The 121,896-nt window shown below is 45.2% G+C and overlaps 2 protein-coding genes and 1 pseudogene across 18 annotated transcripts; 2 read left to right on the forward strand and 1 right to left on the reverse strand.

Moving 5' to 3' along the window:
• Positions 1–3,269: 3,269 nt before the first annotated feature.
• MCM3 (minichromosome maintenance complex component 3) lies at positions 3,270–20,109 on the reverse strand. 2 transcript variants are annotated; one of them, XM_010973877.3, is made up of 17 exons: positions 19,921–20,109; positions 18,771–18,883; positions 18,139–18,347; positions 17,520–17,650; positions 15,339–15,577; positions 14,790–14,898; positions 13,998–14,151; positions 13,522–13,653; positions 12,716–12,924; positions 10,527–10,701; positions 10,075–10,201; positions 9,138–9,288; positions 6,932–7,072; positions 6,019–6,122; positions 5,398–5,483; positions 4,938–5,007; positions 3,270–3,976 (listed from the first exon to the last, which is right to left on the reverse strand). In XM_010973877.3, the coding sequence occupies exons 1-17, from the start codon at positions 19,996–19,998 to the stop codon at positions 3,778–3,780; spliced, it is 2,427 nt and encodes an 808-aa protein (XP_010972179.2). In that variant the 5' UTR covers positions 19,999–20,109; the 3' UTR covers positions 3,270–3,777. The 2 variants fall into 2 exon arrangements, with proteins under 2 accessions (XP_010972179.2, XP_010972180.2); XM_010973878.3 differs by lacking the exon at positions 18,771–18,883 and having other exon boundaries at positions 19,921–19,973.
• Positions 20,110–20,359: 250 nt separating this feature from the next.
• Positions 20,360–119,756, forward strand: PAQR8 (progestin and adipoQ receptor family member 8). Of its 16 annotated transcripts, XM_074348905.1 has the most exons (8): positions 20,399–20,478; positions 28,234–30,698; positions 31,584–31,695; positions 32,077–32,211; positions 71,398–71,648; positions 77,287–82,414; positions 95,661–95,752; positions 116,774–119,756. In XM_074348905.1, the coding sequence occupies exon 8, from the start codon at positions 116,792–116,794 to the stop codon at positions 117,854–117,856; it is 1,065 nt and encodes a 354-aa protein (XP_074205006.1). In that variant the 5' UTR covers positions 20,399–20,478; positions 28,234–30,698; positions 31,584–31,695; positions 32,077–32,211; positions 71,398–71,648; positions 77,287–82,414; positions 95,661–95,752; positions 116,774–116,791; the 3' UTR covers positions 117,857–119,756. The 16 variants fall into 16 exon arrangements, with proteins under 16 accessions (XP_010972182.1, XP_045365328.1, XP_074205002.1 ...); XM_045509372.2 differs by lacking the exons at positions 77,287–82,414; positions 95,661–95,752 and having other exon boundaries at positions 20,378–20,478; positions 29,326–29,433; positions 30,011–30,698; XM_074348902.1 differs by lacking the exon at positions 95,661–95,752.
• On the forward strand, positions 82,942–90,642 carry LOC141574249 (10 kDa heat shock protein, mitochondrial pseudogene; annotated as a pseudogene).
• Positions 119,757–121,896: the final 2,140 nt, after the last annotated feature.

Raw genomic sequence — 121,896 nt, forward strand, 5'->3', positions numbered from 1 at the left:
TTTGTATGCACATGTATTAAAACCTTTCTCTGGTAAGCTGTTGTCAGTTTAATTTGCAGGATCCCCGGAACCAAACCCAAGAGGATAGAAGAGAAAGTTTTTCCTCTTCTTCATTACTTTTAGTTCCTAATAGATAACTTATCAAAAATTATTAACTAAAGGGGGCTATTTTGGAGAAGAGAAAACACACAGGCACAGGAAATTATCTTCAAGTATTTGGAAAGGTTTTAAAAGGAAGAGGGATTGGACAGCCTCCAGAAAGTCACACTAAAGCTTGATAAACATCTGCTAGTGACATTCCAGAGAGGAAAGGTGCATCAGGGGACTATTTGGACTAGACAATCTCCAAGGTCTCAGCCAACTTTTGGATCCGATGAAAACCAAAAAAAAAAAAAAAAAAAAAAACCCAAAAAAACCCACCCCCCCAAAACGGATACTTTAATTAGTCATACCCATAATCCCAATCTTGGCAGTAGAAGTGTGTAAGTGTTTTTGTGTATGCATGGGGGTTGATGGGGTGGGGAAATAACCTATCATTTTCCGTTTTTTTCCGTTTTTTTTTTTTTCTGGAAAACGATTGTATTACTCTAAATTTGAACAATTCTAAGTGTCATGACTGCACATTTCCCATGAAAATACAGGTTAAGAAGAGAATAAAATGGAGGGGAGGACCAGCGAAGGCACTGAAGCAACCACACTTCTGAGAAATGTGCCACTTTCCCTCCCGCAGGAGCCATCTCAGAATCACTGTCGAATCTCAGGTTGTCCTCATGTTCCTAGAAACGCTGTAGAATGACAGGATGGAAAGTTTCCTACGAGGGATGTTTCTCTTTGCCAGGGTGAGGGATAGAAGGCTGCATGAAGGGGAGGGTGGAGGAGATCAAGAGGAAGGAGGGAAGGGGGGCGGAAGGAAAATGGAAGAAAAGCAGAGAGCAGAGAGCACAGGGGACAGGACTCCACCCAGCGTCCATCTCATGGGTTAAGGAATTGTGCGTGGAAATTGTCCAAAGCCACAGCTATTACGGAACAGAGCTGCAGTGCAAACCCGGGGCTTCTGTGACTCTGAGCCCAGAGAAGGAAAATAATTCTCCCCAGATACGGGCTGGAGAAAGTCTGAAGCATGATGCCCAGGGCGCAGTGGATGGGGAAGGGCTGTCAGAGGACCAGACTTGCAGTCAGCAGCATCTTCTAAGCAACGCCTGCACTCAAGTCAGGACATCAGAGCCATTCGGCCTCTTCTCAGACAAGGATGGGAAATGAAACCAGTCTTTGATTCCTTTGACTTGGAACACTTTTTAGCCTTTGCCCTTTATCTTATACACATTTATCTGTGTATTATAAACAAGATAAATGAGCAAGACCAGCCAGGTGGTTTCAGTGACAGCTCTTAAGATGCCTTACTCTACTGACTTTTCACCTGCACTCTGCAAAGGCAGGAATCAGCTTGTTTGACAGATGAATCAACAAGCAGCTCAACATGAAGTTATTTGGTAAAGTGGCTGAGGACTGGATTCCAGAAACACTGACCAGTTGTCTTGACAACTCCCCTTTCAGACTGGCATTTTGTTTATCCAGGAGGGTTAAGGAATGAGGTAGCATCCAGTTTTTCAAGACACAGCTGACTTCTCTAAGCCCCACGAATTCTTTGAACTCTTTCAAGCGGCAAACCCAAAAGGAAGCAGACTTTTCTTTCAGCAGAAGGCATGTAGATAAGGAAGCCTGTATTTTTTCCCTGGTGAATCTGGGCCACCATGGCAATGTCAGCACCATGCAGCCACGGCGATGCCCTCAGGGGACGCTGGCCTGCAGACAGGTTAGCCACTGCCCAGCAGCCTTTCAGGTTCCTGCAGCAGAAGAGGGGTTCCCTGGACCTTGAGTGGGAATATTTCCTTTAACTGCTTACTTTCTTATGCTGCTATAAGTTGGGGAAAAAATAGGTTTTTAGGCACTGAATGTGAAGATTCACTGAGTTTCTAAGAATCAAGTTATTTTAATTGTTAACATCTATTTTGACTACTGGATACATCCTTCTACCCTCCCACCCCCAACCCATCCTTTTGGCTAGCTCACAGGCTGATGTCAGGGAGGTCAATGTGGTATCAGCTGTTACCAAAATGCCGGGTGCACCTAACCCCACTCTGGGCCTCAGTTTCTTCACGCGTGAAGGATAGAGGACAAATGTCCTATGGACCAAGTGTTGGGCCTTTCTGGGAATGATCCATCTGAGGAGACCCTAAAAGCCCCCAGCTTTCTTCTTAGAGCACCCCATGGAAGCCCCCCCCCGACACTGTCCTGGCCCCTCAGTTCCTCCAGCTCTTACTGCGTGTGCTCTCACTTGGCATATAGTTCATACGTTTTTCCATTTTTCAGTGACACATTACACGTATACTCCCCAGCCCACAGGCCCCAAGAGCATGAAGTACTCTATTTGCACCCGGCACAAGGCAGGACTCCGCCACCACAGCATCATGACATGATGTCCCGTCCCTCCTCTGGGACCGCTGCCCTGACCGCACTCTCTAGAGCACTGCCAACAGGACCTGGATTTCCCTTCTGTGAAACAACCACAAAGATGACACTGAACTCCCCATCCTCTGCCTCACAGCCTCGGAGCAAGGACTCCTCTCACTACAAGGGGGAAGGAAATGCCTAACAGCTCTGAACCTGCACAACCGCTTCTCAGGGCAGCTGCCAGGCCATGAGACCCAGGTGCCCCCACTAAGTCACATAGTTTTTGTTTTTTCTTTTTCTTTTAGTAACCTTTGAAGCTCTTCAGAAGCTGCCCAAACCATGCAGCAGGACAGAAGCCCCGCCCTGGCCCCGCCAGAGTTCTGTGCAAACTAACCACCCCTGAGGGCTGGACCCCAGGTGCTCAGCAGTGACACAGGGTCCTGTGAGGGGGTCTCTTCATGGAGAGGAACGCACACGGTCGGATGGATCACGTTGTTATTCTTCCATGAAGGGGCTTTGATTCCTACTCAGAAAAGCCATGCAAAGGGTCAACTCTCCTGGAGTTTCACTTACTGGCCTCCTGTGGCCGTTTAGCTATTTCAAGTTGGCCAGGTTTGGTTGGCAGTTTGAACCAATGATAGAAAACTGCCAGGAGAGAAGGCCTAACCACCCCCGCCAGCCCACCCCACCAGCGCACAGCCGCCTGCTGCCCCCTTGTGGCGACTCGGCACAAACGCGGGGCGGCCAACCCGTGGGGCGGAGCTTTCAAGGAAAACACTCAAACGGCTCCATAAAAATCACAGCACAAAGACCACGTGTATAGTATAAAATGGAGAAGTTTATCCATTATCTTGGCTATTTAGGTCAAAAGTACATATAAGTTTTGATTCCTCTCACTGCAAAGCAAGCTATCTTGGCCTTAGGACTTGCCTCAGAGCTTCTTTCCACCAGCACAGAACCACAGATCCTGTTCCAGACCAGAGCGCTTAGGAGAAAAAAGAGCCAACACAGAAAGGATGAACAGAACCGAGCTGTGTCCAGAAAATACCCAGAAGTCCTGTCATCTCCAGTGAACATGGGTGGCCTGCCTGGGAGGGACACGGGGAGCAGCACCCAGTCCTCCGCAGGGCAGACACGATGTCACCCTCCCACCTTCTCTACACCAGGGTGGCCTCACGACCCCTAGCTTCCTGAGTTCTGACGCAGCTCTGCCATGCGTCCTCCACTTCAGTTTAATCAACACTGATATTCAGGGGATGAAGGCAAAGATGGGGGCACAGGGGCGGGGACGCTGGAAGCAGCTTTCTTGGCTGAACCCCAGAGTGCTCAGATGAGGAAGACGATGCCCTCGGAGACCATGACCTGGTTGTCATCCTGCATCTTGTTCAGCGCAGCCTGGATCTCCATGGAGGAGAAGGGCTCTTCTCTGTCCCGGTTGACGGATTCTGTGAGGCGATTCATGCCCACCGACTGTGCGTGAGCTTCCTGGAACACCTCCAAGAGGGCCGCCTTGAAGGCTTTCAACCTGTCCAGAATGGGAGAGAAAGGGTGAAGGAGGGGGAAACGGCCTGAACGCTCTCAGGCCAGATCCGTGCTCGGAAGTGAGAGAGTTCATCAGCACAGCCATCCCCCAAACTGTCACACACACATGCTGCCCCAATGGGCACTCCACGCCCAAGCTTCCCCCTTAGAGCCAAGCTGTTGTATCACAGCGCTTCCTGCACCCTGAGAAAGAACAGCATTTAAAAACCACTGCCTTTGAGGATGTGGGAAATTGGCGGCCATGCACTGTTGACAGAAATGCCAAACAGAACAGCGTCTTTGGGAGGCAAGTTAGCCACACGTACTGTAATTTTGAAGTGCGTATCCTCTGACCCAGAGTCCACTTCCGGAAACTAACCCCACAGCTACACTGGCATTACAGCACGGGGGTAAATGTAAGAATAATTTACTGTAAATAGAAGTTCTATGAGAACTAAACGTCCATCACTAGAAAACACAAAATAAAAATTTACACCATGGAAACCCTGCAGTCATTGAAGAAGGAGCTCTACGATTTGATTCAGAAAGTTCAATTGTTCAGTGGTCGTCTCTCAGAAGTGGAATTACAATCACATTTTTTCCTAAATACTTCTCAGCGTGTTCAGATTTTCTTTGCTAAATGTGTTGCATTGTGTGTGTTTAAGGTATTAAAAGAAAAAAAGAAACCTGAGTCACGGAGTTCCTCTGGTGTCCAGTAAACATAAAATTTAGAGCTAAAACTGTTTCTGAACCTCTAGTGGTGAAAATTTTTTAAATCTCAAAACAAATGACAATTCAGTAAGAAAAAAAGGACAAGCATTCTTTACACTGTTTTCGCATCTTTTTTCAACTTTGGAATTCTCACCAGAATATGAAACATTCCATATACCCTCGGGCCCCTGGTGCCGAGCTCCACTGACAACAGCTGGTTCCGCACCCTCCCGGGAGAGGCGCTCCTGACTCACCTGGAGTCACTCAACTCCACCTTCTGGGACTCCTTGGTCTCCTGTGAGTCTGCCGCCTTTGGAGTGTGCACTGGAGGGGAAAGGGGTGCAGAGGGGCAGGAGACAAGGTGAAGCACGCCCACAGACACGGCGGCTCCTCCCCTCCATCCTCACTGAGCCTACGCAGCTCATCCCTGGGGTTCCTGGGACGGGGCATCGAGTCAGGCAGGGGACCCTCGGGCTGTGGGACCTGGGATGCTGGCACCAGGCTTGGCAGAGAGCACACAGCTCACTGAGCAGGAAGCAGACGACGGGGCAAAGCTTATTTCCAAAGTTGTGACTGTGGGTTCCCTGGGGCTCTCCTGGGACAAACCTCCTGGACCAGGGCCCCAAGTGGGAAACAACCAGAAAACGCGGTACATGGAGCATCAGAGTCAGGAGTCAGGGAGCACCTCGTTACCAAGAGGGGACACTTGCTCACCCTGAGGCATGTCCTCCTCGGTGTCGCTGAAGTCGTAGGGGTCGTAGGAGTCCCCATCCTTGGCATCTAAGTGACGGGTCTTCCTCCTAAAATACCCACAGCAGTTAAGAGACAGCCTTTGGTGAGCGCCATCCTGCGCCACTGACTGCAGGAAAAAAGAACGAAAACCATCTACGATCCCAGTGGGACGCTAGGCTGGGCCTGTACAAACTGCTGCTTTTTCTCAAAGGGACCAAACGTCTCTAACCAGAACACAAGCAGGCCCTGCCTCTCCGCACCTTTCCCATCACCCGCCCCATAAACTCAACCACAGGCCTGAGAGGGGAAACTAATCTGGAGGAAAGATTTTGAAATGTGGATTCAATAGCCTCTATCCGCGTGGGTTACGGCTCCTGCTCCTCACTCAGTACATCTCTAGTAGGAAAGAGGCCAGAGGCCTCCCACCAAGGACAACAGGGGGCCAACTCCCCTCTCCTCTGCCGGGCCACCGACACCCTCAGACCCTCTACAGGGCTGGTCTAAGACCCTTTCCCGAAAGAACACGACGTCACCCCCAGCCCTTGCCCCTCCCCGGCCTCCCGGCCCTAACGGGAATCTTCTCCTCTCTCTGCCCCGTCCCACCTCTTCCTCTTCTGCTCTTGGTCCTCCTGGCTTTTCTCTGCCTCATCTTCTGACTCTGATTCATCCTCACTTCGTTTTCTCCGTTTCTTCTCCTTCTCAAGGACCTAGAACCAAGCCAAGTGTGGGGGCGGGAGGGTCACAGATGCAGGGGACTGAATAAAGAACCATCAGCAGCAGTGACTCCCTGGGACTAAGGACTTGGCCTCTCTCGTCCCCGAGTCCCAGGACCAGGGGATCAGCTGCTACCCACCTGTACACCTGCTGTGTCCCACACCTTTCTCACAGTAGGTGCTCAAGAGCGCCCACTGAATACAGGACTGGAAAAAAGTCCAGTCTATAATAGTTAAGTGGAAAACAATTCATTTCTTCATAAATCACACATTTAACTTAAATTTAAGACAACCTCCAAAGAGAATAAATCAGGAATAACTTATTAGACCCACAACTGAACCCCAAAGGGCTACAAGCCACCAGACTGGGGTCGGGGGGGAGCGTTGAGGAGAAGGGAGTCGAGGCTTCAAGGTCTGGTGTCTAAAATGACACACAGTGTCATAGCAGAAAACAGAAACGCAGTGAGAGGCAAAATTGAGGGACACCTGACAAGACCTCCAAGGGGAAAGGTGGATCCTTTGGAAACACCTACTTCTTCAAGAGGCAAAGGAAGGAGTAGACAGAGCAGTAGGCTGACGGGGCAGCACCTCGGCGAAGTCTTCCAGCCGGTCCTCCCATGTGCCAGCACTGAGGACGGCTGGTGCTACAGGTCCCAGAGGAAGAGGCCAGTTTAAAGACGCTGCTTTCTGCAGACTACCCCAATCAGGAGTGAGGCATGGCGGCTGTGAGGCCTGAGCACCGACGGTTCACCCCATTCCTTCGGTTCATTCAGAAGGACTCCCAGCCAGCACTGGGGCCTTACCTTCTTGAAGTAAGCGTACTGGACCAACTCCACTGCCTCCTCTGCATCCTGCAGGTCCACAGTCTTGCTCATGCGGGCCTTGGCATGGGCTGTGGCCAATCGAATCAGAGTCTCCAGCGTCCGGGCTGTCACTGGAGATGTCTGGGGGAGAACACCGGAGAGGGTCACTCTTCCAGAGTCCCCGCGGCCTGCCTGGAACTCCCGCCTTGCCCACCGCACAGAGACAGAAAGGCTCCAATAGAAGAGCTCCCAGAAGCCCACGCCATGGAAGCAGAAAGAGTAAGATTCAAAAAAACAGATATGACCACAGAAACGCGACCGGGGGAAGCCAGGGGAGGGGGATAAGGTGCACGGGGGAGAGATAGCGGGAGAGCACAGCAGTGAAGGAAGAAAAGCAGCCCTCCACCACAGGCCAGCCGTGCCAGGGCCCTGCTCCCACATCTGCTGCATCAGTCAGCCCCTGAGTACCCCGGAGCGGCTTTACAGATGAGGAAAAATGGCATCTGTAAGAGCTTCAAGTTTGTCCAAGGTCACACCACATGGGGGTGTGGACGAGGTTATCTGAGGACAGACTTCCTAGAATCGGGTAAACCCAACTAAGTCCAGAGGAACAGGATTCTGAAACGTTCTTATCAAGTGGTTCTCTCGGGGGGGGGGTGAATCCCAAACTGGGGAGCTTTCATCTTCTCTAAATGCTTTGGTCTGAGTGACATTCCTGGTCTAACCAATCAGAGCGTCCGTTAGGACTGAACGTGTGCACACTTTACGTTTCCGGTGATCGTGCTGTGCCCTCCGAGGTAAGCATCCCTGACGTTATCCAACCTTCCTGTTTTATGGATGAAAAACTGCGACCTGGGAGGTGACAGGATGCATACACGGTCCAAGCGTTACTGAAGCCTCGGCCTGCTTGTTCCCCACCCCCCCACACCCACCCCTGGTCTCCCATCCTCTGATGCTTCAGAGATGTTACCTGGTCATGTCTGCTCTCAAGTGTTCCAAATTATGACTTATATCCAATGTGACATTCAAAAGTAAATATAATCATATTTAAATAAATTCAGATTTTTTTGTGATTTAGAGAGCTACCAGAGTTTGTAGGTGATACATTCCACTATCGCCTTGAATCTTGAATAAACGAAAGCTGGTGAAACCCTTGCCTGCACGAGCAGAACTACAGGACCCAAATGAGAGATTTACCCATCCCACCAAGACCACAACTAAAACAGGTTATTGTGTTCAGTGGGAGGGCCTATGGCACACATTCACATGATGGGAGGAACAATGAAAACAGACAGGGGGTTGTTTAATCTGAAGAAAACAAGTCACACTTGTACAATCTCCAGAAAACAAAACTAAAGCCTATGGGTAGAAGCTACGGGGAAGCAGGTTTAACCTCAATAAACAGAAGCACATTCTGACATTTCAGAGCGGTGATGGACTAGGCATGCTGCCACAGAGGCGTCAAGGAAGTCCCAGTAGGAATTCCAGAAGACAGAATTCCAGACTGGGTGTGAGCCTGAAGAGACAATCTGGGATCACGTCTGAATCCAGCAGTCTTTGTCTTTATCACACAGTGACGGTTTGAGACCTGGGTCTTTCTGCTGTGAAATCCCATATAAACTACACTGCCCCAAGATTTAGATAAGTTCATGGGCAGGTGTATCAGGTTTATAGAAACAGCTGTGGGTGATCAGAGCCACCAAACACCTGTCTGTCAAAGTCCAGCTCAACATCACACTCTGGGAACCCTTCCCTGACACACATACACCTCCGGAAAGTCTGGAGGAAAAATTCACAGCTTCTTCATCTATACTCCGTGTTTGACATTCATTCCTTCCTGGGTACCACACTATGGTGTATCCATATGAATGTGACATATGACTGTCCCATCAACCTTTCTGCCTCCCAGGCCCAGGTCTGAGCCCGGGGAGGACTGCATGGAAGAACAGAGTCGCCCAGTTCCCAGAAGTCACTCGTATGTTTGCTGAATGAATCACAGCTTCTGGAGGCCAAGGTCATCTGAATTACTGGGACATACGTGACTCTTGGGTTCGCACTGCATTCTCCTTTGTAAAAGGAAAGGATTAAAATTGTGTAACAGGGAGCCCTTCAGACCCAGAATAAAAAGGTAGAGAAACGCTAGGTCTGAAGGCTTCCGGAGCTCCAGGAGAGCAGGACTCAGTCGCTGTCCGCAGGGGGCGCTCACCCTGGCGGTGTCGGAGCTCACGCTGTCCTGGCTGCGCAAGCGCGAGTACTCCTCCGCGATGTGGGCCCCCGACTCCTGCGTCAGGACCGGCTTGATGATTTTGGCCACGTGGATATATTTCTTCATGAAAGCGGCGCTCACCATCTTCTCCCTGGACCCACATACAGTCAGTTTCACTTCCTGGCCTCAGCTCAGCACCGGCCTGGAGTGGGGGCTCTGCCTTTCCTCCGGGAAGTCAAGGTCATGTGACCGAGCACAGACTGGAACCCACTGTCATAAACCCTGTTTACAAAGAATGTGCACAAGACCCTCTCACATACTTGTCTAATTCTGCAGGTATCACTTGTGAAGGAGGCAGTTTAGATGTTATTTGCCCTACTTTATCAGTGGGAAAACTATGGCTCAGAGAACCTTAAATAGGCTCAAATTTAATCTTCTGACTCCAAATTCTATGTTCTTAAACCAACAGGTATGAGACTATGCCACGCTTCCTACTGCACCATGGCCAAAGACAGAGGAATGGGAGCTCACCTGTCATGCTGAGCCCCTGATCACCACTCTGCTTTACCCACATCCACCTGCAGAGCCTCCAGTGCTGGCCACCGACTGCCCCTTCGACATCAGCTCACCACAAACAGCCACACGACCCATGCAAGACTCCATGTACGTGGGGACCATGACACACCCGCCACCAGTTGTGAATGTCGTCAAAGCCCTCCATTTTAGAAAAGATCAGAACCAAGGCTCAATCACCCACTAACATACAAATCTACAAGGCAAGTGTCCAGGAAAAAGGGTGTATCTGTGGACCCAGAAAACAGGCCCACAAGATTGTGACTCCAGGTGTGACCTTGGCTGGGGCAGCAGGTCTAAGTCTGCTCTAACGTGACACAGATCCCAATTCCCTCAAGGAGGAGGTCTAAAGAATGCGGCTCACTTTTTCTTCTTGGTCCCATGCAGAAGGTTGTCATGCTTCTCGTAAATCTGGGTGTCTTGCTGGTCTTCCTGGCTAAAGTTGGGGTCATCCGTAGCCAGGATATCTACGGAACTACCTAAAGGCATAGCTGGAAAGCACAAGTCGAGAGAAAGGAGATTAAGAAAGAGCTTAGCCCGAGGGAAACTGTGTCTTCTGAAGAGAAACAAGACTTACAAAGCAAGGACCCAGAAGGAAGCAGACACATGGGGCCCATAAATAAGAAGGTGGAATCACCTGGCCCACAGAAGATGCTCAAAGGTGTTCCCAGACCCAGAAATGGACAAAAGACACACCTTAGGAGTGGCCAGGGAGGCGAGGGCACCTTCCACACCCACCCCACTGGGCTGGGCCTGAGGTAACAGCCTTGTCCAGGGCCCTCCCACCAGTCAGTCCTCGTCTTCTCGCAGCCTCACCATCACCATCCTGCTCCCCAGGCGCCCGGTAGCGGTGCATTCGGAGGACATGGTCCGAGATCTCACGATCCTGCTCGGGGTCCATGTTGTCCAGCATGATGAACAGGAGGTCGAAGCGGGACAGCAGTGAGTCCTGCAGCCCGATGTTCTCCATGGGGGTCTTGTACTGGTCATACTGGGGGGAACACAAGGAAAAAGGAGTGGAGGCCACGCGCATGGGAAGAGGACACGGGGGCCGCCGATGGGTTAGGGGGTGAGAATGGAAGACCAGACCTTCAAACACAAAGCAAACGAGCAGTGAAGAAGTAAAGCACTTTGAAGCTACAAAAAACTGATCCATTTATTGGACGTGCAGCCTTTCTCGAACTGAAGCTCAGGTGACCGGCTCTGACTCAGAGCCCATGTCCTTCCTTCCAGGCAAACAGAGCCCCACCTCCCACCCAGCTTTGGTGCCTCTAACAGGCTGAGTCTGAGCCTCAGAACCAGCCTCCTTCTTCCTGAGCTTTATTCTGCTCCTCTCATCCCAGGCAGGACCGACTCCAGAAGAGGAGCTCCTCTTCCCTACCTGTTATGAAGACACGACCAGCCGGCTAAGCCAGAAACCCTTGGCACCTCTGGAGTCCTTACTCAGCAGGTACCGGGTAAAGTCTCAGTGAAAATGGGTGCTGATCTCTAAGTCGTCATGTTTTAAGGCTCAAGGGGGATTTTTCCTGGGGTTCAAGAACACCCACTCTTACAGTTCCATTCTGGGCCTGCGAGGCCGCTGCCCACCCACAGCCAGAGGCCTGCTGGGATCACAGGCAACGGCAACACTCCTGAGCAGGTTCACGCTCAGGGCCTGCCATTTTCTCCCCACGTTTCCCAGTGTAATTCTTCAGAATGACATCACACACGTTACCATTAATCTAAAACCCTATGCTTCTCAACCCCGTCTACACGTTAGAACCATCCTACGGAGTCTTCCTAAACCATGGCTACCAACGGCCCCAACCCAGAGATTTGGATTCAGAAGCTCTGGGCTGGGGACAAGGCGCCTGTATGTTTAAAAATGGTATTCCCATATGCTGTGGGATCATGAATTGTCCAAGTACAGGGTCCGAATCCTGCTCTGCCATGTCCTAGCTTGCAACTCTTTTTTTTTTTAATGGAGGTTTTGTGGATTGAACTCAGGACCTTGCACACACGCTCTACTGCTGAGCTATACCCTTCCACCTAGCTTGCAACTCTTGAGCAAGTTACTTAACCTTTTATGCCTTCAACTTCTCATCTGTCAAATGAGGATAGTACTGATCTACCTCACAGGATTATTGTGAGGATGAAAGGAGTTAATAAGTATAAAGCATCTGCAAGTATTAGTTAATAGTATTATAATAGTACAATCTTAGAAGGACAACTTGGCAATCTACCAAAATAAAAATGCATGTTAACTGTTAAGCTAGTAATCCCATTGCTAGGTATTCATTCCCAAATGTTTACCAAAATACACCTAAAGGGATGTTCATTGTTGATTCATTCATAACAGCAGGGGGAAGGGAAAACAAACGCCCATCAAATGGAGGCTGGCTAAACAAATTACTGTAAGTCCATAAAAGGAATACTAGACAGCTGCTTAAAAAAAGACAAAAACAAACAAGAAAACCCCCTACACTCAGCAAACTCCAAGCCATATAAATATAAAACATTACACCTAAATGCATCATAGTCATACTAAAAAGCAAAGATAAACAAATACTTAACAAGGAGTTAATTTACTAGGACACGCTTAAGTTTTTGTTTCCTGAAACACTCATGAGCTGTTGGTGGTTATTGCTCTGGAAGGAGCAGGAGAGAGAAAGCAGGCTCTTCATTTCCTTATTATATCTCTCTGCTCTGTAAACTGTCCTACCATCTGCATGCAGTACTTTTATCTTAGTGTCATGCAGGTTACCTGAGCTGTGAAACTACAGGTCACTTTTGCTTTCTTTGCATTTTTAAAAAGTTACTGTAAGTAAGCAACTTTCCAGGGGCTTCTGATGTGCATGAATAGGTGAGGAGCCAGCGCCCTAAACCAAGGACAGAAATAAGACGGCATTCTTACTCTAGCCTGAGGCCTGTTACTCCCCTAGGTCACCTGGAAAAAACTCACAGCTCAGTGACTCAGCAGAACCAAATGAAGGTGAGGACAACAGCCGGGCGCCGCCTCCACTCACCCTGCCGTAGACGGGGTTGGCAGCGGCCAGCACGCTGCAGCGGGCATTGAGCCGGGCATGGATGCCGGCCTTGGCGATGGTGACTCGGCCCTGCTCCATCACCTCGTGGATGGCCGTGCGGTCCATGTCAGACATCTTGTCAAACTCATCAATGCACACCACGCCTCGGTCAGCCAGGACCATGGCCCCTGCCTCCAGACGGCGCTCCCCTGGGAGGCGGGGAGGGAATACAAGCTACTGTTAGGTTGCAGGGGACGGGGAGAGACTTCAAGCTCCTTCCTAAGTACCTCACACCGCCACACTTGAGGATGAGAATGGAGAGGTGTCTGTTATCAGAGACTCAGAAGAAACCCAGGGGTCACCTTTTCAAGCTCCAATCTGAACAGGCTTCCTGGTCCCACTGTGACAGTGCCACAGAGAGCCTCCAGCAAACCTTCTTTAGATAGACGTGCCCTTTCATTCTCAACTTCAAGTGATTTCCCACCTGGACCTCTGTTCTCTTTTCACTGGTCTTCAAATCCTTTCCTCTAGTTTAAGTAGTACAATCTTCATTTTTATTTCCCTTCCAATCTAAGTTTTCTCCTTCAAAACTCTTTCAAATCACCTTCTAGCAGACATTCTTGTCAACAGAGGGCCACTCAAAGATTTATACCTTTCACCTACTGTTACCATATACTCAGTCCTCCCGTCCGGCCCAAACTAACCCCTCAAGTGTATCTTCTCCACACAACCAGGGCCTGGAGCAAACTCAAAGAATCCGTGCTCATCTCTCGCTAAACCTTTGCCAAGGACCCAGGAACCCATACCTGTCTCCTGGTCGGTGGTGACAGCAGCCGTGAGACCCACTCCAGAGGAGCCCCGGCCGGTGGTGGGGATGGCCCTCGGAGCAGTGCAAAGCACGTACCGCAGAAGCTGGGACTTGGCGACCGAAGGGTCTCCTGTAATTGGACGGGGGCTGTGGTGACGCTGGGACATTCCCCCGCCCCCAGCAGGTGCTGCTTTTCTAGAACAGCTCTTAACGTAAGAGAAATCCATAGTCATCGGTGTTAATGTGACTTCTTTCACTTTCCCTTTACCATTCGTGAAAGAATACATTTTTGGCATCCTAAATCAGGAAACCCCAAGAGAATAAAAACAATTTTAAAAATTCATTGTAGACTTCTGCCCTCTGATGGGACTGAACAGGGCAGGCCAGGGACGGGTGCAGTTTGACAGACTAGACTCCCGCACCCACACTGCACAGGGTTAGACCATGGGGCTAGAGCAGCGCCCGACTGCATACCAATCAGAAGGATGTTGATGTCCCCCCGGATGTGGCTGCCATTCTCCAGGTCTCGTTCCACACCCCCCAAGAGCAGGCAGAGGATCGCCTTCTTGACGTAGTCATGCCCATGGATGCTTGGCGCCAGCGACCGGGCCAGCTGGTCAAAGATATCCTATAGTGGGGACGACCGCGGAATGAAAAGACCAGGAGACGCCATGGGGCTTGAGGAACTCACTTCCTGCTTCGCCCCGTGTAAACTGCTGGATGAAATACGCTGTAATTGTAAAAGCTTCTTCTCTTAAGACTTTCATGCTGATTAGACCATTATCTGAATAGACACAGAGGAAGCCAGGATTTCAAAACCTGCTCGGAGCTTTAATCTCTAAGAAAAAAGTGTTCTCTGGCTCAAAACGTTTTAGGTTTAATAAGAATGTGTACTGTCTTCAGCAGTAACCTTCGTCACACATGCATATATTTTGCTCAATTCTAAATGTGGACATTCTGTCTTTAAAAAGAAATTTTAAGGCAAAATAAATCAGAGAACTAAAATTAAAAATAACATATTTTAAATTTAAGTAATGATGCATCACTAACGTATTCGGGAGACTCACTGGCCCACTGATATCCTAACTTCTATTCTACTATTGTATAAGGTTCAGTTAGCAGTTAGCACCAGAGAAATATTAAAGGTAAACAGCAAAAACGTCCTTTTGTTCACTGGCTCAATACTAGAAGCTAACGCTAATACTTCAGAGAACAGGACCCGAACAAACCCATCCCCGCCCTCAGATCCCCAAAGGACACTCAGACCTTGGAACGAGTTTTACTGAACTTCTTGATCTTGGCTATGTCCTCAGCTGAAAACGAAGGCTGAACATCCTTGCTCATCTGCTTCACGTTGCAGGCGATCAGGACAGTCCTGGGACAGAGGGGAGGACAGGAGGCTGTTTTCAATGCCTAACACCAAAGCCTTCCTAGGCTACTCTTCCAGAATGGCGAAGCAGCAAAAAGGAAAGCAGAAAAAGAAAAGCTGTACTGAGTTCAACCACAAACACGACACAAACATGCAGCCGATGCTGCTCCTCAGGATTTACCTCCTGCCATGTGCACTGAAGAAGGGTAGGAATACATGAGAAACTCCCAGGGAAGCCAGGAACCATGTTACCAATAACCCGCTCTCTTAGCCTAAGGCAGCATCACCAGTCTTAACTGACAGAAAAAAGGGAGCCCGCCTCCCAGGCAGGCAGAGCCCTGCACCTGTCTAATGGAACTCCTGAGAAGGCGGCCAACTGGAGAAAGACTGCTACCAGAAGGCACCCTGCCGGCAGCATTCCAAATGCCTTGTGCCTGGCTGTCTACCTGAAGGTCCCTGAGGTGTAGCCTCCCTTCTTTCCGGGCAGGCAACGGTAGGTCCCCACCACCTGGACGCGGTCACCAGGCTTCACTCTATCCACCAAGTCATCGTCCAGAATGACGTCCACAGAGCGGGGAAGTTGGCCAGCGGGGGCCTTCTCTGGCATCTCCTGGATGGTGATGATCTGGTGGTCCTTGTAGACAGAAAGGCCATATTCTGTCTCAAGAGGATTGTTCTCCTCATCCTGGAAAAGGCACACAGGAAGGCAGAGTCATCTCAGCCCTGCCTTAGAAATGCCACTCTCACTTGTTGTAGGAAACAAATGTAACTTGGAGATAACCTCATGAGATTAGTATCCAGGAACAAACAACCCCAAATATCTTCCCCAGTATTTTCCATACCTGTCCGTTCTAGTAACAGACCATCTAATGGAAGGGGCAATCTACAGCTGAAAAGGACCATGGCTATGTTCACATCCAAACTAAGATTCTAACTTCCCTCCACTACGCCGCAGTATTTCCACTCCTAGGTAATACCCAACAGCAACGTTCACCCAAAGCCAGGCACTAGAATGTTCACAGCAGCACTATTCCCAATAGCCAAAAGCTGGAAAATACTTGAATGCCATCAACAGAATGGTTAAAATGTGGTACATCCACACAAGTAAATCCTACACAGCAGCGAAAACGTATGGAGTACACCCGCACAGGTGGCTGAATCTCAAAAACGTTGAACAAAAGAAATCCAACACAGACGAGCTTTTAGATAAAACATGAAAACAAAGAACAGTACTCGAAGCTGCTAGATGTCAAGATCTCAAAGCAGTGTGGTCCTCAAGAGGGACTTCTAAGTGCTCGTAAGATGCTGCTTCCTGGTTTGGGTGCTAATTTTATCAGTATAGTCAGCTTGTGAGATTTCACTGAGCTCTACACTGATGTAAGCTTTTCTGTATATTAAGCCCCAATAAAAACATTTTAAAGTTTTACTTCTTTGCCATTTGATTTTCTCAAAACATGGCAGCTATAACTTACTGAGTGCCTACTATGTGCAAGGAAGTGTCCTGTAATTTCACGAAATTATCTTGGGTAATCATCACAACTCAGTCCAAAAGCAGGTATTTTTGACATTTTACAAGTAAGGAAAACCGAGGCTGGGAGAGGTTAAAAAGTTCCCCATGGTCACACGGTAAACACCAAAGCCTGCGCTTTTAAGAGCCACACTAGACAACCTCCAGGAGACCTGGTCTGGTGTATTTCAGGTCTTGAGCAAAGACGCTTGGCCACAGCCATTAGCAGGGCACCCCTGAGTAGTTTGTGAAGAAATTCTAAAAAGTAGAGATCTTAGTGAAGGAGAGCAGGGTGACTTAGAAACTGGCCTGAGAGTAAAAGGACAGGATCCAAGTCCTTGGGGCCACCACTAACTGGAACACATGCAAGTCATTTAACCTCACCCAGCTGCCCACTTCATCTGGAGATAGACTGATTCTCAAGTGTATTTCAGTTATAATTCTAAGAAACTCAGTCTTGTTTGTATGTTAAGATTCTTCCACCAGTTGATACAACTGAAGACCAGAACTGGCTCTCCTTTCTTTGTCCTCCCCAATGCCTGACAATCCTCTGGATACAGCCACTCTCAACTAAAATCTGAAGGTAGGGATAGGCAGGGGTAGAGTGAGTTCAGGCATCAAGTTATCAATACTAATCATCTTCCTTTGTCTCATTAAGTAAAAAGGCCTCCCCTTGTCCTCAAGCTAGATCAATCTGAACAGAGACTAAAGCCATCTCTATACCAACCTTCTCTCAAACTCGCAGTAAAATATTTGCAAAGATTTCAAAGTAGCATTACTGCACACATATTTTTCCACATTATTCTAAGCAGATTATAAAACCATATGATATTATAACTTCACTAAAAGATCACCATAGATGACTTTTTTCCTTCTTTCAACTCTCATAATTTTCCAGATTTTCTAAATAAAATATTTGTTCTTTAAAAAAAAACATAAGAATTGTAGAGTTTCCATATTAAACTCTGGCTAGCAATCGATCTTTCCTTTAAACTAATCCTTATTTTTTACCCTGTTTCTCTCTAGAAGAAAGACTTGAGATATTACCCAATTACTGGCATGAAAACAGACGTCTCAGAGTCCAACCTCTAAAGAGACTCATTCCGTTCACCCCCCTCACCTTGGTGGGATAGACAGAGCTGGAAGGAAAGGCCACCAGGGTGGTGAGATCAGAATAACGTCGCTCTATGGTCTTCTTGGTAGCAGGACAGTAGTGGACACTGCGGACGACTTTGGGACGAACTAGAGAGCCTAGGAATGGAAAACGTGTGTATAAAGTCATCCAACGAGACAGTGAGAAGGTGGGATCTAACCTGGGCAAGCTCATGCTGACTCCAAATACTGTGTCCTTCCAACCAGTTATGCTATTTCAACACAACTTATCATTACTTTACTTTTATATTTATACACAGAACATCACTGTATCCACGTAAAATTTTAAGTTCAGCAGATCCTGACTGAGAAGGAGTAGGAGTTCAGGGTCAGAACCAGGAGACTGCCGAGGACCAAGACTTCTCCATTCTCAGGAGGCTTCAGCATTCTTTGGGCACCAGTGGTCACTCAAAGCCCCCCTAGTCATGGTGCACCCTGGAGCTCCTCCAAGTTTTACCCTGTAATTTCAATGCTCCTGCTTCTGAAGCCATACTCTACTCCCCAGCTCTACTCTGCCTCTCCTGCCTTCTGGCCCCTCAAGGATATCCCACCTCCATTCCGTGAACTCTTCACTCTAGCCCACTCACATTTAGTGACAATGCCCTCCACGCAGACGACACAGCTAAGGAAGCAGGAGGTAAGAGTCCGGGGAGAGACGTGCTTGGAGCCAAAGCTGCCCTCCAAACCTATGTAGAACTCCTCATACTGCTTGGCATACGTAGCGTCAATGGAGGCCACGAAATCCTTTAAGGCCCTCTGGAAGGCAACCAGCTCCTCAAAGGCATTGTTCAGGAGGCTGCAGACAGGCAAGATAAAGAATTAGGCAGAGAAGGCAGAACTCAAAAAAGCTGACCCTCCAAACAGAAGTGGACAGTCTTAGATGACCACGGCTTAGGAGCAGAAATCTAGCTTTGACCTTCTCCTGCCTTCCTACAAGACTCAGTAAAATACATCACAACTGAGTGCCAACTTTAACTCAACTTATCAAAGATGGAGAAATGATACTTCATTAAACATGGAAAGAGAAGCCACTGAAAACGTCCACCACCTACTTTGGAAAGAAGTAAAAAACACAGGAGCAGGTGAGGCACTAAGGGCTTTAAGGTCAAAAATGTTTCCAGGTCCTCTCCTGAGAAGCCTGCTTCAGTCCTGGGAAGAGAGGGGAGCCATTCTCACTCCCCCTGGAAGGCATAATACCTTGGAAACCCTCGCCACTCACCGGTTAGCCCTCTTCTCGTTTTTCCTACGCAGATCGTTCACGTTGACAATCAGCCGGTACTGGTTGTCATTGATCAGCTCCCGAACTTTGCTCTGATAAATTCCCTGGTCTTCCTGCAAAATAATCACCAGATGTCACAACAGCCACAAATTCAAAACTAAGATGTTTTTAAACAGAGGCAGCTCTCACGGCAAGAGAAATATGTCAATCTCTCTGGCAGAGCCGAACCCCAATTTCTCCCCCATTTTCACTCGCTAGCCTCAGATTCCAAATACAAGCTAAGAGGCGGGTGGAAAAGTTAGAATGGCTCCTTCAAGGTGCATGCTATTATTTTTATTATCACCAACAGCTCTTCTGTGTGCACGCATTTCTCAACCTTTAATGGGGAATTAAAACGAGCTCCTAATAAGTCTTAAAGGACAAGGATACCAACAAAAACCTTGTCAAAGTGTAAATTAAGCGGCCTTTTAATATTTATATTAAAGTGACTTTTCGTTGCAGAATTTTTTATGGAATTAAATATTTTCTTTCCCTATCATCCGTATAATACAGAGTTCTCATATCCGGGCCTAAAGGAGGGAGCCTTGGCTACATTCACACAGAATTACCAATCCTTTAGGATGCTTTACCAACATTCTACGGCTGTCAGAACTGAACTGCAGACAAAAACTCCTTTATTTGCATACCAACACTTTTTCTCTGCACCCCATTTGGTATTGAAAAAGAACGTGGCCAACTTAGGAAGTTTTCCTCTGGGTAGGAAAGTCAGGCACTAAAATCTGGGGGCCCTAAAAGGTGGTGGGTCACTACGGTTCTCCGACGGTCCTCCTCCCGCCCTTCCTCCAAATTAGAGAGCAGGGAGGAATCGCTAGAAAGTCACCGTGGGCTTGGAAGTCGGGTTTGCACTTGAAGGAAACCTGTCGCCTTTTGCGAGTCCCGGCCACCATTTGTACTCGGGAGAAACTCACAGGGTCGCTCTTAATCACTGTCTCTGCCGCGAGGAGAGCTACAAGGTCGGGGTGTAAGGCCCCGAGCCCCGCGGTCCTCCAGCTCCCGGGTCCGGACGCCGCTCGGCGCCGACCTGCGTCTCTGCGGCCTCCTTCGGCCCCTTGCGCGACCCCCGCGGCTTGCGAACCAGCGCTTCCCTCACCTCGTCGTCCAGAAAGTCCAGGTAATCTCTCTGCGCCTCTCGCAGCTCCACATCGTCCAGCACCACGGTCCCCGCCATGCTCGCAGGCCGGGAACTTTTACCACCGGAGCCGCACGGAGTATCGCTGGATTGTTCCGCCCGGGCGCGAAAACTTCCCAGCTTTTCCCGCCAACAAAAGCAGCCTCAAGGAAGGGGCGGGATAGCTGAGAGAACATCTACTTCTGATTGGCTGAATCCCCTAACGCGAGAAGAGCGAGTATCCAACCGAGAGCTGCTTCTTCTCCGGGTTTTCCCAGCAGCGCCTTGCGGTGGCGGGAAATTTGGCATCAGAGGCCCTCCCCGCTCCGCCCTCACTGGCGGGAATGCTGACCAATGGGACGAGAGGAGCTCGCGGAGCTCGGTCATTGGGCAGCCGGAGAGCCGGAGAGCCGGGGGAGCGCTGCATTCTGGGAGCCGTAGTCTTCCTCCCTTTTCCGGATGTTTCTCAGGGCTTTTTTTGATTGCGGTTTCCTGAGCTGCTGAGGAGTGAAGAAACTCAGCCCGGCGCCTGGACTAAAGGTAGCTATATGTCAGAGAATGCGGGTTTGGAACGCAGGGAGATAAAAATATAAAGGCAAATCGCTTTAAAAATATACTCAAATCAACAGACTCGCAGACATAGTAAACAGTCTTATGGTTACCGGGGAGAGGGGGTGGGGAAGGGGTGGGAAGGGATAAATTTGGGAGTTTGAGGTTTGCAAATGTTAGCCACTATATATTAAAGAAAAAAGATTTAAAAATTCCTTGTGTATAGCACAGAGAACTATATTCAATATCTTGTAATAACCTTTAGTGAAAAAGAACATGAAAACGAATATATGTACACACACACACACACACACGACTGGGACATTGTGCTGTACACCAGAAATTGGCACATTATAACTGACTATACTTCAATTTAAAAAATTAAAATACATATATTCAAATCAGGTGTATTATAATTATGTTTTTTTTTTGGAACAACCTCAAATGGCATCCATGAAAAAAGTGAATTTAGGGAATCTAGGGTGGAAAATAGAATCATAGCATCTTTGGGAAGGGTTCTTTAGTTCAGCGACCCATTTGCTATCTGAATACCGTGGTCTGAAGTATTCAGACTGCAGGAGTGGTGGAGCACGTGAAAGGAGAATTGTTGGAATGTGCGCTCCCTGCCCCTCGTCCCAGAGATGGCCTCTTGTGCTAGAGGAAATTCTGTATGTAGTTACTACACAGTCCTACTTACAGATGGGTAAATTAAAGGCTTTCTCGTCTTATGAGAAGATAGCGAGATCTTTTTAAATAACTTAGGTTTATTGAAAGATAATTAAACAGAAGAAACCAAAAAGGTGTTTCAAGTCACTCTTTGAGTATCAAGAAGTAACTAAAATATAGCAAATCTGAAATTAAGAGACCAATTGCATACCCCAGGAGGTTTTTTGTTTGTTTTTTGGTTCTTTATAGTCTTTTGCAGTTTGTTTATATTTTTTAGTTTTATTTTTGAGGTGTAATTTATATACAGTAAAATGCACAAATCTTACCTATACAACTCAATGAATTTTTATTATGTATACAACCATGTAACCATCCAGTGCACAATAAGGAGCAGCCCCATTACCTCCACATGTGTTTTTAATTTTACTGAACAGGACTAGACACCTGGTGATTCTATATCTGAAATTTTGGCCAACTAGTTGTTAAATTGTGTTTGAAGGTCTCCAGGACTCACTGTACTCTGGTAAGTATGCTAAGTATAATCTGCCTAAACAAAATATATATACTATCTATTTGTATGTGGATATGTATTTTTAGTTATTATACAGTTTGTAATTACCATATGCTTTGTGTCATCCTAGTGGGCAGATGCATCGACCCCTAGTCAAAGAAAGAAGGCTGTCACCTGGCTGCTTGCTTTTGTTTATATTAACAGGCAAAAAAAAAGGAATTCTAAATAAGGATTTTGTTTGCAATTATATAGTAAGAGATAATTACTTATTAACTTGAGAATGCTTTTATCACTTGTTCATAACTGTCATTTTATGAATATATTGAAGGCAAGGCTGACAATATTCTCCACTCTGGAAACAATTTGAAATTAACCCTAAAAGAACCAGGAAGCTTAGTTCAAACAAGTAAAGAAATCAGATCATTTGCAATGGAAAGTCCAAAGGAGCAGAAATAATGAAAGCCAAACTTTTGACTCTAACACACGTTTCTGTGGGTTTTAGTTTCCTCATATAAAAGGTAAGGAAATTAGAAAATCTCTAATAATCTACCCTACTCTAGCATTCCTTTGAACTTAAGGCAAATTTGGAAACTGTGTAAAGACAATTCCATTTAGAATTAATCCTGCCGTGGTTCTGGATAGAGATTTGATTTGCCTTAATGTCATTATTGTCTGCTGGGAAAGGTATTAGGATCTTTAATCGGTGTTTCTCCCTTTGGTTAGGGCATGAGATCTTTGAGCAGAGAAAGTGTGTTTCCTTTGCTATCCCCTGCTCTTACAAACTGTTCAAAAAGAACAACCAACATTGTAAATCAACTACATTTCGATTTAAAAAGTTTAAAAAAAAAAGACAATGGCCAAAAAAAGAAAAACAAACACTAAGCCAAAAAAAAAAAAAAAAGGCAATCAATCAGAATGTTGCTGGAAAAAGTTAGGGGCATTTGTACCTAATAGAAAGTCCAGCTGAGCCAATGGTCGGCCTCTAATTATTCAGAGTCAAGAAGCAGGGTCACCTGATGAAGTAGTGCATCCATGGTTTCCATTATTGCTTACAGTGTTTCTTTCCCTCTGCATCCCTTTTCTCTCCACCCTAGGCCTTGAAAGACCTCCACCTGGCTCCAAAGCTAAAAAATAAAACCCAAAAAAAAAAAAAAACTCAGGAGGCTCCTTGCAGAGTAAAAATATGCAGGCTGCTGGTTCAAAACAGATTGCAAAGTGTATGTAGTACTATCTTTACATGTCTTCAGGGACTATAAAGTACCCAAGATACAATGCAAACCCATAATAAATGTTATTTATACTTACTAAATGATATGTATCTTTATCCAGACCAATGATCAATAAGTTGCAAAACTTTTCAGACCTGTGATTAATAACTAGTTTTAACAGCATTTGTAATAGAGTCAATAATATGGTAGATAACTTTGTCTGGTGACAGATAACTTTGCCTGGTGATCATTTTGTAAAATGATCAGATAAAATATAAAAAAATATATAAATGATCCTCTAAAATATAGAAATATCAGATCACTATGTTGTACACCTGAAGCTAATATAATATTGTAAGTCAAGTATACTGCGGTTTTAAAGATAAATAAATAAAAGTAAAAATAAAAAAAATTTGGAACACACACAACACAAATCCTCACTTTAGGCCCTCAGGAAAGTGCCATAATCCATTATAGCCCTTTGACATTAACGCAAAGGCCACAAAATCTTGGAGGTCAAAAACTCTACACCTCTAGGGGTCAGAGCAGCCCAAGGAATAACCTACAGGTCTAGGCTTTCCCTGATCAAGCAGATCTTTTCGCTTCTATGATGTGAACTAGGCAGAACCTTCTCCTGATGCTGTAGTCTAGGGCCACAAGCACTAAAACAAGCAAACTCAGTCCTCTTTCTGGCCTCTCTACTTACTAGTTGTGTGACTGAGGCAGCTGATTTAACCATTCTGTACCTTTAAAATTAGCCTAGAAGTAGTATCTAGTTCAAAGAATGGTTTCAGTATTCAGGAGGTAATAGCAGGTGTAAAATACTGAGAAAAGTGCCTGGCATATAGTAAGCAATAAATGTCAACCATTGGTGGTGGTGGTGGTGGTGGTGGTAGACAGTATTAAAGTTGTACTTCAGGAAGATTAATCTAGGCAGGATGTGTGGAATGGACTATTTTAATCAGATACAAAGAAATGAGCCTGGAAAGGGTATTCAAAGGAAGGGACCGAAAAAAAGAGGACCAGAATGAGACATTTGAGAGTAAAAACAGACAAATCTAAAAGCTATTGGGGAGGGTGGGAGGTGTAGGGATAAATTGGCAGTTTGGGATTAGCAGATACACACTATTGTATATAAAACAGATAAACAGCAAAGTCCTACTGTAAAGCACAGGGAACTATATTCAATACCTTATAATAGCCTATAATGGAAAAGAATATGAAAAGGAGTATATATATGTATAACTGAATCACTATGCTGTACACCAGAAATAAACACACCACTGTAAACCGACTATACTTCAATAAAAAATTTTTTAACAAAATTTTTTTTAAAAGCTATTTGGGAGGAAGCAGGAATAAGGCGGGGGAAGGGGTAAAAGTTACATACATAGCATAAATACATGTGCCTCACACACAGTGCCGTAAGGGTTTACAAAAAGCATATCGTTCCTAACGATAATTACTTAGGATGAATAATTACTTTGCAGTTAAGACAGAAAAAGAAATTTTAAGAGACATGCAAGTCTCTTAAAACAGCATGAGTCAGGAGAGGAATACAACTCTGACATTCAGTTCCAAAACTTTGTTAGGACAGTATGGAAATGGGAGGAAATTTAAATTTTGTTGAATTTTAAAACAAAGTATTTATAAACTATACCTCAATAAAGCAGAGTGTATATAAATTATGCCTTAAGCAAGTTTATTCTAAAGATCTTGGCAGAGAAAATAAATCGTCAAAGCAGCATGACTGCGTGTGGTCAGCTAGTGGGGGGTCGGTGGGGAGGAAGAGCCAGTGCTCTTTGAAGTAAGCTGAATGTTCATTTTCACTGGCTCTGTGCCGTTTGCCTGAAAACCTCCAGTTCCAGTCTAAGCATTCACAGTTAGTTTGACAGACCAGAGGCCAGGGTTTGGGAAGACTGACTCTCACTGCATCCTCCACTCACTGAACATTTGACAAATGGGAACAGAATTTGAAAGATGTTTGTGAAGCACCTTGGGATACAATCTGCAAAAATGGTTGTACTGATCACTCCCCTGCCCTTTCTAGAAATATACTAAGATCACCTTCTCCATTTCCCACCCCCAAGCTCATACCCCCAGCTCACTTCTGGTAGCTTCCTATATTCTTCTAGCTCAACTGTGGGACTCTTCAGATAAAAAGAAATAAAGCCTTCATTCCTTCTTCCAGCCCTCCACTCTTTAGAGAGTGTCGAAAAACCTTTAACACTCTAATTTTATATGTTAAGTGCTGCAGTGATCAAAATAAAAAGCTCTGAGAAGCTGAAAGGTTTAGTATTTACCCCTCTCCCCAGCCTTTCACTGAACTCTTTGATAAGCCTCCAAAAATTATCTCTGATCTGAAATCAAACCCAGATGGATGTTTTTCCTGGCCTGTGTTCATCTGGTTAGCCACCTGTTTCCCTCTGTGCTAATACAGGAAGGGGATATGAGAAAATGGAAGGTGTTGGCTCAGAGCCCTAGAAGTCTGGGGAAGGTGGCTTTTGAAGTCATTCTTGGGGGTGGGGAATAATAGCTGAGTGGTAGAGTCTGTGCTTAGCATGCACGAGGTCCTGGGTTCAATCCTCAGTACCTCCATTCAAAAATAATAAATACTGTCTCTGAGCTTCCTAACCCATAGATCACTTCCAACCATAAAATCGACTTTATTTTTTTAAATAAAAATTTAAAAAATAATTATTCATTCACTGCTGTGTTCCAATGCCACCTTCATTAATGGAAATGCAAAGTATGTCAACAATGTTTATAAAAAATAAGTGACTATCAGGGTGTATACTGGAATTTCAGAGCTGGAAGTCACCTTAGAAGCCATTTAGGGTAAAGCCCCGTTTCATAATCTAGGTAACTGAAGCCCAGAGAAATTCAGTTAGATTCTAAAATCAGTATATTTGAAATAAATAGAGAAATAATAGAGATTTTTTAGATTTGACCAAATCAAACTTTTAGAATTGAAAAATACAGTTATTGAAAGAATAAATTGGTTAAAAGCAGAATAGGCACATTTGAAAAAATAATTATTAAACTGCAAGTTGGAGCTGAGGACATTGCCATGATGCAATAGAGTGGGGGAAATGAAAAATACAAAGAGAAGTTAAGGGAAATGAATGATAGAATGAAAAAGGTGAAATTATATTTAATGGGAAATTCAGATGGAGAAAAATAAAGGAAATAAAAGAAATACTAACTAAAAATTTTCCACAGTTGATCAAAGACAAGAATCCTCAGAATACAGAATCACAGTGAATCCTAAGCAAAGAATGTAAAATTAAATCTTCACTTAAGTACACTGTAATGAAACCAAGAAGTATGGGGGAAATATTAAAAGCAATCCAAAAAGAAAAGAGAAACATTTTAGACTGACAGCAAGTTTTTCAGCTATACCTTGTTAAGCTATTACTAAAGAGGCAAGGTACTTTAAGATTAAACACTCTGGACCTTTGTTGAATGGAGTCTGTATTTGTCTGCGAGGGCTGCCATAACAAAATTCCACAGGCCGAATGGCTTAAACAACAGAGATTTATTTCTTACAGTTCTGGAGGCTAGGAGTCCCAGATCAAGATCTGGAAGGGTTTGGTTTCATAGTAAGAGCTCTCTTTCTGGCTTGTAGATGTCTACCTTCTTGCCGAATCCTTACATAGCCTTTCCTTTGAGTGTGTGCAGAAAGAAAGATCTCTGTCTTAACACTTCTAATAAGGCCAGGTCCTATTGGATTAGGGCCCCACCCTTATGATTTCATTTAACTGTAATTATCTCCTAAAGACCTTATCTCCAAATACAGCCAAATTAGGGGTTAGGACTTCAACATATAAATTTTGGAGGGACACAATGCCACCCACAGTCAACTCCCAAAGATACATTTCAAGAAGAAGGAAATTGAATATAGAAGTAAGGAATGGGATGCAAAAGAAAAAAAAGAAGTGGTGAGCAAAGAAACTGGTAAACAGAAAAGTAAATCTAAAGAAGGGTTGACTCTAAAAGCAGTTGTAACAATAATGAGTAATGGGGTGGGGGTAAAACCTAGATCGCATCATCTCATTGGACGTCATTATTGGCGCTCCTTTTAATTGTACTGCGGTTACTGTTTGCGTATCTGTCTCTGCCGCGGGACCGTGTCTTCTTCCGCTTGTTACCCTGAGCGCTCAGTGCAGTGCTTGGGAACATTCACGCTGAACACACAACTTCAGATCGCAAATGATTTCCTGGGCTCTTCTTTAAGCCCTCCAAGCCTTTGCCTTTTGCTTCACTGCCTTTGAACTTCTCTTTGAGAGGTTCAAAATTTGAAACCATTAAGCCTTTTCTGTCTCCAGCTTGGAGAGGGGACCTGCAAACCAGCTGCTTGGTGGCTCACAGAGCGCTTTGTTGGGAAGATAAAAGAGATAGACGGGGTCGGGGGGTGGGGGTAGTGTCTGGAGATGGGGACTTTCTGGAGGGCCCCAGAAGTGCCCCAGAATCTTGAACCTGACTTGTTTCACTTTGTGGGAGCTGTGACAGGGAGCCCTCCCCTGTGTGCCAGTCTTCCCACATCTGGCCCTGGCCTTCTAAAGCCAGCCGTGGTCTTTGCCACAGTTCTCTCTTTTCAAGAGAAATCACCTGGTGCTTACAGCTTGCAGCAGTGGGAGCGTCTCTGGGAGGCCTTTCAGCAATAACATTGTCCCTCACTGCCATTCCAGCCGCTCCCTGAAATAGATGTAGAAACAGAGTGCAGGGCCTCTCATGTGAAGCTGGCCTAGGTGTGGTCCACCGTGACCCTCCCATCACCCACTGAATATTGTAAAGAAAGAGGAGGAATCACAGTCTTACTGCCCCCCAGCCTTCAAACTGCTCCACTGGGGAGACTGTACCAGGAAGGGATTGTGAACTGTAAACCCCCGCATGGCCCAGAGGACTTGCCTGGACCCGGTGCCTAGAGACTTGACCAACTTTAGCCTGGCTTCTGCCTGCACTAGGCTGTGTCCCTGAAGGTGACACCTCAGACCCTGTGCTGCCTTTGCTCAAGAAATGGCAGTGCCACCAAACCACAAGATAGACTTCGTCCCAACCCACGATGCCAAACCATTTCCAGTCATTGTCCACTCACCCTTTCTATAATTTTCCATTTCCCCATGGTCCCCTTTTTAGCTCCTATAGTTTCCCCTAGCCTCTTTTTGTCCTCCCCCCCCTTTCACTTCCTTATAACCACATTTAGTTACCTCTGTTCTCCCTTTAAAAACCTCAGTCACCTTTGTCTTAGTTGGAGTTGAGCCTAGTTCATTTGGGAGTCTTGTTTCCCTACTGCAGTAGTCCAAATAAAATCCATCTTGCTGCCTTCAACGGGTGTCTGGTGCTGTTTCTCTTCAACAGGACCAGTCCAGGACTTCCACCGAGGGCTTTAGCCCTCACACCCCCAGGCCAGGAGCCAGCAGGAATCCCAGACACCACAGCAGGCTCCATCTGGGGTCCAGTGGCCCCAGCAGAGAGCTGGCACCTACTGTCTATCATGGAGGAACCCACCATCAAAAGGGGCCTAAAGACAGTTCACCTCAACACTTCAGTCTGTGAAGACGTGGCCAGGTGTCCTCAGGTGCAGGGATATGTCTGGCACACACGCTGGTGTCATATCAAGTTCAAGGCCCTCAGGGTGTCTACAAGAAGAACCACAGCCACCCTGCACTCTGGGCCAGGCCCTCAGGGCTGCCCTTTCCACAAAGAGATGGATCAGGTGCTGCAGATTAAGATCAGTGCCAGCCCAGACAACCTCAGAAAGCAGATCTAGCTCTGGGATCTGCATCATTACAACCAGTGGACCCAGGGGAAGAAAAAAAGCCATTAGCAGAAAGATGGGCCAGAAGGGCAGGGCGGTCTCCCAGGAGCAGCAGAAGCTCCAGAACCAGAGGTGGAGATGCAGATGAGCATCGGTTTAAGCTGGAAGGGGAGATACTAGAGCTGCCCAGTGACCTTGCTGAAGCCCAGCCCAACAATACAGCTGAGACAGCGATTGGCCAGGGTGCCCAAGGGACTGGGGCAGGTAACTGGCCAAATGTGTTCCACCAAAGCCCTGCTGCCGTGGGACTGGGTGGAGCAGGAAATCACAAATAATAAAACCCTCCAAGGACCTGGAGCTCCTGAAAATTTAAGAAAAGATGGTTTCATGGCAGGTGTTGGAGCCAGCATGTTAAAGCTGGAAAGGACAGCTGGAGACCGTCTTCACCTCTTACGCTTTACAGATGAGAAAACTAAGCCAGAGGAAGGGAATTTACAGAAGCTGACACTGCCCAGTTAACTCTGATGCCGTCAGGAGACCCCCAGCTCAGTGATCCTTCCTCTAGCTTCCAACTGACTCTTGCCTGAAATGCACTTTATGATGGGTCATCATGGGAATCTCTTCTGGTCTTGAAACTAGGGCCCGGAAAGAACGGGATGACAACAGCTAGAATTTCTCTCTCTTTTCTCCAGCAGAAGCCCCGAGGAGGCAAGTCTCCAGACAGAAACCAGCCTCAGAGAGAAACTCCATCACAGCCCCACCAGCTTCAGGAGAGTCTACAGCGCCCTCTAGTGAGCCAGGTGCGCCAGCTCCAGCCCAGAGCCAGACCCGCAGACTTGCTGCCGTGATACCGCACAGCGCAGGTGCTTGGTTAGCCAACTGCCCCGGGAATCAGCTGCCCGGCTGCAGTGCCACAAAGACCAGCACAGTCCCCACATGGCAGTCCTGGTCCAGATGGTCCAAGACACAGCCAGCACCAGGAGGCAGCAGCCATTCTTTAGGACACTGCTGGTGATGTCCATGATGGGGTGGCCCTCCTAGGGTCACCTCTAGGCCACCTTGCACTCAGGGTGCACCATTAAGGGTGACTGCAGTGGCTGAGGGCTTGATGGCGGGCATCCTGTTTCCATCCTGAGTTCCCTCAGGACATACTGTCCGGGCAGCTGCAATGGGATGGCTTTATGGCCGCAGCATCCTTTGTTTACTAAAACGGCAGGCAGCATTTTTCATTCATAGCTTTTAGGGAGAGGTTCAACCTTCTCAGCTTGGCACGCAGCCCCAGCCAGCCTCTGCAGCCTCACACTCCCCCCTCACCCTGGCCTCCAGCCTGCAGATCTCCCAAGCGACCACACTGTGTCATCCCTGTGCCTTCTGCAGGCCCCACTTCTGGGAGCTCCCGCCGCGATGCTGTCTGTCCTTCACCACTCAGCTCAGGGTCACCTCTTACGTGTCTACTCAGTTTGAGGCTTCCCTTCTCATCAGCCGCACACCAGTTCTTATCACAACGGCTCTTACTGTGTCTTAGCTTTACCTCTGCTCAACCTTTTCCCCCACTGGAATTCTTGAAGGCAAGGAACGTCTCTTTCATCGTTGTATACCTACTTCCAAGTACACAGCAGGCTCATAAACTGTTTAGTGAATGAATGATCTGAAGAGTATTTGCACTGACGGGGAAGGAGAGGGTGAGAGAACGGCCCCATGGCCTGAAGGGCTCCTGGGCAGCTTCAGCGTACCTGTAACCTCTCCCAGGTGTGACGCATTTCAGCTGAGCTTGGGAGCACGGACTCGTTGACTGTCAGAGGTGGAACAGACTTCAGAACTCAAGAGTAGCGGGTTGGAGAGGGGATGGGACAACAGAAGCAGAGGTCAAAAAGGAGGGAAGATGCTTCGCAGCTGGTTTTGAAGATGGAGAAAAGGCCACGAGCTGAGGAATGCAGGTGGTGTCCAAACACCAGAGAAAGCGAGGAACAAATGCTCCGCTAGAGCCTTGGGAGGGAGCGGAGCCCTGCCTGCGTATTGACAGTAGCACACTGAGACTGATCTCAGACATCTGACCTCCAGAACTGTAAGATAATAAATTTGTGACGTTTTTAAGTCACTAAGTTTATGACAATTTGTTCCAGCAGCCATAGGAAACTAATATAGATTATTATTTGAACAGAGTTGGTTCAGAGGAGGGCAGGTGTGTGTGTATATATACGTATATGTTTATACCTTTATGGGTGACAAAAGCAGCCCTCGGGAAATTTAAAGTAGACTGTTACCAGGTCCAGGCTTGTACTGTTAGCCGTGCCGTCAGTAAATCAAGGGGCAAGTTGTTGGGGTGAGGAATAGTGACTTTACTCGGAAAGCCAGCAGACTGAGAGGATGGTGGGCTAGTGTCTCACAGAAGCATCTTGCCTGAGTTAGAGTTCATGCTGCTCTTATACTGTGAGAGGAGGGAATAACGTCAAACACTTCCTGGTTCCCGTCAGACTCTGGAGGGGAGGTGTTCATTTCTCCCTTCCTGCAGCCATTCCCCGGTGGTCCGGATGGTTCCTGTGAGCTGAACAAAGGTGTTTTAGCTTTAACGCTCATTACCTGGGAGGCAGGGCTCCCAGAGATGGGCCATTATGTATACCTTAAGCTTATAGGCAACATCCCTTTAGTGATGAACTAGTAGCAAAAGCAATAGAATATGAAGGCTACAGTAAAAGTAACAGATGCTATATGGAGTCAGATTTGTTCTTCCCGATTATAGGACCAACCGATGAGTAGATCAGTCACCGTTAACTGCTTGGGCGCTGAAGCAGCCACAAGCATGTAGCAGTTGCATACAGGTTCCTGTGACGGTGCAGTTTGTTCCCCTTCTGCTGGGAATGACCAGCCTGCATGCCCTCTCCAAGTGCTTTATAAAAAGATATAGCACCTTGGAGCATTACAAACACCAACAGCAGTGCTTTGTTCTCAGGAATGGAGAAGGGAGGGTCAACACGGAAAGAAGAAAGAAGGCCTGGAGAAGTTCAAGTGCAAAGGCAGGATGGACAGTCATCACCCCAAGTCGACCAGGCCTGGAATGCCAGGTAACGACCGGTAACTCCACTTGCCTGGAACCCCAGCAGCCTTCGTGTCCCATTCCTGGCCGCTCTGCCGCTAGTTCTGCTCTGTGCCCAAGCGAGGGTGGAGGCTGTGGTCCAACTCTGGGCAGAGGACCTCACCTCAGTCTGTACAGAGACTGTGGGGCCAGCAGCGGCTGGTGACCACCTCACAGAAGCACTCTGTTCCCCAGCCCCTTACCCTGGGCTCACTGCCACTGGCCTCTCAGCTGCCAGAAGCCCTGCTCCACAGCATCCCAGACAGCCACGAGCACTCACTGAAACACAGCTCCTCGGGGGTGGTGGGTTGGTGGTAGGGGCTGTCAGCCACTGATGCACATTCCGCCCTCCCGATTTCTTTTTGGACAGGGGGTAAGAGAGTGCCTGCATCCCACCTGTGGCAAAGCTGACTTGCCTTCAACACTTGGGAATCATGGCTGCATCCCTGACAGCCGAGGCTGCAGTGAAGGCCAGGACTGGCATGACATGAAGAATTACTGAAAGGTACTGACAGCCGCTCAGATAGTTCTTTTACGTGTGCCTCCAGCAGCCCAGCACACCTCGGAACCTCTCCATGACCTCCCCAGGTCAGGCTACGTTTTCTGGAGGTCCCGAAAGATAGCACAGATGGCATCTCCCATGTCGTGGAAGGCACACCCAGCCCTAGATCTGCCCACGCAATCAGAGGCACTGGGAGGCCAGCTGACGCGGTCCAACGGCTGCTTTCTGAGATGCGGAGAGAGGCAATTTCACGTGGGCGGCTTCCCTTTGAAGATGCAGGGCCAGATTTTGCAGATACAGTAGAATGTCTCCTGAGACATCCGGAAGGCTGGCCTCCATCTGTGGGGGTCTAGTCTCCCTGCTCAGAGGTCCTGCCAAAGATGAGGCAGCATGGGGAGGGCCCTGGTCCCTTCTCCCAAGGGGGCAGGGCACGGTGGGTCTATAAGCAGAGCGTGGATGACCACTTGGGTCCTCCAAGTGTGGGGATGGCTGATCCAGCTGGACCTGCATGGCCTGGATCCAGGCAGCCCCCGCCCAGTCTCCTCACTTCCAGCCACAGCCTGGCAGCCACACAGCCCCTCCTGAACTGGGTCCATGGGGTGTGCTTGGCGGTTGTGGACGCCACTGAGCTAAGCTGGGCAGAGTGATGTGTGGAGGTACGTGCCTTTTCTCATGACGGGTAGTGAAATTCTTCTCCCACAGGTAGGTGTGGGCACCAGGAAGCTCAGGGTTGAGTTTGCTGATGAGTATCAGACCTGCCATTATGAGCTGGCTTAGGGTATGAGGGTAATTACATCTGTGGAAACCATGTCGGCATCCTCTGCCCATTTTCACATAGACTGAGTCAGCAAGACAAGGGCCAGGAGACAGTGGCTCTGAGCAGATCAGACCAGGTTCTCAGTGGGTATTACAATTTGTCTTCTTTTCTTCACAGACTTCCTCTCCTTAATGTCTCCTTCTGAAGGACTTTTAGTTTCTCCAGGCCTTCCACCTCTCTTCACCAAGCAAACTGATTGGTGAAATTCTATGGAAAATTCCTTCCTTCACACTAAAATCAAAAGTGCCTTGAAAGACCAAACTCCTTCAGTTTTACTTGCCCTGATCATCTGGTGCCCCCACAAGGAAGCACATGAAGAGATAGTAATTTTTTTTTAAATTTTTGGACAAAATGACAAGATCCTTTTCAATCTCAGTTTCCTGGCTTTAAATTATAATGTTCACCCTAGATTTTAACTTCATTATTACAAAGAAGGGCCTGTCTCACGGGAGTGCAGAAAAAGAACAGATCAATTATTCCTTAGGGTTTTCAGAATGAACAACCACAAGGAAGAGTGGACTTTAACATTAGCGCTGGCTATTTCTAGATCTGAGTTCTGGCAGTGCCAAGTCACTTAGAATGCCCTTTTGAGCGGCCTACTGCTAGAACCAAGAGGCTGCAAAGGACTTCTGCACACACCACTGCAGTGTCTTTCCTGATGCTTTCCCCCTAATGAAAATCTACTCCCATAGTGTTGTGTGTGCTTTAGGCTGCTCTTTCACTAAGTGATGGCGTCCATCCTAGTTAGGTGTAGCCTAGCTCTTTAGGGCTGTGTGACCTCCGTAAAGTTACCATCCCTCTCTGTTGTTCTCCTAGTAAAACAAATAGGTTACCTCACCTAACCCTAAAGTCCCCTTGCTGTGCTAGCATCCTCAAGTTAAAAGGTCAAATCCCACAGGACGTCAGCGGAAAAGATGACTGAAACTGTCTCCAAGGTGGTTTAATAAATATAATGTGGTAAACATTAAGAACTCAACAGTGCATTCCACAAATATTTCTAGGAATTACAATAGGCACAGAGGATAAAGTGGAATAGCCATGAAGATACTACTTTTGGTCATGCTCGTTATTAGATCAGCAGCTTGGAGAAGGAATGTGCAGGATTTGGTCATCCTCTTCTAGGTGGCTGCTCGTAGCTGGGAAGTCTGCTCGCTGCTGATGGCTGATTCTTGACTTGGGCAGGACTGAATATTGTTTAATGGTTTAGATGATTCCTTTTATACAGTAATTAAACATAATTCCTAAAACACTATCTGGGAAGGAGCTTATTAGTCACTGTCACAACCTTGGGGCTGACAGTCGGCTCATTGTAATAGCATTTTTCCTGCCCACTGTTCCAAAAATGACACTCACTAAACTTTTGGCATCTTACACTTGGAAATGACAAAGTAGCCACCCCTCACTGATCAAGAGGAAATGTGGGTGTCCATAGTGGTCAGGGCCCTCTCTCCCTCCCCAGACCACCCGCTGAGGGTCCTGCACTTCTGGAGAAGGAAAGTTAAAGAAGTTAAAGAGCCGCACGTATCCTCCCCCGGAGGGAGCAGCTAACTGCAGTGCTGGTGCTGTTCTTAGACCTCCGGCCACTGTTAACACTTGAAGTGAGTTTATCAGGCTGCTTCAAGCGGACTCTTAGCTGAAGGCAGATCCTTGCACAAAGGAGAGTTGGTCTTCAGGGACAGGTCCAGGGTGTGGGTGTCCCCTGACAGAGTTGGTTTCTGCAGTTTAGGAACTTGGCGCTCACCAAAGGAAAGCTAGAATGAAAAAGGAGAGAGAAAAATATTTTTTGAAAAGCACTCCAACTAAAGAACAAGCAAAAACCCAAACCAGACAAAACCTACGCAGTCTGTCTCCTCACTTCCCCTCTTTGCAGTAGTTTCCCTGAGTGACTGCAAAACAGAGTTCACAGAAGTGATAGTCCTTGATGCAAGAAGCTGGCCACTAGGGGACTTAGACTGTTAGAGAAGTGAATCCTTGAATTCAATCCTTAACGGCAAAATCACTGGGGCTTTGTCAGCGTGATTTGGTTCTAGTTCTGTTGCTCCTACAACCAGCTGTGTGGCTTCCAGAGACCTGCGTAGACCTGGGAGGCTGTCCACACCGGGAACACTGAACACTCTCAGAAGCCAAGCTCATGGCTCAGTGGGCTGAACCTGCCTCTACACTTGTTTTCTTTTAATTTTTTAAAATTAGTTGCTAACATTAAAATATTAGGAGATTTCTAGGGGGAAGGTATTTCACTGGTAGGATGTATGCTTAGCATGCACGAGGTCTTGGGTTCAACCCCAATACCTCCATTTAAAATAATAATTATAATAATAATATATGTTAGGAGATTTCTTATAACAATCTGGATTTCCAGCCTTGGGAGGTGGGAGGAGATTCCATTTTTTCCATCATCCCTGGACCTTTATTCCCCACATATTAGCAAAATACACTTACTAGATATGCTAGATACAGTCCTTACCAAGCCAGACTCACACGGTGCTTCCTGCCCGGGACTGAAGCATTCGCCTGTGGGCCTGGGCTCTGCCCCTGTACTCCCTGGGATGCTCCAACCTGGAAGGCTGACCCTCATCTTCTCACTCAGTCTCCTGTCACACCTACAGGGACTCTTTGGTACACTCACGTGCTTCTCCCAAGTCATGAGAAAGTATTGTGGGAAGCCAAGTCGAAGCCCTCAATTGATATAAAGCCTATGGAAATTGACCAGAAAAGGAAGTGAATTTGGCCTTAGAAAATTGAACAAATTTTTCCCCATCAACATAAATGAAAAGAAGCTGATTAAAGACTACCAAAAGACTGATGAAAGGATCTGGTTGTGATTACCATTGGCCTACAGTGCTCTGTTCTTTCTGTCTTCTAGTCCCAAGACTTTTAATAGGTTATTGAAAATAATAATACTAATAACAGCTCTATTTATTGACTATTGTATGCAAGGAACAGTGAGGTTAGAACTGTTATTATCCCCATTTTATAGATTAGCTGATGCTTAGAGAGGTCAACTTCCTTTCACAGGTCACAAAGCTGGCGGAAGTGGGATTTGAACCCAGAGTGTGATTCCAGAGTGAGAACTCTTGGTGTCTGTGCCTTGGAACGCCTTTAGGTCAGGGAACTGAGTCTCTTTGTTTGTCTCTAGAGAGAAATAGATGCTCAAAAACTACTGAATGATAGGAAGGGAGGAAGGGAGGATGGGAGGGGGAGAGAAAGAAAAGGAGAAAGAAAGAAAGAAAGAAAAGAAAAACACCAAGGAGAGGAGTAGAATTGTTTTTCAGGATAGATAAAGCGTCCTTATTCTGACTGATGATCTGGTAAATACCTACCCTTGTTTCCAGTCTCCATCTCAATGGCTCCTCCTCTGATTCCTTTTCTAACTTGGGTGTTGTTTAGCAGCAGCCTGTACCTGCTTCATGCCTCCCTTACTGCGCTTTTCATGATTACTGTAGTTTTATATGCCTGTGTCAACTGGAGAAAAACGCATGACCAACAAGTTGAATTAAGTTTTATTTGAAGACCTTGCTGAGGACTTAAGCCTGGGAGACATCCTCTCAGGTCTGAGGAACTGCTGCAAAGAGGTGAGGGAAGAGCCACAATATATAGGAGTTTTTGCTGGGGAAAACAAACAAAAAACAAACAAACGAAAAACATGTTGTTGAACATCAAAAGATTACTGCTAATCATGAAAAACAGATATCTCAAGTTAATGACTTTAGTGCTTTTCTATCTATGGAAGGATGCAGGAGTCTGGGCTCATTGAAATCTTTCCTTTGATGTGCACCTTAGCTCTCTAGGGCCAGTGTCCTGTTTCTCTCCATCCTGAATCTCCCCAGGGTGCACAGTGGGGGCAGTTGCAGTGGCTGAGGGCTTGAGAGTGGGCAACATTCATTGATTACCGGAGTAACTGGCAACAGTCCCTTCCATACCTGTCTCCCACTCTGGGCTCTGAGTTCTCCAAAGATAGGATCTTTCGGGGTACTTCCTAGCACTTAGTTTGGCCACATAATCTATATAAATCAGTGAGTGGCCTTTTTTGGAGCCTGATCCCGTATTTACAGATAATACCTTTCTGTCCTCTTACTAAGCACATGCTTTTTGTGTGGTTCAAAGTGAAACTTGGGAAGCCCACAGAGGGGTAATGGCAGTCTCCTACATTTTATATTTGTGCGTCCTGAACACATAGAGTCAGAGAGAATAGCAAAGAAAACTAGGAAGAGGGATGCAAGACCAAGGCAGATTCAAAGCAGTCTATGCTACAACTTCTACAGGCAGCCTGTTTATTCATCCCACAACTGTTAAGCACCTACTGTGTGCTGGTGCTGTGCTTGGCAGTGGGGTATAGCTATAAGCAAAACAATCATGATTTCTATTCTCGTAAAGCATATGTGCTAGTGGGGGGAAAGAAGTAATAAACAAGTAATTAAACACATACATAAGATTTTTTTAAAATAATAGTAAGTGCTATGAAAGAAATAAATCATGGAGGTGGAGTAGAGTGAGCAGACTGGGCACTCTAGGATGGGTGGTCAGGGAAGGCTTCCCGGTGGAGGTGACCATTCAGCTGAGACCTGAATAATGAGATGGAGCCACACCTGAGTGTCTAGAGAAGAGTGTTTTGTGGAAAGGGAACAGCAAGTGCAAAAATGCTGATGCTTCTTTGTGCCATTAACCAGAGGGATAAGCATCTGAATGCCGTCTGACAGTTTGGTGGTCTACTGTTTTTAAATAGAAATTATACGGTCTCTGATGTTCAGGCCATTTATAATGTGACTCTGCATCTTTTCTAACTAACCTGATGACCTCTGATTCAGCAATCCTCCCCTTTAAGAGTGCCGATGCCCTGCACCTGCATCCAATATTCATGCATGCTTCTGATTTTCTTTTTTTGCTCTCCTTTCTTCTGAAATATTCTTTTCTCTCCTTTGCCCTTCAGGGCTTAGTTAAAATTCCATCTCCTCCATTAAAAATGGTTTCTCAGTGGGATCTATTCAGTACCTTGATTGCAGTGGTGGACAGGCAGTACTACATGGATGATAAAATTGTTTAAACTTCAATACACACAAAAGAGTACAAGTAAAACTGGAGAAATGAGAATAAGATCAGTGATTTATATCAACGTCAATAACCTGACTGTATGATAGTACTATGGTTTTGCAAAACATAACCACTGAACAGGGTACAGAGACCACTATTTCTTACAACTGCATGTAAATCTACAATTGTCTCAATTTTTTAAAGTAAATAACAAAAAAATTACATTTTCATGGAAACAGTGAAATTTTAAATTTTTTATTCATTTGAAAAAAAAAAGATTTTCAATTTGCCAAGAGTCCATATCCTCCAGTCTACACATTTCTAACTCGCTCATTATAATGAGCAAAAGGTATTGTCTAAATAAAACCATACCAGTCTTTTACCCTATCAAAAAAAATCCCACTGAGATTCATTGGGAATAATATCTTCTCAGGGAAAACTTGCTGGCGCCTAGTAATGATTTCCTTCCCCCATTTTATGTTCACAAATTGCCCTTCAAGAACTTTGCCCAAGATTGGACCTACAGTTTGCAGAATCAACTTTCTTCCCCTTTTCCCAAACTGGGACAGTGTGTACCCATCTACAGTGCTCTGGCACCCCTCCCTGGCTCCACGGTCCCCGGAAAGCTGCCAACAGTCTTTTCACATATAAATTCTTTTGGTACCCCAGCTGGACTTTGTCCAGGCTTGGAGACATAGCTCATTCAAAGGCAGGCGTGCATTCTCCTACAATATCCCACTCATTATGTGCTTCAGTGTCTTCCTACTGATATTTGTATGATGAGTATTCAATGTCACAAATGTTGGAGCAGGGAAGCTGGTGTTCTGAGGAAGGAGCCAGGAAGTCCTGGATGGAAATTTTCCAGTGGTACAATCTTGGGCTAAAGCAGTTCGATTCTCTGAGCTTTTGTTTGCCCATCTGTAAAATGGAAAGAATAGTAGCTATGATTATTGTTACACTGTCAAAAAATGAAGAATGAATGAGCTAGTGTTTGTAGGAGTGATGAGCACAAATTAATGGTAACAAAGCCAATGAGATGGGGAGAGCTTCTTCCTCATCGATGTGGGAATGTATGGGAATTTATGGGACTTTGGAGCTGGAAGCTTCTGTAGAAGTTGTTCAGTCCTTCCTCCCACTCGGTGAGACCAGTATTCATGAAACAGCACATTTCAGCTTAAATAGCTGCTCTCTGTCACCTGTCACCATCACAGCCTCTGCGCCTGAGCAGTGTACCTGTACCTTCAGTGCTCCATCAAAACCTGGAAAAGAGCAGGGAGGGTATAGCTCAGTGGTAGAGCACATGCTTAGCATGCATGAGGTCCTGGGTTCAATCCCCAGAACCTCCATTTAAAAAAAAAAATTTTTTTTTAATAATAAGTAAATAAACCAACCTAACTTCCTCCCCCTCCTATCCCCAGGAAAAAAGGTAAAAAGGGGCCCCTGGGCTTAAGGAGTTCAAGGTCTAGTTGGTAAGAACGGGCTTCATCTTTCCCAACTTCGTTTGCCTCCCGTCTTCTTTCAGTTCCTCAGATTCACTGAGCTCCTTCCTTCCTACCTCAGGGCCTTTGCAGATGCTGTTCCTTAGAATAGTCTTCCTGCCACCCTTCTTCTGGCTGCCTGACTCCTGCCCATCCTTCAGTTATCTGTTTAAATGTCACTTCCTCAGAGGCCTTCCCTGACCACACCCTGCCCCCCGCCCGCCACACCATGTAATTTAGGTCCCCTCCATTACACTTTCATAACTTCCTAAAGTTTGGGGATATTTTTGTTTCGCCTTTGCAGCACTCATTATTTGAAATCACTCTATGTTTGTTTGCTTGCTTGTTTATTATAGCCTGTCTTGCCTCGTTTACATTTACCCTCTAGAAGGGTAGAGGTCAGGTCTGTTTTGTTCACAGCGGTTTGTCCCATTCCAGTCGTGTTGTCTGGCGGACAAGTGTTCATGAAGCATTTGTTTAGTAAATGAGAGTGGAAGGGCACACACTCATTTAGGAGTTAAATGGTAATGTGAAAATGCCTAGAATTAAAAGGAAATCACCATACTCTGTATGCTACTATAGTGGTGGATATATGTCATTGCACCTTTGTCTAAACCCATGCAATGTACAACACCAGGAGTGAACCCTAACGTCAGCTGCGGACTTTGGGTGATGACAATGTGTCAATATAGAGTCATCAGTTATACCAGATGTCCCACTCTGGTGGAGGATGTGGATAAGGGGGGAGGCTATGCATGCATGGAAGCAAGGGGTATGGGAGAAATCTCTGTACCTTCCTCTCGACTTTGCTGTGAGCCTAAAACTTCTAAAAAATTAGTAAAGTCTTTAAAAAAAAGGGAAACCAGAAAAGAGACATATACATGTAAGGGAGGAGTTGAGAGCGTCAAGGAAGAGGAGGGACAGGTAGATCTGGATAGAAGGAGGAGGGGCTGGGGAAGGGCATAGCTCAAATGGTAGAGTGTGTGCTTAGCATGCACTAGGTCCTGAGTTCAATCCCTGGTACCTCCACTAAAAATAAATAAACAAATAAATAAATAAAATCACCCCTCCACCAAAAAAAAATCTTTTTTTAAAAGTTGTAGGGGCTGCATTCTGAGTTGGGGGAGTAACATGAGAAGAAGTCTAGGCTGTAAAGATAGGTTTGCTGGTCTCAGAACTGTTGAAATGCTAGCCTGCTGGTTTCCCACTGGGGAAAGTTGGAAGACCAAATTAGACAGAAGACCAAATTCAGACCATACTGTGGAGGGAGGGCCTCAAAAGCCATTCTAAGAGACAACATGATGGAAGCAGTGGGGGTGCAGTACAAGGTTGATGGTGAGCTGGGCAAAGAGCAGAGACAGGCTCTTGGGGATCAGCTAAAACACCCTCGTGGTTTTCTGTAACTGAGATTCTAAGGGCTCTTTGACAGAGGGGATCCTATTATTCTTTTATATCCATCGCTACACCTTATTAAATTCTAAGCATTCAAGGATAGATCTGTAACCGACGTAGATGAGAAAGCACAGATAATACACTGACATAAATAGATGAAATACTCTTTCATTGGAAAAAAATGTGAAATTACAAGCATATGTTTCCTTTGAAACTTCAGAACAACTTGAACCACGGGCTAATTTTATTTTATTTTTTATCATCAAATATCTGAGATGATTAGAGCATAAGAATAACATTTTTTTCTCTAAATCAAGAGACAGTTTTTCGACCCTTGTTGCGTGGATGGAAAATGGAGGGAGAGAGTTAAGACAGTATTTTGTGTTTCTTGCCCAAATATTGCTGTCATTTGCTTCGTGCTGCCTGATACAGCATCCTCTGTCTGCTGGGCACTAATCACTAATGACTGTTGCTGGATTGACACCGGCCATGTATTTCCTCATCTTGTCTAGCTCCTTAAAAATTTCTCTTTGCAACAGAGCTCTGATGAGATGAGAAAAATGCTTACTCTGTGTAAAATATAAAGCTGATACAAAAATGACCTTGAATTAAAAGAGAATGTGAAACACCAATGTCTAGGCACTTGTTAAAAATGACAGTGTTGTATTTTTTGACATGAAAGAAACTCATGTGGAAGAAACCCACCTATCCATTCTCCCCTTGGTCTGCTATGCAGATGGTCACTGGTCACCTGGCCCCTTGAAACAAAGATTATATTTCACACTTATCTCTTGTAGCTAGGTGTGGACATTGTCTAAGTCCCTTGTATGTCTATTGTAACATCTTTAAATAAGAATATGTTATATTTTTTAATCATCTTTCTTCCCAGAAATTCAAAGCTTCTTAAATGTTTTTAAAAATAATACCTCTATTAATCAAAATTTCAATAGCCATAGTGTTTAAGGTATTATAATGTTTTTATCACCAAAATACTTTGCAGCTGTTTTAAAAGAAAAACCAGTGACTTTCCAACTCACTCTAGGACATTTTTTCTTATTTTTTTCTCCTTCCAGTGGGGAGGTAATCAGGTTTATTTATTTGTTTATTTTTAGAGGGGATACAGTGGATTGAACACAAGACCTAGTGCATGCTAAGCATGCACTCTGCCACTTGAGCTATACCTTCCCCTCTTATTTTTTTCTTATTTTGATACCTGTTCTATTTGATACCTAATCTATTTCTTTGAAAGAAAACAGAAGAAGAAAGAAGCAAAGTGGCCTAATTTCATTCAAATGTGCAGTCATTTCTTGATAACTATTTGCAACAAAGACAATTAGACTACCTACTTAACATTTTAATACCCAATTTAGGGTTAGTAATGTTTAATTAACACTACGCACATTTTACATGAAAAAAACTGATGTATGAGAACTATGTATCAGTTAGGATTCTCTGTGGTCAGCAACAGAAGCCAACTCTGGCTAATTTAAGGCGTTTATTTTTTAAATAGCTGGAAGGTCATAGAATTTTCCAGAGTGTGAGAGCCAGGCTAAGAGATCACATTGCAGAGTGGACATCCCTGCTGGTGTTTGGGTTCAGCAGCCTTTCGTGTGGACCATGTGGTGGAAACAAAATGTCCTGGCTGAGCAAGGACACAGTTTGGTGACCTTGCCATGATCTTGAGGGATAAAGGCATACTTGGCTATAAAAATGGGAAAGCGTGGCCTTGAGATTTAAATTAATTTTACACAAGAAACGATAACCACTCTTTCTAACTTAACTCAAGTACAGACACATCCACCATCTCATAAATCTTACAAAATTGAGTCCACAGGACACTGTAAATAATGCATGTGTCCTATCTGTTATATTAACAAATACAGATGAACAAGCCCAATATTAAACAGCCACCTAATTCATTTGTACGTATTTCAGGCTCCAAAGTTGCCCTCCAAACTCTCACCGTCATTGAAGCCACTTTTAAGAATTTAAGAGGGATTAAATTTAATGGATTAAATCCATTAAGATGGGTTATTGGCAGCGAGCCAGGAGCAAAGCAAGGAGCCAGTCCTGACATTCTGACTGAGGACGTTGAGATACAAAACAGCTCGTGACTTCTTCCCCCAACCAGAGCAGAGTGTCCCCTCTGCAGACGGTTGTTGTAAGTCACCAAGATGCCCTCACTTGGGTTGGTTTCAGGGTTAGCGAGACAGGGTGAGAAACAGATGGTCTTCGGACACCTGAGTCTTGGTTTTGGTCACGCCCTTAAGGTCTACCTTGCCATTTTCTCAGGATATTGACACCACCTGGAAGTGTGGCTCATTGTTATTTGCTGCTTGTAAAAAGAGGAAATGCCTCGCGGATGTCCCTCATCACACTATCTCACTACTTTTAAGACCAGAAGAGAGAATGATTAGTAATAGTAATAAAATTCCCAGCGCTTACCAAGCAGACACTATGTGTTGGGATTGGGCCAAACACTTAGACGCTTTACATCCTTCCATCCCCGTGAGAATTCTTTGCAGAAGGCACTGCCACATCTCTGTTTTACAAATGAGGAAACTGAAGATTTGGAAGGTTGTGCAACTTTTTCAAGGACAAACGCACAAGTGGAGAGAGGTAGCCCAGGATTAGAATTAGAATCCAGTCTGCAGTGGAGCCGCCATGTCTTACCCCGCTCCTTCCCTGTGGGAACCTGGCCTTTCTTTTCCTCCTGGCATCTTTCCTACAAGGACTGCAGTCTTCCAGCACCCTCCACTCCCCTTCACAGCTCTCCTTCTTACTGTTAGTCCCATGGCAATGCCCTTGGTGTGTCATTATTAGTATGGCTCGCTGGGGAGCCTCTGTGTTCTTCCTGGAACATCACAGAGCCAACCGCCCTGTGATTAAAGATTAAGTTCTTGGGAGCAGAATTTCTGGGTCAAAGGCATATGCTCTTCTAATCTGGATAGGTAGTGACAAGTTTTTCTTCAGTGGGGTCACCATGGGTGTGTGTTTCGCTCACCGGCTCACTGAAACCAAACTTTTCGATCTTAGCTAACCTAATACGTGTAAAGTGGTATCTCAGTGCGACTTGAATTGTATTTCTCTTTTGATGAGTGTAGTTGAGCATATTTTAAAATATCTGAGAGCCATTTTTATTTCTTCCCTATCTTTCATTTCTATCCCTATCGTTTTCCCATCTTCTGTTGCATTTTGGGTGTTTTCCCCATTGCTTGTCCTTTGTTCTAATAAAAGTGGCGAATACTTTGTTTCATTTCACTTTGATGGGTTTTGCCAAAAAGAATTTTATTTATTTACTTACTTATTTTATTGTGGGAAAACATATAGAACATAAAATTGACCATTTTGGCTATTTTTAAGTGTACAGTTCAGTGGCATTAAGTACAATGACTGTTGTGCAACCATTGCCATTATCCCTTTGTAGAACAAAGATCACAGATAGAAACTCTGTACCGATTAAATAATAATTCCCCAGGCCTCCCTCCCTTAGCTCTGATAACTACCTTTGTACTTTCCATCTCTATGAATTTGACAACGCTGCGTCTCTAAGTGGAATCAGACAGGATTTGTCCTTCTGTGACTGGTTTATGTCATTTAGTATAATGTCTTCAAGGTTCATCCATGTCACAGCAGGTGTCAGAATTTCTTTCCTTTTTAGAAACAAAGAATACGCCATTGTATGTATATGCCACATTTTGTTTATCCAGTCAGAATTTTATTTTAATGTGGAAAAAATCAATTTTTAATGGTTTCTGATGCTTAAACCAATCAAGGGTATAAAAAAATTCTTCTCTAGTTTCTTCTACTGTATTTATAGTTTTTTTAAAATTTAACATTGGAAGCTTTGATTCAGCTGAAATTTATTCTAGCTGAATACAATGTTTGCATCCAACAAAAGGAGAAAGCCATTTTGAAGACTGGGCTCCCCAAGACAGATTCTAGAACAGAGAGTTGAGTGCAAGGAGTTGGTTGGGGAGCACCCTCAGGAGTCACGTTGTTAAGGAGTGAAGGAGGCAAAATTGGGCAGAGGGAGAAGTCGAACTGAGATGCAGTGGTTACAAAGCTTCAGCCAGTTCCGCGAGTCCGGGACCTGGAACGGCTTTTCACAGTCATCTTAAACTAAGAGGGCGGGGCGTTGTACTCCTTCATCGATCAGTCCTTGGGTCTGACTGACCCTGGGGTGTAATTTTGATGAAGCTACTCCCTTTGGCTGAGGGCAATTCCTGGGGAGGGGCTCAGCCAGGAGCCCTCAGCAAACAACGCTCCCAGCATATGGGGAAACAGAGCCTTGGACCTTCAGGCGGGAGGTGGATGGTTCACCACGGCATCTACCACACCACCTTCCCGACCCCATATATTGACATATGCATCTCTTAGCCACCTTTATTATATATGAAATTTCATATGTATTTGAATCCATTCCTGGACCTCTGTATTCTGCTCCATTGATCTGTTTCTTCATATATCAGTAGTATATTGTCTTAAAATTATACTTTTATAATATACTTTAATACATGCTAGGGCTAGTCCCTTCTCACTAACTTCAAATTTTTCCTTGTTGTTCTTGCTTGCTTATCTTTCTATATGCACTTTAGATTAGCTTGCCAAGTAAATCAGGGTGGTGGTGACTGGATTAAATTCATAGATTAATTTGGAGAGAACAGGCATATTTTTTATGTTGAGTCATCATCCCCTGCAAGAATGTGCTTTGACCTTCTGTTTGTTCAGGTTATCTTTTGTGTTCCTTACTGGTGTTCTAAAGTTTTCTTTATATAGGTATTATGTAGCTACAGTTAAATTTATACCTAGCTATTTTGTCTTGAAATTTTTTTTGTAAGTGTATTTCTGGTTGGTTGTTTGTATATATGAAGGTTAATTATTTCTGTGTATTAATGTTGAATTCAACCACCTTACTGTATTCTCTGTAGTAGTTTTTTAGTTGATTTTCTTGGAGTTTTCAGATGTGCAGTTTTATCTCTTTCAGATAATGATATTTAGCCTTCTTTTTTCCAACTTTTCAGCCTCTAATTCCTTTATTTTGATTAATGATCAAAAGTACAAATTATTTTAGAACTTTAGAATTCTAAAACATGCAGATACTAACTACTTTATATAAAACAGATAAAAAGTTTATACTGTCAAGCACAGGGAACTATGTTCAATATCTTGTAGTAATTTATGATTTAAAAAATCTGAAAACAAACAAACAAACAAAAAAGAATTCTAAAACATGTAATTCACAACATGAGAAGACAGCCACTGAGTATACTTCTACAGCTGTGGTTACTCCACTGTTTCACAGTTATAATACATGTTGCAGTTAGAATCTTTTAGGTGATGGTCTCCACTGTTAAGTTATGATCTTCCTTGAGGTCAGGGACTGTTTTATTCCTTTTTATATTTCTAGCACTTAGCTTAGTGCCTCCATAAATGTTTCTTGGAAAATTAAGGAAAAACCAATCGTTGAATGCTAAATAAGTTAAAATAATGATCATTTGCAAAATGTCTGTTCATGTCAACTCACCTTAATGTCAACCAACCCTATTTCTCTTCAATTTTTTGAGACCATGGAACATGCAATAATGTTTTTAGGTCAGAACACCTTCTCACCTTGGCCTAGTTCTCTGTTCTGCCAACAAAGTGTCCCCTTCAGATGCCCACCAATCCCCCATCACCAAACACCATCTGCCTATGACTAAGTGAACTACACTGGTCAGCCCCAGGAGTGTTGAAGGTTCCAACCTTCTGGGGATTGTTAACTATGGCATTTTGTAGAGCATAAAGGGAGACTGAAATCCTTCTGAACAGTTTCTATTTTTGTTTTCTGTCATTTCCAACCTTCTTTGCAAAAAAAAAAAAAATAGAAGAATCAAAATAGGGTCTGGCCTACTTTGAGGTCTCTCCATTTTATTGGTGGTCTAAAACCTTCTCAAAATAACACACGTAGTAACTGACTCAGCCAGAACTTGAGGCTGTGTCCACTGACTCCAAGTCTAGTGCTCCTTCGAGTAGATTAGGAAATTGCTTCTACTCGAATTTTACTCATCAGAAACCCTTTCGGTTCTCTTCTGACTTGGTGATAGTGATGAGAGTGTGCCTCCAGTATATGAAAATGTGGTCAGTATTCCCAGGAACATTAATACTGAAGAGGAAATTCAAATAGCAGTGAACATAAAAATCTCGCCACAGTTTGCAGAAAAGATACCAAAGTAATACAATAATGAGCTGCTATTTTACATTTATGAAACTACCAACAAATTCTATAGTGATCATTTCTAATGATAGGGAGATTGTGCTGAAAAGCTCCTTGATGCAGCAGAATAAATTGCTATCATTTTTGGGGGGAAAGCAGTTTGGTAACAGATCCCACTGGGTCTAAAGACAGATGTTCACAGCCTTTCACTGGGTCACCCCACTATGCAGGGTTTATATAAGGAGTTAATTCAGTTGAGGAAGATAGCCATCTGAATGAGGATGCTAATTTTATGTAAAATGTACTCTATAAGAAAAATACACCTAAATGGCCAAACAATAGAAGGATGGTTTGGAAAAATTATGCTACAGAAAATGAAGGGAATGTTATACTGACATTAAAATTGTAATTCGGAATACTATGTAATAATATGTGAAAAGAGGGCTTTATGACAGGGTGTTAAGTTGAAAAATAAGAAATAAACACAAAAGCACATATACACAAAGATAACAACAACAAAAAATTCATATACATAAATATGTACAGAGAGAGAGAGAGATTTGAGTGAAAGAGGTTTTTTACCCCTTGATCCTTCAGTATCAGCACCTGAGGGGGAGTGAGGGCAGCTGGGGGAGTGGAGGGGAAGTTGGACTGCAGTGGAATTCCCGAAGGAGCTCTGAGGCTGGGCTGGCCCTGGGGAGCAGGAGTGACTTGGAGCAAGGCAGCTCTCTCCAGCCTGGTGGGTGTCTTTCCTTGGAGGTAACTTCTAAGAGGAAGGTTAATGGGAGAAAACTAGTCTCCCCACTGCAGCTGCTCTCCAGACCCCACGTGGTAGTCAGTAACCTCCACCTTCCACTCTCCATCATGGAGTCCCTGTTGCCTCCCCAACCCACCCCCGCTAGCACTTCTGCTGGGCCAGGTGGCTTTCCTAAGTGGGATCACCTGGACTCTCATGCCTTCTAGACCTGAGCTCCCAGGCACCTTGCCCTTCTCAGGCTAAGGCTGCTGCAAGGGAGTAACAAGAGAGGTCAAATATATTCTCCCAGGTCTCCATCATGTAACAACAGTCCTACCTCCTCTGGATGATTAGGATCAATTACCCCTTCAAGCAGGTGACTTCTTTCCATGTCCACTGATTTCTTGGCATGAGGAAGCTGCAGTGTCTGGGCAGCAGACAACACTTGAATGCAATTCCTGCTGTGCACCCTGGTGGAACACCCTCTTCCTTGGGGGCCAAGATCTCTACATTCTCAGAGCCCAGAGTTGCAGGAACAGGAGCAGAACATCTCCCAGGGGGTCCCTGGGAGTGTGGGGAAGCAGGGCGACCCACCCTTGGTTCTCAGACCCATGTATTCTGTTAGGGACGCTGCACTGTATAATGGCTGTTGATTTAGGGAATATACTGTAAGGACTGCCTCCTAGCTGGCCTCTCGGTTGCATCTCACAAGCCATTCCATTGCTCTGTGGTGCAATTCAGGATAGGGCCAGTGAATCCCCTGGCCATGTACCCACCACCACACCTTGTTTGCTACAAAGTGGGCCCCTTACTCAAATGCAGGTTTTTTTTTGTAGGATCTTCTCTTAGTAGATCAAATACTCTGTAAGCCCTTGGATAATGGTACCCGGGCTTGTAAAAAAATAATTAACAGAAACCTCAGTGAAGTAAAGTCAGGGACCAGAATGGGGATCTCTCCCACCCTGTGATGCTAGTGGAGCCCAAAAGGAAGAAGTAAGACTCCTCTTCTGGACAAAGACTCAGCCAATGAAAAGATTGACTCTGCTTCCTACAGCCCTCTTGACTTCCTTTGCCCCTCTGTAAAAGCGGTCTCCTCCCTTGCTGTGGGGGGATTTGCCTGTGGCAAATTGATTGCCATGTGCAGATCCCCCTACCTCCACCCTTGGTTGCAGACTTCAAACTGTAGTTCTCTGCTGATTCTCAATAAACATCGAGCAGTCTGTTTCAGGCCAGCCAGCCCTATAAACAGGAAAGGGAGGCTCAGAGCTGGAATATTTGTTGATTTCAATCAAGATGAATTGTTACCCCTTCCAAAGTAGGAGCTTAATGAAGTTAATCTGCCACTAAATGGCTGGCGGGTCTTCTCCGAGAAATGGTGCCATATCAGGGACATACAGTTGGTCTCCAACCTGATGGGTTGGAACTGTGGTAGCAGCTGTAGCTAGAGCAGGCTTACTGAGTGGGGGCCGGTGCCGTGGAGTCCCTGCGTAGCCTCCAGCCCTACCACCACGGCTACTCAGTTGTGCCAACAGGGAGGCACAGCTCAGAGGCTGTCTGATGTCAGCTGGCTGAGTTACTCTGTCTCCTTATTGCTTGGTGTCTTCTGTGATATAGACAAGAGTTCTGGGTGTGAAAACTGACTCAGAGATGGAAACTGAGTGAGGGGTCATGAGTTTTTGTTGAGGCAGCTGCCCTAAGCCTCTTGATCATTCATCCTTGACTACTTTGATTGGGTAAAGACCGAGCCACACTTTTGTTGGCTGCCCACCTGTCTGGCCCGTCAGAATGCTCTGTTCTGTTAACTGTCTCCACAGCTTTCTGTGGGTCAGACCCTTCTTGCTGCCTCTCCAGCCTTGCTTCTCACTGCAACAACGGAACCCACTTTGCTTCTAATGGTTAAAGCCCTGCCATGACCTCTAATGTTTCAGGCTATTATCATTCTCGTCAAGGAGCCCAGTTCTGTAATGACATCTCTTACCGTGAGCTCTGGACTATAAATGAGAGCCGCCAGTGCGTTTCTGGGTGAATCTGATATCCCTCTTACCAGACCCTGCCTTGCTGCTTAGGTAAATGGAGTGTCCTCTGAGCCCTCATATGGAAAACAGTCATCTGGTTCAATTTCCAGCCTTAGATAATAAATCCACTCAAGCAGGCCCCCTTCTATGAGACATTTGGTTCTTTTTCCCACTGTCTCCAGGAGAAGTTCTGGCGTTTATTACTCACTGAGTGAGGGCATCACTTTCTCTGCATGTCAAAGGGCCATCTTAGCAGTGTATGCTGGGGTCCCTGCCAGGGATAATAATCCTGTCACCCAAAATAATGCTCCCATATCAATTAACACTCCCTGAGCCGCCTTTATATTCTGCTTCCCCTTGGTTCTGCACATGCTCTGTTAGCTCTGCCAGTGCGTATCGGCTGGGTCCTACAGCTCCTACAAGGTACAGTCTGTTTCCTCCTTAGCAGACCCAGTACAGCCCTGATGGCATTGGTTTTGACTTAATGGCTTATGTAATTGGCTATAATGGGTTATAAAGGGTCTAGGGTCAGGAGGGGAATGGTGGCAGATCCTGATGGAGGCACGTGTTGTCTTGCAAGACAGAGGCCTCCGCACCATTCTCAAGCAGGTGATGAGCACTAGCTTTTTTTTTTTTTTAATTGACATGTAGTCAGTTTACAATGTTAGGTCAATTTCTGGTGTACAGCATAATGTTTCAGCCATATATATACATACATATATTCTTTTTCATTATAGGCTACTACAAAATATTGAATATAGTTCCCTGTGCTATACAGTAGGACCTTGTTTTATATCTATTTTATATATAATAGTGTGTATCTGTTAATCTGAAACTCCCAATTTATCCCTCAAAAGAATTTACCCCTTCCCCTTTGGTAACTGTAAGTTTGTTTTCTGTCTGTGAGTCTGTTTCTGTTTTGTAAATAATTTCATTTGTGTCCTTTTTTTTTTTTAGATTACATATGTAAGTGATATCATATGGTATTCTTCTTTCTGGCTTACTTCACTTAGAATGATGATCTCCAGATCCATCCATGTTGCTGCAAATGGCATTATTCTTTTTCATCGCCGAGTAGTATTCCATGGTTTTTGTGTGTGTGTGTGTGTGTGTGTGTGTGTGTACATATATACACACATACATACAACTTTATATATATATATATATATGTGGTGTGTGTGTATATATATATGTGTGTGTGTGTGCGTATATATATACGCACACACACACACATACACACACACACACACACACACACACAACTTCTTTATCCAGCCATCTGTCGATGGCCATTTAGGTTGTTTCCACGTCTTGGCTATTGTAAACAGTGCTGCTCTGAACATTGGGGTGCGTGTATCTTTTTGAATTAGAGTTCTGTCCAGATATATGACCAGGAGCAGGATTGCTGGATCCTATGGTAAGTCTATTTTTAGTTTTTTAAGAAATCTCCATACTGTTTTCCATAATGGCTACAACAAACTACATTCTCACCAAAAGTGTAGGAGAGTCCCCTTTTCTCCACACCCTCTCCGGCATTTATTGTTTGGAGCACTAGCCTTTGACAGGGAGGAGTAGGCCCTTTCTGGAGGCTTCAGGGAGTGTGCAAATTTAAGACTTCCATTGCATCAACCCAAACATCCACATCCCATCTACCGGGGCCTCACTCTTTCCTAGTTAGAGCCTGGACCTAGGTGTAGCAGACCTGCCAAAGAGAATTCAGTCTTTTCTGGAGCCTACTGCTTTTATGCTTAAGTCCTGAGCCTGATCTTCAGCATTATCTGCCCTCTAGCAATAGGAGATGCAAGTCTCATTGTAGTTTTATGTTTAGTCTTTAATTGCTGACTCACTACCCCCAGGCCCTCCTTGTCTTTCTCCAGAACAGCTTTGGCCCCCAGCAACAGCCAGCTGATAACATTATCCTTATAATTATGAATTCCCTCACACTTCTCAATATTAGTTCTGTTGCCCCAGCCGAAGCTTGCTCTTCCAAAGGGACACCCTCCCAGAAAGTGTCCCCAATCTCACTGCTGCTGCATGCCTGGCTTTATCCACGCTCTGCCAACCACCCACCACGGGCTCCTTATTTCCAGCCAGCTAGTGGGTGACCCAGCTTTTAGCATCTGCTGTCTTGCCCCGTTCCTGCCACCAACCGTCACCAGCTAGGTTTCTGGGGAGGCCAACTCTGCAGTGGAGATCAGCACACAGGAGATTTGTTGGAGGATGGGATGGGTCCACATCTCCAGCCGTGTGAAGAAGCAGGACTGAGCAGAGAAGGAAGGCTGATGACAGAGGCCTTAGCAGACTCCTTGAGGGTCCTGACAAGTTACCAACTGGGGGATGCTGACCAGGCCTCGGATGTGGGCTGTCCCTGGGAAGAAGACACACATTTGGGTAAAGCTGCTCACTTCCGCAGAGAATAATCGCAGGGAGTGGGGCTTTGATGGGATCTGCCAGCCATCCACCTGTCCCTTCCAAGTAGCTGCAGGAATGTAGGCAGGAAAGAAGGGCTGGATTTGGGCAGCACACTGCAGTACTATAGCACAGTGTAGTGACAACATTTTTTAAGTTGTTATAATTGTATTTTAGTAGTAAAAAAAAAAAAAGAAATCAAATCATAAAAAAAAAAAAAGATCAGGAGAAAATGGTGACATTCTTTGTGTTCTTTTGTCCATAGATTTTATGGTTTGTCCTGGGAAAGTTTCCCCACCTGGAGAACGGCCCAGACCTCCCACAAAACAAATAGAAACTTGGGAGCGGCTTGGTCAGTGAAACTGTGACATAGGGGGTCAATCAGCTTGTCATGACTCACCTGCCCTCAGCCGGCCCAAAGCAGACCCAAACACAAGTGTGTTAGGTGTGGGTACCAGGCTGTTCCATAGCTGGACAAGCAGGCAAACCTCTGTGACCTGAACAAACACAGGGAAGTCTGAGAGCTTCTGCTTGGAGGCCATGTGGCTCCCACACCAAAAGAAGCATAAATCTGACAACTTAGACCTTAAAAAATGATTTATGTCTTTACTGAAGCCTTATGGAAATGTGTAAGGACGTTTTATCACGTTTCCTTAAAAAATGATAGTTCCTAAAAATCCTATTTCGACAGCTCTGTCGACAAAAAGTTAATTCGTAGTCAGTCTAAGAAAGAAGTGGAAAATGTTATTCGAGTCAACCTGAGGATTATAACCTGGGAGATGGTCTCTCAGAGAGCTCGGAGGACTATTCCGAAGAGATAAGGGGGCAGGCCAGGTATGTTATTTTGGAGAATGGGGTACGTGCAATCAAGCACACATCTTGGGAGGAGGTTACTGCTGTTTGCAAGGAACAGATATCTCAGTTAATGGTTTTAGTGCCTTTCTAAGTGTGGAAAGATGCAAGAAATTGGATTCATTATTTTTCTCCTGAAAACATCTCACCACCTGAGGGCCGGTTATGACAGTTTTCCCAGAGCACAGAATGCCTCATCCTGATCTTTGCCCTGAATTCCTTGCAGGGTGTGCTGTGTAGGGTCACTGACAGCAGGGGCTGAAGACTGGATTCCTGGAAAAATAGAGGGTGGGCAGCATTCTTTGTTTGACAATCCCTCCCTTTTGGTCTTAATTTCTACTAAGGTTGGGAGGCATTTTGTGACCACTCTGTCCCATGGCGCTAGGAACGCTCGTTCCCAGGTCAGGGGGGGACTTGGTTGACAGGCCACTCTATGTGCTGTTACAGGACTAGGCTCTGGTAACAGTAGCCAAAAGCCTCTGGACCGCCTGTCTGACTAGCCTGCTATATGGTCCAGGAAATGGTTCTGTCTTGTTGCTTCTTTTCATATCTAGAGTTACACTAATACAATCATTTATTTTATTCAACTATATATTTGATTAATCTTGTCAAGTCACTGAATCATCATTCATTTTATCAGAGGCTCAGTCACACATCTGGTAATGCAGGGAGCAATAATCTTATAGTCAGAATACAAGTAATGTATCTAGTAGCATCAATGAGGTCCTAAGTAAGTATTTAAGTGGAGAGCTTCCACTAGGTGTGGCCCAGTATCTCCCCAGGTTGTCTGACCAGTCTGTTCTGCATCAGTCACTGTCTTTAAGGAGAGTGATATACTGGCCTGTATAGAAAGCTCACTGAAGATGCCTGCAGGTACAGGGTGAGTGGTGGGTCATCGTGGCCCCTTAAGGACTGAGAAAGGAATGTTATCTTCTAAGGAGTTAATGGCTGGCGTCAGAAGGAGAACAATTGATTTTTATGGTTGCGCAGGTATTTCCGTCCCTGCGGTGGAGCGGGGTCTTGTTAATGCACAGAGCAGATAAACAGTGCACAGCAGAGGGGAGGGAGGAGGCCAAAGGGCAGATAATATTTTTTGTTTAAATTTTCCTTGTCTTACCTTAAAATGTGAATTATTATTTCATCACCTCATTTCTAAGTTTCATTCACCCAAGCAGTTGCTTTCCAGATCTCCTCTCTACTGCTGGCAAACTCCAAAGAGTTTATTTAAATGGAGGTACTGAGGTTTGAACCCAGGACCTCCTGCGTGCTAAGCACGTGCTCTACCACTGAGCTATACCCTTCCCGCCATTTTCTTTTCAATATTGGCAAATGAATCACCCTTAGAAATTACATAAATCATACACAAACTGTGTACGAGGAGCCAACATTTTTATTCATTCATTCTTCCCTCTGTTTGCTAGTCACTGATTCATTTAACAAACAATTGTTTGCTAAGTACTGACTATTTTGGAGTAATACATTTATATAAAATCAATCTCCAACTTCAAGAATCAAGCCAGCTAATAGGAAGAACTGATGTGTAAATAGCAATGTCAACAAAAATTAATCTTCAACCAAAAAAAAGAAATGGAATATTTTATTCCAGCCAATCTGAGGATTATAACTCAGGGGCCAGTCTCTCAGAGAGCTCGGAGGACTATTCCGAAGAGATAAGGGGAGGCCAGTTATGTGATTTTGGAGAAGAGGGTACATGCAGTCAAGCTCACATCTTGGTAGAGGTTACTGCTGTTTGCAAGGAACAGGTATCTCAGTTAATGGTTTCAGTGCTTTTCTAAGTGCGGAAAGATGCAAGAAACTGGATTCATAAAATTTCCTCCTGAAAACATCTCACCACCTGAGGGCCGGTTATGACAGTTTTCCCAGAGCACAGAATGCCTCATCCTGATCTTTGCCCTGAATTCCTTGCAGGGTGTGCTGTGTAGGGTCACTGACAGCAGGGGCTGAAGACTGGATTCCTGGAAAAATAGAGGGTGGGCAGCATTCTTTGTTTGACAATCCCTCCCTTTTGGTCTTAATTTCTACTAAGGTTTGGGAGGCATTTTGTGACCTCTCTGTCCCATGGCGCTAGGAACGCTCGTTCCCAGGTCAGGGGGGGACTTGGTTGACAGGCCACTCCATGTGCTGTTACAGGACTAGGCTCTGGTAACAGTAGCCAAAAGCCTCTGGACCGCCTGTCTGACTAGCCTGCTATGGTCCAGGAAATGGTTCTGTCTTGTTGCTTCTTCTAATATCTAGAGTTACACTAATACAATCATTTATTTTATTCAACTATATATTTGATTAATCTTGTCAAGTCACTGAATCATCATTCATTTTATCAGAGGCTCAGTCACACATCTGGTAATGCAGGGAGCAATAATCTTATAGTCAGAATACAAGTAATGTATCTAGTAGCATCAATGAGGTCCTAAGTAAGTATTTAAGTGGAGAGCTTCCATTAGGTGTGGCCCAGTATCTCCCCAGGTTGTCTGACCAGTCTGTTCTGCATCAGTCACTGTCTTTAAGGAGAGTAATATACTGGCCTTGTACATAAAGCTCACCAAAGATGCCTGCAGGTGCAGAGTGAGTGGTGGGTCATCATCATGATCCCTTAGACAATTGACAAAGAAATGTCATCTTCTAAGAAGTTAACACCTGGTGTCAGAAGGAGAACAACTGATTTTTATGGTTGAGCAGGTATTTCTTCCAACTGGGGGGGAGGGGTCTGGTTAATGCACAGAGCAGATAAACAGTGCACAGCAGAGGGGAGGGAGGAGGTGAAAGGACAGAGAACTTTTTTTTGTTTAAATTTTCCTTGTCTTGCCTTTAACTGTGAGTTTTTATTTCATCACACATATACACACAAACACAATTTTTCATATAATTTCAGTGTGTTTATGGACCCCTGACTAAATCCCAGTTAATAACCACTTAATTACTTTCTTTGCTAAACCCTCAGTTCATAAAATTCCAACCCCCAAATCTTAGATAAACTAAAATACACTTAGATGCCCATGACAAGATCCAAGAGCCATTCTTTTCGGATACTGGCAAATGAATCATCCTTATAAATTACATAAAGCGTATGGAAATTGTGCACCAGAGAAGCCAATATTTTTATTCGTTCACTCCTTCCTCTGTTAGTCACTGACTCATTTGACAAACATGTGCTTACGTACTTGCTGACTTACTATTTTGGAGTAATACCTTTATGAAAAATCAATCTCTAACTTCAAGAATCAAAGCAGTTAGTGGGTAGAACTGATGTTAAAACAGATAATGACAATTGTGTGCTGTGACAAGGGTCCTGGAGGAGCAGGAAAGAAAGGGGTGGGGGGAGGGCACCTAATTCAGCCTGGTAGTTGGATATGGCTGAGAGGGGTTTCAGGGAGAGCTTGTGGACAAGGAGGCACATGAACTGAATCTTGGGCAAATTCTTAGAGTTTTCAGATGACAGGAGTGGGAGAAATATGTTCCCTCCAAGAAGCGACAGCCTTTGCTGAGACCCAGAGGCAGGAGGAAGCATGATGTACAGGAGAGCTTACTGCTGTCGTGTTTGGGCTGGTGTGGAGAGTGGCTGTGCAGACTGTCCCCAGTGGAGAGTGGCTGTGCAGACTGTCCCCAGAGACAAAGCAAGGATCAGAGGCCCCCAGAGGGCCTGCAGTGTGTGTGTGGGGGGGGGGGTCTCAGGAATTTACTTCTTAAGCTCAGTGAGTATGGAGCCTCTGAAAACTATCTAGTGGGCATGACATCATCAGATTTGCATGTGGCTGGTGGGGTGTGGTGATACTCACACCCATGGCTGGCGAGTCTTCTCTCTGATGCATTTAAAACCCCAAAACAATAATACAGGATTGAAATGATAAATGACTTGCTCTTAATAAATTAAAATAGGTACTTGGTTGTACCCTTACACAACAGCAGTCTGAGCTGCTCGCTTTTAAATGTTATTTTGAGTGGAGTTCTCAACAAAGCCATGAGAACAGCATGCATACCTCACTGCCCAGTTTGTCACCTGATATAACTTCTAATACCAGTGGAGATTAAAATATTATGATTGTTTATCATTTTTTAGTTTTTCCACTCGTCACTTTTTCCAATGATTACATTTTTTGTTTAAAAAAGAGAAAATATGAATGAAGAAAAATGCCTAGAGCATCAATATCATTAAGCAGATAATTTATTTATAATATGCTTTTATGAGTATAAGGGCCCCTCCCTATTAGTCTGTGGTCTATTTGCTTTACTTTCCAGCAAAATTTGCATCAGAATTTAGGTTAACACAAGGGAGTAGGTAATGCTGGTGAATGTCAATTGTTATGGCATTCTACAACAGGAAAAAAAAAAAATTAAATCCAAGCAACACTAGGGTAGTAAAAAGGAGACAGTTTTGGCGACAGAGAGATCTGAATTCAAATCCCCATTCTGTCAGTTACCAGCTATGTAACACTGGGCAAGATAACTGCACCTCTCTAAACCTTTGCTCCCTTTATGTAAAAGAGAGCTAATAATCATGTCCTTGCAAGATTGTTGGGATGAGTGAGGGAACATGTATTCGGAGCCTTGGATAGACAAGTGTTTTCAAAGTTGTGGTTAAACAAACAAAAACAAAAAGAAAAAACGTGAAAAACTAAAAAGAAGTAAAAATAAATAATAAAGAATTAAAAAGCAGCAAACAAAACAAACAGAAAAGAAACAAACAAAGCAGTGGTTACTGGTAGAAGGATCACTGTGAGGGTGATGTGGATGTAGATTTGGAAGCAGGGTTAGTTACCAAGACTAGATGCCAAAGACTCAGTGACACGGGCAGTCAGCTCAGGCAGCCTGAATGAAGGCAGCTGCAAGGAGAAACTACAATACCTTTTCAAAATATTCAAAACTTGACGATGACATTAGGGTAAGCTAACTACTGTAACATACAACCCCCAGATGTCTATGCTATAATATACTAAAGGTTTTATTTCTCCCCCTGTGTTAGTTCAGGTCTTCTGAGAGCAGATGCCAGGGTGGAATTAGACACGCAAGAGATTTACTGGGGGAGATGCCTGGGAAGGTTGTATAGGAGGATTCCAGGGGAGAGCAAGGAGTGCTTTCAGACCACAGTGCAGGTCTAACACCTCCAAGGGGAGGAGCAAGGAAGGAGGAGTGGGAAGGACATGTTCTGGACTTCAGTGTAGTCCCAGGAAAGATTCAGCCAGGCTAGTGGAGAATCCATGAGTCTAAGTCACCTGCTGGAGGAATCCCAGGTCTTGCAGGATGGGGTGTGAATTTATACCCCCACTAGGTTCAGTCATTGGTGGGGAGCAGCCCACAGGAAGTGCAGCCTCAGCACAAACACAGTGATAGATCCAGTGGGTCTGAGCTGGGGCCATCGTACATCTCGTTCCCTCCAGCAGGAGATCTGAACAGCACACTTTCATGACCCCAGGCCCCCCCACGTTGCATGCAGGTGAGTTCTGGGAGTTGCAGAGCTCCATTAAGTCACTCAGGGACCCAGGCTTCTTATAGGTAAGGCTCTCCCCTTCTCCAGGCTACTAAAGGTCTCTTCTTTCAGTTGGCAGATGCTGTGTTAAAGGTTTCCATGGGTTAGAGTTTGCTGACATTACCTATGTGCAGACTGCATTGGCCAGGATGCAGTCACATGGCCCCACCTAACTGCAGGAAGACTGGAAAATACAGACCAACTGCACACAACAACTGTTGACACAGGGCAGATGAGAGAGTGAAGTCCCCAGGTTCTGGCTTGGGTTACTGGATGGATGGTGGTGGCACTTGTTGATACAGAAAACACAGGAAAAGGACGCTGAATTCAGAGGAAACGGAGCTATCTCGTAGCCAGCCGGACATTCAGGTCTGGAGCTCAGGGTTGGCAATAACCCAGATGGTTGACGCCATGAGTCAAGTCTTAGCACTAGAAAAGAAAAGGACAAGAACTTGAGTTTGAAGAACACCAAAATGTAAAGAATTTCGTGACTCAATGTCTATTTCAATCTCCTTTTAGTGTGCCTTCCTGTACTGCAAAGTTGGAGAGCTAAAAACGTCATTTCCCGGACTCCTGGCAGCTAGGGTTTCCAAGGATGTGATTTAGGTTCTGCCAATTAGACACCCTCACCTAAGACTCCAGCTTCCGAGCTGAATGACTGGGACCCAAACAGGGCAGGAGGCTTCCTTTTTGCTGGTGCTAAAGGCAAGACCCTAAGTCCCTGGTGGGGGGTGGGGGTAGGAGGCTAGGTCTCAGGTGGGCAGGGCCCTAGGTCTCAGGTGGGCAGGGCCCTGGGGCTCCAGTGGGCCTTAGTCTCAGCAATCTCCAGACTCAGCCGGCATTTCCCGATTGTGGTTAGAGCAGCAATTCTCAGGGCAACTTGGTCCTAAGAGTATCTTTGCTCCTAGTAACTCAGCTTAGGGTCTACTTCTTCAGCTCACCGATGGATTCTATAAGCCAATTTGCACACCTTGAAATGATCTCTTTCTGCTTGAACTAGCCAGGATGCGTCCTGCTACCTAAGCACCTAAACTATTAAGGTTATGGTTAGAAAAACCAGAAAGAGACTGAGAAGGAAAGGCCAGAGAGACAGCACTAAACCCAGGAGAGATCGGCTGCCCCCAAATCAAGGAAGAGGAGCGTTTCAATAAGTGGTCAGCAATTCGATGCTTCAGAGAGGCCAAGACAGATGCAAACGTAAAGTAGAATAACCCAGTCAGGCAGTCACCCACAATCCTGGCAGGAGCAATTTCAGTGGATCACAATTGGGAAGGAAACCAATTGCAGGAGGTTTAGGAAATTCTTCCATTTTATTTGGACTCAATTTATGAAGTAAGAGGGAGGTATTATAGTCAGGTATTACTATATGGCTTGAGAGATCCAAGGAAGATTATTCCATGAGGATTGCTGTGCCTGAAAACCCACCATGGCAGGCCAGTCCCTCTAGCTGGGGGGATTTGTCGTCCGGCATCATTTATCTGAGGGGGCTCTGGTCTTAGCTTGATGTTTGTTGGTTCCAGAAAATAGTTCTGTGAACTTCCATTTTTAAAAGAGAAAAAGGTCCTTTAAACACAGATGTACTAATATCTAGCCTCCTCCTGCACAGGCAGAATGACTTAGGACATAAAAGCAGAGGATTCAGGCTTGGCCTCAGTCCTGTGCCACTAGTTGGCTGTGTGGCCTCTGGCAAGTTGCTGACACCCAGCTGTCTCCTCTGTGTGTTAGGAATAATCTTGCCAACCTCCGAGAGGGTTGTGATGATTAATGGGAGATGTAAGGTGAATGGCACAGAGCCTGGCAAGCAGAAAGTTCTGAGTAAATGACAGTTCATGTCATAAGTGGTAAGAAATACCTTTTGGGAAAGAATGACCGTGACTGCCTTCCCCACAGGGTTGCTGACCACAGAGATAATATACAGAACGCAAAATATAAGGTCTATTACTGAATGAAAATCCACCATGAGAAATGTCACCTCTTAAACTGGAAACTGATTGGATCCCCTGACGACTAGACTGTGTTCTGGAGTCGGTGGGGAGGGCAGGACCAAGAGAAAGAGGACTGAGATGGACGGACTTAAATTGGTGCACAGTTTTTCCGAGGCCTGGCCTCTGTTGGGATCAGACACTCCATCATAAGGAGGCAGTTGATTAATAGATACCTGTCCATATGGATGGAAACTGCCTGGTAGAGCTGGACAAGTGGAAGGGTAAAGGGAGCAGCTATATTTGCTTGAAATTAGATAAAAGATTCATGCATCAAGAACCTCATTCCAGCTGGTTTCTTTCTGGGCCTCCGCAGAAAGCTCACACCGACTCTGTACAAAGTAAGAATCCAAAATTGCTTACGTGGAAATAAACCACCTGCTGGTACAGGTAGGAAGAGCAGAAATCCCTGGAGGAGGGCAAGAGAGTTCCTGCTCCCCTGCCCAGCCCTGCCTGCTGTTGGCCTTTCATGACCACAGAGGGTGGAATTAAACTGCGCTCTCTCCAGCCTCCTTTCCTGGTTTCTCCTCCCAGGAACACATCCATAAATGTGCCCACGGGTGGCCAAAGGGGGCTCCTGATGTCACCACCCCACCCCCTCTCCATCCATTTCCTTTATCTTTGTAGCCGTTAGAGACTAAACACAGCTGGGGAGTAGGTTTTTCACTGGGAATTATTTTATTTTTTTCAGTTCACCTTTGTTCTAACCCGCAATCACCCATCTTCCCTGTTACCTCAAGGGGTGAAACACTGCAAGCCATGTTAGAGTTCAAGCTGAAGGAAGCACCCTGGCAGTCCTAGGTTTTACTCACTGGGCTGATGTCGGGGACCCTAGGGAAAGGACAAGATGGTCGTGGGCAGAGGCGGCGTGACCAGCTCTGCCGCCTGCTGAACCAGTGACAATGTCAGCTGAGTCAGTCTGTTCAGAGGGATGGCCCTGTCCTTGTCCCAAGGGAAGCTTAGCCGATCCCTCCTGATTGCTAACCTCTGAGACCTTACATCCTATAATTTCCCAAGACAGACCTGTGATTACAAACGTTCAACCTTGTAATCACAGCCGAAGCCCAGGTGTTCTGAAGAAGTGGGGTGTAAGCTTGTATTTCAAAAGAATACGATAAAGAGCTATTTGCCCAGCAAAGATATTCTGTAGAGCAGATCACGTGTGCACACTGTACTGCCCGCCTCCACCTTCCCACACCTACCAAGTCCTCACAAGCCACCAAATTAGGACTCCATCGTGGCTGTCCTTTCTGCAGGCTCCACTCAAATTTTTTTAAAAGATAATTTAATTGTATTCGACTCATCCCACTGGGTTGATGCATTTATTTTAGCATCTTTTCTATGCCTGGCCCTGTGGGGTGAGGCATGAATTAAAATACGAGGGCTGGCTTGAAGGTACCTTCAGCAGAGTTAGAGAAAGAAGCACCATTACGATTTCATAGTGAAGACTGAGGGCTGTAGATAAAAGTGCTTTTGGTTTTCCTCCCCTCTACCCTAGACTTCTTGAAGATCAGAGCGCTCCTTCTTGCCTTGGGGAGAAGAAAGTGCAAATCTTCTTCTGAGGCTTTTTCCTCCCTGGGACTGGAACCTCACAGCGAATCTTGCTTCATTCATCAACTGTTTCTTTCATTGTCAAGCTCTTTGCACTTGCCCCTGAAACATGTTTAAATCTAATCTCGACATTTCTTTCTCTGCCTTCCTTTCCTCTTGGGATCATTTCTCTTCTTTCATTCATGCATTCAGTCATCTACTGATCAATTTCAAAATACTTAGTAGTGATGGATACCGTGGGTGAGGTCTTCTCCTAGGCGGGAGACAGAAAAGGTCCTTGCCTTTTGAGGAGCCCACTTGTTGGCTGGGGAGACATATTTAGACAGCTATATACTGGTACCACCTTTCTCCTTCTTTTCCTTGTCAAACTTCCTGGGAGAGTAACCACCTGCTCAGTCCCTGGGACCCTCCCGGCTCTTCTGAAACAGCCATCAGGAAAGTCAGCTGTGACGTCCTATTCCCAAATGTCCAGTCCCCATCTTACACTGTCTCATCCCAGCCCTCTTGCTGGATCAGTTCACTCTGATACTCTGTCAACTGAGAAGTTAAAAAGTCTATGTTTCAGGGTTATGTGAGGATTAAATGAGATACTGTATGAAGAGTTCCTGCCACGTGGTAGATGCTAAACAAATATTCTCCTCTCTTCCTTGGATGCTGCTATACGGTCTTTTTAGTTGTTTTTTTGTTTTGTTTTGTTTTCGTATCTCTCTCACGTAGACTTTCTTCATAGAATCTGTATCCTTCCTAGTCCCCTGAATTGCAGACATTGCTTAATGGACATTGGGTGTTTTGGGAGTCCCCTCACCAAAATTCCAGGGCAAGTCCAAGATTTCTGTCTCGAGTATCTTTCCCTTCCTAGCCTCCTGCTCCCTGGCCTCCTCCTACCCTTCCCCCCACCTCCTCAGACCCCCACCCCTGTTGGAGTGGTTTTAGTGGAGTAGATCTGGATGTAGCAGGTAACCCAATCCTGACCAATCAGAGTCTTGCACCCTCCTGGACAACCAGTGATTGCTTCAGGAATGGGCTGAAGACTCCTCAGGATCATTGAGAATTCGTGAGTTTATTACTGAGACTTCTGGGAGTGAGGTTCTTTTTCCCCACTGGGCTTTTAAGTATAAAGATTTAAGATGTGTTGAAGGCTGACATCTTTGTGATTCCCTTTGTCTTTCCCTCATGGTCTCAAGATGGCTGCCTCAGCTCCAGCCATAATATATGCATTCAAGTCAGAAGAGAGGAAAATAAAAGGGACCATGGCTGTCTCCTTTACTAACAGAAGTATTTCCAGAGTCAGGTCCAGCAGTCTTTCTTTAAGTTGCACAGGCCAGAGTCTCCCCAAACAGCAATCAGTATCCCAGTGGCAGCACTGGGTTTACACGGTCTTCACTAAGCAGATGACACAGAGAAAAAAATGTCACTTTCCTAATGATTCTTGCTAGTCCCAGAGAAAACACCAGATGGTCCAGTTTGGGTTACATACTCATCCTTGTGGCCAAGGGGTTAGGAAACTCTGATTGGCCAGCCTGTGTCCAGTCTTGATCCACAGTCCAGGCGAAGTGGAGTGATGTGATTGTCAGCACTGCCACAGGATGGGAGGTCAAACTTCTAAGGGAAAGGCTGCCAGGCAGAAACCGATAACCACTACAGAAGGGAATGGATACGTTGCTGCTAAATTGAATTGGGGGATCATCATGAAGTAGTTATACTCAGGGTTTTAAGGGATTTTTAAATGCTTTTATTCTGGCAATAGCCAAAAAAAATAAATTGACGGCATTTGCCTTCAAGAAATTGATAGCCTGGGGTGAACAGTGGTTCTTTGGCTAAATGTAATTCTTTTGGTAACAAATGAGAAAGTAGCCAACCAAATGTATAGTGTGGATAAAGCCATGAGATTCTGAGTAACGGAGACTCGGAAGTAAGTCAATGGTGTACTTCAGAATAAAAAGACTGAAACAGAGAAGATTTATATGATGTATCTACCGTGGAGCTGAGAGTAGTGACCCAAGTCGGGTCAAAATACAGGATTGTTACCTTGAATGGGTTAATTAAACCTGAGTCCATCCAGCTTGTTTTAGATTTGCCCTTAGATGAGCATGCTCCATCCTGGCCGACATGGGGAGTGTCTACAGGCTGGGGTCATGCTTCATCTTGGCACACTTGTGGCATCTGGCTAGACACCAGGCATTTTACTGTGCCTGGCAGTACACTTGCTACCTGCAGCCTGGCTGGGACTCAGCCGATCAGAGAAGCGTGTCATGACTGGTGACACAGGACATCCTTGATGACTCAAGACCTTCTGCATTGCTGAGTTTAGACTAGGACAGAGGATGCAGAAAGTGGAAGTGGAAATCATTAGAGAAGATAGTTGCTGGGCGTGTCATTATCTGGTGGAGTTATCGGGTCGGTCAGACCACTTGGCAGTTAGCAAAGAAAAAGCAGGAAAACCTTTTAATGGGTCCTAGCTGGTTCAGTGTTGCCTTTATTTTGATAATTACTGAATTAAACCACCATCCCACAGTGGGAATGAGTTCCTGCTCATCAGCCACTGTCAATCTCCTAGCAATTCAACAAGGATAAATTCAAACTGGCCACATACCCCCTGAAGTGCAATTATACCTTTCTCATCAGTGACAGGGTAAGAAGTACAAGCATTACTTAATATTTCTTCTGTCACTAAATAATGTATCTTCCATATTTGCCTGATACCAGGGGTGTGAGACTGAGAGGGAGAATGCTGAAAGGACGACACCTGGAAGGAATGTGAGATGACCCACAGCCTCCCCTCGGATACACATGTGTGATATCAGACCAGTTTCTTTAGCTTTCTGGACCTCAGTTTTCTCATCTCTCAAATGGTGGAGTGATTTCTAAAGTCTCTTCCAACTCTACTTTTTAAAAACTCTTCTGTCTGTGTCAAAAGCATTCTCAGTTAGAACTCTTTTCGTTACCAATCGCAGAAACTCGCTTGCGCTAGCTAAAGCTAGAAAGAGAGATGTACCTGAAACACCCACGTGAAAGTGATGGAACCTTAGTCAGTTTCCTTTGACTCAAACAAAACCTGATTCAGATCCTGCATCCCATTGTGCTGGCGGGAACTGAAGGTTAGGGTGCGTGCAGGTGTGTGGGAATGTGGGTTTGAGAAGCAAAGATGATATTAGCAATATTTGACAGTCGCTGCAGCCACAAAGATGCATGGTCAAGTGAACATTGGCCTGGGTGCAAGGGTGGGAGTTGGTAGGGGTGGGGGAAAAAGCAAAACACAAGTAACCCTTCTCCTTTCTGGCCTCCCCCCAAAACAAGAATAATATAATCTCAATAAATTAACTCAACGCATAAAGATACACAGGCATTTAGTGGAACTCAAGGGCGAGATGCAGCGAGCCTGCAAGAGTGAATTAGAATCAAGGGTTCAAATGGCATCAAGACTCTAGATCCCTCTCTCCCTTCTCTGTGGGAACCCGTCACTGTTTTCTTTCTCTCATCTGCTCAGGCAGGCTTTGTCTGGTTTTCCAGTTTGAATGCTCCTGCATTTTCATTTTTGTTGTTGTTGTTCAAAATATCATATAGACTAAGAAGGAACCAATCCTAAATTCCTCTTGAAAGGGGTCTAATCGGCAATGCTTGGGTCACGTTCCTTTTTCTGGACCATCTATCTGTGACCAGGATGGCTTTGTCACACTGGGAAAAAAAACAGCTGCATGGAGCCTACCGCTGTTACAGTGTGGGTGGTAGCCCAGGAACGGTGTTGGAAATATTAATAATTGGTGTCTATTCTTAGTGAATGGACACCAGCCGTAAACAACCAGTGCAGCGGGACCAGGGCATTCTAGCCAGATCCTGACTTCGGGAAGAAGAGGACCAGCTCCCAGCAAATGGGAAATAACCATGAACTGGGCAGTTAAGCCAAGAGCGGTCTATCAGAGTCTAAGAAAAAATAAAGTCCGTTTTAAAAACAAAGTAATAGTGTTCCTGGAAATTTTTTTTTTTAGCTGGTAGAGGGATTATTTAAGTGCCATTTTGGTTTCTATTTAATTGTGGGGAAGAGCCTCATGCAACGGTGTGCTTAAGTGTTGCAAACAATAAAAGAAAAATGGAGCACAGGACTCTTCCTGCCCTCTGCCTCCAGGAGCTTTGAGGCTGATTCGAGACGTGAGACAGGAAGAATGTACAGAACCAGGCATTAATTGTACAGGGCGCACGTGAGTGCCCTAGGAGTCTGAGACAGGAGAGATCCCTGTGGGCCACAGAAGTCAGGGACACCTGCGGGGAGTGGCTAGGGATGCTTTCTAAGACTCCTTTCAACATAAAGATGTTCCAAATTCTGTAGATTAATGAAGGCACCCACCATCTGGACACTGAAGGATATATCTGAAAGGTCTGAGAGAGCTTTGTAAGTCAAGGATAGGACTTCCAGGAACTTTGCTCAAGATTAAACCACCAGCCTTTTTTTTTTTTATAAGCACCTATTGCTCCTTTATTAACTGTTTAAAAATCAACATTATTTTTAAATTATATTACTTAATAGGGACACTTGTAGCTAGACACTCACACAGAGTATGCTTCAGTTTAGGCAAACATACTACACAAAAATCTGTATACATTCAGAAGACTGCGTAGGGTGGCCGAGAAGTGATTACTTTGCATTTATATATATATATATATACTTTTTCATTATAGATTATTACAAGCTGTTGAATGTAGTTCCCTGTGCTACACAGTTGGACCTTGTTATCTGTTTTCTATATAGTAGTGTGCATCTGCTAATCCCAAACTCCTAATTTATCCTTCCCTCCCTCTTTCCCCCCGTAACCACAAATTTGTCCTCTGTGTCTGTGAGTCTGTTTCTGTTTTGTAAATAAGTTCATTTGTATCATTTTTTTTTAGATTCCACATGTAATGGTATCATATGGTGTTTGTCTTTCTCTGACTTACTTCATTTGGTATGATGATCTCTAGGTCCATCCATGTTGCTGCTAATGGCATTATTTCACTCTTTTTTTATGGCTGATTAGTATTTCATTATACATGTATGCCACATCTTCTTTATCCAGTCATCTGTCAGAGGACACAGGTTGCTTCCATGTCTGGGCTATTGTAAACCCATAACACGAGCCTTCTGAATGAAGTACTGACACAGGCTACAACACGGATGGACTTTGAAAACATTATGCTAATTGAAAGAAACTGGACACAAAAGCCACGTATTGTGTGATTCCACTTATGTGAAATAACCACAGTAGGCAAATCCATAGAAACAGGAAGATAATTTGTGGATGCCAGGGCCTGGAGGGAGCAGGGAATGGGGAATGACTACTACTGGGTACAGGAGTTCTTCTGAGGATGATGAAAATGTTCTAGAATTAGTCATGACTGCTGTACAACCTTGTGAATATACAAAAAGAAATTTAACTGTATTCCTAAAATTGGTGATGTTTATGGTATGTGAATTACAGCTCAATAAACACAAAAACAATAGCAAAGGCAAATTTTTAAAAACACCAGACTTCTGGTTAGAAAAAAACTTCCTGCTCTTCTTTGCTTCATTCTCTATACTGGTCCCACCAACACCTGTGCTGTGGATGTCTGTCTGTGCCCTGACAACTCCTTAGTCTGTGACACCAGCCCAGGACTGCCCTGGGCTCCAGCTGCAGCTGACATCTGCCCTGGAGATCCCATAGGCACCTCCAACACAACATGATGAAAATAAAATTGCGATTTTGGACTCCAACCTCCTTTTCCTCCTGATCTTCCTCCCTTCATCGATCGCTCCCATGACCATCCGGTCATTTAAGCCATCCACATGTGAGTCATTCTTCATGTCATTCAATCATGTGTTCGTTCATCCGTCCAGCAAATCTTTGTAAAAGACCTGTTATGTGTCAGGGACTGTGCTCTGGGCTGGAAACTCAGCCTGGAAACAAGACACTCTTGGCTCCTGTCCTGGTGGAAGAATAATCGATAATGCCAACACAGCCGGATGAGAACATGTGCATGGAGGGTACAGGCAGCCAGCTCCTACCTCCGACTACTCGCCAAATGCTATTGATTTTGCCTCCTAAGTACCTCTCGGGTCTGGTGTTTGCTCCTCGTTCACTACACCCTTGCCTGCCTTTGAGCCCTCATCAGCCCTCTACATGACCACAGCTGCTTCCTCACTGGTCTGCTGGTCCTCATGCCTCATGCCTCCAGCCTTGCTAGTCTCTAATCCTTCTCCCACCCTGCTGCCAGAGAGATCTTTCAAAAACAGAACACCTCCTGGTACAATTTCCTCATTTATAATATTTTATCTCCTATAGTGACCCTGAACACCTGAAGGCTGTACCACACTCCCACCAGAATGGGGGTTGCAGTGAGGGATGCCATGAAGAGGGTTGGCCCTCTTCCTTAATTCTGGTGGAGAATCATTGGGTGGTTCAAATTCCTTCTCAGGACGTGCCGTGCCCTTCATCATGTGACCCCTGCTCACCTCTCCCATCTCACTACCATGGCTCCTCCTCTGTGGTCAAATGATGGATTTTCATCCTGCAATTTTTCCCCATCCCCATGGTCTACACATCACCAAACTGAGAATGCTCCCCCAGCAGGCAGAGACATTGACAGACAATAGAAAATTCACCCATGCTTTGTTACCAGATAGCTAAACGAAGATCATATTAAAGTTCTGAAGATCTTTCAGACATTTGACCCTGAGGCCAGATCATGGCCTCTCTTCCCCACTAACTTGATTTGAAGCCCCTTCTGCCAGATCAGGCAGCAGAAGTGGACAGAACTGAATGATTGACAACCTCCCTAAGACTCAGCACAAGAAGAGATGTGACGCTGGGCGGTGCAGGGAGCAGAGGGGACAAAAGAGTTGAAATGGACCAAAGAAAGGAGGCAGGAGGGGAGAGGCAGAGCCGAAAGAGGAGAGAGCCCTCCGCTGCCTCCCCCCACAGACCCCCCAACCCCTGTTCCTCCTGGAATGCGGACACTGAGACCTGGGGAGAGTTAGAGGAACCGGTTGGTTAAGAAAAGCTGCCTCCGAACATCATCCCGGGAGGATTTTATACCAATTCGAACATGCCCAAAGCAAGGACCTGCTTTTACTTTCTTTTACATTGCAGGGGTGTTAGCTATGAACAGTAAAACTCTTTGTCTGTGGACGGTAGCACGTCATCATTCCACTGAGGGGGTGTGAGAAGGGGTCGCACCCAGACGTGCCTTCAACAAGCCACCGCCATTCCCCGCGAGTCGTGCTGTTGTGTGCCTCTGTGCTCTCACACCTGCTGCTCCCTCCGCCTACGGTGCTTCCCTGCGGTCTTGTCTGCTTATTCGTCCTCATCCTTCACGGCTCACCTTGGAGCTTTTGCTGACCCTCTTATGTTAAAAAGCTAGGTGACTAGGGAGCTGGGGGTGCCCCTCTCCTGCTTTTCCCATAACATCCAGTGTGTCTTGCAGCCACTGTAACACTGTCTTGTCATTACTTGTTTAAGTACATCCTCTCTGCGCTAGATGGAGGGTGAGGCTGTATCACGTTCATCTCTTTGTCTTCAGGTCTTAGCAGAGCGCTCTTAGCACTTAGGTCATTTTCAAGAAATGGTTTCTTAAAAAAATTTTTTTTTTTTATTGGGGAGAGGTAACTAGGTTTCTTTCCTTCTTTTTAATAGAGGGACTGGGGATTGAACCCAGGACCTCGTGCATACTGAGCACTCACTCTACCACTGAGCTATACCTTCCCCGCCCAGAAATGGTTTCTGAATAGATGGAAGAATTAAGAATACAATACTACTTGTTGAATAATTGCCACATATCCCTTAGTCTCCCGGATATATCTTATTTAGTATCTTCACAGCATCCTAATAAGGTGCTTCCCTTCTGATCTAAACAATTTGCTGACCCTTTTGTCAGAAATGTAAAAGGGTTAGGGCTAATTGGATTTATCTAAAAAGGAGAGAGAGAGAGAATGGAAGAGAGAGACTGAAAGCCGCCAGGCCTCATCTTTCCACAGAGTTTACTGGGCTCAATGTCAATAAAATTGGATCACTAGCACAGTTGTCTTCCAGCCCTGATTTAAGAGAGGGACAAGAGATGCTGAATGCACCATTCAGGAGGAGCATGGGAGGAAGGGAACCTGCTCCCATCCGAAGGAGCAGATCAAAGGAGACAGGCATGCCCATTAGTGGCTGTTAAAGAGAAGGGACCCATCGCCTATTGCATGCCTGGCCCCTCGAAGAACCTCGGGTTCCTGGAATCTGAGCTCACTGATTCCGACCTTCCTGCCACCTGCCGTCGGGTACCACTAATGATAGAGTGACCCTGACACAGTTTATGGTTGCCTCGAGCAGGTTACCTCTTTTAACAGCTATTTGAAAAAGAGAATTAAGATTCGTGCTTGTTGTTGTTATGAGCTCAGAGGCACAGAGTGCCTACAAAGCAACCTGAAATTGCTGTAATTAACCTAATTATATTTTTGTCCTCTAATAATCTGTAATTAATTATAATCTGTGAGAATTACACTTAGGTAGAGAACGATGAACAACAGCCGTTTATTTGTGTATTTATTTTATTAAGGCTATTTTTGAAAAACATTGAAAATTATAAAAAAGAAAATTAAGTTTTCTAGGAACATCACCATCCAGAAATAAGCGTTATGAATGTACAACTTTCTTGACCTTTTTTTTTTCTTTTGCAGTGCATATGTCTTTTTTAAAAAATTGGATCACACTGCACTCTAACCTGCTGTTTTCCTAAACCACAGAACTGCACGCCGCATATTTCTCTATGCCATGTGGCCCCTGCGGTTTTTGAAGACTGCACAGACTTCCATCTCATGCATGCACCCTAGTTAATTCGGTCAGGTCCCAGTGGCCATGTTCTACCCCAGGGACTACTTGCCTTGTAAGCTTCCTGCTAGAACTTTTGGTTGGCACTAAATCTGGCCCAACATCCAGGTCCCTGAGCTCATTCAGAGAGGCATAAATATGAACTGGAGAAGACTCCAACTTATCTGCCCCAGTCCCAGATCTCATCTCTTTGAGAGGCCTTCCAAGTGGCCACAGGGACAGGCCAGGTCTGCCCTCTTGTTCCTGGCTAAGCTGTGAAAACAGACTCAGTAAATCTCAGCTGAATTAAACTAGTCAATTGATGCATTGATTTATTTTTCTTTTTTAAATCATTAAAACTCTGAAACCAAGCCAGAATCAAGCGTGGATATTGCAAGTGTTATACTCTTCTTGTCCAATATTGCCGTTTTCATCTTTCCATTCTATTTAAAGGACCTGGGAGCCAAGAGAAGTCCTCCAGACAGAAATCAACTGAAAAGCCATGGACAGGACATTCTGCCAAAGCAGGGATTCCGACCCCCAGCCGTTCAACAGAGAATGCCGTGTGCCTTTGCTCATGAGCCTAACTTAGAGGATACAGGATTGACTGCAGTGAGCTGTAAGTGGGTGTGTCCTTCCCCTGGCAACACACCGACAGACGGGGTGACAAAGTCCGAAGGTTCAACCTCAGTTTTCCATCCTGGGTAAGTTCACATGACTTTCCTTCTCTCATCCTTAATGTGAGAAATTTCCCTCCAAACTCTTCCTTTCAAACACAGCCTAGATTGATCGGAGTTGGGCGGACTGAAAAACGTTCACTTCTCAACATTTTTGACATCAGTCTTTGAAGTACAATTCTTCTGATTTTCCCCGTCCTCCCCCATCCTTCCCCCCGCCCCCCATCCCCTCCCAGATTAGCTAGGATATATGAGCAAGAATCAGAAGCAAAGTGAATGGAAGAAACACAATTTTCAGGAACTTTGTAAAGGGAAGCCATCAGGGCCATTTACTCCGAGGCTTTTTAGTTGCAAATTTCTGCTGAGGAGTAAGAAAAGGCCTCATATTTTAATATCTACACTTTCATTTTCTGTTAAATTACCATGATCCCATGACATACTGTATGTCCTAACTTTAGGAACAAATGTTAAAATTAACACTTGTCCACATCAAAAGTGGCTGGGATTTAGGAATTCTTATTATTCTATCAGTAATAGAAAGGTGTTCTCTTTTGGACACTGTATCATTCATCCTTTCCATTTGCCACCTGTAACTCTTCAACCAGAAACTAGCTCCCTGAGAGAGGGGAGGTCACATGCAAAGCCGTACAACCTCAAATGTGCCTGGGTTTACTGAGGGCCCTGGAGCAATTTCTGCATCTTGTCTCTCTTGTCTACCTGTGTTAATTGGATTGCCCCCTGAATCGTTAATTAACTGTTATTCTTAGGCAATAAAAGGGAAAAAATAAAAAGTAATGAACCACACTGAATGAAATCAAATTATCCCTTAATGAACCTCTGTTAATCCACCATAAAGTAACATAGACACACAATGCAAGAAAACCATTATGATGATTATTATTATTTTTTATTGAAACACCATCAGTTACAATGTGTCAATTTCTGGTGTACAGCACAATGTCCCAGTCACGCGTATACATACATATATTCATCTTCATATTCTTTTTCATTAATGGTTATTACAAGATATTGAACATTGTTCCCTGTGCTATATATCAGAAACTTTTAAAAAAAAATCTATTTTTATATATATAGTGGCCAACATTTGTAAATCTCAAACTCCCAAATTTATCCCTTCCCCACCCCGTTTCCCGATAACCATAAGATTGTTTACTATGTCTGTGAGTCTGTTTCTGTTTTGTAGATGAGTTCAGAGTGTCTTTTTTTTCTCTTTTCTTTTTAGATTCCACATATGAGTGATATCATATGGCATTTTTCTTTCTTTTTCTGGGTTATTTCACTTAGAATGATGACCTCTAGGTCCATCCATGTTGCTGCAAATGGCATTATTGTATTCTTTTTTATGGCTGAGTGGTATTCCATTGTGTAAATATATTACAACTTCTTTATCCAGTCATCTGTCAATGGACATTTAGGTTGCAAGAAAACTATTATTTTTATTTCAATCTGATTCAGCCATTGCTCATTAGCATCCTGTGTGTGAAATCAGTGAAATTAGTATCCTGGTTGCTTCCTCAGTTGGCCAGCTGGCAGGGGGTCTACATAGAAAAGATAAATCTAGATGGCTACCTGATGATGGAATGTTAAGGAATGGATAGATTGGACTTAAGGGTTTTGCCAACTAAAGCATATTGCCCACCATCCAGTTCTATAAAAATCAAGTCATTAGCCCCTGCACTCACTGACCTGTACAGCACATCCTGGAAGGAATTCAGGGGGAAGATCAGGATGAGGCATTCTGTGCTCTGGGAAAACTGTCAGAACTGGCCCTCAGGTGGTTAGATGTTTTCAGGAGAAAATTTTATCAACCCAAATTCTTGCATCTTTCCATACTTAGAAAAGCACTAAAACCATTAACTAAAGCATCTGTTCCTTGTGACTGGCAGCAATCTTCCTCTGAGATGTGTGCCTGAGTACACATACCCACTTCTCCAAAATCACATCGACACTGATCTCCCATTACCTCTTGGGAATAGTTCCTCCGGGCTATCTAAGGGGCTGTCTCCTGGGCTGTTGTCCTCAGTAAGTCCCCATATAAAACTGAAACAGCTCTCACATTGTCCGTTTTTATTACAGTAGACAGGTTAAAAAATCTAGATCTTCAAATTTCTCCCAGTTCCTCCCATGCCATCCCCTACAACTCTTCTTCAAGTACAAAGTATTGGATATGAAAAATAATACATATATATGTGTGTGTATATATATCACATGAATCACTATGCTGTACACCAGAAACTAACACAACATTGTACATCCACTATACTTCCATTTAAAAACTATCTTAAAAAAAAGAAACCCCATAAAGTATTGGATCAGGGGTCCGATAAGCAGCCACTTACGTGAAGCCATTATCTTTTCCCCTGCATTTATCAAGCCCTGATTTATTATGTGATCCGCACAATGCTGAGTGCTTACTGTGTACTTCATCTAACCCTAGTGATAACTGTATGAAGTGTCTATGATTATTGTTTCCACTTTGCAAAGAAGGAACCTGAAGCACAGAAATGTTAACTCACGTACCAAGGGCTTTGAGCGGTGGGGCTGGGCCTCAGACTCAGGATGGGCTCACTTCCAAGCCCACGCTTGGAACCCACAAGTCAAAGTGCCTCTCCTTTTCTCTGCCAACATGGTGACGAAATTAATGGCCCTCAGTCTTTCCATAAGATCTAAAAAGAAAACAGTAATAACTAGGGCTTTTAAACAACTCTGTTTCTTGTGTAAGTTTTCACAAGTATGTCTTGTAGTCAGTCTTCTCTTAGGATAGACCAGTATAAACCAGTATGTCCCAGGCAAACGGTTTAACTACATCACTCTTCTGTGTCTCCATGTTACAGCGAGGCTAACAGTTCTCGCCTCTTTCCCACTTCACATAAAATTATGAAGTTTAGTGATAGGATGTCATCGCATGCACTTTGAGCTTCTTGGAAAAGCAATTCTGTGTAAACCCACAGGAGAAGTCATAGAAAAGCAGTGTCAATGTGGTATGAATGCAACATAAAATGGACCAAATTAACTCCTTAGAGATTGGGGCAAAAATAGCTCCTCATCTTACATATCTATTTTTCCTGTCATGTTGCATATGCCTGTTCCTTGGCTTTCAAGAGCAATCTGAAAGGGCAATGTGTCTGATAAAATGTTGATTGGAGTAAGAGTTTAGCAATCTTCTTTTAGAGGCAGTACTGCAATAGCCAAGATCTTGCCTGTTTCCAGCTTTTGGAAAAGCCACAAGTCAAAATTTTGTTGCCATAGACTTAATAAGAAACAACCGAACAACCCAATCCAAAGATGGGCAAAAGACCTAAACAAGCAATTCTCCAAGGAAGACATACAAATGATCAATAGGCACATGAAAAAATGCTCAATATCACTAATTATCAGAGAAATGCAAATCAAAACTACAATCAGGTATCACCTCACACCAGTCAGAATGGCCATCATTCAAAAATCCACAAATGACAAATGCTGGAGAGGCTATGGAGAAAGGGGAACCCTCCTACACTGCTGGTGGGAATGCAGTTTGGTGCAGCCACTATGGAAAACAGTGTGGAGATTCCTCAGAAGATTAGGAATAGACTTACCGTATGACCCAGGAATTCTGCTCCTGGGCTTATATCCAGAAAGAGCCCTACTTCAGGATGACACCTGCACCCCAATGTTCATAGCAGCACTATCTACAATAGCCAAGACATGGAAACAGCCTAAATGTCCATCAACGGATGACTGGATAAAGAAGAAGTGGTGTATTTATACAATGGAGTACTATTCAGCCATAAAAACCGACATTACGCCATTTGCAGCAACATGGATGCTCCTGGAGAATGTCATTCTAAGTGAAGTAAGCCAGAAAGAGAAAGAAAAATACCATATGAGATCGCTCATATGTGGAATCTAAAAAACAAAAACAAAAAAAAAACAAAGCATAAATACAAAACAGAAATAGACTCATAGACATAGAATACAAACTTGTGGTTGTCAAGGGGGCAGAGGGTGGGAAGGGATAGACAGGATTTCAAAATTGTAGAATACATAAACAAGATTATACTGTATAGCACAGGGAAATATACACAAGATCTTGTGGTAGCTCACAGAGAAAAAAATGTGACAATGAATATATATATGTTCATGTATAACTGAAAAATTGTGCTCTACACTGGAATTTGACACAACATTGTAAAATGATTATAAATCAATAAAAAATGTTAAAAAAATTTTTGTTGCCATGTGAGAGTGTTGCATGGATGGAATTTAACTCTGAATTTCCATATACTAAAGGCCATTCTAACTGCCCTTTGTGGATACAAATTAATCAATAGCCAATCTAAAAAGGAAATGGGAAATTTTATTCAAGCCAACCTGAGGATATAACCTGAGAGGCAGTCTCTTAGAGAGCTCAAAGAGATAAAGGGAGGCCATATACATGATTTTGAAGAAGGGGGTACATGCAAACAAGCACACATCTTGGGAGGAGGTTATTGCTGTTTGTAAGGAACAGGTATCTCAGTTAATGGTTTCAGTCCTTTTCTAAGTGTGGAAAAATGTAAGAAACAGGATTCATAAAATTTTCTTCTGAAAACATCTCACCACCTGAGGGCCGGTTATGACAGTTTTCCCAGAGCACAGAATGCCTCATCCTGATCTTCGCCCTGAATTCCTTTCAGGGTGTGCTGTGTAGGGTCAGCGACTGCAGGGGCTGAAGACTGGATTCCTGGAAAAATAGAGGGTGGGCAGTGCTCTTTGTCTGATAGTCCCCTCCCTTTTGGTCTTAATTGCTACTAAGGTTTGGGAGGCATTTTGTGACCACTCTGTCCCACAGTGCAAGGAACGCTCGTTCCCAGGTCAGGGGGGGACTTGGTTGACAGGCCACTCCATGTGCTGTTACTGGACTAGGCTCTGGTAACAGTAGCCAAAAGCCTCTGGACCGCCTGTCTGACTAGCCTGCTATGGTCCAGGAAATGGTTCTGTCTTGTTGCTTCTTCCCATATCTAGAGCTACACTATTACAATCATTTGTCTTATCCAAGTATATATTTGATCAATTTTTTCAAGTCACCCAGTCATCATTCATTTTATCAGGGTCTTAGTCACACACTTGGTAATGCAGAAAACAAATCTTATAAAATAGACAGAATACAAAAAATATATCTAGTAGCATCAATCAGGTCCGAAGTAAACATTTAAGTGGAGAGCTTCCATTAGGTGTGGCCCAGTATCTCCCCAGGTCGTCTGACCAGTCTGTTCTGCATTAATCACTATCTCCAAGGGAAATGATATACTGGCCTGTACATAAAGCTCACTGAAGATGTCTGCAGGTACAAGGTGAGTGGTGGGTCACATCATCAGTGACCCCTTAAGGATTGAGAAAGGAATGTTATCTCCTAAGGAGTTAATGGCTGGCATCAGAAAACAATTGATTTTTATGGTTGAGCAGGTATTTCTGCCACTGGGGGGGTCTGGTTCACGCACAGAGCAGATGCACAGTGCACAGCAGAGGGGAGGGAGGAGGGGAAAGGACAGAGAAAAAATTTCACGTCTAAATTTTTCTTGCCTTGCCTCAAAATGCGAACTTTATGCTATCCCCCTTATGAAAGATCCAAGAGCCTTTTATAATGATTTGAAAATAGTAAAATCACTCTCTTTTTCCACAGTTACCAAAGTATCACTTCTGCTGCCCAAACTGAAGTGGGCCATCACCTCAGAGTAGGAAGTGGAGGAAGCCAGTATGAGAGCCAAGCAGTTTTAAAAGGCATGAAGGATGTGAAAGCACTTAACACTACTGAACTGGGCATTTTAAAAAATGGTCACAGTGGTAAATTTTATATAACACATATTTTACCACAGCTAAAAAAGATCTAAAGATTAAGATGGGAAATTTTATGTTGTACATATTTAGCCACTTGTTTTTTTCCCTCAAAGGAAATTCTATTTTTTAAATTATTTTTTAGTTTGATCTCAATTTTTAAAATTGAAATATAGTTGATTTACAATATTACATTAGTTTCAGGTGTACAGCATCGTGATTCAGTATTTTTGTAGATGTTTCTCTATTATAGGTATTATAAGATAATGGCTCTGGCTCCCTGTGCTATATAGTGTATCCTTACTGCTTCTCTGTTTTGTACTTAGTAGTTTGTATCTCTTCATCCCGTACCCCTATCTTGCCCCTCCCCCCTTCTCTCTTCCCTTTGGTTACAGTAAGTTTGTTTTCTATATCTGTGAGTTTGTTCTTATTTTGCATGTACATTCATTTGTATTAATTTTTAGATTCCACATGTAAGTGATATCACACAATATTTGTCTTTCTCTGTCTGACTTATTTCAGTAAGCTTAATATTCTCTAAGTCCATCCATGTTGCTGCAGATGGCAGAATTTCATTCTTTTTTGTGGCTGAGTAATATTCCATTGTATCCTACATCTCCTCAATCCAATCTCTGTTGATGGGCCCTTGGCTTGCTTTCGTGTGTTGCTATTGCAAATAGTGCTGCTATGAACATTGGGGTGCATGTGTCTTTTCAAATTAGTGTTTTCATTTTTTCCAGATACATATCCAGGAGTGGGATTGCTGGATCATATAGTAGTTCTATTTTTAGATTTTTTGGGGGAAACCTCCATACTGTTTTCCATAGTGGCTGCACTATTCCTACCAACAGTGTAGGAGGGTTCGCTTTTCTCCACATCCTCATCAACATTTGTCATTTGTAGAATTTTTGATGATGGTCATTCTGATAGGTATAAGGTGCTATTTCATTGTGGTTTCTACTTGCATTTCTCTAATAATTAGTGATATTAGCATCTTTTTATGTGCCTGTTAGCCATCTGCATGTCTTCTTTGGAAAATTTTCTATTCAGGTCTTCTGCCCATTTTTCAATTGGGTTGCTTGTTTTTTTGATATTGAGTTATATATAAACTGTTTGTATATTTTGGATTTTAACCTCTTGTTAGTCACATCATTTGCAAATATTTTTTCCCATTCTGTAGGTTTTCTTTTCATCTTGTCAGTGGTTCTGCTGCACAAAAAGCTTTTATGTTTAATTAGGTCCCACTTGCTTATTTTTGCTTTTATTTCTTTTGCCTTAGGAGACGGATCCAAAAAAAATATTGCTACAATTTATGTCAAACAGTGTTGTGCCCTTGTTCTCTTCTAGGAGTTTTATCCTTTCTGGTCTTACCTCTAGGTCTTTAAACCATTTTGAGTTTATTTTTGTATATTTTGTGAGAGAAAGTTCTAATCTCATTGTTTTACATGAGGCTGTCCAGTTTTCTCAGTAGTACTTGCTGAAGAGACTGTCTTTAAAGGAGAAGTAACAACTGTTACCACAATCATACAAAAAATCACAAAAGAAACTATGAACAGTTATATGCCAACAAATTGGACAACCTAGAAGAAATGGACAAATTTCTGGAAACATACAGGCTGCCAAGACTGAGTCAAGAAGAAACAGACAATTTGAACAGACTGATCACTAGAAGTAAAATTGAACTTGTAATTTAAAAAACTTCCAGCAAACAAAAATCCAGGACCAGACAGCTTCACAGGGGAATTCTATCAAATACATGAAAAAGAAGTAATGCCTAGCCTTCTCAAACTATTCCAAAACGTAGAGGAATGAACACCCCCAAATTCATTCTATAAGGCCACCTTACCCTAATACCACAGCCAGACAAAGATGTACAAGGAAAAAAAAAAAGAAAAGAAAATTACTGGCCAATATCTTTGATGAATATAGATGCAGAAATCCTCAACAAAATATTAGCAAACTGAATGCAACAAGATGTAAAAAGGATTGTACAATATGAACAGATGGGATTTATTTCAGGGTCACAAGGATGGTTCAACATTCACAAATCAATCAATGTGATATACGACTTTAACAAAAGGAAGGATAAATCACATTATCATCTCAATAGATGCAGAATAAGAATTTGACAAAATTTAACATCCGTTCATGATAAAAACTCCATTGAAATGGGTAGAGAGGGAACATAACTCAACATTAAGACTATTTATGACAAACCTACAACAAACAATACTCAGCGGTGAAAAGCTGAAAGCTTTCTCCCTAAATTCAGGAACAAGACAAGGATGCTCTCTCTCCCCACTTCTATTTGACACTGGAAGTCCTAGCCACAACAATCAGACGAGAAAAATAGATAAAAGGTATCCAGACTGGAAGGGAAGAGGTGAAAGTGTCACTATTTGCAGATGGCATGATATGGAAAACCCTAAAGTCTTCACCCCAAAACAGTTAGAACTAATAAATGAATTCAGCAAGGTTGCAGGATAGCATACAGAAATCTGTTGGGTTTCTATACACTAATATTGAAATATCGGAAAGAGAAAGTAAAAAAAAAAAAATCCCATTTAAAATTGCATCAAAAAGAATAAAATGCCTAGAAATAAACTTAACCAAGGAGGTGAAAGACCTATACTCTGAAAACTATAAAACATTGATGAAGGAAACTGAAGGTGATACAGGGAAATGGAAGGATATCCATTGGGTTGGAAGAATTAATATTGTTAAATGGCCATACTCCCCAAAGCAATCTACAGATTTAATGCAATCCTAATCAAAATACCCACGACAGTTTTTACAGAACTAAAACAAATAATCCTCAAGTTTACATGGAACCACAAAAGACCCTGAGCTGCCAAAGCAAGGCTGAGAAAAAAAGAATAAAGCTGGAGGTTTAATCCTCCCAGACTTTAGCTACAAAGCTATACTAATTCAAACAGTTTGGTATTGGCACAAAAACAGACACATAGATAAATGGAACAGAGTAGACAGCCCAGAAATAAACCCTTGCACCTGTGGTCAAAAATATAGGACAAAAGAAGCAAGAATACACAATGGAGAAAAGATAGCCTCTTTTACCACATTAGGAAAAAAAAGGCATGAAGGATGAGAAAGCACTAGTCTTATCTAGTGGCTCTGGACAGCGCCACATAGAGGGAACCCCCCTCCCAAGGTAACAACACCTACCCAAGTAAAGGGCAGGAGAAGAGGAACATTTACCATTTTCTCAAGGGGGATGTTGAGAGAGTATTAAAGGGCTCTGAAGACAAGAGAACCCTTCTCCACACTCCAGGCGGAGGAACTTTCAGGGAGAAAAAACCTGCAAGAATAATTAACATGCATTTCAGACTCACGCGTCTCACCCACAGCTCACTTCAGCCGGATTGAGCCCCATGCTGATCTGTAATTGTGGTTCTAGAGTGACAGAGACAGGAAGTAGGGACCCCTCCATCAGCTCCGCTGTACATTTATGATCTCTGGTCAAAAAATAAATGCATGTCAATATTGAGGGCTCAAGCTTCTGTGACTGAGGGAAGATTCCCTGATATCTTTGCGGTGAAGCAGAGATGGAGACGGCATGTCTGCCGAAGACCTCCTGTGACATTTCCACCAGTGTCTGTGCACCCCTGACCCACGATTCTGTGGAAAGAGCAGTGGCTCTGAAGACCGAGACCCTGACTCTTTCCTAGTCCCGACTTTGCTCCAAACCTGCTGTTTAACTGCTCAGAGTCTAAATGTCTTCCTTTATGGAATTCAAATAACCCCCTCTGGGTTCCCTACTGTCTTTGCTTTATGATGTTTTGCTGAAGATAAACAAAATAATGGATTTTAAAATGTTTTGAAAAGCAAAAACGTGGTACAAATGTGAGGCGATGCTCAGCGTGTCGCTCAGGTAGGGTGGTGTGATAGGAAAGTGCCAGGTTTCAGCAGACCAGAGTCAGGCCTTTCTGTCTCAGCAGAGCAATGAAATGAATTACATGAAGCTCTTAACAGCCGCCCTGGTGCAGGCCATCTCCCCAGGATCTGATGAGTTTCTCTGTCTCTGTCTCTGTCTCTGTCTCTGTCTCTCTCCCTTTCCCCCTCTCTCTCTCTTTTCCCCAGACAATGAAGACTGTTTTTTAACAGCAAAGCCAATTTGATTTGTTAATTGATGCTCCTGTATCTTAAGCCTGTTTTTCTTATGGTAAAATATAGGGGAGAACAAGCCTGGGACCAAATGTGGATTTACTCTCCAGCTCCCCCTCCCACGCCCCCCGTATATATCGGTCATTATATGAGACCCTCATTGTTAGAGGAGATACTGGTATAGAAGTGGCTGCTAGCCTGTCAGTGTAGGAGGTGCGTTTGCGGAGTGCCTCAGTCATGGGGGTGTCCTTCGAGGGTTTATCTCAGGGATGTGAAAGAGTGTGTCTGTCATCGCCCTCCTTAGTGTGTTATAACATGATTTCATCGGCAGAATGACCCTGAATGTGCACATTCAGGTGGTGAGAGGAGACTGGGATTGGAATCAGCTTTAAGACAAAAGATAAAGTTTGCTGTTTTTTCTCCTTCCTAAAAGACTTTGGAATGGTCCCCTGGGGTGGATTCTTGGAAAGAACAGGACAGCGGTTAGTCCTGTTAGTGTCTCTGGTTCTCTCCTCCCCTCCGGCCTTTAGCAGCCGGGAGAGGGGCTGTGCGGCCCTGACCCGGGGCTTGGAGGAAGAGGCGTCAGTCAACTTCCTCGCCGGCGGCGGCACTAGCTGCGGCGGTGGGTGCGCGGGTCTGCGCATCCCGCCCCCGGGCCGGGAAGGGGCGGAGCCGGGCGGAGCCCGTCCCCGGCTGTCCCTTCTTCCCGGCCGCTCGCCCGAGCAACGCCGGCCGCAGTCACTGCCGCCTGCTGGAAGCTGGAAGCTGGAAGCTGGAAGCTGGAAGCTGGAAGCCGGGATCCCGGACCAGGAGTGAGGGTTGGGCTGCGCGCACGGGCTCGGCCGCCGCTGCCGGTGAGTCCCGCCCCGGGTGGCGCGGAGCAGGGCGGGCGGTGGGCAGGACCGCGCTGTTGGGGAGCCCCCGAGCGCGAACTCGGGGATGTCAGGATCGCAACGTTGGGGAACCCAGACCCCCGGCCCTGAGGGCCGTCGCGCTGTGGAGGAATCCGAGCCCGGGGACAGGGAGTCTGTGCCCTGATGTTGGTGGGGAGTCCTGGGTCCCTGGAGGCGAGGCGGTGGGTCAGGACGGCGAAGTTGGGGCGTCCCGGAGCCCGAGCCTGGAGGACAGAAGGGTCAGGACCCTGACGTTGGGGAGCTCCAGAGGGGTGCGGAGCGAGGGGTGCCCTGTCGGCATTCTTGGGGCGCCCTCCGGAGGGCGGAGAACAGAACCCGGGAAGGGAGTGCAGAGAGAGGAAGCCCGAGGCAGGCGGGGCGGGAGGGGGGCCCGAGGGAAGGGAGCCCCGGAAAGGGTAGGGTGGGGCGAAGCCAGTGGCTCCTCTGGGGAAGGATGGAGGGGGCTTATCCGAAAGAATGGTCGCGGGAAACGGAGTTGTGCAGAGAGCCGGAGCTGCTGGTTCTGTTCTTCCAGATGGGGGTTTGGAGGGATGGAACGCCGCGGCGCGGGTCCGAGCTGAAGAGAGAGATTGAGAGTGAGAGATGGGGGTGGGGGGAGAGGGAAGGAGGGAGGGAGAGAGAGAGAGAGGTGTGCAGGGACTCAGGAAACATCTCGGCCTAGGGGACGCAATCCCCTCGGCAGAATGGGGTCCCGACCATCTCGAGAGGGCACTCACTCAAGAGAGCAAGACCAGGCCATCCCGGACAGGGGCAGGTGGGGACCCCGCACCTAGCAAGCTCGAGGGGTGTTGGGAACTTGGGCTGGGGAATGCGAGAAGGGCTCACCTCGTTGACCTCGCGCGCGTACCGCAGCGCCCTGTGCGTCTGTGAGCCCTCAGGCACACACCCACCAAAGGGAGACCCACGGGCCGAACGGGCTCGTGGCTGCATCTTGTATATCTGAGCTAGGTTAGAAGTGATTTTGCCCAGGGATCCGATGAGAAGAGTCTGGGTTTAACAGAATAGTTCTGGAGTAAGATTTAAAAGGTACAGGTAAGCTCCACCCGTGTGTGCGTGTGTAACTCCTAATAAACATGTGTATAATTTTTAGATCCACATGTGCTGCCTGCTTCCCCTGCTCCTGTACTTGGTGAGAGGCTCTTTCTGAATAAAAACTGGAGGAAAATCAGGAAGGCGCTCGCGCTCGCACACATACGCACACGAACCGCCCACAAATGCATTGCATTCCACAGCGGAGTAAACACGAGTATTGTACAGTGTTGGATTGTTTATGTTGGTGAGGGCTCCCTTTACTGAAGTTGATACGAAGTTACCTGCATAGAAGGACGTGGACTGCCCTTGACTGAGCTCTTAGGATGTCCACAGCCTGTACCCAGCCCTGAGCGGCTGCACCCTAGTCTAGGTCACCCGGCAGGGCTCTAGGCTGCTTAGACCCTCAGTCGATGTGTATCCGAGAGTATGTCTGAAGATAAACAAAGGACCAGTGCATTGCCTGTTTTTTTTTTTTTTTCCTTTTGTTTGTCTTGAAAGCCTGGCTCCCTTTGATTAGTTAAATAATATTGACATCATATATTAACATATCCTATATGGTTAATTATGTGTGGTAATTAGTTTAATTATTTGATATAACAGCTAATTCAGGAAGACCCGGGGCCCTGGGAATCCTGTTAAGTGGATTTCTCTGGTAGAAGGTTGCTGGGCTTTGAGAGGCAGTGGGGGAGACTCCTTCCCTTTGCTATAGATACAGGTTCATCTTCTGATACACCCTGAGACTTGAGCTTCCTGGGAGGACCAAAGACTATTTTGGTAACTAGCATATGTTGCCCCCCTCCCCCTTTTCTTTCCCTTCATGAAAAAGCTCTTCAATAATCATGCAAGTTAATGGAAAAGTGATCTATTCATTTCACAAGTATTATTTCAGGACAAGATTCTTTTTTTTTTCATCAGGTGGTGGTCAAGAATCTTGCATCAAAATCTGCATTATCATTATTGCAGTAGTGTATTTATCCACTTGGACAGAGAGCTAGCTGATTGTTCCAATTCTTTATCCAAATGTTAGACTAAATATGCCAGGATTTACACATTCAAATAAATGCATATTTCTCCCTTTCAGAAGCCTCATCTTGGCAAGCCGTGTACTAATTCTAGTGATGCTGTCACTGCCGAGAATAATTTTGGAACCCCTGCCTTGGAGTTGCCTTTGGAGTTGGCAGCACATTTAATGAATTGCCTCTGTGATGGCAAACCTGTCTCTGCTGGGAAACGGCCAAACACCATGTGGGGCCAACTTCGCTGGGGAATCGAAGTTGTCATAGGAAGTACGTCCATTAATGTAATGAAAGTCCTCTTGCAGGACTAGTGTCTCTAGAAGGGTCATGCAGTAAAGGGCATGTGGATGTGTTTAGGATTGTAAAGTAGTTGGTTTGAAATGCAACTTGCAGTTGGGTGTTTGTGCCCTGGTGTGTGTGTAAGAACTGGTCCTGGAGCACCATGTTACACACGATGGCCTATTGGGCTGGAGAGAAGAAGGCTTTCTTCTCCCCTTCCATTACTCTTTACCAGGCTGTTTCCATACTGTGCATTTTTACAAAACACAGAATGAACGAAAGACTTATTTTTTCACAAAAAATGTCCCCAGAAACTCACTTACCCCATGGGTCGTTAATGCCTGGTACCCGAGTTTTAAAGTAGAAAGATCTCTATAGAACCAAGAAGAGAATGATTTCCAAAAACCCATTTCAGTCTGGGGATTCCACAGCACACAGAGTGAAAAATGAACATACCCCTTTCCCATCTTTGTTTCCCTAAATTCCCATATATATATTTTCAGTTTATATAACATAAAGCTTCGTACAGCCATGGCTTGACTCTTGATCTAGCTGTGATCTTCACAAGCAATTTCATCTCTTTTGGCCTCTGTTTTCTTGTCCTAAAATGAAGATAACAATGAGTAGGTAGCTCATGGGACCGTGATGAAGATTAAGTAAGATTTATGTGTGTAGAGCCTGAGACCAGTGCCTTGTACATTATCAGCGCTCCATAGAGTCTAGCTGCTTTTGTTATTAATAGTGCTCATTGATAGTTTTATATTAAAATTCCTTTGAAGCCATGTAGAAATCGATCCTTTCCAAGTAGTCATCATATTCCTTTTGGCTGGACTTTGCAAATGAATGTATCAATAGGAACACTTTGTATTTACTTCGTGTTTACTTTGTTTTTACTCTCCTCACTTTTTCCCGAGTTCATGTATCCGGAGGGCTGGACTGTGGGTTTCTCCTTGCGGCAGTGGCGGGAGGGGAGATTACGAACTGTGGGGACCAGAGTCATGGCAGGAAAGGCATTTAGAAAGTTTGTTCCACTCTTTGACCGCGTATTAAATGAAAGGAGTGCAGCCGAAACTGTAACCAAAGGAGGCATTATGCTTCCAGAAAAATCTCAAGGAAAAGTATTGCAGGCAACAGTAGTTGCTGCTGGATCGGGCTCTAAAGGAAAGGGTGGAGGGATTCAGCCAGTGAGTGTGAAAGTTGGAGATAAAGTACTTCTCCCAGAATATGGAGGCACTAAAGTAGTTCTAGATGACAAGGAGTATAAGGATTATTTCTTATTTAGAGATGGCGACATTCTTGGAAAATACATAGACTGAAATGTCACTATTGAAATGGTATCACGTGAAGCTGCCCATTCCACTAAAGTTCTGAAATCTTTTCATCATGTAAATAATTTCCACCTCTCTTTTATAATAAACTAATGATATCCAAACTAATGACATCCAGTGTCTCTAAAATTTAGTTTCACTGCACTGATAGAAACATTTCCAAATGAAAATATATAAATGAAAAAAAAAAAAAAAAGAAAAGAGTGACCTTGAAAGCAATTGTAGGTAGCTACTTTATTTTGAATTCAGGTATTTTTTAAAACAAGCAATACTGCTTGGATTGGGTTTTAGGTATAGCGGTTTGGTAAAAAGCTGGAGAAAAATTGTTTAAAAGCTTCTCCTATAATTTTTTCCCTTGATCCAATAAAATATTATTCTAACAAAATAGCTGCAGTTCTCTTGGCATATACTGAAAGGCATGATTCTGGGGAACATTTGTTTCAGTTATACTGGAGTTTTGTTCTGCTGTGTTTTTTCGATGATAGGGAGGAAGAACCTGGCATGAAATTCTCAGCGCTTCTATAAATACTGACATTAATTTTTGTGCAGATGTGTGAATTTTATTTAAAATATTTATGTATAAATTAGGAAGATGCAAAAATGAATTTTATCTGATTTTTAATCAAATGGTTAGGAGTTACTGTGAAATAGATATTTCATGAAATGTTCCACCTTTAGTGAGAGTTCTGTCTGTTTCAGGGAAGTATGTGTAGGAAACAGAGGTACCAGAAACAGACTTCATCCTGCAGAAGTTCACATCACGTGCTCTCTTCAGACAATGCATTAGCAAGACATTCTTCCTTCTAACGGCTTATGGGGCTAAGGCTTAATGTGGATTTCACTCCATGTTCTTTTCCCTTTATTTCTTGGAGAAGGCTAAATATATCGATCTCTCAATAGTGTTCATATTTTTGATGTGGAATAACTCTGGATTAGATTCTGCTGTGCATTCAGAGGCCATAAAAGGAGAAAAGGGCTCTAAAAATACTTATCGGATTTTTAAACTGCTATAGAGTCTGCCCTCCCTGTGGGACTGGCGGGGGAGCTGCATCCTCCGATTCAACCGACTGTAGATCAAAATGTCCACACAAATTTAATCAATAGTCAGTCTAGGAAAGAAATGGAAAATTTTATTTGAGCCAACCTGAGGATTATAACCTGGGAGACAGTCTCTCAGAGAGCTCGGAGGACTGTTCCAAAGAGGTAAGGGGGAGGCCAGGTGCAGGATTTGGGAGCGGGGGTACATGCAAAAAAGCACACATCTTGGGAGGAGGTTACTGCTGTTTGCAAGAAACAGGTATTTCAGTTAATGGTTTTAGTGCTTTTCTAAGTGTGGAAAGACACAAGAAACTGGATTTATAAAATTTTTTTCTGAAACATCTAACCACCTGAGGGCCGGTTCTGACAGTTTTCCCAGAGCACAGAATGCCTCATCCTGATCTTTGCCCTGAATTCCTTTCATGGTGTGCTGTGTAGGGTCAGTGACTGCAGGGGCTGAAATCCAGAAGACTGGATTCTTGTACAAATGGGTGGTGGGCAGTGCTCTTTGTCTGATAGTCCCCTCCCTTTTGGTCTTAATTGCTACTAAGGTTTGGGAGGCATTTTGTGACCACTCTGTCCCACAGTGCAAGGAATGCTCGTTCCCAGGTCAGGGGAGGATTTGGTTGACAGGCCACTCCATGTGCTGTTACTGGACTAGGCTCTGGTAACAGTAGCCAAAAGCCTCTGGACCGCCTGTCTGACTAGCCTGTTATGGTCCAGGAAATGGTTCTGTCTTGTTGCTTCTTCCCATATCTAGAGTTACACTATTACAATCATTTATCTTATCCAGCTATATATTTGATCAATCTTTTCAAGTCACCCAGTCATCATTCATTTTATCAGAGGCTCAGTCATACACTTGGTAATGCAGGGAACAAATCTTGTAAAATAGGCAGAATACAAGTAATATATCTAGTAACATCAATAAGGTCACAAGTAAGTTTTCTTTTTTTTTTTAACAAAGGTTGAAATCTATTTTATAAGTAAGTATTTAAGGGAAGAGCTTCCATTAGGTGTGGCCGAGTATCTCCCCAGGTCGTCTGACCAGTCGATTCTGCATCAGTCACTGTCTTTAAGGAGAGTAATATGTTGGTCTGTACGTAAAGCTCACCAAAGATGTCTGCAGGTACAAGGTGAGTGGCAGGTCTCCGTTGTGACCCCTTAGACAACAGACGAAGGAATGTTATCTTCTAAGGAGTTACACGGCTGGCGTCAGAAGACAAACAATTGATCTCTGTGTTTGAGCAGGTACTTCTGCCATTGGTGGGGGGGTCTGGTTAACGCACAGAGCAGATGCACAGTGCACAGCAGAGGGGAGGGAGGAGGCCAAAGGGCAGAGGAAATTTTCTGTTTAAATTTTCCTTGCCTTGCCTTAAAATGTGAATTGAAACAAACATCAGAAAATATTTGGGAAGAGAAAATTCCAGAAAGTTCCAAGAAACAAAACTTGAATTTGTCATACGCCAGCAACTATTTACATAGCATTTACTTTACATATATTTACATTGTATTTGCAGCTATTTACATAATATTTACATTGTATTAGGTATTATGAGTAATCTAGAGGTGTTTTAAAGTATATGGGAGGATGTGGGTTGGCTATACTCCAACACTGTGCATAAGGGACTTGAGCGTCTGTAGATTTTGGTACCCAAGGGGATCTGGGCACCAGTCCTCCGCAGATTCTGAGGGACCACTGCAGAACTGTAGGATCAGGTGCTAGTACTGTCATACCATACTTTCCCGGAGTGTTCCAATTATCACCTCCATGGTCGCGTTTGGCTCTTGCTCTGTTACTCTTCTGAATGGTGAGTTACGTACTTGTAAAGTACCAGGAAACAATACAGCATGGTGGTTTACACTAGAACAGTGCTTCTTAATAAGGAGTAGGGGCAGTGATTTTGCACCGCCTGCCCCAGGACATTTGACAATGTCTGATTTTTACAGCTGGAACGAATGTTACTGGCATCTAATGCGTAGGGGACAGAGATGCTGCTAGGTATCGTATCATGCACAGGACAGACCCTCACAACCAAGAATTATCCAGCCCCAAATGTCAATAGTGCTGAGAGACCCTGAAATAGAGCAGGGGATCTGGAGTGGGGACCAATTTGTATGAGCATCTTGGCACGACCCTGCGTGAGGTCCTTAACCTGATTGTCTATAAAAGGCATGTTGGAAACGATGTTATGGAATTAGATGAGACAGTGTATGCACAGAGCTTATACACAGAAGGTGCCCAGTAAGTGGCAACTCTTAGTATTGTGTCTGGTCAGTAAACCCAGGGACTATGCTTCAGACAGGCAGCTTTGGCTTTTTAACCCATTGTGTCCAGGACCAATCCAGGTTTCTAGATCCCATCCACGTGTCTGAGAGTAGGACACAGACTCAGGGCCTCCAGTGTCTGGGGTTCCTGCTGCATTCTGGCTCAGGTTCTGACCTGGTCCTGCTGACAGCCAGTGTAGGCTACAGAAAACGCCAGCCAGGTGAACAGGACACCCTCTCTTGGGGAGGACAAAGTGAGCTGAGGATGGAGAAGCTTTCTGTCTCCTCCCGGCCACCCCTGGAAGGAGGAGGAGGCCAGGTGGGGAAGCCCCCGCTGACTGAGCTTGTCTTCCAGGCTCTACTCGGACCCCTGTCTGTGTAGGGTCAAAACTTCCTCTGCTGTGTGAGCAGACCGCGGGGTCTGGCAGTTTCTCTATACTCTTCCTTAGTTCCGCCTCCTCAAGCAAAAAGTTCTTGGAGGAGGTCCCTTCACTTTGAACAGAATACTCCAAATCCACTGCAGTTTTTGCTCTGCACAGGGCTCCCTGGCCATCTGGGGGAGGAGGGAGGCTGTCCATAAGCCCAGGCTCCACTTTGACCTTCCTGCTTTTCCCATGTGTTCCTAGTGCGCCCGGAGCCACAGGAGCGAGTGGTCCACTTGGAGTATGCAGGAAGCCTCAGCGGGTAGGGTTGGGGCAACGTGCCGGAGTGTTTGGCAGACTGGGATGTAAATAATGCAATGGTTTTTCAGCTGTGAGCTAGAAGCCATCAGTTCTGTGGTTCTCAGTCCTGGCTGGACAATAGAATCAACTGGGGCTTTCTAAGAATACAGATGTCCGGGCCCCAGTCCAAACCATTGATTCAGAATCTTGGTGGGCGGGGCCTGGGCATCAGATTTTTGAAAAATGCTTCTCAGATGGTTCTGATGCCCAGTGAGAGTGGAGGGTCAGAACCATGCCTTGTGAAATTAATGATGTTCATTTAAAAAAGAAGGAAAAGAAGAAGGAGAAGAAGAGAAAAAGAAAGAAAAGAAAAAAGAAGAGAACCTAGTTGAAAATATCAGAGTAACAATAAATATTGTTTTCTTAAGCTCTAGTTTTAGTGTTGAAAGTATGCCTGCTTGTGATGGAAAGTATGTTCCTTCTAATGGGTTGCAGCCCAAAAAGTTGAAAAGATTCATTTTAGAGTCTTAGAGATATTTAATTAATATTGACAAATCTACATCTTTCAATACTTCTGTGCACGCGTTGCTGGGCAGTTTTCAAAGCAGTTTTACATACCTCGTCAAATACGATTTTTGCAGTCCCCTGATGAGGTGTGGAGAGCAGATATTACCATATTGACTTTTTTTAACAGATGAAGGAAACTTGGAGCTGGAGAGGATAAGAAATTTGTCAAAGTCACAGTGAGAACATGGCAAAAACAGGGACTCAAACACAGGGCTTCTGATGACTGCTACGGGGCCCCGCCCACCACGTCTTTCTGTCCCTTCGGATGCAGCTGGAGCATGAGCAGGATGAGGCTTCAGCATCCTCAAAATAGTAACTAGCACCTCCTGGTGTCAGGAAACGTACAGCTGATCCTTGAGCAACTTGGGGGTTAGGGGCACCAACCTCTGTGCTGTCGAAAATCTGTGTATAACTTCAGTGGGCCCTCGATTCCACATCCTCAGATTCAAAGAGCTGCGGATCGTGTAGAACTATAGTATGTATTTATTGAAAGAATTCAACCAGCTGCAATCATGTCATTCTGAACCCTGTATTTATTGAAAAAATTCAGCTGACCGCGGATTGTGTAGTACTATCGTATGTACTTATGGAAAAATGTCTGCGTAGAAGTGGACCCATGCAGTTCACACCCTTGTTGTTTAAAGGTCAGCTGTATTTACATCACCTCATTTACGTCTCAGAACAACCCTCTGAGATGGGTACTGTTATCGGCCCCATTTCACAGATGAGCAAACTGAGGAGCAGAGAGGTTGTGTCTTGCCCAAGGAGCAGAGCTGGGCTCAGACATTAGGCCAGATTCTTTATTTGTGCTTTCTGTTGCTCCAGTACTAGTTTGATGGGTTTCTGCAGCCTCTAGACGCCTGTCTCTAGCGGCAGTTGAAGTAGCAGGGAGATGGCCCCAAGTCCTAGCCTGCTCAGGCTGCCATGACAAAATACCATAAACTGGGGGGCTTCAACAACGGAGATCTATTTCTCACGTTTCTGGAGACGAGGAAGTCGAAGATGAAGGTGCTGATAGTTTCAGTTCCTGGAGAGGCCCTCTTCCTAGTTTGAGGATGTCCACCTTCTTGCTGTGTGCCGTGTCCTCTTGTGGCAGAAACAGAGAGGAACAGAGAGAGATCGCCCTCTCTCTCTCTCTCTCTCTTCCTCTTCTTATAAGGGCATTAATCCCATGATGGGGACCCCCTTCTCCAATGACCACATCTAAACTAATTACTTCCCCAGGGTCCCACATCCAAACACTACCACGTTGGAGGTCAGGACATCAACATAAGAACTGGGGGGTGGAGGGAACAACACATTCAGTCCATAAAGCCCTAGTACTGGTAGGTCCCCTCAACTTTTCTGTGTGTGTGGTGAGAACCTTTCCCCACCAGTGATTAAGGGAGGAACGTCTGCTCTGCTGCCCAGACCTACTTTATGGAACCTTATCCAGGCTGTTTGGGATATTTAGCGCCATGAATTGCTGAAATTCATGGGTGGCTGGGGAGCCTCAGCTGAGAAGGCACCTGAAGACCAACCCTGTGGAGTGAGGTGTGATGGACTTCTCAGTGGTCTGGGAAGCAGAGGATATCTTGTGTGTTCATTCAGTTATTCATTCACTCATTCATCAATATTAAGGGCTTACCAGTGTCAGGGTCTGTGCTAAACATGGCGTAGAGATAGACTGTGCAGTCCCCGCCCTTGTGGAGGTTACAGTTTGGAGGAGAGTTAGTAGGGAGGCTTCTCCGCTTCAGAGGTAGGTGGGGAAGGGATTCCTCAGGGCTGAAGCAGAGCTCAGGTCACGTGTGAATGGAAAGTGCTGGCGGGTTTTACTCAGGAGCTCAGAGTGGCAGAATAAGACTTCACGCTATCCCACGTGACATTCAGAACATCCCCAAATATGGGGACCTGCCCTGTGCTGGAAGTCACCTGGGCTGGATGATCCAGTTGAGTTCAGCCTGGGGCTCAGTGAAGCCTTTTGTCCTCGGCGTGTCTGGGAGGGTACAAGATTCTAAGCCCGTCTAAGTAGCTGGTAAACTGTCCCTATTCTCTTCTGTGAGGAGGACCCCATTCTATAGCAGAGATGTTTGTTGAATGAATGAATGAATAATGATAATTAGGATGAATGTTATATATAATAGAGGTAATGGGAGATGTCAGAATTTCGTGACACCCAGAGAAGAACCAAGCTCTCCCCTCTTCTGGGCTGAGCTGGTTCCTGAAGGAGATCAGAGCTAGGGTTATTGATTTAAGAGGATTTTTTTGTTGGTCTTGAGGCAGTGACATTTATCTGCCAAGGGTGATGTAGTCCAAGATTAAGAAAAGCAAAGAAGAAAAAAAAATTCCCTGTTAAGGAATAGAGAGTTTGTTGCCTTCCCCCAGTAGCTTGGAACTATGTATTTGCTGTGTTCTTACCACCTGCTCTTCGGAGTCTAAGAGAATTACCCAAGGGGTTCAATATAAGTCTACAGTCTGGACACTGGAGGAGGGCTACCCTTCCCCAAACCAGTGGAAGATGGAATTAAAGCACCCATACTCTGCTGAGCATTGCCTATAGCTCACACTTTCGTGAAAAACGGAATTACGTTGGTGAAAACTATCTTCTCACTTTCGTTTTAGAGTCAAATCGGTTGTATAAAATATGGAAGAAAAAGGAGCATGATGTCAAATCAACGTTGAGTGTAGTGGCTCTTGAATTAGAAACTTTATATTCTCCATGGTGTATTTAATTCTGTCCAAAGAATTCATTCCAAGAGTCCCATTTAGCTTTTCTGTTCCTGCCCTTTAGCAAGACAAAGGTATTCGTACTGTCTCTTGAGTTGCTAGGAACGCTGAGCACTTTAGAAAGTGACATCCGTTGCAGGCACGGACTGACGCTGGGGCTGGCATCGGCTGCAGTGCTAGAATGTCACACAGACAGACAGGTTCAGGCAAAGTGCCAAGAATTTCATTGAAACTGGGCAGTGCTGCAGGCAGATAGAAACGGAGTCATCAAGTGTCAGCGTGGTGAAGAGGTTCAGGTTAATTCCCGAAGTGCTGCAGGTGTTCTTGGGCTGCATGGCTTTTGTTTTTTTTTTCCCCCTCTCTCTTTAAAACACCCTAGATGATGACTTGTCATTTATAGCTTATATCCCAGAAAGCAATGCCACCTTCTGAGTTGCCGGTGTCAATTCACAGGGTCCCTACCTATTTTCTGTCTCATCTGGAATGTTAATATTTTAGATCTTTGCAGTTGGAGAGTCACTCTGGCAGGGGAGTGCTTGGGAGGAAGCAGGAGGAAAAGGAAATAGATGTTCTTGGGGTGCACACGGAATCATGCCAGAGCGGCAGAAGGGGGGTTCAAATAGGAAATCTGTCCATCCCCCTACAGGGATTTTTTGACTACTTAATACGTGCCTAAGACTGGGCCAGCTGCTGCCCCAGAACCCACCCATGTCTCTAGCTGCTACAAAGGTGCCTCCTGGATCTTGAAACAATGCCATCAAGACCCTCTCTGATCAGTGACCGACTGCATTAACTGAGCACCTGCTGTGTGCCAGTGGTTTCACCTGCCTTATCCTTGCTCTCAAACTTTCTACAGCAGAACATTTCAGACGGACAAAGCTGGACAGAATGGTAATAATAAACCTCCACACACCCATCCCCCAGCTTCAACAGTGACCACCTCACGGCCAACTTCTTTGTACACACCTGCTGACCTCCAGACGATTTTGAAGCAAACCCCAGACATCATACCGTGATTTGTGAGCCTTTCAGAACGTATTTCTAAAAGGTGAAGGCTCAGAGGGAGATAGCTCAGTGGCAGAGCATGTGCTTAGCATGAGTGAGGTCCTGGGTTCAATCCCCAGTACCTCCATTTAAAAAGATAAATAAATAAAAGATGAAGGCTCTTCTATCGGAATTCTTTCAGGGTCATGACAGCCCTCCCAGTCAGGCAGCACAATACGCTTCCCTTATAAATGAGGACAGTGAGACACAAGGGGGTGAAGTCACCTGCCCAAGGTCATCTAGGGCAGAGTCGGGATTCAAACCCGAGCCTGTGCCATTAACCATCGCATCCTAGGAAGGCAGCCACTAGACCTCTCAGCTGTGGCTAATCCTCCTCTGTGGAACTGGATCCAGGAAGCAGAAGAGCAAGCTCCCAGGGGCAGCACTATTGATTTCTGTGACTTCAACCACCCGACCATGGCTGTGCACAGTGTCTATTTAGGTCCACGGGGACAGAATGGCTTTGAAAGTCTTAGAATCGTCATCTCCAGGAATGCAAGGACCAGCCTGAAATATTAATGGATTCTATTTGGGCAGCAAAACCGATAAAGCAGTCAAACCCTTATTGTGCTAGTGTTTGAAATGGCAGAGAAACCCACAATGAAAAGGACTTCACAGAAGCTCTGTCTGTCATTGTTCTCTGGCTGCCGAGGGCAGGGAAAGGTTTCTTTTAAAATGAATTTTCCTTTGGTTTTCTCTCTTGGCAGAAGGAACCCTAGTCTTCCCACTGAGTCTTTTCAGTTTGTTTCTAGCACAGCTAATTGTGTTTATTTGTCTCCAGAATCACATGCCTGCCTCCTCTCCCTTGCCTTTTCTTCAGGTCTCTTGCCTGCTGTGTGCTCGGTGGCTGCCAAAAGCGTTCTCTTCACCTGGGAGCAGTTGGCTGACAACACTGAGTAGGTGTTGGGAGGCCAGCTGTCTCTCAAGAGGTCTGACCTGGCCCCTGGCATCCAAACCTACCTCCGGGGAGAGGGAGAGAGATTATATAAGCCGGCTGGGAAGGGAACCATGTCGTTCGCTTGGTGTGCACCCACTTGGTCCGCTGGTGTTAAGAACAGAGCAGAAAACACGTGAAAACTGTTGTTGGATTAATCGAGAGCTTTGCTAGTTCATGAAATTAATTCTTCCCTTTTCCTACCAAAATGAGCACGCCTTGGCTTTTCTGTTTAATACTTTCCCTTGTCTTTGGGATCATTGGCCTTTAAGTGATTCTCAAACCTCAGGTTCTTTCCCTTCCCTTCCCCAGGCATCACAGAAGCCACGTGACCACGGGAGGTTACCCAGCCTTTATCCATCTCACCTATGAAGCGCTAAGCGGTGGTCCTTGTCAGGGAGCAGGTGAGGACACGCCTAGGCATTCCACCTTGGGCTCCTTCTGGGAATGCCAGTGAAGACCTCAGCCAGTGTCTTTCAGGGAACATCTATTTTCTTTAAACCTTTGTTGTTGCAAATACTTTGAAAGAGTTTTTTTTTTTTACGATTGGTGTGACTTTGACTTTTTAAAAAGTGAAATTAAGGAAGACTCTGCAAGTCACTAACTCTTCATAGGAGAATCAGCTCAGGGATGGCAGAATACGTGGCTTTGTGGAAGGGCCCCTCCACAGTGGTGGCAGACTTGTTAATCGATCCCAGCATCATCCCTGGAGCTCGCGGGGGCCTGGAATGCCTCTCAGCGCAGGGCCCCAGGAAGCCTTTACCAATGGGGTTGCATAGACTGATGCCTACTTGCTCTTTCCTAAGAAAGTGGTCTTTAAAGCCCTTTCCTAAGAAAGTGGTCTTTAAAGCCCTTTCCACGCTGAAATCCCTTAAGCCCTTCTGCCCGCGGTCACACTAGGTCCCTTCCAGCTAGGGACCATCTCTTTTCTTTCACCAAGCATCAAATCAAAGTGAGAGGAAATGTTACCCCCAAGAGTGCTAAATCCTTTCTGGAAAGCAGATGACGGGGGAAATGTTTCCAACATTGATGGTTCATGGAGGAGTTGGAGGTCATGATCCCTTCCTTTTCAACCCATAGCAGGTTTGTAGATTGAGTCTGTAGTTTGGTTGGTGAGTCAGCGAGACTAATTGAAATCATTCTTTTTCTGGGCGAAATGAAATGTTGGATGCCTAAGGGGAATATGAAGGAAGTGGAAGCTCAAAGCCTGGCCTTCAGGAGTTCCTGCTCTGGGATAGCAGTTGTATGAAGCCGAATTTAGATCCCGCGTAGTTTAATGAGATGCAAGAGCGAGAAACTTAGCGCCTAGTTACAGTTAACTCACTCTCAGCCAACTGACGGTGCTCTTCCCTTTTGAAGACATTTGGAGGGTATTAAGATAAGCCTAGGAGGTGACAGGACTTTCTTGAGAGAAGATGTCCTAAGTATTCTTGACCACATTAGAGGTAACATACAGGGCTGTGAGGAACAGCTTGGGCTGGTCTATAGTCACCAGAAATCTTTATGATCTGATGAGCTGGGCAGGCAGGGGCCACAGGGGCTGCTCCAGGCCAGGCTGTCTCCAGGAAGACTGAGAAGCTGCCGCCCCCACCGCCGTGGTTAAGATCAGGCTGTGTGCTTAGCATGCACATGGCCCTGGGGTCAATCCCCAGTACCTCCATTAAAAATAAATAAACAAACCTAATTACCTCCCCAATAAATTAATTAAAAAGAAAAATTAATTAAAATGAAAATTTCAATTCTAAATAAATAAAGAAAAAGTCAAGAAAAGTCTTTTTTGCCAGAAACAGCTCATTTTGGAATCCTCTGATTTACCAGCAAGGACCAGCAGAGGTACTTTTCCATTGCAGAAGTCTCCACTGGATGCTGGGGGCAGAGGAAGGGAAGGGGGCTGGGAACCATACAGGTCAAACAAAGCATTAGGCTGGCCAAGTACTTTAAAGGTAGTTTTTAAAACTCGGGTTCGATTTAGAACCCATCTCCCCTTAGAGGTGTACTTTTATCTAGCGGTGTTTATCTAAAAAGCGCTTCTGGCTTACTATCACTCTTTACCTTCTCCATCTTTTGGGATGTCACGAGAAAAATAAGCCAGAAAACATCTTACGTATGCTGTGGTTATTTGGGAACATCCAAAGTAGTTGAATTCTCTGGAGGGGGTGAGTAATTGCAACTTTTCAGTGGATACTATGGTCCTTTGTGGAAGGGAGCACTGCGGCAGTGGGAATGGAGCTGCAAGCTGTCCTGACCTTGAATTTTCTCGTAACAACAAGTGCTTGTCTCTTCCCAAGACCAGATGATCTGTGCAACTTGCCCGGATAGCTTCTGGCTGGTACTGTGTCTTTTGTTCTCTGCAGGCCCCCTGGGGGCTTCAGCCTGCACTCAGGAGTTTAAAATCATCTTATTTGAATGCTGACTTGGTAGTGAGCTTATATAATTGGCTCTTAGACACCGAATAAGTTTAAATCTTAAAAGTGACACTTTTTGGACCTGGAGTCACCTTGTCTTAGGCTTGTGATTACATTCTTTTTTTTTTTTTTTTTAACTTTGATTCAGAAATATCAAGTTGTTGGCCTTTAGTCTTCTCAGTTTACAGATGGCGCTACTGGTGCCAGAAGGATCGTGGTTTATTTTTAAGTATGTGATTCATTTAATTTGAGGAGAGTAGGATTTGGGCCTTCTGCCTTCCAGCTCACTTTGTCTCCAAGATCAATACAATTTCAAAGAAGAAAAAGTTGTCTTGTTTCCTAATGGTGTTTATCGTGGAGGTGCCTTGTTGATATTAATGACAGTGGATCTACTTCAGTGTAGCTTTGACTAATCAAAGTCTTCAGTTTAATATTTACTGACATATTCCACTTTGAAGAAAAAAAAACTCATCAAAACACAGGAAAATAAAGTTCTCTTTGAACTTTTACTTAAGAACAACTTCCCAATGAAGCCCTAGGTTCACCACAGACACCATCCAAACTTCTGGACCATTGGCACCTCCATTATCCAATCCATGTCATGATCACTGACATCCAGAAGGAGATAAAGGACCCAGACAGTTCTGAATTATCAAAATTCTATTCACTTACACTAACTGCTGCATTTTAGAATGACTTTCAGTAAATGAGGTTGAAACAGAAAGCATTTCCTGAATAGTGTAGACGTTCAGGGCACGTCCTCTGGAGTGAAGACTACCTGGGTCTGGGTTCTGGGTGCAGCGTTTCCTGGCTGGGTGACCTTGGGCATGAAACTTAACCTCCTTCCTCAACTGTACAACAGGAAAAAAGAAGAGATCCAATTTCATAGAGTTGTGAGGAATAACTGTGAGTTAATAACATGCAAAGAGTGGGGGAAAGGGTATAGCTCAAGTGGTAGAGCGCATGCTTAGCATGCATGAGGTCCTAGGTTCAACCCCCAGTACCTCCTTTAAAAATAAATAAATAAACCTAATTACCTCCCCCTAAAAAATAATTATAAAATAAATTTAAAATAAAAATAATTTAATATAGAAATAAATTCATAACAAAAAAGAAATTTAATATAAAAATAAATTTATAACAAAAAAAGAATTGAAAGCAGAGTCTGAAAGGCTTGAACACCTGTGTTCATAGCAGTGGTATTCACAAGAGCCAAAAGGTGGAAGCAACCTAAATGTACATTAGTGGATAAGTATATACACACTAGTGTGAAATATACCTACAGTGTGGTATAGACACACGGTGAAATACTATTCAGCCCTAAAGAGGAAGGAAATTCTGACACATGGTCTACAACATGGATGAACCCGGAGGACATTATGCTAAGTGAAATAAAAGAACAGATGTTGTATGATTCCACTTACATAAGGTATCTAGAGTAGGAAGTTCATACAGACAGAAAGTAGAAGGATGTTTGCCAGGGGCTGGAGGAAGGAGAGAATGGAGAATTGTTGTTTAACGGGTATGGAGTCTCAGTTTTGCAAGATGGAGCTGGATGGTAGTGATGGTTGCACAACAATGTGAATGTACTTAAAGCCACTGATGGGCTGTTCACTTAAAAAGAGTGAAATTTTATGTTAGGTGTATGTACCAGAATTTTTTTCTTTAAGCATGAGAAAGAAAATGATATATTAAGTCAAAAGGTATACAGAACTACAGAAAACCATAGAAAGAGTAAAGCAGAGGGGGGGGGCTCTAGATTGCTGGGGAGGGTGCGGATGCGGTTTTAGGTCAATAGGGCTGTTGGGAAGCCTCTGTCGACTGAAAGAAAATGCACGGCCTCAAAGTCATGAGTTATGTTTTATTCGGGGGCCTTAGTGGGGACTACAGCCCAGGAGTCAGCCTCTCAGAGAGCTCTGAGGAACTGTTCCGAAGAGGGAAGGGAGGAGTCAGGATAGATAGGAGTTTTTGCTGAAAAAAAAAAATAGTCAAACATCAAAGATGACCACTAACCTCAAAAAACAGACATCTCCTTACAAGAAACTGAATATATTTCCCTGTGCTATACAGTAGATCCTTGTTGTTTACCTGTTTCTATATACAGTAATGTGTATCTATGAATCCCAAAGTCATAGAAAATAAGAAATAAAAAAAGAAACAATCCAGATATCTCAACTTAATAATTTTAGTGCTTTTCTGTGTATCAGGAGATGCAAGAGTCTGTGCTCACTGAAATCATCCCTTAGATACACATCTTAACTATCTAGGGCCAGCATCCTGCTTTTCTCCTTCCTGAAGTCCCTCGGGGTTCACCGTGGGTGGGGATGGGTGGCTGATGACTCAGGGGCAGGCAACATTCGGTGCTGACCGGATCCACCTTGAGGAGGTGGGATTTGGGCGAGGCCTGGAAGGAGCTGTCTCTCAGGTGCTGTTATAATCAGGGCCCACAGGTGGTGTGTGGCGATGCCCAGGCAGTGATCACTGGGCGTATATCTGTAAAGTGCACGTGGGTGGGCAGCTGACGCTGAAACCACAGATGTGGGCATTTCAGCTGAACTGCAAAAACAATCCAGGCATTCGGGTAGCACTGTGCACGGATTATGATCAAATGTCATCTGAGACCTGGGGTTCTGTTACAGTAAACATGGCCCTTTCCACGACCAGACTCCATAACCTCGAAACAATAGTCAGGAGTTTGATTTTTTTGTAGTGACACCTAAGTTTGCATGTTGTGGTTTAACCCTTTTCCAAGATGTGTCTTAAAATCCTTCATAAGACTAGGATTTTCAGGGCTTCTGCTGACCTTTCTGTCAACCCACAATAAGGCAGGGCAGCTCCACAAAACTTCTTTCAGTTTTTCTGTCCCTGGTAGGTCGTGTGGCATGGAATGGTGAGCTGCTTGCAAAAATCCTGTAACCAGGACATGTTCTATTACTTTTTTTTTTTTACATTTTCTTTTTATTTTGTTTTGTTTTTTATTGAAGTACAGTCCGTTACAATGTGTCAGTTTCTGGTGTACAGCACAGTGTCCCAGTCATGCATATACATACATATGTTTGTTTTCATATTCTTTTTCAGTAAAGGTTGTTACAAGATGTTGACTATAGTTCCCCATGCTGTACAGAGAAAACGTGCTATTACTAACTGACGAGACCAGTATAGACAGGTATCAGCTTGCTATCATTTAAGCCAGGACTCTGGACTCTTGAAGATGTATGGAGGTTTTGCAGCGTTGGATTCTTGAACTGGTTTTTCCACATCTCATTTTTTTAGCCTTTTCCATGTCTAATCAAAAAAAAAAAAAAAAGGACAATGAGCCTGAGTCAGAATCTACTCCAGAATCAGGAAGAAGCCCGTCACCACACCCCCACCTCCACCGCCCTGAACTTGGAGGGGAGGTGAACATCTGTAGTGGGGGCGGGCACCTTGGCCCCATCCCAGTCCTGTCCCCGGCCAGGATTCTGAAGCCACATTCGTGGCCACAGAAGACACATAGGCTTTTGTGACTCTCTCCCCAGGCACAGGTCACAGGGACGAGGTGGAGGGAGGAGGAACTGATTTCCTCTCTGAGGCTTGTCTACACCATGAGCATTGACTGAAAAAGCACAGCTCCAGGCTCAGAAATTCTCCCCCAACCCTACTCCTGCGCTGTGTTTTGGTAACACTCTTATCTGCCTCATGTTTGATTTTTGCTTTTCATTCTGAACAACATTCTGGTGGAAGTGTTGGCATAAATGTAGTATCCTGGATGCTTTGAAGAGAGGAAGAGTGTTTTCCCTGATTTTTACACATAAGCAGCCACCTGCAGGGATTTAGCCCCCAGGGGGTTATCCAGCTCAGAGGGTTCCCTCCTCCAACCCCGTACCTCTAGTTTCTCCCAACACAGAGTGGGGGTGATAGAGACAGGTTTCCTTTCGCCCTTGGGGTGAGAGGATGATGCCTGGGCACGGAGCAGCCTCTCCGTATATACTGTTGTCATTCGATGTGTGTCATCAGATGGTGATAGCAGGACGTAGTAGCCAAAGAAGGAAGGAAAGCTCAGTGGACCCAACGTTCACTCCCTGAGGGTCCACTCTGGGCAAGTCTACCTGCCAGGCTCTCAGTGTTGGGAGAGGGGATTTAATGCCACGTGAGACAGTGCTTGCCCGTCAGGCCTGCTTGGGATATGAGAACCCAGACAATGACAGGGCAAAGTTCTGTGTGATGACATCATTTTATGACACAAACTGCAAGCTGCAGGGGAAGGGATGGAGGAGGATATTGCTTTGGGTGGATCAGAATCAGCCTCCGGGAGGTGCCTTCAGGGATGGGTAAGGGTTTCTGAGGGAGAGATGGGGAGAAAGCCCTTCCAAGTAAAGGGAGCAGCCTGGGCCAGGACCCGAAGAGGAACCCCCTCCCAGGCACACAGCCGAGAAGACCACACGGCAGCCTTGTCTGTCGTAGCAAATAATGGGAAAGACCTGCATGTCCATCCGTAGGAGGACGGACAGGTAGATTGTGGCATGTGGAAAATACCCAGCAGAGAAAAATGAATGAGCTAGAGAATCAGGTAGTCACTGATCAGGAGAAAACCAAACATTCAATGAAAGAAAGAAGGTTAGGTGCAAAATTCCTATAAAGATTAAAAATCTCCTAAACAATAGATATAGTTTATGGAATTTTAAAGTTTTATGATTTTTAATTATATTATTACGTGTAGTTATATAATTTTAATTTAAAAAATTTGGGGGGGTAATTAGGTTTATTTATTTTAATGGAGGTACTGAGGATTGAACCCAGGTCCTTGGGCACGCTAGGCATGCACTCTACCACTGAGCTATACCCTCCCAACTTACATAATTTTAGAGTCTCAGAATGTTTTTGTGTGAAAACATTAGTGGGAATGAAAGACGCCAAATTCAGCGTATAGTGGAGGCTCCTGGGGAGGGAGGGAGGGAAGGAATGAGTGATCATGGGAGACGAGGTCTCAGTTACCTGCTTTCTAGACACGGATGACACGTACATACGTGCGTACACACAGTCACACACATACACATGTCCATACACACATATTTATACACACACATATATTTAAATCTGAAGTCCATACGACCTACGGTTTGACAAGCAATTGTTTCTTGTATCCTCTTGTATACTTTTCTGTATACCTGCAGCATTTTGTCATTTCAAACTGAAAGAAAAAGTCACAGGGCACGTTCAGGGAGCGAATGGTTTAGAGCAGTGGTTTTCAGACATTAACACGCCCCTTAGGAAGATATATATTTTATTTTAGGAACCAGGAGTTTCATAACAGTACTTATCCTTAATGTGTGGGCTGCACCCTGAGGTATATGATACATCTTTAAAATAAGCAGCTAATTAGTACTACAGAGACTTGAGAGTCCAGATCCCAGGGCTGGGTGAGGGGTGGGGTACCTGATCACATATGGCATGTGGGAAGATGGCATTTTGGGGGGACACTAGTTACTTTTGTACTGCATGAAAATACTTTTGCGATGCTGAGGATGCGGGTCAGGCCAGGGCAGGGAAGACATGGACCTGCAGTCTCTGGAATGTGAGCTTTAGTTGGCAGGGAGGAGGGTGGCTTTGGGGCATGTCCTCATCAGACCTGAACTTCAGCCAAATCAAATAAGGTGGAACTGCAGCAGGGGATTAGCGGATGCAGGGTGGGTTAGGAGGGTGTCACTGGGGTCTCGCTGGGACACTGCAGGCTTGCAGGGGAGTGAGACAAGGAATATGCTGCAATAAAAAAAGAAAAGATTTAATGACTGGAATATGAGGGAAGGAGGAAAAGGAGAAATTTCACTTTGATGTCAAGGCTTGGTGACCAGGAGATTGGTTGCACTGGTAACAGAATGAGGCTCAGCTGAGGTTTGTTTATATTTTTTTAATTGAAGTATGGTCAGTTTACAATGTTGTGTTAGTTTCTAGTGTACAGCATAGTGGTTCAGCTATAAATATAAATATATATATATATTCCTTTTCATATTCTTTTTCATTATAGGCTGTTACAAGTTATTGAATATAGTTCCCTGTGCTGTACATAGGACCTTGTTGTTTATCTATTTTATACACAGTAGCATGTATCTGCAAACCCCGGGCTCCCAATTTATCCCTCCACGCCCCAGTAGAGGTTTGGTTTGAAACCCAAAGGTGAAGGTGCGATGGGACATCCAGACAGAGCAAAGTCCTGTTGAGGTTAAAAGGCATGGATTCAACATGGTCTCATGTTTGATGACTTTCTCTAGCCGTACATGGTACCTGGTGAGGGAAAAATAGAAGTCAGATGTCATCAAGGCGGGGCTAGGTGGAGGGTGGGGAGAGCTCCTGGGTAGAAGTGAAGTGGCTGGCGTGCTGGGGCCAAGTGAGGCCAGTGGACCAAGACAGAAGGAGGGTTGGAGGACCGGAGGTTATGAGGAGCCCAGAGCGTGTGAGCAGGTGTGAGGACATAGTCCAGGTGGAAATCTGGGGTGTTGTGATCAGGAAGGAGGAACTTCCAATCTGAGATCCTGGAGCTAAAGTAATCCTGAGTGAGAAACCACCACCACCAGGTAGAAGTTGCAGGTGAGGCCGGCGGGCTGTTAATACAATGGGGATGGAGACCAGACCAGTTGTTGTTCTGAACTGAATAATCAACTTTTCCAATGAAACTCCTCCCTAGAAGAACTAAGGATTTTTAACCAGATTGGATCCTGATGATGAGTTTCTACCTCAAATTGTAGAAAAGGCCAAGCGGAGAGGGGTCTTCAAGGGTTCCCTTAGGAGAACCTCACGGAATGTCCTGGCGGGGGGGCTCTGGACAACACACCTAGACCTCGCAGTGGGAGCTCAGAGGCACACAGGCACCCACCCACTTCTGATCCAGCTCTTCCTGCTCTGTTCATGTTTGATGGACGTTCCTTCTCGGAGACCTAGGTGACTGGGCTTTTGGGACCCAGAAGTCAGAAGGTGTGCCCATACCTTAGGGTTGATTCGGTTCAGAGCTCTGAATAGGTCACTTCAGTTCTCTATGACTCTGTTATTCTCACAATCAAGTAACACAAGCTAAACAAAATCTTTAAATGTCATGAGTGACTTCCTTGTGTGACTCAATGAATTTCACAATTTAATGTAAAGAAGATGCGTGTACAGCCAGTTATGACACGAGGCTAAAGAAATGTAACAGGATGTGATTAATTCTGCTTGAGGCTGTTGCTAAACTTCACAGAAGAGGTTATATCTGAGCCAGAATCCAAGAGGGAGGTAGGGTTTGCCAGGCAATAGAGGGGTACTTGGCGATGCAAAGTGTGTGGCTCATTCAGGGAACCAGGACAGTCTGTCCTGCCTTTTTCTATGCAACGAGAATAAAAAACTAGGTCTCCTAACTCCTGCCCCAGTGTTCTTTTACTTTGTTTATTTTTCTGCCTGGCCTCTCTTTCCTGCATCTTTTCTTGGGGACAAAAGTACCAGTGATTGGAGGAGATAGACTAAAGGTCAGCTGATGATTGGAAATCCGGTGAACAGTTTAAATATTGTGATGGCTTCCTCCCGAGTGGATGAACCACACAGAGATAAACAACCTCCAACTCAGGTGTTGTTCCCCGTTGAAAAACAGCTTACATTTGCATGATCTAAAATCTCACCAGTTCTTACCTTTAGAAGCAAAGAGGGCCAAAGGAGAGTCCTCTTCTGCTTTGCATTTGAACAATCATCCATTGACACCTTTTTTGATAATTGCTGATAGGAGGAATAAGGGAGGGATAAGTCAGTGTTTCTGTCTCCGGGAGCTTGCAACCCAGTCGGCAGGAGAGACAGGGCTCTCTGTGCACACAGAAGGGAAAAAGCATGCAAGTCCGGATGCTGCTTACCGAAATGTGCAGAATAGTTGGGTGACTTTCTGGGAGAACAGAAATCAAGATGGCCTGGAGGAAACTTTGTGGCCAATGTGGAGCTGAACTAAGGCCTTGAGGATGTCTAAAGAGAAACTGAGATGCTGTACACCAGAAATTGACACAATGTTGTAAACTGACTATATGTCAATAAATACACATATACAAAAAAAAGAGAGAGAGAGAGAGAAACTGAGAATGAAGTGACTTGCTTGATTCTTGGTAGCAAATAAAAAGCCCAGGTCTTGGGACCACCAGGAGGGTGGGTAATCAGCTGCAAAAGGGTTAACGTCAAATGGCTAAGAAACCCCGCATTCCTGACACAGCATGCTGCACAGACTAGGCTTCATTCGCTGTCAGATTCTTCTGCTGTGGAAAGTGCATTTCCAAGATTGATTTCCCGCCCGTGGCAATCTGCAGCTCTCTTCAGGGTTCACGCGGGCTGGCCTGGGTCCCGGCAGGTTTGCGGATGGGTCATGAAGCTTCCTGTAGGTGAGAGGCTGCCGGAATGAAGCCAGACCTCGCCTAACGAAGCAAGTGGTTACACTGCAGTGGAAAGTCCTGGGAAGCTCTTGTCCCCAGGCTTCAATTAACAGGCATTTCAGACAGCAAAGCTTACCTTTACCCAAACAAGCAGTCTCGGAAGGAAAATGATCATCACAGCCAGCCACCCTGTCGGTTGACCTCTGACTGCTCAACGCGTCCTGAACTGTTCCCAGCTCCTCCCTGTTCTCCCACTAGAATTAAACATAGAATAGATGCTGTTTATTGCGTGGGGAAGGTGCAGTCTGGGTCTGGTGTGATGCATTTTGAAAACTACAGTAGAGTGTATTCTCAGCAGGCACAAGGTCCTGGGTTCAATCCCCAGTACCTCCATTAAGAAAATAATAAATGTAATCCTCCCCCCGCACCCCCAAAAAAACCCCCCCCAAAAATAGAAAAAAGTATCTGCTCAAGTGAGATGATTAGCTGGGATGTAGGAAGGATGGGAAGTAACAATGAAGAAAATGCAGGAATCCCAGCTAGAGAGTTCCAGCCTTAGATAGAGAAAAAGACATCTTCCCCAGCGCACAGCTGCCACTTAAGGATGCCATTTCTTCTCCTAATAATATTAGGGGGAGCTACCTAGGAAAAGATCCAGAGGTGGAGGGGTCCCTGAGCCCAGGAGGTGACGGGTTCCTGGCATATCTGTGGCACACAGGTGTACCTCACCTTTCTGATCACCAGGGTTCAGCCAGGTGCCCACAAGCTCAGGGATCGAAGCCCTGATTAAAGCCATTTGGGTTTCCGCGGGAAAAGTCTTTTGACAATACTGGGTGTGCTGGCTTTTCCAAGCTGAGACAACATGATTGCTGCCCTAACAGTAGGTGTTACATGTTGTCTTTTCACCCTCCCACCTCCTTCCCCCATAACCATTAGCTTATATTATGGCAAGGATAGTTAAGTTACTCATGCAGACAGAACTGTTGCCTGAATATTGCGGCCATCAAGCCATAAGCCTCTGCAGCCGCCTCCGCCCCTCCCCCCATATCGGTGTGCCCCGAGGAAATTCAGGATGGAGAAAAACAGGATACCGGCTCTAGATGGTTAAGATGTATATCTAAGGAATGACTTCAATGAGCCCAGACTCTTGCATCTTCCCATGCACAAAAGGGCACTAAAATCATTAAGTTAAGATGGCTGTTTTGTGATTAGCAATAATCTTTTCATGTTTGACTACATGGGTTTTTTCTCCCCGAGCAAAAATTCCTATATATCCTGGCTCCTCCCTACCTCTTTGGAGCAGACCCTCAGAGCTATCTGAGAGGCTGTCCCCCGGGCTGTAATTCTCAGAAAGGTCCCCAAATAAAAAGGTTGTGTGTTTTTCCTCTGTCAGCACTCCTGACCATAATTTTTTTAGCCTGATATGCTAACTAGTCGAGCTCAAAATCCATGGGATAATACAAGTAAGTATACATTTCTTCATAACGCTGGGGTGTTCTGGCAGGGAGGAGGATGTCTCAATATCCACTGTAGTAATTAATCACTCTTTACCAAGTTTTTACATATTTACATCAACCATTCCTATTTGTAGAATAATAGCGATAACCTCATTTTTCCAATTACAAAATAAGTAAATATTCATCGTTAAAAGTGCTTGCAATGATAGTGTCTACTCCAGAAAACAGTCTAATTCCCCCATAATGCCACCACTTGGCAATATCTGTATTAATGTTCTGGTTACATGCAATTCTATACCTTTTCCGTGCCATAGGAGTGTATCATTATAAAAGTGGGATGCATACTTTTAATTTGCATTTTCCTTGTAACAATGTCTTTCCACCGTGTATTTATTCAGCAAATCTTTGCTGAGCACCTACTATGTGCTGGTCAGTTACTGTTCTTAGTGCCAGGGAGACAGCAGTGAGTGACAACAGAGCACACACATGTATCACATGCGTCTCTATAACAAGTGTAATATACCTGCATAATTATTATTTTTTATTTCAATTTTTTTGTTATGAAATTATCTAGGAAAGGCATGCTAAAGTATCTCATTGTAATTATGGTTTTGTCAAATTTCTCCCATTTTTTATAATGGAATTTATATATCTTGGTATATTGTGGGTTTTTTGGCTCTTTTTTTGGTCCTTTTTAATTGAAGTATAGTCAGTTTACAATGTTGTGCCAATTGCTGGTGTACAGCACAGTGCTTCAGTCATACATGAATTTACTTATATTTGTTTTCATACCTGCATAATTGTTTTAGTGGGTGCATAATATTCTATTGTACAGATTCATCGTGATTAAATCAGATCTCCCGTTTGTGGGTATCGAAATGCTATTTATTTGTTAGGTTTTCTTAAATAAGGAGTGGATATGCATTGACCGTTAGTGAATCTGAATCCACTTAAAAATTCTTTCCGCTGATAATGGGACTCTTCTGGGAGTGCTGCTCTTTAAAATACAACTTTATAAACAATGATAGGATACTTGGCAGATGCAGCTGCAAAGATCAGCGTGGGCCCTGCGGCCTCTCACGGGGTGGATGACGGCAGAGGTCCCGGGGCGTCTGAGGCCACGGCTGCCCCACCTCTGGCCCCAGTTAGACCAAAGGCTGCTCACAGAGCCGCTCCCGGCCTCGCAAATGGGCACCACGCTGGCATTTTGGCTGCTGTCATTCTCGGTCATTTATGGTTATGCAGTGTTGCGTGAGGCTGGGCTTCTTTGGGCTCCGGAAGCATTTCTTCTGCCCTCTTTGATGGCAGTTGCTGCTCTTTTGTTCCCTGTCCAACAACCAGCAGGCCACCTTCCTGCCATCTGTGCGAGGCCCACACACAGTGACACGAGGGATGTCAGAGGATCTGTTTGGCGGTGGTTTCGGCACACAGCTCCGTCGTCAGCACAATGCAGAACAGAGCCCAGATGAGTTATAGAATTTCACAGCATTAGAACCTGTAGAGGTTACACGCTCATTTCATGCACAAGGACGTGGAAGTGTACCTAAGGAAGTCGAGTGACTTGCCTCAGGTCCCACAGTTCATGGTAGAGCCAGGACTGCTAATTCCTCGCCCAGTGCTTCTCCAGGGAATCAGCTATTCCAGGTCTGTGACTAGTGCACGTGGGGCCCTTGTAGTAAATCCGGGAACACCATTGCTTTGGCCTCCAGATACAATGTCATCAGTTCCCCAAATATGGAGCTTTTAATTTTTTTAGATGGCATACTACAGATATAAAACTCTTAACTTTGTTAATAGCTTTAAAGGAGTACCCAAGATAAAACTTTTAAGATTGGACCCCTAAACAGTCCAAGGCTTGATGTCACATTTTATAACACTTTCTTGTAAACGTTAATGGAGCTCATTGTGTCGATATTGTACTCAATAAATAGGACTTTTAATTCCAACCCCATTATAATCTAAACGCAATTAAAACTGTAAAGCAGTTGGGGGAGGTATTATGAAAAATCCCAGAAATGTAACCAAATATATTAAATTCCTTTTCAGTTTTCAAAGATTGTATTAAAATCAGTTATAAGGTAGGAAAAAAATATGTATTAATAAACTATAATCTTTCTATGAGTTCTTTAGCTCAGATATTACTAGTACTTAAATGTGCATAGTTTGCCATTTCAAAGTACCGTTCAGCTCCTGCCCATTTCGTTGTTATCTACTCTCTTTTTTGACCGAGAGAAAGACAGGAAACCATCTCCTCCCACCCACCCTTTTATAGGAAAATTTATAAGTAGTTGAATGTGTGGGGCTCGACCACACAGCTCATCGAGCAGAGCAAACATGAACAGCCAGACTTCCCAACCTGCAAAGCATGATTTTTTTTTTTTTCTACAACCTTGCAGAACAGAAGGAAGTTGGTACCGTATGTCTGGGCCTAAAGAACTACTCGTGCAGAAAGTCATTATTAGGTGTATGATGATTTTATATGCCGCGTGCCATTTTAGACCTGGGAACTTGCGTGCCACACAGCCCCTGCCCCTGAAGGAGCTGGCCAGCATCACCAAGGACCAGGGCCCCAGGACAGAAGAAGTAGAGGCCAGGGTGGGCGGGAGCTGGGGCGCCCTCGTCCGGCCTCGGGGTTAGGAGAGCTGGCTGGGCAGAGCTGGCTCCTGGGAAGGGAGTGGATGAACCAGGCTGTCAGACAAGGGCGATCCAGATCAAGTGTTGCGCTTTTGAAAAGCTCCCGGGGTGAAGATCCAGGCCGACGTTCCAGGCCATCAGAGTGGCGGGGGTGTGGGCTCCAGGAGAGGAGACTGGAATGGGAAGTGGGAAAGAGGTCTGCAGAAGAAGGGCCTGTTTGCACGTTAGGATTAGGATTAGGACTAGAGTTTGTGTCGTAAACAATGAGCCACTGAGGGGTTTGAGGAGGGGTGTGGTGACCGCATCTCTGAAGTGGTTTGGAGGACAGAGTGAGAGTTTGAGGATGCCAGGCAGGGGGAACCACCATGTGGGGAGGAAAGTTCTGAGAGTGCCGTGTTCGTCAGCACAAGTTCACTTTGGAAGGCCCGGATCAGGGGAGAGCAGTAGAGACGGAAAGGACCAGTGGATTCCAGAAACCCTGAGATAAAATCAGCAGGCCTCTGTGACTGATGAGATGCAGGGAAGCCGTCAGGTCTGGGCTGAAGGAGGCGTCTGCAGAGGCTGCCTTTGAAGTGCCCGTGGGATATGCATCTGGACAAGTCCAGAGCTGCTGGATACTGGAATCCAAATTCAGGGAAGATCTGGCTGGAGGCACAGATTTGGGCATCATCTGATCCAGGTGCTGGCTGAAGCCAAGGCATGGGAGCAGTGCCTGTGCGAGAGGTGTCAGGTGCAAAAGAGGGGGCAGATGGTGGAGCCCAGGGCACAGGCACCGCAGTGACAGGGTGATGGGAGAAGGAGACTGAGGCAGGGCCACATAGGGCAGTGTCACTGAGGCCACAAGAGGCAGCCTTTGTCTGCAGCATGAATCCCCCGAGCTCAGGTGACATGAGGACTGAACAGGTTAAAACTCCAGGGATGAGGGGTGGGGGGAGAGCTCAGTGGTAGAGCGTGTACTTAGCATTTGCAAGGTCCTGGGTTCAATCCCCAGTACCTCCATTAAATTTTTTGTAGTAAAAATAAATACATAGATAAATAAAAATAAAATGATGTAAGAAGTTGAAAGTGGCAAAAAAAAAAAAAAAAAAAGAACAATGCTAAAACTCCAGGGATGAGAACTCCCCTCTTCCTTCCTTGGCATCAAATCTAAACTCATTTCACCAATGCCGGGGCCTCCAGCCCACTCGCTTCCTCTTTACTCCCCAACGAGCCCTCTGCTCGTGGGTGCCCGGAGGCCACACCACCCTGTGTCATATCCTGCCCGTCTCCCGGAGGCCCGCTCCTCACCTTCACTTGTCTGAGTCCTGTCCTTCCAGGCCTAACGCTGGCCCTGTCCCCACGGCCGGCCCAGCTGCCCCGAGCAGCCCTGCTCCCTAGAGGCCTGTTTGTATTTGTCTCCACTTAATGCTCCATTATGTGCTGTCTGGTGGTGGTGGCTGTTGATTCATGAAGCTTGACTCTTCTTGAAGCTGCCTGAGGTCTGTGGTCTTATTTTATTCTTCCTCTGTGGCCTCGGTAGCCTGGAATCCTGTTGAAGAGACCATCCTTGCTCTGAAAGAGCTCTCTGGTTGATCCAGATTGTCAAGACTTGAGCTTATCCGGTGCAAGGAAGCTTCACATTTCCTCCGTCTCAGCTCAGAGTTGGAGGGTGCCCCACGCAAGGGAGATCGAAGGGTACCATCTTGGTGGACTGAGGGTGGAGTGCGTGGGGGCAGAGGCCAGGAATGACAGAGGGGCCCGGAGACCGAGCGGCCCCCTGGGGAAGGCTGGGGAGGGGAGTGGCGGGGAGCGTGTGTGCTTGCACCAACAAGGTGATGGCAGGATGTGGCTTCCTCCGAAGCCTGCTCTCAGACTGTATAGCTGGTCCTTCGAGGCCTGCCCACTCCAGCTTGCTGAGGTTAAGCCTGTCTGAGGGGTTGGTGGGTCGACCTCACTGGACAGCGACTTCTGAGGCTCAAGATGACAAGAGAATTAGAACTCTTTACCGTCGTGCGGCCGTGGGAGCTGCCCTTGGATGAAGGGAGAATTCGGGCAGGGAAGAGGGGGTCCATCACAAAGAACAGAGAAATAATCCCCTCACTTACTGACCAGTAGTTGCGAATTTTTCGTGACCCTGGGCTTCCAAAGGGAAAATTAGGTCCTTTTCACCCTGGGATAGAGGACTTACGTCTTTCTAGCACCCTCCTTGCTGAGGGAGGTAAAGGGTCATGCCCTGAGTTGGAGGTCACGGTGCTCGCATCCCTGGAACTCAGGCCCTCGTGGGTGTGGGCTCCGTGCCCCAGGGCACCGAGTTACTAAGGAGCCCCCAAGACTCATGCGGCTGCATTTTAAAGACCCCTGAAAAAGGAGGCCTTCACCTGTAACTGGAATGATGATTCTTCTTGTGCCCCTCTTCCTCTGAAGCTAAAAGTTAATATCCTTTTGGTCACGTACCTCTCCGCTTCTTAGTTCTATAAACCTCTTCCTGGCTTATTTTCCACAAGTAGGAGAGCAGTGGAAATAATTCTCTGAAAAGGACGCGTCGACATAAAGCCATGAGGTCAGGCTGGCGAGGGGAGGGGGCCAGAGGAGCTCTTCAGGGCCGGCCGAGCTCCCTAATGGGACTCTGGAGACCAGCCACAGGCAGTATCGTGGTCTGTCTGTTCTCCCTCTGAACAGAGAGGCTCGCTGGTTCCCAGGTCTGAACTGTGCTCAGTTCCAAGCACCAGACATCCATCTTTGGAAATTCAGCTGTCTCGCCGTTTCATAAGGACCTACGGTTGCTATGAGAGCCCCATTTCAGAGGACAGAAAGGTGAGCAGAATTGTGCAGTCATGTGTTACCTCTCCCCGGATACAGAATTCTCTCTGATTGATTTGGGTGCCCAGAGGTGATGGGAACACCCTTGACCTGGGACGGCTGCAAGGCGGGGCATAGCGGGGAGCCTCTTCAGGGATTCTCATGTCCCCAGTGACTCACCTCTGTTCTTCTCAGTCGGAAAACCAGACTGATATTTCCATCTGACTTCCCTCTCTGCTTCACAAGACACGGCAGAAGCCTGTGTCTAGAGCACAGAGCCTTTTAGTTCCCAACAAGCCCCAAGGAGCCCAGCGCCCCTAGATCATCGTTTCTCAGCCAACAGCAACAGGGTAACTGGAAATGCCGTCCCTTGTCCCAGGCCCAGCCCTGCAGTGGGTCCATCTGATCCCAACTCCCCTGTCCCCTCCCTCACTCCTGCTGGGCCTTGTCACCAACTACCACCGAGGTTAGTTGGAGGTGTCACTGTGCAGAACTTAACCCTCAGGCTCTAGGATCCCCCTGCTGGCGGATAGTGGAAGCACTGCTTAGCCTTTCCTCTTCCCCTCCCCCCCCTTTTTTGTTTTTAAATGTATTAAGGTATTCTGATGACATTTTCTTTCTCTCTCCCACTCCCTCTCTTTCTGTCTTTCTGTCTGACCCTGCAGTCCTTTACTAAGTAAGTTTCTTTTGCTGTCTTTAATTCCTCTATGGGCACCGTTCCTGGTTGGGGACCACTGGTGGCTGCTGGCTAAACACAGGTCTCAGTACTGGGGTACAGAGGCTGCTGTGAAAGGAGGTACCGGGTCTAGAGGGGCATTGGGTCCTCTGCTCACCAACCACCCCTGCCTCCCACACCAGAGATGTCATGATAATGGCAACATAGTGTGCTTTGCTGACTTGGGACCAAGCCCTGTGTCAAACGCTCTTCAAGCATTACACCACACAGTCCTTGCGTCATTAGCCCTGCTTCCCAGATGACAGAAGCCAGACTGGAGCTCCAGGCTTGTGGATGGGACTCCAGGCCGTAGCTCGGGTCTCTGGAGTCAGGGTCCTCCTCCTGGCCACACAAGTGTGACCTCCTCGGGCGCCCCCGGGCTTTGCAGGCTGTATCTTAGCATGAGTTCTTGGACCTTGTTCTCTGCCTGGACATCTTTTACCTACCACCCCCTGCCCAACCTCCTTCCCCATCTTCTCTTGGGAATGCTGACTGTTCCTTAAGACTTAGTTCAGGGGCCCCTTGGAGAAACCTGCACACCCTCCCTCCCGCTTTCCATGCTGGTTTTTTGCAGAGACCCTGAGAACCAGTGGTCTATTGGCCACAAGTGTATCTCTCATCTGAACTATTTGAACGTGTTTTCTCTGTTCCTTTTACATATCACTTATGGATGGCCCCTATATTGTCCCTAAATAAATATCTTTTATCAATGTTAAAGAAAAACACAAACAGTGAACCACTAGGACACTCATCACATGTTTCTGTCATGATTCTTCTGTTGTCTGCCCTGTAGCTTCTGACCTCCTCTTAGGCAGGGAGCATATGGTATCAGTCTCTGTGCCCCCAGCACAGAGGCCAGCTCCCAGTCATCAAACAGTAGCTCGCTAAGCACCCAGCCAGGCCAGGCAGCGTGCTAGCACTTCGTTTAGATTCTCTCATTTATCCGCACATTTATGGCACACCAGCCCATCCATCCGATGTGTAAAATGATCACCCACTTTACAGATGAAGAGACTGAACCTTAGTGGGTTCTAGGGCTGGCCCAAGGTCACCCCGGAAGTGGCTGCACTTGGCTCCAGGTCTCCCTGGGCTGTTTCTACGTTGACCTGATGGGGTATTTTTCCTCTGCCAATATGGATTAAGAAGAGTGCGTAGGAAGATTACGTTTTCTTGGCTAAAATCTGCAGTGCCCTGAGAAGCACTTGCTGTATCCCGCAGCAGAACGGCTTGGAAGGAGTAGGCCCATTTGGATCAACTGGATTTTGAACTTTTCTGAAGAAAGGCATTTGAGAAGTAGGAAGCACGGAAGAGCTCTGTCGATAGGCTAAGCGTCCATTGCTTTGCTCGGTAACTTCATGGGAAATTCTGCAGCCATTTTACGAAAGGATCGCTCTGTTCAACTGGCTTATTTATCATCTAAAAATTCCAAGTGCAAATTCAACATCTTTGAGGCCTGAAATTTATTGGGCACAGATTTGAGTTACCCAAGAGAGGCAAGTCCAGAACGACTTGCTTTCCAAAGCATAATTTAAAAACAAATCAACCAACCAACAACAACAAAAAAACCCCAAACAAAACGCCACAATCTTTGCAACTGGATTTTATGTTAAATTTAGGCCACATGTTAATTTTGTTTGACTGATAAAACACTTTCCAGAATATGCCTTTGTCTTTACCAACCTGCTCGATGGTTCATTTGTCTGTCTTTACTTTGAGGTTCAAGTTACTCTTGCTTATCTGAGATTTTCAAGTTCCCAGTGAAACTCGTGGATAATTTAAGATTAGGTACCTGGGGCAGGGGGTGGGGGGAGGATGTAGCTCAAGAGGTAGAGTGCATGTCTAGCATGCACAAGGTCCTGGGTTCAATCCCCAGTATCTCCTCTAAAAAGAAAGAAATAAATGAATGAACCTAATTACCTCTCCCAAAATTTAAAAAATAAAAATAAATTAAAAAAAAGATTATGTGCGCTAGAAATGTAGGCCACCATCAGTCATATCAATATTGATCTTTTTTTTCCTAATTTTCCCTCCTTTTATTTAATTACCATATTGTCATAATATTTTCCATTGTAAACATGCAACATTTTAAATTAAATTAAATCTTTGAAGACCAGTCTGTTGATCTACTTTCTATGCATAACATTGTTTCTATGGATAAATGTATTCATAGTTGCAAGCTATTAAAATATTATTAGAATTGACTTTTGGTAATTTTTTTTAATATTTTTTTATTGAGTTATAGTCATTTTACAATGTTGTGTCAAATTCCAGTATAGAGCACTATTTTTCAGTTATACATGAACATACAGATAATCACTGTCACATTTTTTTTTCGCTGTGAGCTACCACAAGATCTTGTATATATTTCCCTGTGCTATACAGTATAATCTTGTTTATCTATTCTACATTTTGAAATCCCAGTCTGTCCCTTCCCACCCCCCACCCCCTTTGGCAACCACAAGTTTGTATTCTATGTCTATGAGTCTGTTTCTGTTTTGTATTTGTTTTTGTTTTGCTTTTTTTTTTAGATTCCACATATGAGCGATCTCATATGGTATTTTTCTTTCTCTTTCTGGCTTACTTCACTTAGAATGACATTCTCCAGGAGCATCCATGTTGCTGCAAATGGCGTCATGTTGTTGTTTTTTATGGCTGAATAGTATTCCATTGTATAAATATACCACATCTTCTCAATATTGATCATATTTATATTTCAATATAGTACTTCGTACTGTTAGAGCCCGTCTGATGATTACATTCTAATGTCATCTAGAAAACTCCAAAGCTTGAAAGGTATACCCTTCATCACCTTCCAGATGTCATTAAAACAGCATACCTAACACTCCATTTTACGAGATATGATTTGGCCTCACACTGGGGTGGGTAGCAGAGACAAGATCAGAAGGTTAGGATAAAACGGGATCTCGGTCCAACTCGGTCATTCTACCTATGAGAAAACTGAGGCTCGAAGAACGCTGTCTGCAGCCCCCGCCTCCCCTGCTGCACTTCCTAGCCCATGGCTCACCCCTGCTCGGCTCAGCCCCGCCTCACCGCAGTTTTGCCCATTTTGCTCTGTCTCCTTTAGGTTGCATCCCGTGCAGCCATGACGACCGCCATCCTGGAGCGGCTGAGCACCCTGTCGGTGAGCGGGCAGCACCTGCGCCGCCTGCCCAAGATCCTGGAGGACGGGCTGCCCAAGATGCCCGGCACCGTCCCCGAGAGCGACGTGCCCCAGCTCTTCCGGGAGCCCTACATCCATGCCGGCTACCGCCCCACTGGGCACGAGTGGCGCTACTACTTCCTCAGCCTCTTCCAGAAACACAACGAGGTGGTCAATGTCTGGACCCACCTGCTGGCGGCGCTGGCCGTCCTCCTGCGGTTCTGGGCCTTTGTGGAGGCCGAGGGCCTGCCGTGGACCACCGCCCACGCCCTGCCCCTGCTGCTCTACGTCCTGTCCTCCATCACGTACCTCACCTTCAGCCTCCTGGCCCACCTGCTGCAGTCCAAGTCCGAGCTCTCGCACTACACCTTCTACTTCGTGGACTACGTGGGCGTGAGCGTCTACCAGTATGGCAGCGCCCTGGTCCACTTTTTTTACAGCTCCGACCAGGCCTGGTACGAGCGCTTCTGGCTCTTCTTCCTGCCCGCAGCCGCCTTCTGCGGCTGGCTGTCCTGCGCCGGCTGTTGCTACGCCAAGTACCGTTACCGGAGGCCTTACCCGGTCATGAGGAAGGTCTGCCAGGTGGTGCCGGCGGGGCTGGCCTTCATCCTGGACATCAGCCCTGTGGCACATCGCGTGGTCCTGTGCCACCTGTCTGGCTGCCAGGAGCAGGCGGTCTGGTACCACACCCTCCAGATTGTCTTCTTCCTGGTCAGTGCCTACTTCTTCTCCTGCCCGGTTCCGGAGAAGTACTTCCCGGGCTCCTGTGACATCGTGGGCCACGGGCATCAGATCTTCCATGCGTTTCTGTCTGTCTGCACGCTCTCCCAGCTGGAGGCCATCCTCCTGGACTACAAGGGGCGACAGGAGATCTTCCTGCAACGCCACAGTCCCCTGTCCGTCTACACAGCCTGCCTCTCCTTCTTTGTCCTGGTGGCCTGCAGTGCCGCCACCGCAGCCCTCCTGAGACAAAAAATCAAAGCCAGACTGACCAAGAAAGATTCCTGAGGCTGGCAGGTGCGATGAGGCGTGGAGGCAGCCTGTTGTGGTTTGGGGAAAACTTGATACAACCAGGGGCGCTGACTTTTTGTTCTGAAGAGCGGGCTTTTCAATGAGTGCACATTTCCAGGGGTGGCTCTGGTTATGGCACTGGGAGGCCCAAGGATGCAAGAGCTTTGTGGTCATTGTCATTAGTGAGAGGACTGTTCCTTTCCCCGCTGGGCCACGGCCTTAGGAGACACAGGAAGGGACGGGACCTTGGCTTAGACTCGTCAGACACTGAATAAAGAGCCATCTTGATGCCTGAAAACTTAGCCGAGTTCTGACTGTGGCCTCCAGGGCAAGCCCTGGGCTGGAGGGATAATACAGTTGGACTGGACAGGGAGTTGGTGGCTGGACCACACTGTTTGAGATGGGCATCCTACCCAATGTTGGTCTTTGGTGATTGGATACATTGACCCAAGGGCCCGATTTCATTTGGATTTCAGATGGTCTGGGGTGGAGAAGTCAGAATCTTCAAGACGATTCAGTGAAACCCTTTGACGTAATACATTACTCGGTTCATTCGACTTCTGGTCCTTCTTCCCTTGCCCACTGTAGCACTGACCCTTTTCTCAGGATGATGTCTGCCTGGCTGTCTTCTCGAACATGCTGTTCACTCCCACCTGTACCTTGCGTGGTGACCTAGAGGCTGATGAAGCAGTCATCCTTCCAGGATAGGCCTAGATCCATGTGGACATCCAGGAAGTTTACTCTCATATAATACTAATGTAAACGGTACTAGAAAATGCAGTGCCAAGGGCCCCCACGTGGCCCAGCCAACAAGCATGGATACCACTGGGTGTCCTGGGACCCTTCTGTTTTAGACTGGGCATCGCAGGCTGACTCAAGATTTATTAGTGCTGCCGGATCTGGGGCTTGCTCCAGAGAATCTTCTCCAGATGTTCAGCATGTTCAGAAAACCCCTGGTAACATGAATTTGTTCTAAGAGTCCCACCAGGGGTTCGGTTATTTCAAGAGGAACCCAGGGTCCAGCTGCTTAAATAGAAGCTGCCCCAGAAAGGACTACGCTAGTTCAGGGTCCTCAGCTTTAGAGCAGCTTCAAATAATCAAGCCCCAGGACAGGCATGGGTGTGTGCGTGTGTGTGTGCGTGTGTGTGCACGCTCATCGTGGGTTGGTCCCCGAAGGCTCCTTTGGGTAAGAGCAGTGAACCAGGCGTCCCGTAGGCAGAATGCTCTGTTTAGGACATCGCTGTCCAGCAGCTGCTATGGGATGGGTGGTACTTGCAGTCACCGTGTTCTGGCCACGCAGCCCTCCCTGAGGACTGACTTCTGCACTGATCTGGTGAAGGGGGTGGCAGCGACAGGACTGTGGGAACCTCCCTAGAGGCTGCCTTTCTTATCAGTAAAAGGTCTCTGTTGACTAAAAAGAGAAGTGGTTTTTCACTCCCGTTTGATGAACCTCTTCTGTTACTGTTACTTTGTTGTCTTGGGGTCTCTGTTTTCTTCTTCTTGAGAGATGTGTGGGATTTGGGTCTTATAAACGGAAACGTACAAACGCTTCACTTAATCCATGGCCATGTTGAATTTTCAATTTTGGGGTCATTAGGTTAAGAAAAAAGAATTCATTGCCTTCCAACCCGTGGATGGAAGAAACTTCAGAACACCAGAATCACTTATCAATTCAGAAGACTCAACCAGTATTTCTGTGTGTGGAGGGGGGAATTCAGCAAAGCTTTCCTATAACCTTTATATCAAGAAAGCCTGTGTCTTATTAGCTCTGTTGTTCCCCTAGATGGATTTCTCCTGTTAATCGTCAAACCCCTGAACTTCTGTGCTACCCCGATGTCTTACACAAGCTTCTGGTGTTCAGACCAAGTTCACCGCCAATAAAGTTAGCAACACCGAACCGGGCTGAACTGCTAACGAGGGAATGGAAAGTTATGTCAACACAGCGCAAGTAGGGGGTCAGTTTTAAATGCGGACGAGAAAATGTCTGCAATGTTCGTAATTATGGATTCGGAGACGACATTCTTTTCAAAGTTGGAAGGAAGGTGTAAGTTATGCTCCTGACTATATCTGTGGTGGTTGTGGTGGGCAGTGATCTTTGAGCCAAATGCACATATTTTTCAAAGAGAACAGGAGATAGACCAAGACCAGCCTGTGCACAGAACCGTCTGTGACAAGTACAGATGGAGACACTGAACTTTTAGATATGAATACGAAATTCATAAAATGTTTATGTTAGTTTACACAAATATTGGTCCCTCAAGTGATTAGAAATTTAAAAAAATATTTTTATTCCCAAGAGATATTTGAGAAGCATTGAAGGAGGGAACTACTATCTCATAAGAAATTACCAGTATCTCACTGGAAATAGATCAACAGAAAACGCAGGTGTTTTTAACTACTCAGACTTTTAAGAGTTTAAATACTTAGTCCTTTGAACACATTTTCATGAAAGTGATTGTATCAGTAAGGCAGAGATCTAGTTTGTTTAAAAGGAATAATTAAGTATTTGATAAAGGAGATGGTTCTTATTAATCCACCAAAGCCGACAGTTGACCTCTCTGGGAAATTCGGCCGTTAAATCTCTCTCTTTTTAACTAAGCCTTGCAGCCAATCAAAAAGTAGATGCTTCTAAAACAAACTAAACTCTTACTCGTTTACATCTTCTTGGGAATACAGATTCTGATGGATATGTGTGCCGCCCCCACTAGAGGTCGGGAGAAGAGACAACAGGATGCAGCAAACTGAGGACACACTGCAGGCACTTCCTGACCTAGACTGACCAGAGAGCTAATGTGAACACTCTTTGGATGTTAGAGTTGCATTTCCTGCCTCGGCTGAAGGTGCCTCACTTATTAACAGTATTCTCAATCCTCTGCTGGAAGCTGGAAACGATAGCTCAGGCCACGGGATGGAGGCATTTGGTTCCTGCCTCAGTTGCCCACCTGTTCACCAGCTGTCCCTCCAATGCTTGAAAACGTTAGGTGGTTCACTTGGTGCACTGTAGTTCCAAGGGGGTCCTCCAGATGGCGCCCGTGTCTGACTCAGGGCGTGGCCACGGTCCCCTCCCCTGGGCCCCATGCCTTCCGCCTGATGGTGCTGGTCCTAGTGTTTGGCTTGATTGTGTGGCGAAGAAAAAAAATAGAACTATTTTCTGTTTATATAACTCTGCTTACACAAATGACAGTTAAACAGATTTTGTAAGTGGAATATTGTGCTGTCCACAGCTACCTCGTTCCTTTGACTAGGCCCTTCACAAAGGCTCCTTTGACAAGGCTCATCTTAGAGAAAGGTCTTATCTAGACAAACATTGTCCAGAAGGAGGAGATCAGGACACATCACAGCCACCTTGAAGAGGGAAAGTATAAAAGCTTAAAAAAGCCCTCCACACCCAGACTCCCCACATATGCTCCCTTCCGCCACATCCCCACTTGTGCGTCAGTCAATTGCTTCCCCCTCTTAAAAAGCTATGGGGTTGATTTCTCTGAGGATTTCAATGTAACTGAGTAAATATTTCTAATTTCATGGACAATAATGTTAAACATTCCAAACTTGAATTGATGGACCACATTTTTTTGAAACCTAAAAATTATGAATTATATATACTTTTATTGTACCATAACAGGTACTATAATGTATATGTTGTGAAATTTAGCAACTATCAACCAAGAGATTTTGCCCAAACCGTTTTTTATCAGCAGCAGGGACCCTGGACAGTTTGCAGATGCTTCTGTGGTCACGGTTAATAGGTCTACCCCTCTCCAGTTACTGATTTAGTGAGTATTTATGAGCACTGATTGGTGGCAGGTACCATGTTGGCACTGATGATACCACAGTGAGGGTCGGACACAGGGACCCTGCTTGCTAAAGCAAGACCAGCCTCTTCCCATCTTGGGCCATGACAGGGTCCCCCTCTCCAGGACTTGGTCCCCATCATAGCCCGAGGGCCAGATGGCCTGCCAAACCCACGGGAGGCTGGGACCTGCTTTGGAGCAGACCCTTTACAAAAGGACGGCACGCTCTCCTTTCCCCTCCAGAGG

Source organism: Camelus bactrianus, chromosome 20, assembly GCF_048773025.1.
Source record: "Camelus bactrianus isolate YW-2024 breed Bactrian camel chromosome 20, ASM4877302v1, whole genome shotgun sequence".
NCBI lineage: Eukaryota > Metazoa > Chordata > Mammalia > Artiodactyla > Camelidae > Camelus > Camelus bactrianus.

Excerpts from the sequence above, each read along its gene's own strand:
- MCM3 (XM_010973877.3), bottom strand. The coding sequence starts at position 19,998 with ATGGCGGGGACCGTGGTGCTGGACGATGTGGAGCTGCGAGAGGCGCAG. Across the intron at positions 17,651-18,138 it reads GGAGGGCATTGTCACTAAAT|GCTCTCTAGTTCGTCCCAAA; the intron begins GTGAGTGGGCTA and ends TTCCATTCCTAG. Across the intron at positions 5,484-6,018 it reads CAAGAGCAGAAGAGGAAGAG|GAGGAAGACCCGTCACTTAG; the intron begins GTGGGACGGGGC and ends TGGGTATTTTAG.
- PAQR8 (XM_010973880.3), top strand. The coding sequence starts at position 116,792 with ATGACGACCGCCATCCTGGAGCGGCTGAGCACCCTGTCGGTGAGCGGG.